General features: G+C 40.1%; 3 protein-coding genes across 4 annotated transcripts in view; all 3 read left to right on the top strand.

The window, feature by feature from the left end:
- Positions 1-18,081: 18,081 nt before the first annotated feature.
- Positions 18,082-86,003, top strand: LPGAT1 (lysophosphatidylglycerol acyltransferase 1). Of its 2 annotated transcripts, none has more exons than XM_062571853.1 (7): positions 18,082-18,357; positions 43,188-43,306; positions 49,983-50,078; positions 53,849-54,122; positions 62,775-62,901; positions 76,168-76,274; positions 81,312-86,003. In XM_062571853.1, the coding sequence occupies exons 1-7, from the start codon at positions 18,120-18,122 to the stop codon at positions 81,461-81,463; spliced, it is 1,113 nt and encodes a 370-aa protein (XP_062427837.1). In that variant the 5' UTR covers positions 18,082-18,119; the 3' UTR covers positions 81,464-86,003. The 2 variants fall into 2 exon arrangements, with proteins under 2 accessions (XP_062427837.1, XP_062427838.1); XM_062571854.1 differs by lacking the exon at positions 18,082-18,357 and adding an exon at positions 35,843-35,861.
- Positions 86,004-111,032: 25,029 nt separating this feature from the next.
- Positions 111,033-119,125, top strand: NEK2 (NIMA related kinase 2). The gene is made up of 9 exons (XM_062573579.1): positions 111,033-111,128; positions 111,292-111,509; positions 112,779-113,016; positions 113,728-113,810; positions 114,049-114,175; positions 114,980-115,199; positions 116,185-116,239; positions 116,340-116,410; positions 118,814-119,125. Exons 1-9 carry the CDS (start codon positions 111,033-111,035, stop codon positions 119,038-119,040), a joined length of 1,335 nt encoding a protein of 444 aa, XP_062429563.1. The 3' UTR covers positions 119,041-119,125.
- Positions 119,126-140,174: 21,049 nt separating this feature from the next.
- SLC30A1 (solute carrier family 30 member 1) overlaps positions 140,175-144,179 on the top strand; it is an 8,727-nt gene continuing 4,722 nt past the window's right edge. Inside the window, exon 1 of the mRNA XM_062571855.1 lies at positions 140,175-140,805. Within this exon, the coding sequence (XP_062427839.1) occupies positions 140,175-140,805 (631 nt within the window). The remainder of the gene's footprint in view (positions 140,806-144,179) is intronic.

Consider the following 144,179-nt stretch of genomic DNA (forward strand, 5'->3'; position numbering starts at 1 on the left):
GGAAGGAAGTTCCAGAATTTCAAGGCAAGAGCTTTCTCAGGATAGAAAGAGCCCGTGGCAATGCTTTAAACTTTCCAGTCAATTGGATACTTAGCTGTGGTATAAATCTGCTTTTTTCTCTTGTCAGTATTGAACCAGACTGTCAGTCTAGTCTGGGAGATGCTGCGTTGCTTCCACTGAGAAGAAATAAGACTGAGACCCTAGCTACTTTGGTCTTAAGTGTCATCCTATTTTTTAATGGATAGAGAGTGTTATTTTCACATTCTCTCAGATCTGTGATTGACTAGGGTTTCAAGAGGTCTTTTAAAAATCTGACTAATGAAAGTAATTGTTGAAGTTGTTTAGGGGCATCAATGGTGATTGCATAGCTCCAAGCAAGATAAAATGAAGACTTTTGTGGTTTGGATGATTTAATATTCATTTGTTCAATAGTTTAGGTATATGACTTGCTGACAGTTCATCTATATGTCTCTTCCCTGCTTTCTAGAAGTAATTAATTTCAAATGAACCATATTCCTAAATGAAGAGGTATTTGTGCTTAACACACAGCCTCTAACTACAAGGCAGAAGCAATGAATAGGAATTGAACTAGAGGAGAGTGGCTGTGATAAATAGAACGGCATGTGAATGGCTGGACGTTGCCAGAGATGGTGGGATAAATCTTCAGGGTACAGTTTCATGCTTTACTTAAGCCATTCTGTGTTGTGGCTGAAAAAGGCTATCTTTGTGCCTATTCCTGCATCCATTCTTGCTCTTCACGTCAGTTCAGGAGTTTGTCCAGTTAAAACTGTTGCATTCTCGTAGGGTGATTTTTCAGCTGGATCAGCAGGTTGATCTTGGCTGACTGTGCAGTCACTTGATCATCAGAGTCAGCACAAGAAAGGTGCTGTAGAAGAAATAGGATGCATCCTGGAAGTAAACAACTGTTGGACTGACTGACCATGCATACATGGTATACTTCTGTATTTAGCACAAGTCTGCAGGGCATGATCTGTAAGATACATCTGAACTGTGGCATTTTTGCATGACTAATCTGAGAGGGCAAAGATCCTTTCACTGCAGTAGTTACCATCTAGCTGTCTGGCCTTCCCATCTGCTGTGAGTTAGCAGCCGTAAGTGAGGCAGCAGAAGGGAAGGAGTGCCCTTGGGGAGCTGTTGGTAAAGCCAAGTCTACAGTGAGTTGTTAGTTTTTGCAAGTGAGTTGGGATACATTCTGTTTGGCCAGCAGTGCATATAGGCAGTATCTAACAATTGTGGGCACTGTCTGACTTGCATCATTTAACAAATCCTAAATTGTGCAGATGTTAAAGTTCTGATTTCACTTTTTTTCTTTTAGATATATTGCTACTGTCCCTACATCAGCGCTTAAATTTTGGCTAAAACCAGGTTTTTGTCACTTAATCTTAAATCCACTGGAATTAGTTTCTTGGGTTCCTATTTGGAGAGAGCAGTCTGAGTGCAAATGGCAGTGTTCAAACCAAAACATTGTCCAGTTAGTAAGGAGGAAAAAAAATCATAGGTTGTGACCTATCATGGCTAGTAACCCAACAAATAGGAAATTCCAGTAGTTGTACTAATTCACCAAAAATGTTGTTTGACCTCTTCAGAAGGTGTCTTACTTTCAGTTATTTCATGAGGGAGGAACAAATGCTATTTTAACTATGCTAATTGTTGTAATTCATTCAGTGAAGTCACCACTCTGGCATGTGTTTTTCTTAAGCAGTGTGAATCGATTTTTATGTAGGATGTATAAATTCAGATACAGTTTATTTTTGTTGTTCCTCTCTTTCTGGATATTGCCAATAAAGGATTGATGTACATTTTCATCCTTAAAGATGGAGAGATTTAATTAACAGCCTTCTGTCTCCAGTGAGAGAGATGCAGAACCATTCCTTCCTTACCTCTTGTTAGGGTTTGCATGCAAGTATGGAACACAGTCTTTGACCTGGATAGACATTTCTAAGAGAGAATTAATTCCAAGTGTGTCTCGGTAGTTCAGCGCATGTAACAGATCCCTCAGATTTGAACACATAAGTATATGCATGTTAGATTAAAACAAAAATACTCTCTGAATATTTTTTTCCCATAACAGGTGAAGTACAAAGCTAGCTTGAAGGCTGTACATTTGGTTGTCTTCCTAATAGTTCTGTCTAACCATAGGTAAAGCAACCAACTATTATATGTTGATTTTTTCCACTTAAAAAAGCTAGAATATCGAACTTAATCCATATGCTTCATTGTTCAGAGAGTTTTGGAGATTCACAGGTCCTAAGGAAGTGCAAAATATTCTACTGTAGTTCTGTGGTAGAGATGTTATTTTCTTATTGTATAGGATAGTGAGGTCCAAACCCATGACAACTACTGCATTGCAATTTCCATTTGACATTGTTATTTCCCCATAGACTTATTTCTGCAAATGCCTACCTAAAAGTTGGTGAAATAACAGAACCAATGTAAAACTTATATAGGAATAATGCTTTTGAGATAAAGTATTTTTAAATGCAGTGCCTATTAATCTCTTCATGTTATTTTTATGAAACCATTTCTCAGCTAAAACTAGTGCTGCAGACCAGGGACTTGTGTCCTGAGCTGTATCCTTTCATGTTGTGAATGTACTAAATGGTAAATGAGGATGTTAGTGATTCATTGAATACATTTATGCATATATGTAAATACTACCTCACCAGAAAGCAGCTTACCCAGGGGAGTATGGGAACTTAAAATTTGTTTATAATGAATCCCATTCTGCAGAATAAACACAGTAAACATCTTGCTGTAGTAAGACAGATGGGATAGCTCTCTGTGACGTCTACTTAATCACCTGAAATGTGCCTTTCTGCTTTGCTTGGGCTTTATGCTTTTTTTTTTTATTTATTTATTTTTTTTGGACAGTCCTCTTACTATGTTTAATGATTGTTTAAGGGCTAATAATCTACTGTCTTATCTCAGCCACAGTTTACCTGTGATATAATGCATCTTTTCTGATGCATGAGTTCTCTCCAATGTCCTACCACTTACGTTTTCTCCTGGCAGAAATTAATGTTCTTTGATTTGAAAAGCTGCTGGAGGCCTGAAGCCCATTTCCTGCTGTAAAATTTAGACTGATTTCAGCACCTTAAAAGTGCTTTCCAAGGCAGCCCAGGGAGAAGTTGGTGTTGGCAATCTCAAATACTCTGCTACACAATCTGAATTTAAAAAAAAAAAAAAAAAAAAAAAAAAAAGGAGGGGAGGAGAAAAAGCCACTTCTAATCTCTTTACCTTTAGGTGCTTCTCTGCAACCATGCAGGCCATAAGCTACTTGCATAACCTTGGTCCTCATTTTTATTTTTAGCACTTGATTTTAGGAAATGTGGCTTTGAAAAAACACCAAGTACCAAACAGACGATAAAATCCGTCTCTGACAATGTTGTGTCAATTCAATTAGCTTTGACTGGGCCTTCAATGTGCAGTCTTCCTGGGCTGTGCCTAACATATTTGGCCATTTGAGGAGTAAAAGAATAGCAGAATATCAAAAGAAGCTGTAGAAGTCGGGTTTCTCCCACTCATACCTATAGAGAAGGAAGTTCTTTGGGGAGAAAACGTGTTTGAGACTTGCAAAATGACAAAAAGGATGAGATCGGAAACAAGTTAGTAATTTAGACAGGCATCATTGTAATTACCACCTGTTTTTCCTCATCTGCACATTTTGGAAAGGTGGATCATCCTCTGATTCTGAGTTACCTTGCCTTTATCTGCTCTTGGGAACAGTTGCAGCTAATAAAGTTACATACTCACTAAGCTGGAGTTTTCAAATATTGAGATCACTGGGAGTAAACAGTTCATTTTCCCTTTTCCCTCAGAAAAGACTTTGACTAGTTTTCTGAAGCTGCAGAGCCAGGGTTAGTCAGAGCAGTTAAATTAGTTGAGCACTAATTCATTTCTACCAGTTTCTAGTGCCAGTTGTTGGTAATGAAAAATAAATGGCTGAAATTACACAGGGCCAAAGATGAAAAAGAGCTGATCCAGCTGGAGAGCAGCAATTCAGATACACTGCCTGGTATGTAACTTGTTGGCTCCTGATTTACAAACTTGACAGTTGAGACAGTTCAGGGGAAATTGATGGGAGTCAAATTTCAAAATAGAATATAGATGAATGTTTCTTTGAATGTAGGACAAATCCTGTTAATGCTGTAGTAGGGTTCACACAGGGCACAAACTCCTTGCTGTATTTCCATTAGACTTCTATTCCATTGTAATGCTAAAGCAGGGTACATAATTTATGCTCAGCAGAGGGGATCAAGACTATGACTCATTTGTGCCACTCTAAAATATTAAAACTTTCAGGCCACTTCAATTACAACCTTGGCAAAACATACAAACCTGATACAGTGAAATACTTGTTACTGAAGCAATATTTCATTGCAAAGGATGCTTCTTGTGATTAATGATGTAATTATTTTAATTGTTTGTTATTATTATTATTATTATTATTATTGCTATTTTGACTGCCTAGGAGTAGTCATTTCCTCCTTTAAAATGTGTTGGAGATACATGAAAACTTTGTACCTTTTCTTTAAGACCTTAAATCTTATAAGTATTTTTGTGTATGCAAGCAACTGCTACTCTGATGGAGGGGGTTTTGTGGGGGATAAAAGAGAAAACAGACAAATCTATATTTCTGTAGTATCAAAGATTAAAGATGAATTCCAAAAGAGAATTTGGAAAGAATCTCAAAGCAGTTGACTTGTGTGTGTGTGGGGGGGGGGGAATTAGTTACTAACAGTGCATTTAATAAATATACTATTTGAGCTATTTGAGTGCATTTATTAAGTAATGAAACTCTCATATTGGTTGATCACCAAATAGACTTAAATTAGTTTTTAAGTCTAATGCTACAAAAATTAGAATCAGGAATAAAATGCAAAAGCGTTGATTGAGTTCCCTGCCTTCACTCTTAGGAACAAAATACGTTCAATAAATACAAAGCAAACATCAGGCCAATGACTGAATACATTTAATGTGGCTTGCAAAGACCAGTAGCTGTATTAGGAAGACGCACTGGGGAGAGCATCCTTCTGAGTATACTTCTGAACCGCTAAAACTGGAATCATATTTACAAGCATTCTTTTCAATGCAGCCGGTGGTAGCAATAGTTGGAATTTATATGGTCCTGCTTTTTTTTTTTTTTTTTTTTTTTTAAAAAAAAAAAAAAAAAAAAGATTGATCCCACAGCATTGTGTTACCAGTTCAAAATTTGATCTTTGCATTTATGTAGGCAGCTCTGTTGGTCTATGTTTGCACACAACAAATGTGCCTAGGAATGGACTTCCAGACCTGAATGTATGCAAATGTCTGTGTAAGTGAGACTGTAGACTGGACTGAAAAAATCTGACTGTCCCTGCTCTTGTTTCCTTACATAATGAAGTCACTAACTGACTGGGATCAGATTATATAAAAGTCTTCTGCTGGCTTATATGTAATACTTAAGTTAGCTTGAGCTCTTATTTTTAATCAGTAATTCATACTGTTCACCTTGCATAATGAAAACATGTAAATGACTGTTGATTTCTATACATTGTGCTGACCTTTGTAAAAACCATACAAGATTATTATAACCATTCAACTGAAATTAGATGTGAACCAGATTCACTGCTACAGGCTTGGTAGAATCACAGCTACACAGTTTACAGGATGAAAAGCTCTGTGATAATACTTGAAAAATACAGGCTTTCTAGTAAAATAGAAAATATATAGGTTTTCCTATGATACTTAACATTTTCCTATCAGAGCAGAATATTAATCCATTGTATTTTGTAAGGATATTTCATTTGTCCTCTATTTTAAAGACAGTGATCAAAGACATTATGAGGTTTTGCAGCTGCTGATCTCTGGACTGCAGGATTGCAAGACTCAAACTGGAAGTGAATGCTTTTACCTTTTTGTTTTTATCACAAAGTCAAGTAGTGGTATCTTTTAAAGGCCCAGTGCAAAATGACTGCTTCTGGGAGTATGATTAGAATACTGACTTGCAAATCTTCCTAATTCATGGAATAGTTTGGGCTTGTTCAGGATATATTACGTTTATATAAGATTGGTCAAATTGCTGTATATCTTTAACTTTTTTTCCTTAAAACCTATTGCATTCATTCTTTATTACATTTCCTAATATCTACTTGAATTTCTAATCACTTGAACCTTTCTATTCATCTCCTCAGGACATAATCCATAGCTTTTAGCAGGTCATTCTGTGCAGTACTGCACAAAGTCATTCCAAACATATATAGTGATTTTTTTCAGTGATTCCTTTAAATTACTTTTGCAAAAGCTGTGATGTTTAAGACTTCGTCAGAGAGAAGGAAAAGCAGAAGGAGTCAGGAAACAGTGGGGAGATGAAGAGAAGTATAATAGTAGGGATCACCCTTGCTGCTTTACACTGAATAAGAACCTCTACTGTGTTACTGCTACTCCCTCCCCTATTCACTCTTCAGTGGGAAATCTGAGTGGCCACAAGCAGGTATTGAGGTGGTTGAGAGCATAATGAACAGCAGAGGAGACATAACGTTGTCTTCCTCACCTAGGACATGAGACTTTGCCATGCACTGGGATATGCCAACCCTATGCTTCCTCACAGACCTACTGCCTCTGCTGTCTATCAGAGTGGAGCCTGGGGATGCTTTGGGGGCCTCAGCTAATAGCATTTGCATTTTTTTGTTTGTTTGTCCCTCCCACACCCCTTTCCTGCTCCATCCTTAGGGAAGAAATGATCAATATGTAAGGTATGCAGCAGCTCCTATACTGCTTCCACTTGGAGAGGAGTGACTACAGTAAAAGCATGAGTTACAGGGAGCGGAAAGGGCAATAGAGATTGCATGTGCCAAATTGCTGTCCTCCACCACCCCTACCCAGTTTGAGAGAAGAAAAGCTGATGCAAGACTACAAACCCTCGAGTCCCATCTTCCATTCCTGCCTATCTCAGGAGAAGAATGTTTATAACCTGGCACAGCCAGATCATCCTGCAAATTCCAGTCTCCAAGAGTGCTGTAGCTGGGTTTGCTCCTTACTAGTTACTCTGTCAACTGTTGATCTCCCACAGCCCAGCAGGCGTGGAGTTAGTCTGGGTTTGAAGTGCCACCCTGCGGTGTGTCCTACTTTGCCACTCCAGCTTGAGAACCCTTACTAGCAAGCTGTAGCAAATCCAATACAATTTGCTCTTCAACTATTAAATTTTATTTTTGTGTTTATCTTCAGTAGCTTTGCTTTAATAAGAGTCTAATCCAGTGATCAGAAAGTATTCACAATGAGAAAGGGGATTGCAGGTTGATTTCTGGAGACAAGAATCCCCTAGAATACATGAGGACAGAGAAAGCAATGTTGAATACCAGATTAAACACCCAAGCCCACAATCTGCTCTATCTAGCTATTCCTCCAGCATATTGTTTCTTTCATACAGTTTGCCAGTCAAGACACATTTTTAGATAAGATGTCTTTACCTACTTTTTTCACATTCTTGCTGACTGGAATTTGCTGCTTCTCTCCAGTTCTTGGCCTAAAAGGTTTGATGGGTTAATATGTTCTCTTTAGACGGATGCTGCCATTTAGAAATGTTATCTGAAAGACATGCAATTAAATCTTGACCTCAATTAAGTCAGTACAAAGTTCTCACAGCTTGGCATGATAAGCAGTTATGGTTCTATGATACTGAATTTGCAGTGACGTATCATTTTGCCACTCAGCATTAACACAAGGCACATTTTGTTTGATAGTACTTAAGAATCTCAGCGCATTAGCCTGCTTCCTGCTCCCCTCCCCTGCAAAATCTAATTATAGTGACTTTCACTGCTGTTTGTCAATCTTGACAATTATTAGTAGAAGCAAGTGAAAAGACCAGAGTTACACCAATAACCAGACTTTTCATTTACCCATCTCACAACTTGATTTAATTATTACTTTTCCCCCCTCAGCAATGGGGATGCATCCCCATCTGACCTACCCTGTAAGTGTCCTGGAGTAAGTATGCTACAGATACTGTGTCCTACTCAAATACTGAGATCAGGTCATGCTCTTCTGCCTTCTCCATCTCTAGGTTCTTTTGGCCCAACTTCCACTTCAATTCTGGGGCTATGGAGTGCCAAGAGATGAAAGCTGGAGCCTTAGTGAAACTGGTGCATTTAAGACAGTATGCATAAAATATCGGTAGGTTGGATTGGCCAGACCATGGGCAAAGTGGGATGGACAAGGATATATGTGTTTGAAGGAGCTCAGTGAAGCTCTAGGTATGAAATATTGAGAGGGCAGAGTGTTCATGTATAGGAAGAACGGTTAACTGTTTGGCAAATGTTTGAAAGGGTTTTTACTTTTCTCCTTACGTCATTTCTGTATAGTAATGGGATTCCTTTATTTTGAATTTTTATTGTTTTTTATGTTCTGTAATCATTTTTTTCCTAGAGACGTGAGTAGAATAATAAATCTAAGCAAGGGTGGCATTAATACTGTGTCGTCTTCATGCTGAAATTTTCTATTTGTTTCCTTTTGCCTTCTTTTGTGAGGGTTAGGTTGATCAGATCAAGCTCTGTAATCCCCCGTGGCCTGGCTGGATTCATCCATGCCATTAGGGTTGCTTTTCTTAGCCACATTTAACAATGGCATAATGGCTTTTATTAAGTTGAAACACATCAGTAGGACTAATGATAAACAATTGTGGTGTTTTTAGGAAGAACAATTTCCAGCTGTCATTGCACATGCCAACCTGCAGACCTTTTGGGCAGAATTTGAATATATAACTTGAAAAGATGAACTTTGTGGTGTTTGTCTCTTATGAACATACATTTGTTCTGCGGTACAGACTTGGGGAAGCTGCTCTTGGATGTCTGTACTAAGTGTATAAAAGTATATCTTTTATCAATCTAGATTAAAATTGTTCTTTGACTGATGATGACTGTTGCTTAGGCCTTGTCTGCTGCTGGCTAGCCTAAATCGGGATAAATTGCCCTAGCTTGAATTTAATGTGGGGAAGATACAAAGGGACCTTCTTGCTGATGCCACTCGCGATAGGGTGGTTACAGCAACTTCCTCCCTTTGTCTCCCTCCAGTTCACACTGGGCCTCTCCCTGGCTTAGTACAATGATCTTCGTGTGAAAGTACAGCTAAGATGCATAAGGATTTTCTGGAATTAAACCTTCTTTTATATCTTTTACCCCGAGGAAAAAAGCAAGCTACCTTTTACTGCCTAACTAATAGCGTTATCTAACTTAATTAATGATTACTGATTAACCAATGCCAGCAGCAGCTTTAACTGAATTTTTCCCAAGGAGATGATTAATTGCTGTTAACAGCAGACAATAATATTTTACCAAATTCAGCAGAGAACCAGCAATATTGTTTTTCCACCATGAAACAGTCAGGTGGCAAGAATGCAGAGGATGTGGGTGAATGTAGCTTAAATGCAAATTATCATCTTGAGACTTCTCCTTTTATGTTTCCCGGTATTGGCTTATTTCTTCAGCAAGCTTCAGCTTGTTGTTTGAAAACTGCATTACTAGCTTGCAGCATGGACATGTTGATCATTACCTTCATTTATAACCAGGCTAAACAAAGCTTTGAGGAAGCTGGGCAAAAGGGTTGCACAGCTACTAATGGCATCAAAGGGAAGGAGTTTGCTTGCTGTTTAAATGGTCTAAACTGGGGAGGGAAGAAGTAGTTTTCTAGAGACCTCAGTCCTGGTAAGCACCATCGCTGATGGTATTTATTCTAAAATACCTACTTCCTAGAAATGCTCAGTGGACCTTGGATCAGACCTAATGAGTTTGCCCTGATATGTCAGTCAGCTCAGTCTGGATGGATCTTTGCACTTTGCACAGAGTTGTTTGAAGTTGCTGGAATTCGGCACATGGACAAATATACTCCCACTGCAAAGGTGTCTGTCTCTGTTTTGTTGGGCTCTTTACTTTTGTTTTCATCTTGAAAAAAAAAACCTTTCTGAAATATCAGTATTAATTTTAGATTGTAATGATACATAATCCAATAAACATAAGAAGGATAAAGTAGGAATATATCTTTTATAACAACATGTTCTTTAGGAGGTTAAGTGTGAGAATCATCTTAATAACAGCAGTAAGTATGTATTTAGTGCTCTTGTATTTGAAGTTTGATCTGCAAACATTGACTGGATGGTGGTAAGTGTTTACCAAAAAAGAGTCAGTCAGTTTGGTAAATGTTGACTTGAAATGAACTTGGAATACTTGAACTGGCTTGAAGAAAATAGGAGCCTAATCTGATCATTGACCTCACAGCATGTGATTTTTTTTTTTTTTTTTTTTTTTAATGATCAGAACCATGCTGTGACATGGGTAATTTTCCAGTGGAAATAGAGAGGAACATTAAAGATTAATTCAGTTTCACTGCACTTATTTTTAAAATGGCTAATTACAAAGCAGTAGGATAATAAGTAGTAAATGTTAGGAGTTCCGTACACCTAGGACAGGCCGGAGTTGTCTTTGCATTTGTATTATGCTTGCCTAGGCAAACATTGTGGGCTTGGGAAAAAATCAAATCTTGCAAGCTACAAGTTTATATATAATCAGCATACCACTAATTGCCTGAACTGATGTGATTCTGTAGATATGATTGAACTAAATAAATTTGTCATGGATAAAGGATTTCATAATCAAATTAACACAGAGGTTAAAGATTCAAGAAATAGTTGGAGCACAACTTTAGAGTTGCTTTCTTCCAAAAACAAACAAACAGAAAAGTTCAGACTTACCTTGGTAGTGTCAAAAGGGGAAAAATGCACGCTCATGTAACCCTGATGAGAACCCAGCTTTGGTGTGCTTTACTTAAGCCACCCCACTGATTGACAAACACACTATGCTATAAACACATTGCATGCAGTAACAAAGTAAAGTGTTCCTCGCTTACCATCTGGTTACATTGTGGTGTATCCATCTTTAATCAGTAATCCTTATCAAAGTCTTCAATTTAGTTTTAATGAGAAATTAAACACCTCAAAACAGCTGAATAATTCAACTCACTTAACCGGTGTTGGCCTGTAAAAAATTAGTATTGTATGAAATGGCTTTGTGATAGCATGAACAACAGTTTTCTTCCTGGGTATATATTAAGAATTGCATCAAAATGTGTATTTTTGTCACACCTGAGAGTCAAGGCATTGTCTCTGTAAGGTTAATACTAAGTTCTTGCTCATCTTATACCATTATGAAAATTGTAGTTAGAAAAAGAGAATGATAAAGTTGTGCATCTTTAATAAGATTTAAATAGCTTTTGAGTGGTGAAGGTGTTCAAAGCCTAACTTTTTTTGAGAGAGAGCAAAACTCTCTCTTTTTGAAGATGGTGTTAGTTTGGACAAATGTGCAACCTGTTACAAGTAATCTTATCAGATACCCACATGAGTTACAGAACATGCAGTTGCAATAAGAGACTGTATTCTTGATACACTAGACCAAAAAACAACCAAAAACATTCTGAAGCTGATATGTGTATTTTGTGTAAAGCAGACTGAGATGGAAGATCAAAGAGGGGCTGTGTTGCAAAGGCTTACAAGCTCTTTCTAAGTAGAAAATCATGAAATTTGTGCAGCTGATAGAAGAAAGGTGAGAGAGGAGTTATACCTGCTTCACCTTCTACTCATCTTAATTAACTGGCAGACTGTTGAAATGTGGTATATCCTGTTTCTTCACCTTTCTTATAAATGGTGAGAACATGATCAGAGCATCACATCCAGCTTTGTTCCAGATCCAACTTTCCTTGACAGTGTTAGGGTTTTATCTTGCCATGCTGTAGAAACAATGAGCACATTCAGATGTGAATCTACCCAAAATCTTTTGGAAGATATGGGGAGCTTCAGTTGAAATGTTGTATGGCTTGGACCCCTCTGTGGCTGATTCTTAAGAGTCTCTTTAGATTCTTTCTATTGAAAAATAGTACAAGTACCACTTAGCACACTTTTTTTTTGTGCTACAAAGAAAACAAACGTGTCCAAAAATAATTAAAAATGAAACCTTGACAAAACATAAATGAATGCTTTTACATTTTAGAACACAATCTCTACCTGAAAAAGATTACCAACCATCACTTTTTTGTGTGAGTATCCAACAAACCTATTTTGATACTGGCTTGGCCTTGGGAAACTGTTGGAAAACACGTGATAAATAAGAATTAACTATCAAGTGAGACAGAAATACATTCTCATGGAGAGTGCCCAGCTGTGGTGTGAATAATAGAATACCATTTGATGTTTCAATACTATGTTGGCTGGTTAAACTGAGCAGCAGCAATCCAACAGATCAGTTCAATCTGAAGCGCAGAGTAGGGAAAGTGCAGCCTACATGTTCTTGAGATTTTTTTCACAATATAAGAAAGATTCTTTTTACTGTAGAACTTACAAGACAGAATGATGGGACTGTACCCAGATCCAGCAGTAAATGTGAATGGTCTTCCCTTTTCCCTGCTGGCTCACTTGATAATTTGTACTTGCACTGATTTAGCATTCTTGTGTCATATGGTCTCTAGCCTATTGCCCTGTTTGCTCTCCCCAGAAGCTGTGCAAAGCATTTTATTTTTTATTTTATTTTAGTCATAATTTTATACTTTAGTGGAATGTGAAAGGATGTTTCCTCACTGGACCTAGAAGATGTTCTTCTATCCATGTCTAACTATATAAAATTCTGTAAAGCAAAATTATAGATGCAACACACCCAGTTATAAAATGTTTGCTTGGTTTCATTTAGGCTTACAAAAACTTAAGAATAAAATATTAACTCCAAGAGTTATGGAAAGATCAGATTTGCATAATTTTTACTGACTCCCAATTAAAAAAAAAAAAAGATTTGGGGTCAAGCAACATGACACTGCTACTTCAATACTATTTAATTTATTCAGAAGAAATACCTTTTGTTTGTTTAGTCTCTCTTATCCTAGCAAAAACTTTTGGTTTCTTTGGCCAGTTGTATGTTTATACAGATAGTTTAAAAACAGGAAATCTTCTTGGCCACCTTCTCCCAAGAAAAAATGCCCCCAAAACAAAGCCTTAATTTGGCACTCTGTAGTTTTGCTAAAACTTACACTGTCTGTTAATGCAAGATCACAGAGGGGAGGGAAAGAAAAAAAAAAAAAAAAAAAAAAAAAAAAAAAAAAAAAGCATGCCTTTATCATGAGCTTGAAATTTTTGATTACACTTGTGAAATTTTTTCTGAGGCATAATATTTTTTAATGCAAAAAGCCTAGGCTCTTATCCAAGAGCTTAAAATATAAGAGAAACAAGCAAAAATGACAATGCCATATGATAGAACTGTAGTAAGTGGCTAGGCTGATTTGCCTGCAGTTGGCTGATCTTGGTGAGGGATGATACTGCATGTGGGGTCCTGTGGGCTGGGCCCCATGTCAGGTAAGTTAGGACCTCTTTACATGGACTTGACAATGTACTGAGCGCTAAGGACAATTCAACAACTTACTTCCATTTCAGTGGCTGCTTTATGACACCCTGAAGTGTCCTGAGGAGAACTGAGAAGATGATCTTCCGGTCAAAGATGCTTTTACTTGCAAATAGACTGATATCATTTACTTCTTGAGGAAAAATCAGACAAAGAAAATGCTTGTTCTTTGAATATTGTGTGTGATAAATTTAATAGTAGGATGTGAGTCTTTGAAAGGAGTTCATATGTCTAAAAGATGAATTCAAGTAGAGCTTTCAAAAGTAGTCCACCATTCAATGATCAGAGAAAGGCAGTAAGGACAACTTGCCACTCGGTTCAAAGAGATTTAACGAGCATATTTTCTCCATTCCTCTTGAGGCACAGGTGGTGGAGATGGAGTGGCTGATAACATTATCCTTTAGAGTTAAGAATTTACTTGGAGAATAGAGGTAGTTTTACCTCTTGTACAGAAGATAAAATGGAAGCTAGTGCTGGAGAATATTAGTGAAAGATTAACCATTACTGTTGTGAAAATGAATAAAATCCTTGATGTTCTGAGGACAGGAATGCAAAAATCCTGCAAACCCACAATATTTTACACCCTCAGTTTCATGAATAAGTGGCTCAGAATAGAAGGCAGCAGATTTCTCTTTCTCTCCTTTTAAGGGCCCACAAATTCCTCCCTTTATGGATTGATTTTTAGCAGTTCCTTTCCCTTCTTTCTTTATTGCAGCCTATGGAAAACCTAATTGCAATTTTTTTCTTGGTATTTCCTTAAACTTTCACTTTTCTAAATCCAACACTAACTGCTTGATTCACTTGAGCTGCTCTCTAGAATTATCCTCCCTTCAGTAACATGCCTTATCTCATGTTACGTGCCTTTCAGCAGTCTGCACTCTGCGTATGCTCCTGTTCTTGTAGTTCCCTGTCAGTGTTTTCCACTCTCCTCTTTTCTCATGCCTTTTTCTTTTTTTTTTTTTTTTTTAATTCTGTGCAATTTTCCAAGTAGTGCGTTGCTCTTAGAGGTTGGATTCTGCTCTACAGAATCTCTGAATTTTTGGAGGCTGTTTTCTCGTCTTTGCTCTCTGCAAGGCAGGCCTTTGTGATTTTTAAGGGCATTTTTGGTTCTAGCACCTCTTCATTTTTTTCTGTCAGACCATATAGTATTTGTGGCTTCAGTTTGCTATAAGAAAAGCAAATAGGGAGAATTGCCTGAATCTGGTCAAGATAAATGACCAGCTTTTTGTCTCACAGACTTTGACCCAGCTAGAGGTTCAAAAGCGTTCCCAAACCTGCTGTTTCAGAATTCCAGAAACAAGTCTTCTAGCTGGTTTGGTATTTATAGCCTTGAACCTGGATTTCATTACGGCAATCCCTGCCTCCGACTTGTGGACTGCTTGAATGTCTGCAGTGCCTTCTCTCCTCGCAGCTAGGCTTGCAGGCAGCTCTAATGTCGCTGCAAAGTCTGAATGCAAACGGGTGCTATGGAATGGTGAATTCAGGCCTTCAACGACTCATAACTTCTTGAAGTGTACCCAGAAACAAAAAAATAGTATCTTCTCCAAAAATCTCCCATGGTTTTATCACTAAAAACTGACTTAAATCTTGTAGGCAAACACAATGATCAAATCTAGTCTGTGTGAACTAAGAAACTTCTAGATCATGCAGTTCGCTTGCAGTGATTTATATGCTGTTTACAATAACTTTTTAAAGTAATTGTCCAAATGTAACAGATGAATTTGTTTTTTATTTTCTAACAACCCTCCCCCTTTCAATGAGAATTTATTTTCCCTATTTTCCCATACAGGCATTAATACACCTAACCTTTTTGTGTGCTTTTTGTCAGTGGGTATTTTTGGGAGGCGGGGTGGAAGAGAACTCCAATATTTAATTATCTGCTCCAGCAATCCTTGACATCAGTTAATCACCTCATAGCCCTGATGTTACTATCTGTATCTATCTAACAGCTAATAAGCACATTTAAAATGTATTTTTACAATGATCAGTAGTGACATCACTGTCAATACTGTCTGCAAGCTTGGAAAAGACATAGTTACAGGGGGTATTCAGTCAAAAAATATGTTAGCGTTAGAGAAATAGTTTAAAAGGCCGAAAATCGAGAGCTCTTTAATACTACTTTTTTTTCTTTTTGCCTTTGTAATAACTAAAATGACAGACTGTATGTTATAAAAGCTCACAATTTCTCAGTTTTTTGCCTCTAGAAATCAGAATAAAAACTGTATTGTGAAACTGTTGAGCATCAGCATTAACAGTTACTGGCCAAATGAAAAAGTCCGCTATTACTGTTTATTTGCAGTAGTAGCAAGATCTGTACATGTATGCGTTACTTTATACTAGAACTGATTCTTCCGAGCTACACGTTGAACGGCGGACAGCGGCCTTCCCAAGATCTACGAGGGGTATTTCATTGTGTGTGCTTCCTAGGACAGAGGTTGTCCATGGGAGAGCCAGGAAATGAGGAACAGGGGTGGGTCTTTGCTATTAGCTCATTCAGCAAAATGTTTAACCACAGCTTCCTAAGCTTTAAGGCAGTCACTCTGACAAAGAATGCTTTGTCTGTCTGCTTCCCCATGTGCAAGTCTCTTCTGCAGTATAAATTACCTAATTCATTAGTTGTCTGTCTTAATTTCTGCAGAATCCCTCATTTTGATGCATCGTATTTGAGAACATTATTCCAAATTGTCCAGTGTGAATACAATGATTAATAGCCTCCATTAATACAAAAATAAATCACAATCCATGCTTTTCATCTTAGAATAATGTCATCTTTTTGCTGTTGGGATCTAAAAATGAAAATGTAACATTAATTTTTTTCCTAACAATTACCCTTTCTCTTCCTGAAGATTTTGAAGCAACATTTTATTGAGAATTAGTTCAAGAATTGAGAATTAGTTCAACTCGGGAGTTGTTCGTGTGAGAGGGGAAAACAAACTAGTCTTACTGAAGCTGGTAGCGCTTCAGAACAGCTACAGCCAACTCTATCATAATTTCTGAACGCAACTGTCAGATTTAGCCTAGTAATAAAAATAACATAGACAGAAAAACACCCAGGCTTGGAAACACTTATGCAAGACTTGTCCTCTTTGTCAAGAAGGTCAGCAATTTTCGTTTTGTTTTGCTCAAATAGAACATGATGGCATCATTTGGTTGTTTGCGTTTCTAAAATGAAACCTATCTGCAACAACAACTTTGCTTCCTGGAGCGGAGGTTTGGATTTAATTCTGTTGATCATACAATCATCCCTGAAGACTCATTATTTAGAAGCAGTACACTTGGGTTAAAATGGCATGGTTCGTATATGAAAGCAGTGTATTTTTCAGTCTAAGTAGTATGGTTTGAAAAATTCATTTTTCAGCACAAACGACCTTCCGGTTTTGTGCACACCTCCTCCTGAAGGCATGTTGGGTTTTTCCCATCAGCTGCCATTGAGTAAGAACCTAAACCAAATTAAAACCGCTTGCACAAGGAGTTCCGCTCAGCTTACGAGTAACGTGGATGAGGTTGCGGAAAGGGGGTCGTTCCTGAGGCCTGGGCAAGGCCCCTCGGGAAGGTGGGACCCTCGTCAGACGTGCGCCGGGGAAGGGCAGAAGGCCGCAGCCCCGCGCTGCAACAGGGCGCAGCCCGGCTAGACAGAAGGCAGAGTCCCCCCGCGCAGTGGGGCCGGGCAGGGCCGGCGTGGGGCTGCCTCGAGGGGGGCAGAGGCGTGGGCCAAGCGAGCCCCTTCCAGCCTCAGCTTTGTACGGCTTCTCCGTGTTCACCCGACAGCCACGCCGGAGCTCTGCGGAGCGTTTCTAGGACCGGGCGAGCGCAGGAGCGGAGAGCCGGCGCGCAGCAGCGGCTCGGGGCGCTGCCACGGCCCCGCGCAGCGGGCGCGCAGCTCCTTCCCCGGGCGGCCGCCCCGTCCCGCGTGCCTGCGTGCGTGTGTGGCGGCGGAGGGGGGCGGCTGGCGGGGGCGGCGCTCGCCGCAGCGCCGGCCCCGCGGCGGGGGAGCGCCCGCAGCCGGCGGGGAGCGCGGCCGCGGCAGCCGGCGTGAGCCCCCGGCGCGCCGCGGGGACGGAGGCGGCGGCGCCGCCGAGGTAGGCGCCGCGCCGGGCCGCGCCGCGCCGGGCCGGGCCGGCGGGGAGCGAAGGGACGCGGCGCGGCCCGCGGCCCCGAGGCGAACCGGCGGTCTGCGCCTGCCCGCCCGCCCGGCGCTCCCGCCTCCCCGCCGGCCCCCGCGCTCACGCCGCCCGCCCCCCTCTCTCCGCAGGGAGCCGCAGGGCGAGTAGCGCTGCCGCGGCCGCGCCAGCCGCCCCCGGGTCCATGAGCCGCCGCCAGCCGCCAGCCGCCGCCGCCGCCGCCGCCGGGCCCAGCCGCCCCAGCCCCGCCGCCGCTTCCGCCGCCGCGCCGCCGCCCCGCCGGAGGTGAGCGCCGCCGGCGCGGCCCGGCTCCTGTCAGCGCGGGCCGCCGGCTCCCGCCGGGCGGGGGCGGGCGGCGGCGGCGGCCGCGTTAGCGCCCGCCGCCCTTTCGGGGGGAAGATGGAGGCCGGGCGGGCGCGCGCGGGGCGGGCGCGCCGGTAGCGGCCCCGCGGGGAGGGGCCGGGCCGGGCCGGGCCGCGCCGCGCCGCGCCGGGCCGGGCAGTAACTGTCGCCTCGTTTCCCGTCTCGCCGCAGGACGGTCCCGCCGCGGGCGCCGGCGCTGCCCTGAGGGATGGCCGTGGCCTTAGCGCGGGCGCGGCGGGCGGGCTGCGCCTTTGTGAAAGCGCTCCTGCGCTTCGGGTTCATGGTGGCCAACAACCTGGTGGCTATTCCGTCCTACATCTTGTACCTGGCGGTGCTGCAGCCGCTCCGAGCGCTGGACTGCGAGCGCTTCTGGCTCGTCGAAGGAGTGCTCTTCAAATGGCTCCTGGCCATGGTGGCTTCCTGGGGCTGGTGGGCAGGATACACAGGTAAGCGCGTCCCCTGAACTTAAGGGGGAAAAAAAACAAGCATAAAACGGGGGCAAAGAGTAAAACGGTGATGTTTTAGCGTGGGGTGTATAGGGCAATATGTAAATACAGGGGATACTTGGGGTTCCCCCCCCCCAGGTTTCTTACTCACATGAATTATTGTATTTCTGTTTCAAGATGCTAAGTATTCTGAAACTTTTTTAAAAAAATCATAACTACAAATCTCTCCTGATGTGCTTTAAGTGATAGAGTTTCTCAGTCAATATTTCATTTTAGTATAACCAGAAGTGTGCTTTCTCCTAAGTTCCTAGGTCACTTTGGTTTGGTATTATATGAGAGACATGCAGCTCTTCAAAACAGAGCTGGTTGCACTGTGTATGTGGCCAGTATAGCTCAACTTCTGAGTATGAACAAGCTTTCTTAAATACATGCATCTCTAAATCATTTGCACTTAAAACTATCAGGACACAAGATTGAGGAGTTTGACACGAAGCTCATCTCAGAAGAGTAGATCTTCTGTTCCTTGCAACAGTGGCTGTCTTTTCTGCTGCTTCAGAATGGAGGGAACTTCTTTTATAGGAACAGCAATATATAAAATGTTTCTTGACTAAATGGCACTTCATTTACTGTTAGCAGAGCTGATTATGCAGTCTCTAGGTTTTTTTTCCTCTGCATGCTTGCTTTGCAATTATTACTGAACTTATTTTTACTTGCTAGTGTTCATAGGCTCATCAAGATGACAGACTGAACTGAAATATTAAGGAAGGCTCTTGACCTTGAATACAGTGATTTTCATCCTGGCTACTGCACTTGGTGCAACAGCCACCAATTCTTTATATGTGCTTAGACCTTGGAAAGGGGAAAAAATGACTCTATTGGGTGTGAAACATGAACAGCCCTCCTAAAATTCTTTCCCTCTCTTCTGCCCAGGATGCATCTGCAGGTCTTGTCCATGTAAACAAGGAAAAAAAGGAATGGGAACACACAGCTCTGGAGTCTGGTCAGACTCCTGATTAGTGAGAAAGTCAGTGTTGATCCAGATGGAGCGCTCTTTTTGTTAGGCTACAAGAGCTGAAGCCTCTGTGATAATATGCCTTTTCGTACCCTGTCATGTGCCTTTCCGAGATGCACAGAGTTTCTGTGGATATTCTAGGTGAGCTTCCAGTGCTTCTTAAGGAGATGGTGGCAGCAGCAAGCTAGTTTCTGGTCTGTCGGGCTAGAACTATTGCAAACATTGCATTGCTTCAAAACTGCCTTGCCTGGTACAGCTCAAGCTTTTCCAGATACGCTGTTTTAAAAATCTTCTTATATTTGCTCATTAAAAGAAGTCCACATAGTGTTTGCAGTGGCAGATACATTTTAAATGCCTGCTTTAAGCCTTTAAAAACAAAGTCCTTCCAGGAGGAAGGATTGATCTTCAAGGTGCTTCAAGGTGTATTTTGAATTGGAAATGGGAAAGTTTATCGGCATAATGGTAACATTAAAGTCATACAGCATACGACCCTGTGTACACTCTGCGTATACTGAATGTGATAACTAAAATTCAAGCCATTGTCCCATGACAATATGGTTGTCAATTTTGAAGGCAGTTTGTTTGGGATAGCTTTTACTGCTGACTGCAGAACTGTGTGGTTTCTTTTGCCTATTGCTTGGAAAATGGTCTTAGCATGATCTGCATATCCTAGAGTCTTCTTGAAGCGTCTGTTGATTGGTGTTGCTGATGTATCTTGAAAATTGAAATTCTTTGTTTTACAGTCTTGAAATGTCTTAGTATGTTTATTTGAAGTATCGTTTACAAACAGCTACACAGAAGTGTTTTCTGGGATGGTATATGGGTAAGGAGGCCCTTCTCTTCACTTTCCAGTACGCAGCATGGCTTTTGTTTTGGGGAAAATTTTAAGCAAATGCTAGTAAGAAGTCTCAGTTTAAATGTATTTTCTTATTTGATATGAAGACATTAACATGTTTTATACCAAAAGCTACAAAATAGAGGGAATAGCTTATTTCTTTGTCCTTATCAATGCTCACCACTACATGCAGAATAAACCTGGAAAATATATCTTTGTGGCTTTAATATAGGTAAACAAAGTGATTTATATGCCTATTTCCAGACTGATAGACTTTATAAAATACTGTCGCTTTGTTCCCTCTGCAGAGTATGATGTATGTTAATTCAGAACTGAAATGCCTAAGTGTCTGAAATTTGCAGTGGTACATCTCAAGGTGACATTGCTCCAGCATACTTCTATCTTCCATGCCCCAAACTAAGTCAAAGATTAGCTTCAATATGTTCCATCTTTGTGGAAGTAAATAAAAGATAATAGGTATGTATGAATTCATTGAGAAGATAAAGGACTTTTTCATTTTTGTGACCAGCAGAGCAGAGAACAGTTGGTGGATTGATTCCCCCCTGATTCAGAGGGTAATCAGTTAAATAAGTTTACCTGCTTTTTAATTGGAGATAGTGTTCTGCTTCAATCATTGTGTTGAAGCTGTTTCTTTTTCTTTCTTTTTTTTTTTCTTCATTGGGTAAGAAATTACATGAACCGTTTATAATTACAGACTTAGCCTGGAAACTAGACTCCGGGCAGAGCTTTTTTCATGCAGGTTTGTGTATAGTCTGTAGGAGAGGGCTCAGCAATAAATGCTGCAGTGAGTTTTAGTTTTTCTTCTTTGCTTTGCTAGAGCTGCTAGATTGTTAGTATGTTTTATTGAAGAAAGCTGTAACAGCTGAAGAAAACTTAGGAGCTAGGTCTGCCCTTCTCCCCTCTGCCCCTGTAAGAACCTGTGCTTTCATGTTAGGATCCTAAAGGACTTGCAGAGAAATTACATGAGCTGTGTCTGTATCAGCAATTCTAATCTGTGCTTTATGATAAACGTAGGTGTTTCTGTTTGCAGATGCACTTGATGTTACGTAAAGAGATAAAGAGTATAACTGAGCAAGCAAAATAGAGAAAGGAATAGGAAGAGAAATTGTAAAGATCCCTCTGCGTAATCTTTCTTCTTAAAATGCAAGTATGACAGAGAACTTGGCTGTAATTGGTTGCCTTTGATTTTTAAAGGGCAGAGTATGATGAATATCTATGTTGTTCTCTTGAACTCCATAGTGTTTCTTACAAAAAGGGAAACTGAGTATCTTTTTATGATGAATGTTCAGATAGGCTAGCAGCTTCCCCTCTCTTTTCTAAAGCTTTTTGTGCAAATGTATTGTTTTCTTTGTAGGAGCTGTCCTGTTAGGGCACTCAAAATCTGCGTATTAGTGCGATTTGAAAGGCACATCTAAATATTTTCCTGCCTTTGTTGTAAGATGTGTTCCAAAAAAGGTAAACTCAAGAGTGTTTGATCCTTTATTGACAAATACCTTATTTTCTTAACTTACTGTGTACTATTCTGTGGGATTTTTTTAAGTTCCCTTGCAGTATTTGGAGAACTACATATTCATGGTATATACTGTAATTTGTCATTTAATATACATGTAAAACAAGCTATGGAGCAGCACAGTAGATGTAATGGGTGGGAGATGGAGCATATCTGTGGAGGTAAATCTGTAATGACCTTTGCTCACCTACAAAACTGGTTTTGAAGCAGCTATCTTCTGGATCTGAACTTCTCTGGGCTAGTAGTTATTCCTTCTTAAAGTTTAATATCCTTGTATCTAATCAAATTGCTAAAAATAGTTAGGGCTCGTAGAACAAAAGCTTCCTTGGCTTAAAAATGTTTAATCAAACTGTTTTTACTGTCTTCTCCTGCAAAAGGTGGCGTTGGCTCGTAGTGGTGTTGGGCAATGTAGCGACACGGGAGTGAGAAGTCTATGCAATAGGGGAGTAATTGGTTAGCAATGCAGTCCTGGTGCTCATGATGCTAATCTGGTGCTTGACTCAACACTGCCCAGCTCAGACCCGCGGCCCGGCGCAGCGCTGTGAGCCCGGCCTTCAGCTCGGGCGTGGAGAAGGGGAGGAGCTGGGGGCGAGTGAGTGTCCCCCTTCGGCTGCCTGCCCCGGCTCTCCGCGGCTTCTCTCTCCTGGTGGGGTCAACAAGGGCGCCTGCACCCTGGGAGAGGTCGAGCCTGCAGCGTGCTGTGCTCCAGCAGCCGAGGAGGAAGGGAGCAACTCAGGAGGGCCCTCTGTGCCAGCCTCTTGCCAAGGAACACGGTTTTGCAATAAAACTAGACAAGCTGCTGAGCCTGAGATTGAGGAAAGGAAGAGTTACATACTTCCGATACCATCAAAAAAACCCTGGCAGGATGAGGAAGCTTGCTGGCATCGTGATGCAGTGCTTAGGAAAGGGTGAACTAATGAAGTGGAATTGCCTGTTACTATTCTGTATCAGCGAGGAAGATGATGTCTAAAAAGTACTGTAAGAATATTTTGTTTCTGTTAGGTGAGGAGTTTTCCTCCTTCCTTTTATGTTCAACTAAGTGCAGTAAAATTAAAATTTGGATTTTTTAGGCATGGTCCTCCCTTCTTTGTCTCCTCAGTTATTTTAAAATTTGTTGGCTGACTTGTTTGGTTGTCATCACCATTTTTTTTTCCAGCAGCCATCTAATTTTTTCTATAATTCAAAATTGTCTTAATTTGTATTTCACTAGTTGACAGACTTGTAACTCTTTTTCTTATTTTTAGCAGAAAGATTAGTTCAGCCTTCTACAATTGTAAAAGATAAAGGTGGAATCGCTCTTGTGTGCAATACCACTGCACTGGTGGGAAGAATGTGCATGTTGCCTGCTCTGCTTCTTGTGTCTGGTTGGCCCTGTGCTTTGGGCAGAAGTGTAACAGAAGCTGGAAACAGCAGATGAGATGAAATATTTTTTTTTTCCCCAAAATAAGACGTAAGATATTACTTCAGGACACCTATCTATACCTTCAGCCCGACCATTATTTTCTACTCTCCTTTCTCCCTGCAGTTATAACTTTAATTGGCAATATTTCATTTTGAGGAGTGATCACCACTTGTGTGTGGAGGGGAAAGTCAGGTGGTGTGTGAAATGGGAAAACACAGCAGTTCTTGTTCTATTTTTCTTGTTTGAATGTACAAAGACACCTAATCTGACTCCAGTAGGTTTGGATAGCAGCATATCAGACAGAAACTTTTAGGTTTTGTTAGGTGTTGAATTTCTAGGTAATCTTTGGCTTTAAATGCAGCTTTCTGTGATGTTCATAATTTATGTGTAGATTATACTGAGATCTTTGAACTTATTTTACTATTTGTCAAGGGAATTTGTATGTAATTTATGAGCTACCTTGATAGGCAGAGTTGAATGAGTTGAACGAGTTAAGACATTGGAGTTATTTCTACTGTGGCCTAGGAGCAAAGGTTCACTGTATCTTTACGTAAGAGGAGGGTGAGGAGTAGGAGTACAGTGAACTTACTGTAAACCTCTTTGTGCACATGCTGTGTGTGTCTGGAAAAGGGGTTGCGATACAAGGACCCTTGTCCTGCTTTAATAATGTATGAAATCACTCCAGGAAATTCCCAGCTCTCTTTTTTTTTTGAAACATGAACAGGCTTTACCATAGTTTTGCTTTGTAGTTCATCTAGTGTCAGCAGTGTGTCAAAAGAAGTAGGCTTATCTTTCGTTTTCCTCTTGCATCATTTAACTAGAAAGGGCCACTCCAGAAGATTAGGTATTGAAATGGCCTCTATATTTAATTTTTGTAACTACTGCCTGCTGGCACAGAAACTTAGACTAAAAGCACACATTGCTTTCTTTTTTTTTTTTTTTTGCTAGTGATATTTTTGTTGTTTCTTGCTATTTGTTTCCTTTTTTGTTTTTTAGCATAGGTTGATCACTGTTTCTGCATTTCACCTACTCTGGATAAAACAGAAAGTGTTTAAGGCATACCAAAGCTGGCACTTCTACATAAAGGTAGTAAAGGTGACATTACTGAAGAATATGAGTAGAGAAGGGTGCGAAGGAAAATGATTTATTTTTAAATCAAGGAATGCCTGTGGAATGCCAGCACTGGCTTATGTGCTAGCAGCCGAAGGAATACAAAGTTGTGGTAATTCTGGGTTCCCTTCCTGCTTAGGGCCGAGTTTGCTATTTGTGTGATGTGTTTTCATTCCTCCTACTTCTTCTAGGCCTGACTTTGTTTTTAATGTATCTCTTCATGCTAGTCATTTTACTTTTGCTTGTTGAGTGCCTGGAAGGATAGGACTAAGAATACATGTGAGATGTCTCCCTGTTTTCTGTACCTTTTTTTTATGCTGTTTCTTTATGCTAGGCTCTTAGGAAGCATGCCAAGTAATTGCGGGGAAAGTCTTGTCCATCTCTAATCTGGAAGAGAAACAGAATCTTAGGGAGTTAAACTGTTTATCTCTCGATACTTTGCAGAGTGTATGAAGTAGGAATTTTTTTTCACTCTTAAAATGCAATTAGGTCTGAGCTGGAACATGAGAAGGCATTATGCCTTTGCATTATGCCTTGATATCAGAGAAGTAATTTCTCATTCTTGTATATTTAGCGTAACTGCTCTAAAGCATAGAAATTTTAGTTTTTCAAGAAAACTGAAGTAAAAAATCCATGCTTAACACGGATAAACCCATTTTTCTCTGTTACTTTATTCTGCAAAATTACTTTTTTAGAATGAAAGTCGGACGAAATATATCACTTTCCCTTTCTTTGTCAGGTGTATGTGCGAGAAAGACGTCTTGCCAAAAGTGAGTTTGGCAAGGCTTTAAGCAGCTGAAAATAGGATCTTAAAAATGGAAGAGTTGTGCAACCTTGATTAGGAAGAGCAGCTAGCAAATCTTTTATGGAATATAAGCTTAGTGGTGTAACTTTCCTGTGCAATCTGAGCCAAAATATAGCTCCAAGATACGTAATCTGCTTGTGTTTACTACAGCGGAGTAAAAAATCTAATGCATAAGATGACGTTTCAGCTGGTTTACGAAGGTGTGTAATTGCACTGCTATTGTAGTCGCCATGATCAAGATAATATTCCAGCCGTTTATATTTGCAGTTGCTGAAATAAATAAGGCCAATGTGTTTGCATGCCTGAAAATGCTCTGTGACACCAGTGAGGGATTCTGCATGCAAGGCTGTATTTTTTTCACAAACATTTCAAGCAGATAGTACCACTGAAAAGTCCCAGCCTTTTGGTCTCATCCTTGCACAGCTTATTCAGTTTTCATTGGCCACATGTGTTAATGGTTATGTGATGATCTGGATCATGGCCCAGATCCACACTAAAACTACCCACCCCCCATTTTTTTGGGGGGGGGGAGGGCTGAACGGCTTAAAAAAAAAAAGAAAGAAAAAAAAAAGAAAAAACCTCATCCAGTATGTAACCTAGTTGATTGTGCAGATGTGGTGTAAGAAGATGAAATGAGTTGCAAAGAGAAAGATGACCTGACTCAGAAGAGTCAGCTGGCAGTACCAGTATTAAAACATTTGTGAAACTATTGCTAATGGCCTCCATTTAAGACAGCAGTCTTGTGAATGGTAGTTCTCTAGTATGTGATTTAAATCCCACCTTTTTCTACTATTTTATTGTTTGGCTAGTGTTATTTAGACTGGAAAAGTACCTTTTGCAAAGTTCCTTTGGAGAGGAAAACTAAACACAGAGCGAGAGTAAAGAGTTGCTGTGAATTGAAAACTGGTTGATAAAGGAATAAATAAACCTAATGGTTTGTGCTGGTGAAAGCTTAGCAGTGGGATTCCTCTGAAACTGTGTATGCTTAGCTGTTTGTCAGCTACAGAGACAAATGTGAAGAACTTCAAAAGTAGTTAAGCTGTGTGAATAGACAACAAATTGCTGGAGAAATTGTGTTGACCAGTCCAAAGTAATAAATATTTAAGTTAAGCTGCAGTTTAGGATAGTGATTAGTATTGTGATGGAGAGCTCAGTGGAACTGTTGGCTGGGTGCATAACTAATACATCGTATTACAAAATACATAAAGAACAAGATGGAGAATAAGGTGAAAGACATCAGAGGTTCGACTTCACCTTTTGCTGTTCTTCTCTCAATAGCTTCAAAGCAATTAAGAGGGGGCTCTAAAAGTGGTGAGAAGTTCATTAATTCAAGTTGAAATCAGATTGGAACAATTTCATTCACACTTGAACTGGAACTGAACTGGGTCTATTTACAAGGTGAAATTGAGTAGAATAGAAAGGAGTGATCTCTGTATTTGTGAAGGAGGAGACTTTTAATTTCATTGAAAGGTAATAAATTTAGACCTGATGAAATTTAATGAGACTACAGTGCCTATTTTTTTTTAAATATTTTCATTATGTCTTTTCACAAATATTTACTTTCCAAGATACCCAGTGTTGATGACCTCACTTCTTTCGAGTCATACAATACAATCTGGAAACTTTTTGTTTAAATGTTATGGTTATAAAAGATAAGAAATTTGTCCCTGTGTAACAATTCTAATAGTTTGATTACTTAGAGATTCACCACAATTTTGTAATTCAGGTAGATGGGGATGGGAAAGATTAATAGCTTTATTACTGCTTCTCACTTACATAGATCTAAAAATAGAAATGGTGTTCTAAGGACAAGGGCTAGTGCTGCTGCGGTTTGGGAGGAGGCAGTTTCTGGAAAATTGAGTTATTAGGATGAGGGCTTGATTGGTCTTTTTTATTTTTTATTTTTTTTTAATTCTTTTCTTTTGGTGGTCAAAGGAGGATTTGTCTGAGCTTTTAAAATACAGTTTCATTTGTTTTCCAGCACACACAAGTTGCAAATAGGTACTGTTCCTGTGAAAGTCTGGTATCTGTGTTTGCTTGACACAACTGGAAAAAAAAATTAAGAAAAAACATTAAGAATAGATACTTCTACTTATTTAAGCATCAGTTATGTTTTTGAGGATGATATTTGAGGTGGGCCATTGAACACTATTTTCATGTCAAAGTTGATGCTTGGGTATTTTATCATATGTGTAGATAGGTAAGTGACTGTTTTTAGCGTTGTTTGGTTATGGGATTTGGCTACTTGCTTGTTTATCATCTCCTCTTTCTCTCACCACTCCCATACTTCTCATTTCTCTCCTTGCAAATTTGACTGATAATTGACCAGATGTTTCAAATTTCACAGATAATGATGTTCTTGCAAGTTTTATGAAAACTAATAGCTGAGCAGACAAGAGAGACCCACATTTGTGCCTCATTTGAGGGTAAATCAGACAGAATTTGGTAACTGTGCGACTCATATGACCCCTGCAGTATGGCCAGTCAGTGCATATGTATTTTCAGATTTGGCCACAGTGCTGCCTTGTCTTGTCCAACATGTTGCGGAGGAGAAGGTTAAGCAACAAGTTTTTGGGAATGAGGCTTTATTACTTCTACTGTTTCTGGAACGATTTGCTAGCCTGGCAGTGGCAGAAGGTGTGTGAAGGAGCATTCCTTCCTTTAGAAGATATTTTAACCACATTGTTTATCATAGCCTTTTAGATGCAAGAGGTCTATGTAGACCTATTTAGTCTAAATATTAAGGAAAAAAAGGATAAGGTGGTAAAAGAACTTAAAAGGACTTAAAGTGTGTTTTAAGGCTTTCTACTTGCTTTGTATCTAAAGAAGGGTTGTCATAACCTCCTAAAAGGAGGAGTTGATGTGCATCAACCTAGCTGAAACTCTTGAGAGAAACAGCGATTCCTACATTTCTGTAGGCGAGACAGAGCCAAAGAGAAAGTTGGTTATGAATCTGACCTAGGGGTATGTGGAAACATGAGGCTCAAGGTGTATTTGAGAGATCTTGGAGAGAGCAAGGTGTAGGTGGGAAGTGATGTGACATTCTATCAAGAATGGTCTGTACTATCATGCGGCACGCATGAAGGCATTACATTAGAAAGGTGGCCTCTTGAATTTCGTGCCTGAATTTGGTCTACTTTGATGTGCATAAATATATGTATAGATGGTCTGGCAAAATTCCAACTCTGGTAACTGCCAGTTTCCTTTCTAAATGCATTCTTTTCATTTAGATAATGTATTCATTTTTATTTCCTGTGCCTGTCTCTGGCATTACTAAAAATTCAGCTATTGTCCCTCCTAGCAACAGCTTTACTTGAAAATAAATAGTTACGGCCTGTATAAACATTTAGATGCTGTGAAGGCCCTATGAAATTCAGTTCATACTTGTAAAAATGTTTTCTGATGAGGCTATAGCTTTAAAAAAAAAAAAAGAAGTCTGTCTGTTAAGCCTTTCCCATGTAATGGATTACTTGAAAATAAATGGAGGAATATTTTAAGTATCTGAGACTTTTATTCATGTCATCAAACCTAATACGTCCGTCTCCTAACACAGCAATGTAAGAAGGAACATTACAGACTGCAAAGCATTTACCCAGGTAAATCTGTTGTCATGGACCTTTTTAAAGATTGCCTGGTGCTTTTATGGGGCTTCTGGAGTTTGACAAGACTAATACAACAGAAAGCTACAAGACCCTGGTGCATGTCATAGAATCAGTAAGGTTGGAAGGGACCTCTGGAGATCATCTAGTCCAACCTCCCAAAGATTTCCTGGTGCTGGTTCCACTGGGGCTTGAACCCAGGACCTTCAGCCTGTAAAGCAGATGTAATAAACACTACATAAGACCTTTGTCCCATCAGAGTTTCCTCATCTTTCTGAGAGAAGGAAAATATGGAAAGGCATCTTTCTCTCTCTATTGCTCACATTCTTTGTAAAGATTTTAACAGCCTGCTAAAACCTTACACCTAATTGCTGAGCCACGTTGGTGTTACCATGAATGGTGTCACAGTGCATCACCGTAGGAATGTTAAGAGTTACTGGAGTAGCTGATATGGTAAAGAACAAACCATATCAGGTGACACGATCCCTCCTTTTTCAGTTTCATTACTGTTCTTTACTGGTATTTGGGGAAAACAGTGTGGTAAATTGGGGGTGTCCAGTCACTCGCTAGGTTTATTTTGAGGCAGAGTTTTCTTTGACAGAAGTCTAGAGGAATTGACTGGATGAACAGAATTTGATGTTTGAAGTGTATTGACCAAATTCTTACTCTGTGTGAGTGTTTGGCCTGAATACATTCATTTTTGCCTACTTTTTTTAGTTTGTTTGAGGAGAAAGTGATTTGTAATGTTTTTGACAGGTGCTTTGTAATTGTGCGAAGATGCTTGTAGTCGCAGAATATGACAAGTTACCTATAAAGTACTTTAAAATGCCAGTAGATATTTACTGATTATTAAATCCTTTAGTTGCAAAATGGGATTTTGAGATTCGTAAGGAGACATCCTTGAGTCTGTGGCACACTGGACGTGCTCAAAGTATTGAAGCTGCCTTCCATGGTCTCTTTCACAACTCAGAAGTCTCATTCCTTTACTGGGATGCTCTCCAGAAGGACTGTAGCTCTACTATTTTTAATTGAAACATTTGAAACTTTCTTCTCTTTTTTTTTTTTCCAGCACTCAACTGATGTCATTTTTAGTATTTGTTTCCAAACTATACGGAAACTTTTTTTTTTTTAACCTAGAAGATGTGTATTTTATTTGGGGAATGAGAAGAGAGAGAGAGAGGAGGAGAAGCCAGAATTACTGTCATGCAAGAGCATATTCCAGAACTGGGACCTGGAGGGTAGATACGAGAGCACACTGTTCAGAATATTTGAATGTATTTGTTTGTGTTGAATCTGACTATTTTAAGTCGGTAAAAAGTAGAAGTCCGCTCCTGAAACTTCCAGTGAGATAGTCACCCGCAAATCCAAGGTATTCCATGTGGTTGTCAGTGAGTATAAGAGGCGTAAGAGGATTGTTTTTGTAATAGTAATACATGTCTCTGTGTGTTAAACTTTTATATATGTATAAAAAATAGGAACAACAAACTCTGCTGCTTCTCTGAGATACATCAGCCAGAAAAATCTAATGAGGGAGGCTGGGATTTCTTTTTTTTCCTTATGGTTACTTCATTTGTAACAGCCTGAGAGTGTCATTAAAGTGTCACTTACGGTTTTACAATAAAGGACTTCTGCTTACTGGCAACCTGAAATGTGAGGACACATTTATTTTGTAAGGGTCACTAAACTACTGTGGGATAACCTGGGGCATGGATTTAAGTATGAGAAATTAGCTATCTGTTAGCTTGGATTTTTTTTTTTTTGTGTTGTATCAGTATTTGTACCAATATTTGTTGCAGCTTAAGTTCCCAGCTGGAATTATTCTGTTACCTGTTTTACAGCATGCTGTGCAAATTTACAGGGGCCTCCTCTTTTAATAATAAGACTTACATACACAGAAATATAAAATTGAATTTAGGAATCTGCTGTTATGTTAAACTACACCACTACCACCTTAATATTTACTATTAAATTAGTTTGATTAAAGTTGTGATAACTGAACACTATTTTTTCCCATCCTTTATAAAATCTGTTATCTGAAAAAATGGACATAGTATCTGAAAAGTCCAAAGGGAAATGTTTGCAGTTTTTGTTCATGTTACAACTTTTTTGTTTTGAGGGCTGTTGTTGGTAAAGTCCTGGAAACCTAATGGTGCAAGCATTCCAGGCTTCCTTTAAAAGGTTTGTCCTTGTACTTCCTTGCATCTGTATCCAGTTAATTTTTTGCTTCTTTGCATGCCTTTCATTTTAATTTTTTTTCCCACATGTCCAATTGCTTGGGTCTGTTTTATGGTATATGATGATCCTAACACATTGGAATTTCAGTAGTGCACAAAAGTGTGTGAGGGGAGAAGAGAGTCATGCTTGATCAGTACCCAGATTTTTGTGATAGTTCAACTTATTCTATTCTTGCAATCTCAAAATGCATTGTGTGATTATACTTCTGTGCTTATGGTTGCTCAGATTGCTCACTCAGTAGCTCTGTTTCTCTATTTGGGTTTGGCTAAGTTGAGGAAGTTTAAATAGTCAATGCCCTTCAAAGGGAAACAAGCTCCTCAGTTCTGAGGTCACTGGAGGGAGACAGCAAACAAATGCCGGTAATTGCCCTTTGCCTTTCCCATGTAGGCCATTTAAGAGAGATAATCTAAAGATAAAAGGTTGCCCAAATACATCTAGCATTTCTTTTGTGCGTTGATTATTTATAGTGTATCATGAACCAAGCTGGAAAATGTCAGTGATACAACAAGGCACAGCATCAATAGCATTTTGTAGTGATTTAAGCAAGATATGAAGAATACAAAGAGGAAGCTGAAGTTAATTTAGATAGTAATGACTAGAGCTGGACCTCAGGGGTGGTCTTATGACCTCCAAATTCTTAATTTCCAGTAATAGTATTGTTAATCTTCTTGACCAGAACTGTTAGCCAGTAATTAAAATTATGCAGTTTGCTTTCATTAGGAGGAGAAAGTGGTGATAGTCTGGTGTTTCTCTGAATCATTCTTACTTAGGAGAACATGTGCAAAATCATTTTTCTAAGCCCAGTTGAATTTGAAGAATAGGAGACAGTTTCCTGGCTTAATAGTTTAATTCTGTTCCCCCCCCCATCCCGCCCCACACTTAGCACGTATTCCCAAACATGAGGCCTCAGTTCTTGTAGTCACTCTGGCAACTCTTCTTGATTCTTACCCTTTTGGCTGTAATCCTTGGCTGTTCCCAGTCCTGTTGGTATCATTGTAGAGTGAAGTAGTTGAACACCTGGGGTCTGATCAAGCCTTTTCACCATCCAACTTAATTAGTTTTGGTATAGAGGGATGCAGAATTTTGGTTGTTATAGGTGAGTTTTACATCTTGTTGAAATAAAAGAGTGTTCACTCACTTCCAGTCCTATTACAGTTTTCTAGTGCCTGTAGCTGATAAACCTCAAGGTACTGCAGAGAAATTTGTGGGTACCAGAAAACCTTTGATTAGTTAGCTTTCTAGACAAGGTACAAGCACACCAGAATGATGTGCTCTCTTGATTGCCTATGAGAAATTGCTCTCCCTCTTAGTGCAATCTGGTACCAAATTTCTGCATTCTGCATGTGTTTAACTTGAAAGACACTGTAGTATAGCTTTCCAAAAGGTTTGTAGTCCCAAAATATACAATAATTTAAAACTTGTAGTTAGAAATGGAAATTCTGAGATTATGACTTCCAGCTCATGTTTTCATTGCTAGCCAGCCTCTCCATTCTTCTGTGCAATAGGTGATAACAAAATTCTGTTAATTTTTTTTCTACTATCAGCAGAAGGATTTTGCTATTGCATGGTATGGGGATATTTTGTAGTGAAGTTGTGGAATATGTCACATTATTGGGTGTTTTTTTTCTGGTTTTGAGGGTTTTTTTTTTTTAAGGAAAAGACAAATTTTTCTTCTAAAAGCTTCTAGATGTTCTGGATTGATATTATCTGGTCCAGCTTCCTGCTTAAAGCAGGACCAGTGTTGTAGTTACATTGGGTTGCTCAGGACCTTATCAAGTTCAGCTCTGGATATCTCCTAGAATAGAGACTTTGTAGCCTCTTGGCACCTCTTTAAATCTTCAAATTATGAAGAATTTTTTTCGTTATCTGGTTAGAACTTCTCATTGCTGCAACATGTCTGTTGTCCTTTGTACCTGCACTGGGCATCCAAGGAGTCTGGCTCCATATTCTGTATAACCATATATCAGGTAGTTGAAGACAGTAAATATATTTTTCCCCCTTAGCCTTCTCTTCTCCAGCTCTCTCAGCCTCCCTTTGTGTGCTAGGTCTCCAGACCCTGGTTGTCTTGGTGGCTGTCCGCTGGACTCAACCCAATTAATCAATGACCTTCTTGCACTGAGGAATCCAAAACTGGACAGAGTCCTCCAAATGTGGTCTCACACAAGCTGGGAGAATGTGTGAGCTGTGAGAACAAGGGGAATGATAACTTCTCTCAAACTGCTGGCTAGGCATTTGCTAATGCAGCCTCATATGTGGTTAGTTTTTATCATAGAAAGGGCACACTGCTGGAGAAGTGACCAGTTTTGTACTGTGTCATGTGAATTCACATTTATCATGTGAATTGTCTAAGCCATTAAAACTCATTAAACTAAACCGGTAACAAAGGCGAAAGTTCCACAGTGGGCTACCTCTCAGAGCTGTACCTCTAAACCTGCCTCAAACTACCTTTGACAGTGATCAGTAAGGGCTTTAACATTTAGCATGCAGTATAGTGTTATCTAGGTGTAATTAATAGAACAACCAGCTGCAAAAGTTGCAGCCATCCCTTTCGATTACCACAGGCCTAATCTCTGAAAATAGTCATTATTAAGTCCTTTGGACCCACTTTCATGTGTTAGCACTAGCTTTTATGTACCCTTATGGGAAAACCTGATTGAACCTGCTGGTGGCATCCAATTACTTACCTATGTATGGTTATAGATAATTCTTGTCACTATTTCTTTATAGCCATAACAGTCTGCTATTCTCTCTCTCCTTCCCCCCACCCCCATGAAAAAGAATTACAGGTTCACCTCAGTTACTTGTTTGAAGGCTTGTTTCTGTCCTGTGGATGTTCTTTTTTTTCCCAGTGGTATCTTTTTTCATTTTCCCCAGTACTAATATTTTTCTGGACTACACAGTGCGGACCATAGTTCCATGCTATAGAGAATAATTTCTGTTTCCTAACAGAAAGTCTTGCAATGTTGCAATACACAGCTCTGTAAGCAGCAGAAAGTTGAGTGGAAACTCTGGGAGTACTGTGGTCCCGTAGGTTGGCTTGTTGATGAATTGTTTGCTTTAGCTGGCTTGCACTACACCAACTAGTTCACATCTTGCATTTTTTCTGTTTCTCTTGTGATCACAATCCTCAGTTAACCACTGAGGCTGCAAAAGTGGCTTTCAACCACTTCTCCTGTTTTTAAAGACTAGTTTTTTTCTCTGAAGGAAACCAGACTGATATTTCACAAGTCATTTGATTTGACTAGACCATTACCTTAAAGAGATTTTCCACAATAGTTGATTTGGAGATTGATTTTTTTAAAAAAATGTTCTATTAGTTAGGACCTTGAACCTGGGTGTATTTTCAGTCACATTGGGAAGACCTGCCTTGATCCCGCATTTGTTACCTGTTTTAGAGTGTGTGATGCAGTAGCTGTGCCTTTTGAGCCCCTTTAACAGAGGAGGAAAAGTACCTTATGAATGACACTCCTTGCCATCACTGGGAATTCCAGGAGCAGGATCAAATTAGCAATGCATACCATTTCCAGTGACTCAAAAGGAAACTGGTAATACTATTGTAGTTTGTGATACTGCCTCGGGTAGATTTTACTACGTAGATGGTTGACTGCAAAGCAGCTCTGGCTGTTGCTTTGATGCAGTAATTTACAGCTGTGACAGTGGGTGTGCTTTCAGAGTTCTCTCTTAAAAAGAAAGAGGAAATACTTATTTTTTTAATTTGCTTTCCTCAGACAAAATCAAAACCCACTGACAAATCAGACAACTCTCCTCCTATCCCTACCAGAATAGTGGCTCTTCAGAGTGTGACACATGGCTACAGAGTGCTTACAAGGATGCTTATTTATAGATTTTGTATTTAAGCTTACAGAGGAAAGGCAAGGAATGAGAGGTTACACATTTTTACCATATTTTGAAGTCCTTTAAAAGAATAAAACCCTGCACTTACCATGGTCTAAAGACCACATGTCTAATGAGATTAGATAGAATTCTTTTTAAAGAAATGCACTGCAATTTAGAAGGTGGCTTTAATGACTCATGCTGGTCACCCTTTGCACGTTGGGACCATGGGACTTGTTCAGCCGGTCTTCCAACCAGCAGCAGGTCTGTAAGAGTTCATTCTGGTCCAACTGGTGCAGCCATCGTCCCATCATCTTCTGTCTCTCTCTGACTGTGCTGTATTGCCCTTTCTTTTTATGCAGCGTGGAGGCTCACATGAGTGAGGCCTCTTATACTGTTACTGGATACCACAGGGAAGAGTCTAGCTCTATCTTCTTTACTCCTCCTCCCTCCCCTCCCCCAAAGGATTTATACACATTGATTTAACCTCCTTCTCTTCTCCATGCTAAACAGCCCTACCTCTCTGCCTCATCATATGTCAGATACTCCAGTCAGTTCTTTTTGAGCCTTGGCTGGGCTCATTCCAGTATGTCCGTGCCTCTCCTGTACTGGGGAGCCCAGCACTGGATGCAGCAGTTCCAGATGTGGCCTCACCAGGGCTGAGTAGAGGGGAAGGATTGCCTCTGTTGACCTACTGGCAATGCTCTCCCTTGTGCAGCCCAGGACACCATTGGCTGCCTCTGCCACAAGGGAGCGTTGCTGGTGCATGTCCAACTTGTTGTCCACCAGGACCCTCAGACCCTTCTCTGCAAGGCTACACCCAGCTAGTCAGCCCCCAGTTTGTCCTGGTGCATGGGATTATTCCTCCCTTGGGACAGGACTTGACATTTCCCTTGTTGAGCCTCATGAGGTTCCTTTCTGCCCTTTTCTCCAGCCTGTTGAGGTCCCTCTGAGAGGCAGCACAGCCCTCTGGGGCATCAACCACTCCTCCCAGTCTCGTATCAACAGCAAACTAGCTGAGGGTGCGCTCTATCCCGTCGTCAAGGTCACCCTTTTTGGATATATATAAAGGGAAGGCCTGCCTCTAAACCTTTTGAGACTTGAGTCTGGGAAGGTACCAATCCTCCATCTTACACAGCAGGTGGGAATTTCATAAAGATATCTATAATCTTAAGAAAAAAGAAAAAGCCGCAGAGCTGCCATTGAGCAGTTGCTCTCGGTTGCTGTGTTTGATGTGGCAGACCCTGTTCGTCAGCTCTGCTTCTCTCTGAAGCTTCAGAGCTTGTAAAGTACTGTAGGAATCTGCTGGGTGAGAGTTGTTAAAAATATAAAGCTAGGCCAAGTGTTTTTTACTTGAAGGGGCCATAACGGTAACAACAATAGTGAGCTTTGTGTTTGTTGCATTTTTTAGCTACCAGGCAGCACTGGTGTGCTTTGTTAGAAAAGAATCACTTTCTTCTTTTAACTGCTTTTTCAAGGTAGTTGGCCTTTTAGAAAGAGGAATGTGCTTGAATTATTGTAATGGTGTTGTATTCTGAAACTTCCCTATGTTCAAAATGACTTTTCTTTTTAATTGTAGAAAAGCCAGGTTATTTCTTGTGAAAGTCTTGTATTTTCTCTCAACCATTATTTTGCATTGTAACCGTATTTTAAAATACTGTAGCTCCAATATATGGTATACTGAAGATGATTTTAAGATTGTGCTGTCAATTTACACAAATTCATTTTGGACTACATTCTTGTTAAGAGTAAATGTGTACATGTTGTGGGTGGAACTGCAAGAGTATGACTTTTGCACATAAAAAGAGAAAGTAAAAGCATGTTCTGGGGATTTGGTATGTAAAGTCATTTGCTTGAGTGGTGAGAATCTTTTCTCGCTTGTAAAGGAAACGAATTATCCTTGTAGATACAGACTGAAATGTGGAACTCAGCTTTGTTTGACTAAAAGAGTCTGTTTAAAAGGGAGCAATGGAACATGTATGGAAAAATATTCCTCAGAAGATTTTTGTCGTACGTGCAGACTTGTGCTCCTGTGACTTGTAATAGGTTTCCTTCTCACCATGTAAAACATAGCCTTACAAAGCTGCTAATCCTGGCTTTGCTCTGTGTAAGGACTTAGCTGATGCTCTTCTAGACTTGCTTTTATTTTTTTAAACATAAATATTTTTCTGGCTTCCATCGTTCATGGTGTTAGAGCTTTTTGGTCATCCCAGAACATTCAGAAGCATTTGGCCAGCAAAAGGCAAAACTTCATCCTTTGCACATGAGCTGCTTTTTTGGTTTACAGTAGTCTTAAATGAAGTTCCAGAAACTGTTGGAAATCACCATTTTTGGGCATGGATTGACTGTGTTTCTTTCTATAGTGTAACTAGGAGTGACCAAAAATGGTACTGAATATCAGGTTTAAATATGAATTGACATGATAAGTTAATCTGAAGTGTATTTACTGTTGGCTCAGATTCACCTGTCTTTTTAGCATGTTGGTGACAGTGTGCTTCTACCTAGATCATATCTTATGGGTATTTTGACATTCCTTAAGAATTTTTTTTTTTTAATTTCTAAGACTGATTACTTCATTTTCAGTTTCCTTTAATAACCTTTACTTGTTGTTCCAATGTTTCATTTCATAAATGTGTTTAGAAATAGGAAAAACTACTCCTTCACAGTCAGAGAAATGTGGGAGACTGCCCCGTGGTTCTGCTGCCCCTTCTTCTGGGCTGCGAACAAGCAAAGGTTTTCTGGCCGTTACAACGCCTGCAGCGCGTAAGGGATTAGAGCTTTAGGGAATTTGTTCATGAGTGCATTGGTGTTCCTCTGGATAGTTAATGTATTTTATCTGTCACTGGGGAGGAATACGCAGTGCAGTTTGCCTGAGTGACCCGACTCGTGAGGCTGAGGTCCTCCAGGAGGGCTCCGGCACTCCGTCCCCTTCCTCGGTTTGGGGGCTGCTTTCCCGGTGATGGAAGCGCAGATCGGGCAGCAGCGTTGCTTCTTGGCTGCTGTGGTTTATATCAGCAGAGCTGTGAGAACTGCAAAATAGAAGGGGGAAGCCAGGAGCTGAAGGCGAGAGGGAATGTGTATCGTTTCCTAAAATGAGACGTGCAGGTGTACAAAATGATTTCACACAAGAATTTTAAGATGATGACTGGGACATATTAAACTCAGTCTTAGTTTATTAAATGTACTATAGGAATTGTCTCACTTTATTGGAGGTTTCTCTTCCCCAGCTTGTTCTCCTTTTCTGACTTTCTGTGATAAGCATCAGCATTTTCACTGATGGAAATTAAAACAATAAACTGCGTTTCACTGACAGATTTTTTTTATTTTTTTATCACAAAGGCCTGAATCGAGTTAGTTGTTAAAAAAAAAAAAAAAAAAAAAAAAAGTTTTTGTTTTTTTTTCAAACTTCTGTCCGAAGCTGTTTCTACAAGCTTGTACAAGGCTTCTCTGTCAGTAAGTATTCATTTCTTCTTTTGGAAGAAGTGAATAGGACAGGAGAAGCTATTTTTTTTCTCTCCAATAGTGTGTCTCTATATATTTATATAATATTTATATATATATTTAAAAAAAAAACAAAAACCCACCTTTAGGATGTCTTTCATATATTTTACTTTTTTTTTTTTTAAAAAAAATATATATATACACACACACACATTTTTAATGAGATCTAAGCATATTAAGTAATACTTCTGGCATCACTTCTTGGATTTCTTAAGGCCAGCTATCAAAGAATCCTATCTACAAAGAAGATGCAAATGAATTGAACAACTGTATGCAGCTATTCTAGCTTTGACTATCCTTTTTTGCACAACACTAAAACAAGATTATAGCATGCCAAATATAAATGCTGGATTATGAGGAGGAATGTGTAAAATGTGGAGACCTGGTTACTTACAATTACTATTTTATATCTAATAATGAAGTTTCTTATTTTAGAAAGCAGAGCCACTTTTGAGGAAGCAAGGGAAAGCGCCAATTAATAATGCTGTTTACTTGTTACTAAAAGTTTGCAAATGATTGATTACTGCTTTGTTCTAAGTGTGGCTAATCTGCAACTTCTTGGAGTTGTTTTTTGTTAAAGTCTTCCCTCTTGGACTTAGGTGTTTACAAGGGATCAGAAGGAAAATAAACCAAGGAGAGTGTGTGGGGAGGAGGAGCCCAGAAGGAAAAAAGCTCTTAGTTCCTCAAGAGGAAAAGAAAGGTGTGAATCATGTGTGCTTGTCGTGTCCTAAGAGAGTCAATTCTATGATAGATAAAGTGGAAACCCAAATCAGTTACGCATTTAAGAATATCATAATTCTCAAATGTATTATGTAGGTCTTCATTTTATGGGATTTGGGTTTTTAATAATTGTGATTAAAACACTAAGAGATTTCTCTGACCTTGGCATGAAGATTCAGTCTTTTCTTATTTTTTATTTGTGGAATTAGTATGGTAGCTTTTAGATTTGGTCAATGCTAGTATGAGAATTAAACTTGTTGCTTTCACTGCCTGTTTTCTAATAGTTGTTGAAACATCTGTCAAGAGGCTTTCCTTTTGCTACTTTCTAATTCAGTGGAGAAATAAGAAGTTGAAACTCAATACTTTTTGAAATGATAAACCCAGGTGTTCATTAGTACTGTTTGTTAGTACATAAGTGCTCATTTAACCTACGTTAAGTTCAGATGCCAGAAATTTTGTGCACACACACTGTAGTGAAACTATTGACTATAGTGAAGAAGCAAGAGTAGAAATTCTCAAAACATTTTTGAGGACATAAAATACTGCATGCAAAATGAAATATGAAGTAATATATGTAGTAATACGAAGTAGTTCATAATTAATTTGTATGTAAATCAAAGCACTGTTTCACTTGCAGGCAATGTACAAATTACTAGTCTGCCCCTCTAGCCAGGTATATTCAAGAGTATAAAATAAATCCACTGAATTGTTAGCTGAGTAGTCATTTGCCCAGCCTAATGACATACTAGTATTAAAGTTCTTTGATATTTATTCATAGTATTACTTATACACACACAGTTATCTTAAGGACATGATTACAAAGCTGCGAAGTGTTCTGAGAGCTCTCAATAGCTACGTTTAGATATGCTAGTTCAGTTACAACGTGGAAAAAAACCCTCTTTTATTGCTTTTATTTTCATGAAGCTCTGCAAGGAACAGCTCATAAAAAGCTCAGTTTGCAGCTGATTATTTAAAATGCTTTCTTGATGTTTTAGAAACTTGTATACAGTTTGGACCCCTTGTTGTAAGGAAAGGCTAAATCTTTGCTTTGCATTTATTTGCATTTACATACTGAGCCTTTATCCATTCCTGGAGAGTCCTTTTTCTTACAACACTAAGTCACAAATGAACTATAATATCTAAGTCATTTCTGTGTATATTTTAAGGGTAAAAGACTTAATCACTAATCAGGATTACCACGTTTGCTTGGTCCTGAATTTACCATGATTTCAGATTGCCAGCTAAAACCAAGTCCCTGTTCTTCTTGCCTTTGTATTATTTCGTTTACATTTGCGGAAGCGTAACTGTTGTGAGGGGGTAGACACAGGACTGGTATCATTCTGAAACGTGTCCGGGCAATAGCAGGAAATCATGGAGGAATGCCTGCTGCTTTTTAGGTGCCCTGCGTGACAAATATTTGTCTTTGAAATGTTCTTGTCTTTTTATAGTGGAGCGAAGCAGTGTTCAGCTGCCATGCATCTGAGACTTTGATTTGAATGTTTCCACTCGGTGTGGAGGAATGTAATAGCACAAGCATTTCTTAAAGAAAAATGTGCTCATTTTGGAAAGTTTCAGACCAGTGAAAAAATTTAATTAAGACAGGCATTTATTCCCCCCTGAATTTACAGGGGCACTGTGAACTTAAAATCAAGATTTTTTTTTTTTCCTTTTTTGAAAACTATGTTAATATCTGTGGTTTTCTGAGCACTTTTTGTGGTTTATTATTCTATTTCTCACCTAGACATGATCTTGGAAGGACTGCATGAACTGATTCTTTTCTCATTGATAATCAGTTCAATCAATTAGCCACGAAGTAGCATCAGGCACAAGAGACAACCTGGTTGCCTAAGGAGAAATGGCAGAGGGAAGAGAAACTAGAGGATATACAGCTAAATTACTGTGGTTTAATAACTTACTACCTGTCAGCTGAGCTGCAGCAGTTGAGCTACTAGCCTGACCAGTTGACAGATAACATGACTTGAATAAATCAATTAAAGTATTAAATGAAGTTTTTTTTTTTTTTTAACCTTGCATTTGGGAGTGGACAGTAGAGCCAACTTGTTCGTTACTGTATTTCAGCTGAAACTTGTTATTCCATTTTAAGCTGGTTGCATGTTTGTATACTCTTCCTTAACAAGAGTAGGTATAACATTTTATGTAACTGCAGAAGCTTTCCTCACTGCCATTTTCCTTTGACTTGCACCTGCTCGAAAGCCTCTGTGTAAGATGTTAGTCTTCTAGTAATATGCTAAAATATACCTTTTTCCTAGCAAAATAAGCTGCATAACTCCTCCTTTTTAGCTATTTTCAATTGCTTGTTATTTCTCATGACTTAAATTTTTCAGTTACCTTTGTTTTAGTCCTTCAGAATGTTGGATCTGTGGAACACTTTCAAAGATTGAAAATAGTCGGTTTCATTTTAAACTGTTCCACAGTAGAAATGTCTAATATTAGAAATCTGTATGTTCCAGGGAAATATCTATAACATTTTTTTCTTCCAGTCCAGAAATAAAATCATTTTATTTAGCAATAGCTGGATACTTGCGAAAATCCTTATTTTGCAGATGCTTAATGCAATTTGTACTTACTTTTTGTTATTTTTGGAAAGTCACAGTTCAGTAAGACTATTGTATATTGGCTCCTTAATGAAGATACTGAAGTAATCGTTTCAAAATGAGTATGTACTTCATACTTTTCCCTTGAAACAATGTTTTTCTTTCACCTTAGGTAATTTCTCACATGGTGGGTACTGCCAGATGTAGAAATGTGGACTAGTTGATAAGGCAGGTGCACAATTGGCTATGATTGCCAGGCATTTTGTAACTTCTATGGAGTTAGAAGTCATGATCAGAGAGGACATCAGAGGGAATTTGTAAGTAATCAAGGAAATAGGACAAAGGGAACCTTCCTAGTTATATCAAGGAAAAATAAGGGCTTAGCTTACCAGGGAGAGGGAAAGGATGTTAAATACTGAGATGAATGGTATTTTCTCCTACCTGTCCGTCATCTTATTCTATACACTTGGGTCCAAATACACATCTATTTAAGTCTGAATTCATTACTGGTTTTGGAATTGTTAGGAATGAACAGAAGCTCTGCAGGTTGCAAACGTGTGATGCCGGTCGGATTTCTGCAAGGATGGGAAGCCAGGGTATGCATAGGTTATTGCTTCTTGTCTTCAGAGTGTAGCCTATAGCCTATTGCTTTTGCCTCAGTTAAACTACTGTACAGAAGACAGATTTATAGAAGTGTTCCCTGCCCATGCCTTCCCTCTACCCTGCACTGAAGTTAATCATCCCTTTCGCTGAAGAGGTTCAGACTCTGCTCATTTGTCTCTCTGACTCAGTAACTGCATTAGATGTATGCTGATCTTTGATTTATGGCAAGTTTTTTCCATGCTCTGTTCTTCTGTAGGAGACCTTATTCTCTTTCTCTCTTTAGTTATTTTGTGATGATGCAATTAGCAATTTTAACTTTTTTCCCTTACCTCAGCATATTTTTGCTAGTAAATGTTGGATGATCAACAGCTGTAGCTTCCTCCTGATGTCATTCTTGCCACCTAAGTATCAGGTCTCTGGTCTACAAAATAGTGACTAATAGTGACTAATAGTTCCTGTCATCTGAGCAGCTTGTTTTCTGAACCCATCTTCTTGTCTATAATTAACTTGCTTAGATGGGAATTACTGTTTGTTTAATGTAGCATTTTAAACATAATGTTCTGACTACAGATTTTTTTTTTTTGGTTTGCTTTTACCAGAGTAGTTCAATAAGAGTAAGTGTAGAAGTGAAACAGATTTGCTGAGATTCAAAACAACAAGAAAAAAACATTTTCGACAACCTGATTTTTGTTTTTTTCTTAAATCTAATGAGGCGAGACGGTTTAATTTGAAAGCTGGGTCAAATGCTTATGTAATTTTGAGACCCTAAATATAGAATGGTGTAATGACATAAAAAGATCAATCTCTATGCATATGCTCTGATGAAGTATTTTTTTTTTTTTTTGGTCTGTATTTTGCGCATGCAGTTTAAAACTAAGCTGGAAACCCTTTGCTTGGAAAAATGGTCTTATTGATTTTCCTATCTTTATGCTATGTGCCAATTTAAATTGACATGTAGCATGTAGGTTTCTTTTTTACAACTGTCTGAGGGTGGGGGTCTTTTTTTGTTGTTGTTGCTAGTGAAATTAGCAATGTAGTCAATGTAAAGTTTACCTTTTATTTTTATTTTTTTTTATTTTTTTTAATAGTAGTGGAATGGGGTGACGATGTTAAAGCAGTATCAGAAGATGAAGCCATGGTGCTGGTGAACCATCAAGCAACAGGGGATGTCTGCACTCTCATGATGTGCCTTCAGGATAAAGGCACGGTAGGCTACAACTGGGGAGTGGGATGTCTTCAACGTATACTACTGGGGAGTGGGATGTCTTCAACGTATACTACTTGTTACCCTGTGTGTGCTTGCATCTGTGTGTCATACTGATGACTTGTGTGTATTAATGCATCAAGTAATCCTACAGCCTTAAATAGGAAGCTTTTTGTTTGGATTTGGTTTAATGTGACAACCAGTAGCTTGGAGCAGATTTGAGATGGTAAATGTTGTCTCCAAAGAAGGTCAGATACAAGCTGAGTCCGTGTGGATCCTGTCTAGGTTAATATGGAGGGAAGGAGATCTCCTTGCTGATAATCATCATCTCACCGCATGGCCTCCCACAGTTCATGCCAAGTTTGCTTAAACCAACATAGGCTTAGTTTCATGCGTATGACTTCATTCCAGAATAGAATTTTTCTCATGAAGTCAGAAGCAAATTGTATATGGGATTTTGGATAGGAGTTCAGAAATCAAAAATGACTTTGCTATGAGAGCATGTCCAGGCTAAGCTATCTAAAGTCAGAATTCCTTGAGCTGCTATTTCAGAAACTTTTTAGGCGTTTCTTGGTGAGAAGTGCAACTAATATCAGTCACCTCACTTGATGCTGTTCAGAAACTTCATGTCTAGGGAGTATAATGCTGGAGTGGGTTCTGACAGGAAGCTAAATTTATGGGGAAATCGGGAGGAAGATGTGTGTATGATAAGGCTACAAAAGGTAGGAGACATACCTGGCAGACTGTATACTGAATCAGTTGTGTATAACTTAAAATGTTGTCTTCTTTCCTGATACCGTAGTGTGGGAAATGAGGAAAAACAACTGTTCTTCCTTGCATCTGCACAACTTGTAACTGACCCTATATTTTTCTTAGTGTATGCAAAATCTAGATTAATATATACTGTATCTCTAAATATATACTATATCTCTATCAGAGATTAACATTTTTGTAGAGTTTTTTTTTTCCCCAGATCTTGCTTGTGACAAAGCTGGCACAAATATTGTTATGATTAGGAAAGTATAAAAATGCCAATCAAGATTGCCAGAGAGAATTGCTGCTTCTTTTCTACTATAGTGCAGAGAAGACAGTATTCTAAAAGTACTTTTAATTGCTTTAATTCCTTTAGGAATTGAGTAATTTATGTATTTTAGTACTGTACTGTACTCAAATGGGTAGAATGACAGAATAAACTCTTGGGAATTTTTTAATTCTCTTCATCAAAACTATCCTCAGGTCAATCTTTTGGAATGCCATGAAGATATAAATGTGAAGATGCTGTCCTATAGATGTGCATTTAATGTAACCTTTTGAAGTTCCAGATGCATTAAGTTTCATGTATTGTAGCAATTCATGGACTCACATATGTATCCTAATACACAGACACACACGTGCGTATATGTATGTGTATGTATTGTGTGTGTATATACAAGTCTAAACCATATTTATCCAACCTCTTTACCTCCATAGATAAATTATATAAATGGAACAGAAGTATTAAAGACTTGAGGGTTGCAGTTACCAACATCATTATAAAATCTTCAGTCAGAACAGAATAAGTTTCTGTAAATGTGGAAGATTCTAAAGAAAGGAGGAAGGTGTGGAGGGGGGAAATAACCTTCACTGTGGAGACTTTCAGGTTTGGTGGTTTTCAGAAAAGCAAGGCAGCCTTAAAATCATTTTTTTTCCGTTAAATGGTTGTAATGACTGCTCCAAGAGTATACAAGTCCTAAGCCTAGAATGAATTTAACTTTTTTTTTTCTTTTTCTTTTTTTTTTTTTAGCGAACGAAAAGTACAAGCTTCAACACATACTTAAAATATTGCATGAGTAGTACAAGTGGCTAAAAATAATGAGAAAGATCAGAATAGTTTATCCTTGATAGAACCTGCTGAATCAGGTGTTTTTAAATAGCATGCTTCTAATTTCTGAACAGGTGTACAGAATTGTCTTCTCTTTGAGTGAATGTGAAACCACTGGAGTAATAAAAGGAAAACTGTCCTGATAAAATTAAAGAAAAAATTAAAAAGCAACTAAAAGGGGGAAGTTTTTTTAAAAAATAGAGTTTAAAATTCACATGGAGTCCTCCAGAAGCTTGCTGTTTATCTGTATGTAACAAGATAGTGTTTTTACAAGAATTGCTTTTATTTTGTTTAGGGCAGTTAAGCTGCATTGATTAATAAACACTTTTTACCATTAACAACACTTTCTAGCTCTCAGCCTGCTTTAGTGAGGATGAAAGACTTGTTTTCTTTTGAGACAGAAGGGAGTGCAGAGAAGTAAAATGGCTCACCAAAGCCTGCTTCTCAGCAATAGGGCAATAGCAGAACTAGGAAGAGCTTTCCCCTCTAACAGTTCAAAATCTCTTTTGCTTTCATTTACCAGGCTATGTGGACTGAATCCAGATGTAATCTGTGAGCGCTTACCCATTTGCTGCTGCCTTTCTTTACTGTTAATTTAAGTCCTCAGAAACGTTCAATTTAAGACAAAAATTTTTTTTTTTTCTGTGTAGCAAAGTAGCATTCAGTAGAATACTGAGGCTTTCTTGCAAGTTGCCAGGAGATTTCCATTTCCTGAGGGCCACGTAAGGAAACATGATGATTTTTTTCCTAGCATTCTATGAATTTTTAGGCTACAATGCTGTTTGTATACATCTATTTTAAGCAAATTTAGTCTCCTCAAATTTAGAGAAAGCTAAAATGCATACTCAAAGTCACTTCTCTTTCAGATTCACTTATGTGAGTAATGGAGACTTAATCTCTCATTAAATAAGTAAAGCTTGCATTAAAATTACAACTTATAGCTAAGGGCTGGTCTAGTATTGTTTGAGTATTAGTTTTACTATAAGGTAAGCCACACTGAGCAAGGTTTCTGCTGCATCAGAAATGACCTAATACTCTTTTTTTTATAGTATAAGAAATTGTTCCAATTCAGTTGTGAAAGTAACTGTTAAAACAAACTGTTAGTAAGTTAGTGGACATTTAATCAGCATTAAATGTGATGTGTTCAGCAAAGTGGAGTAGGTTAAAATGCTGTATTTACGACACTCCGACTGAATTAGAAATGATAAATTTGGCTGTATTTTCTGAGCTAGAGAAGAAAGCACTGGCTGAAAGGCTGTAGTGGAGAGGAAAAGTTGTTTTCAGTTGATTTTAGTGCAAGTTGTAAGACATTTATCCTCAGGCTTCATTATGAAGTTGCAGAGAGATGCTTCAAAGATCAAAGTCAGTCTATTCAGGTTGCTTTGATACGAAATCTATGCAAAGTGAAATGAAGGTAGGCCTGTAAATAGGAAGTGCTCAGATTTGTTATTTATTATTGACTCAGGAAGAATTTCCTCCATATTCTTAACTTCCTTAGGTAGGAAGGAGGAAGCAAAAAGCATGAGAAGTGGTGTCCTAAAACTCTGTCAGTCCTTAAACATCTATGAGTCTGTGCTTAAACCATTTTTGAATGTGTTTGCTTAAACCTACTTGAAACGCATGCAAGAAGAGACTCTTCTGAACAGCAGTGTTTAGCTCCTGAGGATGTTAAATGAGAGAAGAGTCACCACTATCCTGCCTTTTCCTCTATTCTGTCCTTGATGGCAGAACAGAATGAGTATCTGTTAACCTAGTGTGCCTGTTGGTTGCAAACAAAGTAACTAGGTATGTATTGCTCTTTGAACTCTCCATTTTATTGTATGTGGTAGGATGTACTTTTTTTCCTCTTGGTACTCTGTATCACTGTGTAGGCTCATAGGCAGATTTGACATCACTGAGCTCTGGAGTTTATCTGATCATAGCCCACTCAAAGCAAACTGCCTGTTGTCTTGGTTAGAACTTCTATGTTACACTGATATGCTTTGACACAATCAGTCTTCCTCAAGAAGACTGAGAAGGTCCAAGAATGCTAGTTAGAAGCTTTATGTCTTCTAAGATGTGGTCAGATGAACTTCAGGCTCTAAAAAGCCATGATAAACTTTTAAGAGAAACCTGTCATCATCTAAATTTGTCAGCTAAATGGCAAGCTGGTACATGGTAAGGAAGACTGGAATGGGAGGAAAGAAGCCCCAGCATTGCTGGGGAAGAGTTGCTCTGCCAAGTATATCTAGGGACCAGTGTCGACTCCTCACAACTTCACTCTTCAGGGAAGCAGCATATCTCCTTTGCTCATCTCCTCCAGCAAAATGATGTTGGCCTAGTCTGTACTTGATATAATAGAACAATCTTTGTCAGAAAGTAATACATGAGCACTGACAGTGATATGGCCATTGCTGCAGGCTAAAGCATCATCATTGGAATTTGAGAAGTATTGTTAACTTGATGGTGGCAAAGACCTACCTCAGCATGTGTTCTCTGTGTGGATGCCTGGGTGTGAGCTGGTGGTATTGTGATGCCTTAGGGAGCAGTAACTCCTCTCTGAAATGTTTTTAATCTCATCCTTAGTGCACACCTTTCCTTCATTTCTTTTTTTTCCCTTCTGTTTTGCTGAAATGGGGGGAGTCTCCCTCTTTTCAGAGAAGAACTTTTTCTTTAAGATTCTGTCTCTTCTCTGTAATACTACCTAAGGGATAGTTGAACTACTCTGACTAAATTAGTCTCAAATGGGAAGCTATATCTAGGAGCTAACTTTTTTTCTTTCACAAATATGTAGTGTGTCTTTGCTCCCATGGACATTTAGCATCTACTAAGAAATGTAGACAGGAAGGGATGCTAGCATACCCTTCAAAGCAAACCTTTCACCTCTCTGAGAACTGTTTTCTCTCAGGCCTGATTTCCCTTCCTACTTCTACAGATGCTGGAGGGTCCAAAACCAGTCCTCTTGCATTATCCACACTCTTCAAATAGAAAATTTGCTAATACTAAAAACCCACAAAAGTTGAGATGTTTTTTGTAATGTATTCTTCTGCAAAGATAGCTAGCTTCCATACGTGGCATATAGACTTAGCTGGAAAATTTTCTGTATGTCTGTGACATTAAAGCATCTCCAGTGTTCTCTGTCAGTTACGTTCTTACAGGTGTGTCAAACTTTACTGAGCATCTTGCACCAGTTGTTTAAGTAAAAGAAACATGGTATCTACAGTTACTTTTTTCCAAGTATGTAGTCCAGGATTCAGTTACAGCTTTTGTGATCAAAGAGAAAAATAGGTAGTCAGAGAACTCCTAAGAGATAATTAGATGTATTTGGAAGAAAGACTTCTGTTTGACAAAAAGCGTTTGGTAATCTGCAATCTTTGGCAATCTTTGTATCTAAAATTTTGTACATCAGAATTCCCGCATTAAAATACTTCTTTCTACAAATTCTGCTTAGACATGAAAAAATGTGAACAGAGGCAAAAGCCACCATCATCCACTGCAGCAAGCTATTTTGTTAGAAGTGTTGTTGAAAGCATGGCTGTGTGTTCAATAGGCTTCTGAGTGTTTCAGTGACTGTGCAAACCTCTGGCATTTGAAGAGTAAGCGTAGAGTATGCTTTAGCTGCAGACGTAGTCAACTAATGCATGAACAATATATTGTGTTTTCTTAAAGAATCTAGCATCTTTATTTCTGCTTTTGTCCCAAGTTATATATCTTAAACAACTGAAGGATGCCAAGCAGAGCATGCCTGTTTAAGATTCAAAAAAACTGTGATTCTTGTGGATTTCATACTCTTTCTTGATCATGCTGAATGGAAGAGAATTACTTCCTATGGCTTTAATTTTCACGGAACTTTGGATCGATCTTTGAATGTGCAGTGTTTTAATATAGGAAGAGTAAAGCAGGTAGCCTCATGTATGACTGAGAGCATATAAGAGATGCTGGAGTTTCCAGTCCTGGAAAGCCAACTCCTTCCCTTCTGAAAATGTGTGTGTGAGCAAGAAGGGGAGAGACCTCTCAGGAGTAGCAGCTTTTCCATACTCTTACTTACTCTCAAGTAACTTTTCTTTTCCTAAACCTCAAAAGACTGAACATATATAATACCTGCCTTCATTGTCTTATAGAAATAATGGTCAAGGTGAATCTAATGGCTCAACTTCTATTTTTACCTTTTCAATGTGCCTCTTGATCAGGAGCACTTAACAAAATTGCTGAGGGATGCATGTGGCTGCTCTGTCATGGGGAAAAGATATTAATGGCATGTGGGCCGTAGCCAGGTAACTGCTGCTGTTCAAAGACCAGGAGAGGCATGTATGAAGCATGTGCATATCAAAAGTGGGGGAAGGAGATATCCAATGCAAAAAATGTAAGGAAACATTTTTTTTTATAGTAGGCATGAAACAGCTGAAGATTTCAAATACAAACCTGTATTTTTGTGTGTCTTTTAACAAACAAAAATGAAAATGGTTTGGGTTTGGGATTTTCTGACTTAAAATTACAATGGAACATCAGAAAAAAAGGTAGTACATGTGTGTAAACAGGGAGTGGGAATCACTGCTAGCTATACTGGAGTCTAGAACCGTATGTTAAATTTTAAAAGGGTATTCTGTATTTAATACTGTTCTTGGGGAGGGGGGGATGATTTAGCACCTCTGCTGCTTTTTACTTTGAGGCATAAAGGAATTAATTCCATATATTTGCTCATTTCTGTTGCTGTTATGAGAGTAACTTCTTCGTAGCTTCAAAAAAAAAAAAAAAAGACTGAAAGACTGGTGTGTATATATATGATTCTCTACATGCAATACTTATTTAGCTTTTTTAATTATTATTTTTTTACTTCAGGTTGTCCGTCATATGATGTGGCTGATGGATCATATTTTTAAGTATACAAACTTCGGCATTGTGTCTCTAATCCATGGAGACTTCTTTATAAGACAGGTAAATGGAAACATACAATAGTGCTTTGTTTTATCCTTATATTTGGAACCTTGTGGTGTTCTGGGACTTGTGGTAGTCTGCCTAGATGGATTGCAGGATGAAATAACTATTCTGAAATGTGTATTTGCGTAGAACTTTGGTATTCTGAAACTACTTTTTTTTCTTTCTTTTTTTGATCTTCTGTATTGTTTAAAACTTCTGTCGCAAACATCCGCAGGACTGTACTGAGATGGGAGGGTGTTACGAGAGAGCGGTACCAATGAGGTACATGGGCAGTCTTTTTTGTGTCTCCGCTTCTGTACATTGTTGACCTCCTTTCTTCTTTCCTTAATGACTTTGAAGCTGTGCAGTCAGTCTGGTTAGTTCATTGCTCTGACTGTCAGGGTTAGTTTCAGATAACGAAAGGCAGGACCATCCCTTTTGATGGTGACATGGTTTGTATCAGCTTAAACTGAAACATAAATAGTAATGAATTGATTTTTGAAGGTAAATTAATATTTGAGCTTCAGAAATTAATGTGTGTTGAGTCCATCATCCAAAATACTAATGAGTGGGGAAAAAAATCAGTTTCTTTTCACAATTTTGGGGGAGTTGTTGTTTGGCAGCTGATGCACAAACCCATAATTTAAAAACAGAAGCTTAAAAATTTAATAGTAAGCATGGATTTGGTTCCAGTTGTGTGTACTATGACGACGTGCATACACATTTCTTTCTCTTCCTTATTTGTATTTGTCTGGGCTTAGAATGTATGGACAGCCAGAGAGAATTCATATATTTTAACTTTACAGAGAAGGAGAAGCTAACTTATTCAGAGTGAAGCAATTTTATATTCCTACACAGCAGTATACTGCTACAGTGAGTTTTCTGATGAAGAGACTGGAGGCATGCCTAGAAAACCTCAGGCAGGGTTATGTAATAAAATGAAGGTCTCCAGAGATATACAACTGTGAACTATGAGAGAGTACTGAAAAGAACAGGATCTGACATTTTGTAAAATATAAACCCACTTCTGTAGTTCGAATTCACAAAATGCTTGTTTTGAAGTACACGTGGCTGTCAGTTGTTTAATCATATCTTCTGCATACCTTGCTGCAATTCTAGTTACAAAGCGTAACCAAATCATTGAGCTACAGAATGCAACGCTCTTCCTCATTCTTGTGAAGCGACAGAGGTGTGCAACATAACAAATAAAATATTACCCATCATGAATCCAAATATAAATAGATTAATCACAAAACATTTCTTTGCTGTTTGCTTTTTCCTAATAGGTGTAGCGTAAACACTTGAGGTGATTGAGTGATGATCCTTTACCTAACTATAAAAAGGCCTTACTAATATTTGAATGAGCAAATACACTTTTCTGTAAAATAATATAATTTGATCATGGCAAACTATATTTTCTCCGTTAAAAATGTGTATTAGCTTCATTCTCAAGAGCAGGATCATTAGCAGTTTTAGGAATGCTTTTGATGTCTGCTACAAGTTGACTATTGCTTTCTCTTTTCCTATTGAAAAGTCTCCCAGAAACACTCTCATCGAGTTGCCATATTGATGATGCAAAACGCCTGCCACCCTAAAGAATTTGTCAGAAGTTTGCTAGTACCTGACTACTTTCCTTTACAGGAAAGTAAGTTCAGCCTGTTGCCTGTGATATTGATAAACTAGCCGTGATCTTGAGGGATGAGATTAAGGCGTTTCTTCTGCTTCCATATAACCTGCTTTCTCTTCTTTCTGGATAGTATTTGAAATGTGTGCGTCTTCCAGGGCTCTTCAGAATTCTACTAGTTTTCATTGTTGGTTTCTTTCTTCTTAAACACACCTTGCTTTACCCTTAGGCTGGCAGCTTTTTCCATATTACAGCATTTTAAACCTTCAAGTATTTGCTAAACCTCAATTTATCCACTAGTCATATTCTCTAGGTATTTTAGGTTTTGGAAAGTTTTAATATCTAATGTATGAAAAGTTTATTGTTCACTGCTCTTTTCTTAACTACTGTGCTATCCTGGAGTCCTGTGATCTGGTGTGAAAGGACTGTTTTAACTGAGGAACTTCTTTATGTTGCTCCCTAATTGAATTAATATGAGCAGGCAGAGCTTTTTCCTTCCCTTCTGAAGAGGTAAGTTAGGAAATAATTGCAATGATGAGATTTCAAAATGTAGGAGAAATGCTTTCACAGAACTTGTCTGCAGTGAAGTACTTGTTACTGCTTTCTGCTCGATCTTGTTCTGTTCCACCACCACTCTCAGCTCTCTGAAAAAACAAAACAAAACAAAAAAAAAACCCTCAAACCCCACAAAACAAAACTAGCAGAAGGTTTATGGCATTATCCTGGAACTTTCAGAGAATTGAAACTGCCTCTGCTTAGGAGAATTTAAATTTCAGACTTCTGTGTCTTTTGAGTGATTTGGCAAAGTCACTTTAGAGCCTTCAGAAATACTAATTAGTGTAAATTCATGCTGGTGAAATCAGGGTGGCTCTTTCTTGCTGTGTGGGGGTGAGAAGAGAGATCTCTTAAGATACTTCTGCAGTAATTAAGGACAAATCTTACAGTCCTTGGGCTTAACTCTTTGTTATGCCTATGATAAAAGTAATTCATTCATCTTAATGTGAGACATAGCTTATGCAATTGCTTGGTATTTTTAAATATATCTTGTATACCTTACAATGTATTTAAATGACAGTATTGGATGCAGTGTAAAATTTTATTTCAAAGTACTGGTAAAATGGAAAAAATAAAAGCTTTAAGTCTATTGGTTTCAGTTAAACTGTATTTTATGGTAGATGAGAATATAAAAGAACTTTGTTCAAAATATTTTCCTATTTCAGCTGAGGGTTGAGCAGAGTTACAGCTGAAGAGCTCAAATGCAGAAGCTGGTGCCATACAACTTATCTTTGACTTGAATGTCACTTGTTTTCATTGTTAAACACTTTCTCTTTCTTTCTTTCTTTTTTTCTTTTTTTTTTTCCTTTTTTTTTTTTTTTTTAAGTTCCCCCAAAGCAAGTTACTTTCCACACAACAGCCTCTCCTAGAGGAAGAAAGCCTATAAATGTTACAGCTCAGTGCTATTTGCTTTTCTTTCAAATAAAGCTCTTCTAGAAGAAAAGATCTAGTCAATAAGTGTTTTTGTCAGTATGCTAATTTCAGTTGAAACTAAGCATTCAAGCAGCACATTTTTTTTGGAGAGTGGAGAGAATTCTGCAGTTTTTCTGTGATAACTAAATTAAGGTTCATGCTTCAGGCCTACTTCTGTCTTTGGCTACTTGCGCAATTCTAATGTGGGGACGGGGGAAAAAGTTGCACAGAAGATAACGGGGTTATTCTGACCAAGGGAAGATGTTACTTACCTTGTAGATATTACTAGCGGGGGCAGGAAGGACGCAACTTAACCTCTAGATTGTGTTTGCAGGATTCTACTTAGCAAATTCAATTTGGAAACTGGTAATAAGTACAGAATTCTGTAAATACATTGTCCTATTATGTGAAGCTCCTATTGACACTCTAGAAGTCTCACTTACAGGAAGGTGGTCAAATGGAGAGTTTTGTCCACGCTTTCAAAGGTTTGCCTTTGTTTTGGGGGGCTTTTTAAGCTTTTCTCTAAAATCGCATTAACTTGGCCAGGAGTGGTTATTTTGAGGACAACATTACTTTGTTTTAAAGTAGAGGCTAATTGGTATCTCTGAAAAGAGAGAAAAATCTTAGAACTGTAGTAATTATGTAACATTGTCCCTTAAGCATTCATTTTATTTAGGTAATATTTTATCCCTTATAGGGGAGAGCACACCGTGACCAGCAGCTTGTGTTACTCAAGGAGCATCTAGAAAAATATTACAGGAGCCGTAATCGGAAATGGATTGTTTTATTTCCAGAAGGTGGCTTTCTTAGGAAAAGGAGGGAAACAAGCCAGGCATTTGCCAAGAAAAACAGTTTGCCATTTCTTAAACATGTCACCCTGCCAAGACTTGGGGCAACACAAGTAATTCTGAAAACACTTGTAGCTCAGCAAGAAAATGGAACTCCAGCAGGTGGAGACGCTGTGATAAAAGGTAAGATCACTTAACTCTTACAGAGAAAAAGCAAATTGAATGTTCAAGATTTGCGTTACTAAGCAAAACCTTTGTGAGTGTTGAGTTGAAGAAGTCTCTTTAAATGTCAGAATACACTCATAATACATCATCATATTTATATAAATGTTTTCATATTTAATTTCACTACTTCTAATTTTATTTCTGATGTTATGAGATAAAAAAAAGTGAGAAACTTAATTTTAATGTAAGTAGGTCCACAGTGTGGCTGCATAAGTGCTTGTTTCAGCAAAAAATAATGGGTAAAGCAAATACTGGAATGAGTAGCTGGAGTGGGCAGAAGGTGGAGCTGCTCCTTTCAGCAAGATTGATGGTCTGTGCTCGTTTGTGATACAATGGAACTAAAATAAAAATATTTCTGGGATATGCAGACCACTTTCAAGTTTCTATTCCTGGCTTTAAAAGTTTTCTTTGCATCCACTACTGTGTAGGCTCCATTCATCTCAAACTATTTCCTCCTGAGTTCAAGTTCTGTTTTGTCTATTCTGTACAGATTTTGATGACTGTCCTCTCTGTTGCTGTGAGTTAAACTGTCATTGATGTCAATAGATGTAGATTTGAAGGATTTTTTTGGATCTCTTTTTATGTTAGAAGAGTTATGAAGAAACAAGAATATTCATCTTGCATTATTAGTTGGAACACATGGAATGTAGGGGAAATTATAGGTCTGGGATATCAATAATACCTGTAGATATGGGAGCTGCTGCTTTCAGTCTCTCAATTTTTAAAATTTAGCTGCCAACAAGTTTGGCTTGCTGCTGTTCCATTTGTGCTTCCCAAAGGCACAAAGGTTTAAAAAGTGAAATAAAGGCCTTTTAGTTCTGAAAGGGAACTGAAAACATTCACCAAAATACAAGTTTTTTACTTTTGTACTTTTAAATTTCTAGCCCGTTCATTGAACGTCAAACCTGACTTTTGTTATTCTCTGAGGGGGAGTTGGTGAGATTTTTTGTGTGTGTGTTTTTTTGAGTAGCATAATTCAGGCTGAAAAATGAGCATCTGATACTAGAAGACTTAGTCAACTGATTAAAAAAAAAAAAAAAAACAGACAAAAAAACCAGACTGAAGTATAATGGAGCTGCATCCGTCCATCCTACTTAAAATACAGAAGTGGAAAGATAACTGAAGAAAAATAGAAAAGAAAGAAATGTTTGTTTTTAACCATCATTTCTTTTCAAAGTAAAAAGAGTACTGGATGTGAAAACATAATAAAAGGGATGAACAAGAGGAGTAAAACTAAATCTTGTATGCCAGGAAGAATAATACTTGACTTATTTGAAGCTGAGTTATTTTAAGTTCTCTCTTCCCTCAAGCTCAAAGAAACTTCTTGTCACGATGAAATTTCACCTTCAGAGATGTAAGGAAGGGTTAGTTCTTGACCTGTGTCATGTGTAAAAGACTCTTGCTCTTATCTTTCGCCTTCCAAATGCTTTCACTTCACTCTCACCACTGCAGGAAAAGAATTTTTTGAGGAATGTGTTTGTTCAACAGAACGCACTAAAATTTTATAAGGTTGTGTTTTAAAGTTAGACATTTAACAAATTGGTCATCTTCACTTTGTGTATGCTAGAACTGGATGTAATATATACAGTAATGGTTACATCAGTGTCTTGCACAGAGGTTGCGTATAAACTTTTTGGGCCCGTGGTTCAGCTGAAACGTTCTTCCTCTGTATGCCACTGCTTGCGCTCTGTGCTGCTCCTGTTGCTCCATTGGCCTGGTCTACCAAGCCCCTCTATTTACTGTGATCAACTTTCCTCTCTGTTATGTATCGTTCTTCTGGTCTTGGTTACCTCCAAGCTTTATTGATAATGGTCAGAGTTCTCCTCTTCTTTCCTCCTGCCCCGATTATAGGTAAACTTGTTTGTACATTAAGATTAGGGCCAACAAGTAATTTCTCCTTCTCATTAAAAATTATATCCATTTCCTGACGAGGTTTCCTTGCTGGTTATGTTATGATGGTTCCCGATACACAGTTGCTGTGTACTTGAGAGCGATCATGTAACTAGCATTTAATTTGTTTAAAATAATGCTTAAAGATTTTTATACCATTTTGCGTTATTACTGGAATGGTGTATAATACTGGATCAAAAAACAGAAAAGAAGGCAAAAGCAACTATAATGTTAAAGATAGTTCATTCTTATTATAATGTTGTAGTGTGCTCTGGTTTGACACAAACCCTGTTGTGTAGTAGTTGTTCCATCATGTGTCACTGCCCCCCTCCAGCCCAGTAGCTTGATTTGTGCATCAAACATCACTGGAGTTGCAACCTTCAAGTAATAGTTTAAGAACTGTACAACAGCTATATACTACATAATCTGCCTTTCTCCCTTTATAAAATTTCTAATTTTGTTTCTCTTCTCTCTTTTTTAGGGGCTTATGCTTTAAAGTGCGAGGTTCAAAAATGTCATTAGCCTTAATTAGGATATTCTTCATATCCAATTGCCTTTTCAGTTTATTCTTGCATGTGTTGTGAATCTCCCACAGTTTATTATCCAGTTCTTCCCATAATACATGACAGGAAGAACAGAAGTACTATTTGGCGTTTTCATAGGTAAAATGATCATTTATCAGTTACTTTTCTAAGACAAGCAGGCTGTATCTTCTTACTTTTCTCTTCCTACAAGTTTTCTGAGTCTTTTGCCATATATCTTCAGCTATATTTAAAGTTTCAAGTTTGAGCCCTCATCTGTGTGAAATTTAACCTACTGCTGGTAAATACAGAACTAAGTAACTGAAACATTTACTGCTTTTGCACCTAGGCTGCTGCCTTTTGAAATAGATGTTTCATTTTAATGAAAGTGTAAGCTTTCTTTCTTTTCTTTTAATGGATGGAAGGATGGAAAAACATTCAGGGAAGGCAAATAATATCACTTGATGGCTTACTTGAGTACTTCTGAAGCTGGAAAATAGAGACAATGCATTTAAGTGTCATCTGTGCCTTAAGTGGTACAGCAGTTATTCCTGGTGTCTGCGGAGAGCCTCTCCCTGGGGAGATGTGCGATGCGCTGTGCCCCCCAGAAGCGCTGCTGTTGGCGACTTCGTTGCAGGAGAGGGTTTTAGTGTGGAGCAGAAATGCAGACAGCATCAAGATCCTTGATGTGTGTCCATCAGCCCCGTAACCCTGGGAAGATCAATTTATTCCTAACAGAAACTTTGTCTCTGCTGTGGCTGCAAATACAACATTTCTTCAATTAGTACAAATCAATCTTCTTTGAGGTTTTGAAACTAGCAAAATGTTTGGCAAAAATCAAACTTGCTTTGCCTTTTTGGTTGGGACATGTCTAGATTCAGGGCTTATGAAAGAACAGCTGGCAGTTCAGAGGGGGGTTGGAGCAATTCTTCACTGAAGATATGGATTGTGAATACAAAAGAAAGCCCCAGCCAAGGGTGAACCTGCAGCAAGTTTTGTCTGATAACAGGTTTCTATGAACTTGGTTACAGCTGCTATGAAATGCTATCTTACTGTTTTCAAGTGTGGCATGGTACGTTTAGTTATTTCTGTTCCCTTTTGCAACGCTGGACACTAGACTCCGTAATTCTTTTAATCAAAAAAATTTTTTTTAATTCGCTATCTTGTGAGAGTATTGGATTTCTGATTTTGTTTGTTTTAATCCTGGAAAAGGGGCTGCTTATTTTGTTCCCAGTGAATTGTGATGTGTTAGGGTGAGATCTTCGCGTGATCAGTAAGATGCTCAGTCTGAAAGTTAACCTTTAGGGAAGGAGTTAAAATTAAGTTCCGTGGTCCAGCTGACTGTGAATACGAGTACAGGCAAGCCATGACAAGCAGGCGTGGGATGTAGGGGGAGGTAACAGCCCCTTGTGGCTGCATTTAGGATAATGTAAGCTGTTCAGGAAACCACACCTGAATAGTGTTAAATGTTTTCAAGTGGAAGCTGCAGCCCTAAGGTTCACTCGTGGCTGATGCATTGTTTTCTATCCAAAGTGTGGTGGATTGGTAGCACACCATCCAGAGCTTGGCGGGAGGCAGGGTTTCCTGATTAAAACAGTGCTTTATGATTCACTCTTCTTCTGAGTGGTAATCACTGATGGTTTGCTGGCGGGTTTGAAAATTCGAGCCCCCTAGCCAGATCCAGATTATAGCGCTGGTTGAGAATAGTTGCAGGGAAGAAGAGAAGCTGTGAACCCCAGTAAGTGCGTGATAGTAGGTGGTCAAGTATCTGCTGTGGGAGGACTACAGAGGATGGTGGAGCACTTAATGTTTTGAAGAATCTTGGTCCCAACTACATACAAAGCCATTATTATCACTGAATGCATAATTAAAGTAAAAACAAGTGGTAGTTATGAAAACATACCTCTGCTGGTGATTTTAAAAGCAAATAAAAGGAGTCTTTAATTTTTAATCCAGTTGTCTCAGTCAGAAAAATATTGTTCCATGTGATTGTTCAGTCTTGTTTTCATATGTGTTCTGCCTTAGCACTCACAAAAAAGGTATGTATCTGTCGTGCTGAGGCGCGTTATTATTATGTGATTTGGACACAGCAGTATAGGAGAGATCCCTGCAGGCCTGTTTTGGATGTTTATCTACTAATTAAAGAGAATCAGGATTGTTAATATTTTGAGGCACTTTTGGAAATTAAAATCATCTACTTGTGCTGGAAGTGGCAAGCAGACTGCCTCAGAGGAAAAACTAGCCCTTAGAGAGGTCAGCTTGAAATCTGGTCTGTGCTGTTGTTTCTTCTGATGAAGTTACTGGCAGTCCCCACTGCTTGGATGCTTCAGCAGCTGCTAGAAATGGAGAAGGAGAAAGTCTTTAAAAGAAAGCAGAAAGTTCAGAGAAAGGGGCTTGGCTGCCAGACGCATCTCTGGCTGTGCTGGCTAGGCCAAGCTTGGCAAGGGGCGTTCTTGAGCGAGTGCACTCAACACCCTTTCTTCTGCTACAGATGCCAAGACCTGAGATTCATACCAAATTATAACTGATGTAGCAGTCTTTCTGTTCTGAATGTCTGGTCGTGCGCTCCATTTGAAAATTAAGTGTTTGTTCTTGTTCAAAGGTCTGTTTAGGCTGAAAGCAGCACCATCGGAGATGCTGCGGTCCTACCTCTCTTTTTCTGTGTTGTCTGCAGTTGCCTATTTCTTTCTCGGTTTCAGAATCTGTTAGAGCTTTGTGGCTTTGGAAAACAACAACAACAACAACAACAAAAATGCTCATGGGCAGAAAACAGCATAGTTTAAAAAAAAAAAAAAAAAAAAAAAAAAAGGCAGTAAGCTGTAAGAATTTTTTTCCACTCTGCTTTTTCTTTCTGGCAGAAACAAAGCGTTTAGCTGAAGATGCAGTGTTTTTTCCCAACTTGGTGTCCTTCTGTAGGTACATGTTTTAAAATGCAAGTTGGATTGCTTATTTGGTCAATCTCAATTTTATTAATGTTTGTGTGAATAAAACTTCACCCTAGAATACTTTTAATATTTGCCTTTGGAAGGTCTCTTACAAAGAAGCTGTTGCCTTTGCAGATTTCCGCTGCTGACTTGGTGGTTAGACACTTACTTCTGGCTTATTGTATTTTTTTCAGATAGTATGTGCTATCTATACTCTTATGATTGGAGTACAGTTTTTGTTTCTTAAGTATTGTTCATATACCTAAAATTATCGTTTCCAATTATATTTTCTGAAATTTTCTGAAAATCCCCGGTGACTTGGATTTTTTTGGCAGTGTGAGATTTGGGATGATTATATAAGGCTTATTTTAAGCCAGAGTATGCAAAAATGTCTGTGATTGTGCTATGATAGTGTGTCTCTAATAGCATGTGGAAGTAGCTGCTGCAAGACCTGCTTGGTACAAAAGAAGGTCTGTGGAGGCTGAAATTATATTCAATTTTTTTTTTTTTTTTTTTTTTTTTTTTTTTTTTTTTTTTTTTTGTCTCTTGAGGTTCCTAGGGTACTGTCAGACATAGGGTTTTCTCTCTACCCTGCCCTGGAAGGGGCTAGAAACAAGGGTAGAGCTGGTGGGGAAATCTCTGCAGTGATTTTCTTCAGGGCCCTCGAAAGCAGAGGGTAAGAAATCAGCATACGAAAGGACTATAGTAGTCTTTCTGTAATGAAGCTTGAACTATCATACACTGAAAAATCTGTTGAAATACTAGCTAAATATTTAATAAATGATTTAGAAACACTTTACTGTAAATAAAAAGATAATGTGCCCGTAAGTGTCTGGCACTTTTTAATTACGATTAATGATCCTTGTTGCTTTCTCACTTAGACAATTTACTTGTCTTTATTTCTCATTCTCACTTTACATCTGGGAAAATAATAAATTGAATGGCTTTGTTCCTAAATCCATTTCTAAATGAATACTTTTGTGGGTATGCTATTACTTACATATTGGCTTTTCTCTAATCTAAAACATTGCTACTTTTAAAATGAAGGGCTCTCCAGGTAGTGCTTTTCCTGAGAGAGCCTTGACAAGCACTCTGCCATAATGCTGGCAGGCCTGGCGCTCTTCGTGGCACCTCGTGTTCTTGTTTCACGTGCCTCTCAGGCCATTGAAATGCAGTATTTCAAGAAGGTGACGCTGTGGATATTTCAACTTGGTCTGCGTAGTTTGCACTTTGTCGTATTTTTTGAATAGTACGTTGCATCCTACTACTGAATTAAACAAAGTGCATATTATTAAATATTGTCTAGCCATATTCAGGTAGTTTATTTGCATTTGTAATGAAGGGGTACAGCTTGCATTGTTGAGTAGAAAATATTTTAGTGGTTTGCTAAAATAATTCACAGATATATGCAATAGCGTTACTGTAATTGTCTTCTCACATTTCAAAATGAAATGTAGGGAGAAACTCGTGAGTCAGTCTTTGCGTGTTCAGGTATTTTCTAATTAGTGTTAATAACTTCCGGCTTTTAGAATGTGCCAGAGAGTTTCTGTGCGAGACTGATGTGTGCGGTAGCTCCTCTCTAAAATTCAAGTGGTGATTTGGGGTGCAACCAAGTGTCTGTCTACCCCAACATCCTCTCTGTGACTCTAAGTGGATATCGAAGGAAAAGTGTGGATGGAGCAAATATACAGAGTAATTTCTCCCCAGTGCTGTTCTACTGACTGCTTTCAGTGTGGCAGATCTCCTGAGCCCGCGGGGGTTTCTGCCTGTCAGTAACCCTCCACTGGTTTTTCTCCAGATGCTTGTGCACCCAGCTCTCAGCACCCTTTGGTAGGGGCTTCCCCCCAGTTTTACCTCCCTCTGCGTGAAGAAGCGTCTCCCCCGTTTGTTTTGCACATTTCTCCTGGCTCCATTTTCAGCTCTTCTAGTTCTTGGTTTGAAAAAGGCGGTGGACGGCCTGTCTCTGTCCGTTCATTTTGTGCCAGCCGTGAGTTTTGTCAGCCTCTATCGTATTTCTTTCTTGGCTATTAGTTCCAGGCTCGAGGAGCCTTGTACTTTGTACTAAGACCTGCCACCTCTTGCACGCTTTTACCAACAGGTGGCTGTTTTTAATAGTCAGCTTTTTAAATGCTTTAAGTTATTGCTGGGTATGATGTAAATGTGTGCTGTTACTATACTAGCCCAAATATAACGTGACCTCAGATAGGAGGCAACTCCTGTTCCCACAGAACAGAAATAAAACCGACAAGCTGAATTCCAAGTGCCATCTGGCAGCATGCCTCCTTCTTGATCTGCTCGCCAGATATGCTGCTCTCCCTCTTTGCAAGCTCGTGGATTGAAGACCTGCCGGATAGCTTGAGTAAGACCAGATAGAGGTCGTGTCTAGGTTTGTATCTGCCCTTGACTATTGCTAGTAGTGACCTTCATTCGTGTTTAGATTTCTCTTTCCTGACTTTGAAATTTTGATATCAAGTTTTCTTACCTGCTTTGACCCTTTTTTCAGCTTCTTAATCTGCTGAACAGCATATAAACATGTTGTACTGCCATCAGTCTTTGGGGGGCCTTGTGGATAGACTCTCCCTTCTTTCTGTTGTGAAAACTGACCATCTTTTTTTATTGTCTGCTTTCTTGCCTTTAATACCTGAAGTGACTTTTTCCCCCTCTTACAAGATAAAGTCAGATTTTAAAGAATCTTTGCTGGGGGTGTTTTCTTTCTTTTCCTTTTTTTTTAATGCCTCTGAAAATCCAACTGCAGTGTATGAAATGTATCACCCTTATCCACCAGCCCTACCCCAGTGTTGAGGCTAGTGGCCAAAGGGATCTGCATGGAGGTTATTTCATCAGCAAGCTACAAGTAGGCACTGCGACCTCTTACAAAAGGCCACCTGTACATGTACTTAAAGCACAGACTGAAAAGGTTAGATTTTTATTTTCCATGTTTTACTTTAAGAGAGTGGGGAGGAACAACTAACATGTGGGTCAACATGTTGTGTGAATATACCCATACAATGAGTGAAGTTGCCCTGTTCTGTGTGCTACAATACCTAAGCTCAACAGAAACAACTGTGAAAATAAAATCCTAGCTTTACTGAAGAGTCTTTCTATACTATTTAATGAAATCTAAATTTTATCTCTAACTGCCTTCTTTTGTCATTTTTAAGCAGTATTTGTGCCCCATGATAGCTTATAAATTACTGTAAAAATAAAATAGCTATCAAATGAGTGGCATGTACTTTCCAGTTTAATTTTAATATCATGTTTCTTTTTATCTCTAGAGAGCAAATCAAAAGGCCTCCAGTGGGTGATAGATACAACTATTGCGTATCCCAAAGGTGAACCTATAGACATTCAAACTTGGATTCTTGGCTACCGACAACCAACAGTTACACATGTACATTACAGGTAGGAAATACACCCTTTTTTCTTGTATCAAGCTAAAGAATCATAAAATGTGTTCAAAGTTATTCAAGGCATGTTTTAGGATATCGGAAATTGGGAGCAATATCTTTACTTTGTGTCTTACATAACTAGGCAACATGTTACTTGAACACAGCTTTCTTCTGAAAAGTTCAGTGACAGTTTTGTATCCTAGCATGTTTACAATTTTGACCAATGTCCCATGGTTGGCTGTAGGCATAGGAAATATTTGATGACTAAGTCATCTTTTCTACTTTATGTTAAGATGCTAAACACTGCGGAGGGGTACCTATATAGGTGAAATTTCAATGTTTAGTATTATACTCTTAATAAATGCCACTAAAATAAAGGGGGGTTTGTATTCTTTCTACGTAAGTACTACTGCAGAAAGAAGCAGGTGGCTAAGAGCGGTTGCTTCTGTGGCTGCAGAGGGAAATGACTGTTCACAACCCCAGGATCCATGCGTTTTGTGCAGCATCTGTGCTTGCCCTCTCACAATAAATAGCTTTATGCTACTGCTACTTGTTCTTGTCCGTAATGATGCTGGTCTGAGTAAACCTTATTCCGCACCATAGTTTATGCATGTCCTAATAGCTAACTAGTCTCTTCAGCAGTAATTGACGAGCACTTTTTTCATTTAGCGGCAGTTCTAGCTTCTGCAACACTCCTTCCCAGACTGTCCCTCTACCCTCCCCAGTGACTGTACCATTAAGAGGTCAGTCAGCACCTGCAGTTGTACTGTTTACAGGGAAATACTTGTTGAGGGACATCATTTCTGGCTGGAGGTGCAGTGCCTGGGTCCTGTTTTTGGGGGTGATAACGTGGAAATCTTTTTCTACAGCAGTGTTACAGGTTTCGTCACCTTGGAAAAGCAACTCGCAGCTTTTTAAGGGAAACATGAGGCTGTTTTATGCTTGGAATTTGAAGCAGCTTCAACAGAGTAGGAGATCTCGATCAAGGAGTACAGCTGTCTTTCTGAAAACGTGCTACCTTTCCATACTAAAAAGTTTATCTTCCACTTTATAAATACCAGTGTCTTTGAATGCCACTTACTCTAGCTCTCTTACTTCCACTTGATAACTTCAACAGTACAGTTACGTGCTTCAGTAAAAAACAAAAACTCATGTCTGCTGCATTCCAAGAATACCAAGAACGCAGAAGTGGAATAGAATAAACTAATAAATTTTAAAATAACATTTATACAGATCATATTCTTTAAAGTTCACTAAGTTATTACTTGCTTTTACAATGGATTTGTGAATTTACTGTTCTCTAGAAACGAGGAGGCCTTGCTGAAGTATTTACATCTAGTTTGTTGCAGAGTGTACAAGGCTGAAGGCTGTGCTTATTCCAAAAATGAAAGAGCTACTACTCTTAAGTCAGAACACAGGTCCGTCTAACTCAGGACCTCTGTACTCTTCTTGCACACTTTCCTTAAGCACCTTATACTAACCACTATCCAAGCAAATATATCGAAATCCAGTTGCTGATGGATGATGATGATACATAAGAATGTAATACTTAAAATGACATATTTGGCTTACTGATTTATAAAAGAGTCTGAGTGCATATCATGAAACAATTAGCAACCCAAATGTTGCTCATTAGAAATACAAGCACACAGTGCATCTTAGTGATAAAAGGGAGATGCTTGTCCCTCAGAGCTCTTTGAACTCACAATGTATTAATTTTTAAAATTTGTCCTGCAGTCTAGTTTTATAAACTTTTTGCTTTTGATCCATTTATAACTTGAACCTTTGTGGATGAGAAGTAGTTTGGTATCCTATTACAGACAGCAACGAGATAATCTTCTATCAGAAGAGTTAAAGTCTGGTTACTGGAAGTCAGTCCAATTCTTGGCTTCATGAGGTTGGTCAGTTTGTATCTAGGGAAGCTCTATCTGAACATAGCTATCAGAAATTTATAGTATAGGCAAAGTACTGATTCTCCCCCCCTCAAAGTCCAGAGATATTTTTTTCTTCAATAATAAATATATATCAAATAAATATAACTGATTACCACTTATAATATGCTGCAGCAAGTGATGTGAAAACTGAGGCTATGGAGGGAAAGAAAACTGAAGGCTTATGTTATGTTTTGTTTTTTCTTGTTGTGTTTGGTCTTGATTTGCTGTTAATTGCAAGTCTGAATTCTCTGGGAATTTTTTAACACTCTTCTTATGCCAAATAAGTTGATCATAATTTTAGCCCAGAACTGCATTAGTTTGTCTGAATTAATGTTTTGCTCATTGGGGAGCCTCTGAATTTTTACAGTGTGCTTTCAGATATCCTTGTATGGATCCCCTGAATTGTAGTTTAACCGTGAATGACCTTTCCCATCATCACTACTGCGTCAGTGTTGCGTGATACAGAATACAGGCTGCTGACGGGAGATTCTTTCCACAGCCATGTTTAAATCTGTCCCTGCTTTTTATAGAAATCTATCTTTACAAGTTTTTCAAACATATTTGTACCCTAATTTACATAAGATGTCATTGTATCTATCGTGCTTTATTCAGGTCACCTTACTATTCTGTCAGATCTCTGTGATAGCTGCAAGTTGAATGTACTTGGAATTTTACTAAAAAGTTTTTCCAAAAATACTTACTTTAAAAGGTGATTTAACTTCTTGTTTCTAAATGTGTAAATTTAAAACATAATTTTGAGTACAGGCATAAAGATGATACAACCTTCCATGCATTGAAATTGAATATTACAATATTTTTAGTACTAAAATTTTTGAAAATGATCAGAAATTATGTTTATTGGGGGGGTATATTTTTTTTGTTCCAGGGAGTCTAAATCACTGGAGGATATCAGAGGACAAAGACGAGTCTCTTAGTTTGATCTCCAGGCTCTCAATGTTCATTTAAAAATAGCCTCTAGTTTTTATGACTGACCCTGTAAAAACTTTTGAAGTATGCTCCAAATGGAAACTAAAGCAGTGGCATGTTTGTGAAGTTTCAGAGCTTGAAGTAATACCTCTAAAACGTGAATTGAAGGTATCGGTTTTAACCGACGCTTTGGCTAGCTTTCCTACTTGGTAATTCGTAAATTGGCACGTCAAGTTTATGCCTGTGTCCCGGGGATGATGAGAGCCGCAGTTAGATGCGAGGTGGCCGTGCTTTGAGACCCCTCGCACAGAGCACCCTGGCTCCGGGCAGCGCTGGCGGGTGCACGAGGAAGCAACCTGGGAGCCATCGTCGGCAGGCGACCCTCGGGGCTGCAACATGCAGGGAGCTGGTGCTGCGTCTGGATCGCGGTGTTTCAGTAGATGCTGATGGACGTGGCCTTCACGAACTTGTCTAATACCATTTTTAACTTGCTTACACTTCTGGCTTCTGCAAAGCTCCGTGACCCTTGGAAAGTATGGTCGCTCCCGGGGGCGGCAGCGGGGAAACCGTCTTTTTGTTTGTCTTTGGTTTTCCGCTTGACAGCTGTATTGGGGGCGCCCTCTTCCCTGCGTGCTGATGATAACGAGTAAATCGTTCCTCAGTCTCTCTCCTTGTATGACCTGTGATTTTAGAGATCTTCCTCATATCCCACCTTAGCTGTCCCCCTTCCAACCTGAGGAGTCTTAGTACGTTCAGTGTCCCCTTACGCAGAAGCCTCCCTGCATCGCTGGTTATCTCATCCCTTTTGCCGGTGTCTTTTCCGATGCTGCTGTAACTCGTCTGTGAGATGACGGACGTCTTGAATTCCCTGCAGTGATCTCGGAGTCGCTTACCAGAATAATATTAGCTAACCCTGGAGCCCCTGACTGTGTGTGCATAGCTACTGTTGCTTTTTCTTTTCCCTGCCTCAGTGCTGCCTTGCATTTACTGGTACTTAATTACGCCTGCAGCTACTGTCATATCTTTCTGCAACTCTCCTCTGCTTTTGCTTTGAATGTCTGGAATAATGTTATACTAGAAATCTGTTGTGTCTTTTTCCGACTTTCTTCAGTTTTAGCGTATCATTCAGGTGTGATAGGCTAAGACCTTTTAATGTACCCATGATCTGACTGCAGTTTGTTGGAATGCATACAGTAAATTTTCACCTTCAATGTTCTTGATAATCAAATTATAATGTATAAGGGATAATTGAACACTCAAATTTATTTTTAGTTATTTTTCATGCTGCTTTAAAAATATTTGTTTACGTAAAGGATATATTTATGCACAGCAGCATTAACAGAGAGCAACTGAATTGTATGCGTATATGAATTCACTTGCATTGAATCATCTTCGCTTATATAGAAATATTCCTGCTAGATTCCATTTTGGGCATAATGGTAACTGGTTATTTCCTTTCTTGCAGATTACCTGGATTTATTTTTTGGTGGGTGGAGGTTGCTCTTTTTTTTGCTGAATGTTGTATGTGATGGACAGCTCTAGGGTTTTTATCAGAAATCCTGTACTGATGACTTAAGGACAGTTATCAATACCACTGAGAACTGGTAAAGATGGAGCGTGCACTAGGGAAACTGGGAATGGCAGATAGGGAAGGGGAAGGAATAACTCTCACTGAGAGAGTTTCCAGTATTGAAGAAAACCTTACAGCTCTGCTGTGACTGTGTTGAACCTGCTGCAGAATTGGGAACACAGATAACTGAAGCGCAGGGGTTTGGCATCGATTTCTTAGAGCTTATTTCTGAAATAATCAGCATGACCACTATATCTCTCTGAAGCGTCGTATGCATACCTTGTACTTTGTATCCTCACTTGTCAAAAAAAAGTACAATGAGGGCTTGATTTTGTTGCTGTGTAAGACCAGTGGTTCTTCTGGAAAAAATGGGAACCCTATAGTTGGTGAAAATGATGTGTGCTACAATTCTACTTTGCTCTTCTCTGTGACCAGCCAGCTGATCCTTGTCATGTTAATCCTTTTTCTATTCCTGCACCTCTGTTTGGAAATGCAGTGTGTTACCTTTTAATATGCTGGAAAAGTATCCCGCGAGATTTGGTCCCTGCGAGCTGGCTGGTGGATTGGGGGTTGATATACTCTGATACATCCGCAGGCTGTACGGCTTGATGGGGGAGAACCTGAGCTACTGCTTCAAATTCACCTCTCCTGTGGAAACCAAAATACTGTGGAAACAGTACAATTAAAGTATCATGGGTTGCTATATTGGAGTGCTGTTGCTTTTTCTGCAGGCCATAAATGAGAGATGGTTCCTCAGCAGTTCTTAATTCTGATGACAGCTGGGTACTACCTGCTCTTGGTCCTTCACAGCGTAGGCAAGAATCAAGCCACCGAGCCGTGGGCAGAGAGGTGACCCAGCTTGTGCTGCGTTAAGTCCCGAGCGGTCCCTTTCCAAAATAGCGCGCCGCTGTGTTAGCGCTGTGAAACAAACTCAGTTAGCGAAGGAAAACCTTAGGTAAAACATGCTCCGTCTTCCCATAGAATGGGTAAAAAGATGGAAATGTGAGAAGCACTTGTTTTTCTACGTTTTACACAAAACGTGTGCCCTGAAATTGTTGTGAAAAGTGTTTTGAATAACTCCAAATTGTTTTTTTCGCTTTTTCCTTCATTTAGCGCAGTAAAATGGATCACGGTGACTGCTCTCTCTTTCTAAGCTTTCTCTTTGTAGGTTTTCAAAACTTCTAATCATCTGAAAGGCCAAAGGAGAGGGGGAGGATTTTAATGCTGTAGAAGGAGATTTGCATAGCAACACATGAGTAAATTTTCACACTTCTGTGGGGAAGAGGAGGATGTTCAAGTGGTTAAAGCTCCTATCGGATGTGTGTTAGGATTTCCCTCTAGCATGTGAGTCTTTCTCAAAGCAGCGAGCTTTCTAAAGATACTTAGAGAAATGTCGAAAACAACCACTGTAGAAAATGTTTTCTGGTTTGGCCAATGTTCAAGAGCTATTCTAAACTGCTAAGTTTGAGGGCAAAAGGGCTGAGTAATGTACTTGAAATTAGTGCTAGTGATGTCCCAGTATTTCGCTGGCCTTTTGCACTTGCTTGTATTTGGCATGTATTACAATTTATTTTAAGAAAACATGGTATTTGCAAAGTCAAATCCTCAGAAATGGGAATGTGCCAAAATTAGGGCCCTACCTGTAGGTGATGGTATACTTAACTTGCATGAGTGAATACAACTGCTTTGCTCCCAAACTACTTTGTCTCCAACAGTAAAACGAATGAACTCTGCTTTTTCTTTTTGTTCAGTGAATTGCCCTACCTATGCCTTCTCCCTGTTCTAGTACTGCATTTAATAGGAGAATTATTACTGTTTTATACTTGCTAGGTGCAACCAGCATGTTAGTTAATTTTCACCATATTTATTCCAGAGAAGACAGTAATACAACAGCCATCCTAAGGAAGGCAAACTTGAGCATACTTGAAGGCCAAAGTTCAGATGCTGAGTTTGAGATGTACTTGCTTATTCAGAGCACTTCAGACATGACAAACTAATGGCCCAGTGTTTCATCAAAGTTGATTAGTGGATTCACAATTCTAACATCTCTTTATTTTTTGGAAAGTTTTGGGAGATAATATTAAAATATATAATAATAATAAATTATATTGTAATACATACTAAAATACATTAGAATATATTTTAAGGGTGGTTTTTTTAAGTATCTAGAGAGAAAAAAAAAGTTCTGTGTGTGTCTGAAGTAGTGGAACAGAAATGCTTAGCTATATAGCATAGACCTTCTGTTTGAGTTAGTGAATTAAATGATTGGTAGAAATAATAGGCACCCTATATTCATTTCCAGGTTTTCAAAATGAGTGAGTTCTAGTGCAGTAGACGGTTCCCATCTATCACTGTTTGTGCTGAAGCATATCCAAAATACCATAAGAAAAAAAAAAAAAAAAAAAAAAAAGGAGCTCTTCTGGGGAGGAGGCTGACGATCCAAAACAGAAACCTAATTTCTAGATAGGTGCAACCTCTGCTGTGTGAAAGGAGAATAGGAACTGAAATGTGCTTTCTTCTGCTTAAAGTAGCAGAGAGCCAAGAAATGTTGGCTTTTTTTGCACTGCTACAGTACATCACTTTCTGTGATAATGGAACTGAAGTAGACTAAGAAATTACAGATTGGTTTTTTTGTTATGGCCAGTCAGTCCATCCTTTCTGCTATTCCCATTAGTCGCAGCCTGTCTCCTTCTGCTTTACCCTCTTTCAAATCCGGTGGTTTCTTTGTCTCGTAGCCAGTCTTTTTACCTCAGGATTATTTCTTTTTCATCCTGTTTAGGGGCCAACAAAAGGAGTGTTGAGGACACAGCAACCAGCCTTATTTTGTCTGTTTTGAATATCTTTTGGATAGCTGACAGAAATTGCAGGGGAAGTTTGGTTTAACCCTGTAGTACTTCTGTTTACTTGTTCCATTTTGATAGATGAGCTTGAAGCTTGCTTTTCAAACTTCAAGTTTCTGTGCAAATTATGTTTTTCAGAAGCTTATAACTAGGTTGAGCGGTGGCCTGATTTTTCTTGAGGTAACTAAAGAAACTTCCCTAGCAAAAAGGACAGTTACCAAATTTTCGATTCTTAAAAACGCAAAGGTGTCAGAGCTTACCATTTTAACTACTTTATATGTTTTTGACCCCAACAGACTTTTCTCATAACTCATTAGAAAATGCTGACAAATTGATTTTGCTATCTGAAACTTAAAAATAAGGAAAATCTCCAGTTAAACTGTTTAAACTGTTTTGATGGTGGGTTTTTTTTGGTTTTTGGGGTGGTGTTTTTTGTTTTTTAATGGCATAAAGCACTAAATAAATCTGCCTCTTAAGTCTTCTGGAAAGGCTTGTTGTCATGTCTTCTCAGCATGGCATAGCTTTATGCTTGGGTCATCTTATGTGATAGATGTTGAATATAAACCCAGATCCACTACAGTTATACTCAGTAGAAATAAGTTGAGTGGTTTGATGTTTGCATAAAGATACAGTGTACTGGCAACTATTCTCACCTCCCACTGCTTATCCTTCCTGAGCTGGGTTTTGTCTTTTGGCCGTATTTTTTCTTTTTGTACTAGTCCCTTCTTTGATCTAACTGGTTTGGCATTTCTCAGCTGGTCTCTGAGTTTCTCTTACAGTAAAATTTCCTCATTTCTTTTGTCAAAATCGAAGAGTTTCGAATTAAAAAAAGTGAATGTCAGGTTTCTTTGACGGTTTCCAGTTGACCGAGGATGGGTTGGTGTCTTGCCTTAGCTTCCTACTGAGTTGTGCACTTGTATGACTATATTGCCGCGTCTGCACTGTGTGACAGTAGGTGTGATACAGCAGCTCCCGAGTCAGAGCCAGCCAGGCTCATCTCCCAAGCGGAAAGGATATTGCTGCGTTTACGCTGCATGGAAGTAGCACTTCATCTCAAGCGAACTCAGCTGTCTTTGTGCCGTAATGCAGATCAGTGCTAAGTCATCTTTTTAAATTGTGCCAGTTTTTGTACTGTGCTGCACCTGTCGAAACAAGCTTTCAGTTACTGAAGGGGGTGTGTATGTGTTTATATAAGTAAGATTTATTAAAAACAGACTAGATTCTTAGCTATAAATAAGATGCAATACGTAGTGGTTGCTGAATGACTGAATGAGCTTTGCAGAAATATCTATGGAGGGCATCTAGCTTGCCAATATATTTTAATGAGTTTTTTATTTTTGGTGTGCATTTTTTGTTTTCTTGTTTTTAGCAAATAACTGGCTTCTGGTCATGTTTGAGATCTAGCAACATCCTCCATTATAAGGAGTTTATTTTAAAAGTAATTGAAACAGCAAATAATCTTATGATCTCGAAAGTGTGGGAAGTAACATAGAAGCCCTAATTCAAGATAGGACATATGATGAAAGGCAATTAGTACTTAGGGGTGAAATCTATGATTTTTAATACAGAATAAAAGGTTGTTTCTTCAAAAAGAACCCTTTTAAAAGAGGTCATATGCTTCTGAAAATACTTCTGAAAATTATTTAATAGCTTTTGAAAATAGCAAAATCCAGAGAAAGAGTTCCTCATCTTGAGATAACCGAAACATATTTAAATTGGTGTGAAATTGTAGATTTTAAAGAAATTTCCCTCATTCTCCTCTTCCTGTTCTTATCCCCTTCTTTCCACACATACTTCTGCAGGGGTGTTCTAATTAGGTGTTTTTCCATAAAACTCCTTTAGCTCTTTCATTCTTTTTACGTGTAAAAATATGACAGAGAACCCTGTTAATTGTTCTAGGTTGTTTGCAGCCTTCATATTTTCATAATTCACACAGATATTGCTGTGACATACTAGTGACAAGATTGTCAGCATGAAGTGGGTTTCTGTTTTCTCTTTGATTTTTTTTTTTATGCTTTCCTCTGTAATTGAAAGGAAAACCCAGGACACGTGAAGGGGATGGAGGGTTGTAGTGCCTGTGGACACAGTGTAGTGTTGTTGCAGGCTAGATCACTGCTTTTAGGCAGGTGCTGAATGGTTTGGGATGAAGGAGTCACTTCTGAAGATTGTGTCCTTCGTAATTTAGGACAGCCACCTGTAAAATATACATTCTTGTTGGGTTGCTTGAGAGCAAATAATTTCAGATATGAGGAACACAAGAATTCAAATTAAACTGGCTTAAAAACGTTTGTGTGCTTCTTGATTTGCTGTATTCTTCTGTACCAAAGGGTGTGGAAGAATGTCGCAGGAGTCCTTGCTTTGGGTCCATCGCGCATGCTGCGGCACATGCTCTCCTCCCAGGTTTGACATGCAGCACAGTCAAATGGAGCAGGCACTTAAGGAGTTGATTTTCTCTGTAAAACTATGTTGTTCACTGTTTAGTCTTTAATCTGAGAAATATTCTGAAAACTTTATGGAAAAAAATATGTCTAAACTGAAGTGAAGGTCTTTCCAGACTTAGAATATGAAATGGAGCTAGAACAGTTTTCCTCAGTTACTGTTTTATGGGTAAGAAAAGTACCACAGAATCAGTAAGGCTGGAAGGGACCTCTGGAGATCATCTAGTCCAACCTCCCTGCTCAGCAGGGTCACCTAGAGCATGTTAGACAGGGCTGCATCCAGGCGGGCCTTGAGTATCTCCAGAGAAGGAGACTCCACAACCTCTCTGGGCAACCTGTGCCAGTGCTAATCAAATCGGTGTGTCTGTGTATGTTCCTTTATATATATATTGAGAGAGATAAGACGTTTTTATCAAAATCTTCATTGTGGATGTGGTTGCTGAGTTGTTAGTGGGGCAGTGGCTCTCAGCCTATGTTTTGGATTGCATAAGTAGAAAGTTTTGTTACTTTAGACTTTCTCAGATGCCACCCTGGACCTGATCTCCTTAATAAGGGTACTCTCTGAAAACACAGATCCTCGAGGAGCCATCTGTGGGCAGAGAAGAGCGGCAATGTGTTTAGTATAAATAGTGGGCTTTTTAGCTTCACCTCATCTGGTACAGACAGGGCTTCTTCCAGGGTGCAAGAGTTTTTTTTAGACATTTTATCTCTAATTTACCTCAGTTAGTAATGTGAAATCCGACTGTAAGAATATAACTCTGTATGATCTGAGAATATGTTTGGAAAATGCCTCTAGATACACCAGCACTTGCCATTAGGAAATGATGACAGCCAGCATAGCGTTATTGGAACAGCAGTTGTTTTCCACACTGCAGTAAGTTTCATTCAGAATGGGTGTAATTGTGATTGCTGCTTAAACTTATAAGAAGTAGACTTAATATGTAGTGATTCAAGTATTCCGATAATATATTGATTCATACAAGAGTCTGGATGGATTCAGGCAGGAAATTGATATGCTGCATTTCATTAGCTCTCATAATATTGCTGTTACTTTGCTACTGTATGAAATTGCCACCTCCTAATTAGTTTCTCGTGAGTGTCTTTTTAGCTCTTCTGATAACGTTTTCAGATTAGTGGGTGCATTTTGGGAAAAAAATCCAAGCTTCACTGGGTTACTGAGCTGTAGAGCTAATCGGTAACAGAAAGTGAAGGTGGAGGTGAAGAGTATCTGCAGCTTATGATGGGAAGCTCATGTGAAGTCAGGTAATGCTAGACTTCCATACTGAGCCCACATACATACTCCTCTCAATTCTCAACCATCGTCAAGCTTGCCTAAGCAAGCATCTGTCGTTCAAAAACGTACTGTGAAGCACAGTGTTCAGTTGTTGCGTCCTTTTGTCTCTTACGCCCGATAGGTGGAAGAGAGTAAAAACTGCGCTTGGGAACCTGAGGTATGTAGGGGCAGAGAGTCATTTTTGATGTTAAACTCTCAAAGATGGATCCTGCTTTGTGGGTTGAGTGTTTGCTTTGTTTGTCTATCGTGCCTCGTGGCATCTGGGCTCTGAGAAAATACTGTGCTATGTTACCTCTTTTGTTATTTTCTTAATAGACAAGGCAAGGGTTTGAGCTATTTACTGGACCACGAACTATTTTATAATCTTTCTGTTTGGCCAAAGACTCTTTTCTTCAAACTGTAGTTTAGCTAAGATGATAGTTGCTAATTTCTGTTTATTGAGACTGGCTTTACTATAGTATGAAGAAATCCACAATCTGATAGTGATGTAGGAAAGGTGCCACAAAGGCTCCTAAAGAATTATTTGAGTTATGTTGTATGTCCTAGTTGGTAAAGAAGATTGTTCATATGCTGAAGTTAATTGGAGCACCATTATTTTTAATTCATCCATTAGAGCAATGTTTTGCTTTTCCACTTGCAGCTTATTTTCCCATGTGTAGGTTTTTCCAGCTCTTCTACCTACCTACATTGATCCAGTGCTAAAGATGGATAGTATCTTTTTGTGTGCACCACAGTAAATGTGCGTGACAGTTTGCCCCTTCATGAAAGAGGGACAAGCTCTGCTGTATTTGCTGTGGAGTGACGCACGCGTGTGAACGTTTCATTCATTCCTGAAAAGCAGGCTTGTGCTGCGCAGGGTGTTACAGAGGAGATGGGCCGTGTTGGAAATGTTGGCTTTGTGCCGGGGTTGGGGGAGGGCGAACTCAAATGATAATTTGAGTGAATGGTTGAACGTCTTATCTCAAATTACAGTGTAAAAAAAAAAAAAAAAAAAAAGGAGGAGGAAGAGAATCTTCTTTTAATGCTGGAAGAAACAAGGCTGTAAATTTTGTGTCTGGATCACTTGTTGGTTTTGCCTCAGCTCACTCAAAGCTTTAGGCAGAGGAGGCAGAAGAGGAACTGTGAAAGGGGGAGATATGAGTGACTAAGCAATAAAATGTGGCGTTCTTCAGCAGCATCCCCTTTTTTCTGTAGTCTGTCATTCCCTTATACATTTAGACGGTTTCATATGGTTGTACTGTTACCTCAAATTCTTTTCAATATAATCGATCAAGCCCATGTTTAAATAGAAATTAAAAATTTCTGTTCTATTCACTAATGAGTATAGAGGCATAGCAGAAGTGACAAGTTAAATGAGAGCTCAGCTGAAAAGAGCAATACATGACTTACATTTTGGGGTATGACTTTCTGAGACTAGCCTGATGCACAAATCTCTTCTACACTGGCCTGCCAGTAAACCCAACATAGTTGTGTCAAAGAAGTCAAAATCACTAAGAGTCCACTGAGGAGACTTATAATTATTGTACAACTCCCCCCCCCCTCTTTTTTAATCCTTTGAGGTGTAGGGAGTTGTTTTTAGGGTTTTGTTGTTGTTGTTGTTTCAGAGTAGGAGGAGAGTGTTTCTGTATCTTAATGAATTCTTCCCTGGACATCTGTATTTTTATTAAACAGATCCATTATTCAATGTAGAAGTACAAAAATGTTGGTGGTTCGTCCCTTAGCTTTTAAAGATAGAGCAGTAGTATTTGATTATGCTTAGGTATGTTGTCAGTTCTCAGTGTAAAACCTACCACGGACGTTTTGGACAAAGATGACAGCTTCCTCTGGAAACCATGGAGGACTGGTTTTCTGGTATACAGAAGACCTACTGGCACTTAGTGGTGGTATTACATACTTTCTGCCTACTGAAGAATTGTTTCTTCAAAATTGTGATTGAGCCTTCAGTATTTATTTCTTTTGGTTTTGGTCTGCGTTTCTAGGGATAGTAGTGTAGTGTGGTATTCTTCCTTTTAAAAAAGGTGATAGGAGCCATACACAGCTCTGTGTATGGCTTCTGCGTGGCATTTGATAGACGCTAACAGTGCCTACCTCTTCATGCATCTGACTGGTAACTTAGAATAGATTTTGTTTCATTAATACTTATGTGATCCGTGAATCAGGGAGAATGAATCATGCAATTAGATTTATAGAAGAGTCTTACTATTTTTGGCTTGCTTTTTTTCTTTCAATGTACAAAATGCATTTCCGAGATTTAATTATGTTTGTTTTTCTGGTAGGATTTTTCCAATTAAAGATGTACCTGCAGAGCCTGAAGCGCTTACGCACTGGCTATATCAACGGTTCATTGAAAAGGAGGATCTCTTGACACATTTCTATGAAACAGGTAGGATATTTGCCAGCAAAGAGCATTGTGCTTTGGTGATGTCTTTTGCTTACAGGGATCTCCAAATTATTTAAAATTTTATTCTTTGCGTGTATGCAATAAGTGTGGTTTCTCACACTTAGTATATGGCAAAAGAACAGATGATAAGAAATGATCTAAAGAAGATAGATTGCCAGGTCACATTAGATTAGGTTGGTGTTTGGAAGTTGGTGCATTCAAAATTGAGTTAAGGAAATCCTACTCTTAAATAAGATGGTTCAGCTGTGAAACTAGCTGTTACAGGATTTGACTGAGTAATCATTCACTGCCTTTTTGAATTTTCATAACATGGATAACGAAAGTAGTTAGAATTAATGCAAATAAATTTGGGGGGATATAAAACCTTCAGTGGTTAGGAGTGAGCAGGCCCTTCTCTAAAAGGGTTTAAACAAGACTCAAATGAGGCAGGCTAGTCTGTTTGCTTAATGTTGCCATTTGACGTGTTCTTCTGACACTTGTACTCTGGGAGAAAACTGACCTAAGTAGCCTGTAGCTATAGTCCGAAATGGTGGAGCTTGCCTCCCACCTCTGTTAAGCTGAACAGAAAGATGTTATGATTGGAAGGCTCTGTAAGAATTAAACAGCGTGAAGTCCTTGAAGGCTTGACCTGCAGCCCTGTACTATGCGTTCTCACCTCCTTGCTGTGAGATAATATGGATCACTTCTGTTATAAAACACTTCCAGTGATACTGCATTAGAAAAATCTAAATAAATTAAGTGTATTATTAAAATTATAAAAGGGAAACCGGCAAATAACATGTTACAGAATCACAGAATAGTTGAGGCTGGAAGGGACCTCTGGAGATCATCCAGTCCAACCCCCCTGCTCAAGCAGGGTTGCCTAGAGCACATTGCCCAGGAGTCTGTCCAGACAGCTTTTGAATATCTCCAAGCATGGAGACTCCACAGCCTCTCTGGGCAACCTGCTCCAGTGCTCTGTCACCTCCATAGTAAAGAAGTTTTTCCTCCTGTTCAAACTGACCTTTCTATGTTTCAGTTTGTGCCCGTTGCCACTCGTCCTGTCGCTGGGCACCACGGAAAAGAGTCTGGCCCTGTCCACTTTACATCCTCCCTTCAGATGCTTATACATATGGATAAGATTCCCCCCTCCCCCATCCTTTTCTTCTGCAGGCTGAAGAGTCCCAGCTCTCGCAGCCTCTCTTCCTAGGAGAGATGCTTCAATCCTTTAATCATCTTAGTGGCCCTTGGCTAGACTTGCCTTGTATGTCCATGTCTCTCTTGCTCTGGGGAGCCCAGAGCTGGACCCAGCTGGGCCCAGCACTCCAGATGTGGCCTTACCAGGGCTGAGCAGAGGGAGAGGATCGCCTGCCTCGACCTGCTGGCAATGTTCTGCCTAATGCTCCCCAGGATACCATTGGCGTTCTTGGCCACAGGGGCACATTGCTGGCTTGTGGTCAGCTTGTCCACCAGGATCCCCAGGTCCTTCTCCACAGAGCTGTTTGCCAGCAGGTCAGCCCCCAGCCTGTCCTGGTGCATGGGGTTACTCCTCCCTGGGTGCAGGACTCTGCACTTGCCTTTGTGGAACTTTGTGGTGTAATTTAAAATATCCACGTAGTTCCTTTGAAACTAGGACTGGAGAAGTGTTTATGCAAGGTTCTTTCATTTTTTCCATCCAGTTGATACTGAGTTTATCACCTGTCCTCCAGCAGTTGTGTGTGTTATGCAGAATACAACACAAGAGAAACTCATCATAATAAACAAGAGAGCTAAAATCCAGAGAGATTAAGATTCAAATTTTATTTGGACATAGATGAAAGTAAATTTATCAAACTTAGACTGAATAGGAAGACACCAGATGAAATAACGTACTTTGTGTCTGAAGCTTGCTACCAGTCAGTCTACTGAATCAACTGAGTTTAATATTCCAGAGTGACTATGTTAAACAAGAATGCTACTTCTGCAAGGTGATTTATTGCAAATACTGTTTTAATACAATTTTGAGTGCTTAATTGTCAGTTGTCACGCTTAAAAACATGTAGCAACCCGGAGCTGTACTATACTTTATGAATGTCATTCAGACCTTATTGATAACAGAAGTCAGACCTTGCTATATAAATTGCATCAGAATGTATGTATTGGACTTTTAGACAAATACCTGGCTACATTTATGTTTTTAAAAAAATCACAAAAGGATGCAGGGAATTCTTGTTATTCGGACATAGTATTTTACAGGTAGCGTTAAAATAGAATAGTCATATCCAAAAAATCTAACCAGACTAGAATTTCAAAGAGTAAAATGAATATAATCAAATTTATTCCTTGAAATGCACTTCCAAAATAGGATAATTGGTTAGCATACTAAGCATGAATTAATAAGGTATGTTAATGTAGATGCTATGACAGAGGTCCTTATTAGGCATAAATTAGCATATTTTAAAGTTACTGCTGTTTATGCCAGTAGAGAATCTGCTGTTGTTGCTTTTGCTGTCCTGGCGTAGTGCGGAAGTGCTATTATCGTTCTCTGAACATTTCGCTATTCCTGAAGCCTAATGTGAAGAGAATTGCTGAAGCTCGCTGCAGAGCTAGCTCTTTATTGACACCTTACACTCTCTCAAGTTGGTGTGTTTTTATGACTTATAATTATTTCAGCATTTTGACTTTTTAATACACATTGCCTAGGAACTTCTCAATTTACAAAGCTTGCTTCAGATAGCAACTTCCTGTATGAAATTAAAATAGCTTTATCCAGAGAACTTTTTATTTTGTTTTAAGCTGGAGTAATATATTTAATGCTTAACTCTTAAAAAAAAAATTTATTGATAATATCATTGGAAGGAATACATTCTTTTAGCCTATTTTTTAATTGGAAAGAGGAAGAAACTAAGCCTAAAAATAGCTTTTTCTTTTTTGCCAAATGCCTAAGTGTTAAGGACCTTAATGGATCTCAGGAAAACCTGTAGACCTATTTAAAAAACAATGTTAAAAATCTGAATAGCAAACTATCCCGTCCTTTCTTACAGGTGCATTTTAACACATTTCACTTACAGAGCTAAAACTGTGTACAGTTATATCTGTAGATTTAAGCAGCACAGAGACACCTATTTTAGCAGTTAATGGAAAACTTCTATTAGTAAATATGATTTCTCTGAAATCTGAAGTCTTGAGCAGAATAACCTTGAAGACTGCAGTAGCACAAAGGGGATTAAATTTAATAGGACAAAAGCATTTGAAGGCTAATTAAAAAAAAAAAAAAAAAAAAAAAGCTCTGTAAACAAGGAGCTTATCAATTGGAAGTGAGTAATTGTATGCCGAAGTCCTCATGGTCCTCGGTCACTCTGATCGTAAGCAACTGGAGGGATGTAAGTGAAAGAGTGAAGCAGTGTCATCCTACAGGGCAACAGGAGAACGTTTGCTCTAGTGATACAGAAATACTCATGCATCGTACCAAATCCGAGACCTCGTATGGAAATTCTGACTAAAGATCTGTCATCTGCGTTCAAGAAATACAAATTGAGCCTGAAACAGGACAGGTGATGGGTGCAAAGACGACTGAGGGAAAGTAAGTTGTTTCTGTGAAGGGTGACTGAAAATGGTTGGCCGGTCTCATCTAGCGAAGCGGAGGATCACTTTGGAGGTGCAACTTAGCTTGCGAGGGAAGGAAGGAGAAAAAATTGCTGTCAGGACTGAGGAGTAAAAGTTGTTTAAATCAGATGTCAGTGTTGATACAACCCCCCCCCCCCACACACACACACACACATTCTCACCGAACAAATGAACTATGATAGAATAAATGCACTTTGTAGTGGGTGAATAGAAGATGACCCCTTGGTGGACTGTAGCATTTAGCAGAGTGACAATTACTGGTGAATAAACAGGATGGCAGATTTGCCCGTGTGTGAAAATATGCGTCAATGAGTGGAGGATGGGACTCATCAAGATTTTTTTTAAGTAGCATTCATACAGAAAGAACAGCTTTGCCTTAAATGCTTGATTGCAATTCCTCCAGTGATTGCAAATGTGAAGCAGAAAGATAAGTTGCTGATAGTATCTAATTGCAAAAATTGTGTGGTTTCTATGATGCAAAATCTACGTTGCTATATCTTTACTCTTTGATCATTCATCTTTTGTTCTTATATGAGTAGCTATGACTCCATAATATTATAGCAAGTAGATCTACATATCTAGTATTCTCAGAGGGTTTTATATCCTCTGTTCAGGATTAACTGAAAAAAAATCATATCTTCTAGGCTTTGTGCATCTCTAAAATGTAATGCAAATTTTTTAATATACAATGTAAATATATGCAAATACTTTGATGCTTATAAACCTCTGATTTATTCAGACATATTTAAACTACAGTGTTGTAAGTTGGAAAACGTCAACTTGGAAAAAATAAAATTTTTTATTCATTTCGGCCATCTCCAACTGCTCTTTCTCTCACAAACAGACCTAAACAGATATTTGAAAAAAAAAAACTTTCTAGAAAACTCTGTGTAGCAAATTACAATGCTTCCTTAGTCTATGTGATTGACTAGCCAGTGAATGTTCACACAACATTATTGTGTGTATGTGTGTGTGTGTATATATATATATATGTTTGTGAGTTTGTGTACACACACACACACACACACACACATATATGTGTATATATGTATATATATGTGTGTGTATATATATATATATATATTCAGGAAGAGCAGTATACTTCTTTGCAGTATACCAAGCTGTTACTAACCAGCTTAAAGCTCAATATGGTAGCCATTGAATATACAGTGAGGTTGGGTTTTAAAGAATGCTTGCAAGTTTATGCTTAGAGTTTAATTTGAAATCCAAGTGAAATGGGAATTGTGCCTAATAACGAAGAAAACTTTATTATGCTCTTGAAGATAACATAGCAGTGGAGACATAAGACAAGTAACGAGCTTCTTGTTTGTAGGCACTGTTGCTGGTACAGGCAGTCATGGGAAAGAATGATACCCTAAGCCTACCATTCCTGCTACACCAACATTAAATGTGTTATTTCTTTTCTTTTTTTAGGAGCATTTCCTCCGCCGCAGGGCCAGACGAAAGCTATTTCTCGGGAGATGACCCTCAGTAATTTGTGGCTAGTTGGCATACAATCACTTGCGTTTTTGTCAGGCGGTATGTGGTACTGCATCTTCCAGTATTTTTATCATTGCCTGTTTTAAAAGTTGAATGGGACCTGAGGACACAGTGGGAATCCAGGCTCTTGCCAATGAGTATCATGTTGTATGTGCAAATGTGAATATACAAGCGTAAAGGAAAATACTGGATGGACTCTTGCCTCTCCTTGGGGAAATTTTAAACTCCACTAAACATAGTGACCTGATGATGTATTATTTTAAGAATTGTCTGTATTTTTAAAAGGTGTGTACTCTCACCCACACTTAAGCAAATTCAGCATTTGGACAAAAGGTGCAATCGTACAACTGCCATAGAAGAATGTCTACGACAAGAAAACTGTCACCACAAGTATTTCTTGGCATTGTAGTTAGAGCTCAGAAAATTCAGCAACGTGTCTCTTCAGTAGTCCGTACAACACTTGTGTGGTAGAGACTCCTCATTTGCACAAACTCATACTTTGTTGCAGCTCATTGTGCTGGAGTCAGTAAAGATGCTCTGCAGAGCTGATGGTGGTATCGTTGCTACTGCCCAGTCAGCAGTTGTTGTATTAGACAAACCGATCTAGAAACAGGACCCAAATAAGATCCAATGTCAGATGGTTTTTTGGGGGAATCAGTGCTCAAAAAAGCATTGCAGTATCGTACCGTGATTAAAAGTTATCCACGTTTGATGAATCAGCCCATCCTTGCTGTGTTTTTACCATCAGCCGTCTGAATTCTGTGTGCTAACAGTATCTCATAGTATGAGGGAACTTGGAAAATATAAAATCACTTGATTTATTTTCCCTTTTTGTGTTTAGAATGCATCCCCCTGATCATTATCATTTTTGCAAAATGCACTTTTAAAGATGAAAATACAGTGAAGGAAAGATGTACAGCTTAGGATGTAGGGGGAAGCTTTTATCTGTCTCAGATTGGAAGCCAGAATGATTCCAGCTATTTCTGGAGGTCTGCTGGTGCTGCTGGTGATTTTTAGCCACCTCTGTATTTTGTAAACTGCAGTCTAACCAAGGTGACCTTTGAATGGTTTATGGAGGCCTTTTTCTCCCCTACTAGTTGCAACTGTGCTAAATATGCTTGTGGGAGAATTTAAATAATTCAATGCCAACAATCTTAATGTTTTGCTTAGGAAAATAAAGAAGAAAAACTATTTTCTTAAAAAGAAAAGATAGGTACAATTGTTAGTGTAAACCTACAAAAAATGTGGTAAATATTCTGAATAACTACATGAAGGGCAGTATTAAGTCTGCCACTGTGCTAAAATGATAATGGAAGAAGAATGAGTTGAATTTAAAGGCAAACTGGAATAGGCAACATTTTCAGACGTAATGTACGATGCTTCTGAAAGGATGTCAATGATGTATATTCTCACTTCTGGCAGGTCTAGTTGGCATCATGCTTATGTGACTACACAAGGATTTGAGAGAGCTGTTCCTAAAATAAAATTAATCTCTCTAAATACAAGCAGGATAGCCAGAACTCAGCTGTGGTGTACTGCCTTTTATATACTAATTTTATTGAGAACAAAGCCAGCCTTCAGTAGTTTTGGCTCTGCTTTAGCAATATTGATCCTTCTCTCTCTCGTACTACATGAATCACAACGGGTGGTGTACAGAATACAAACCATAGCCCATGCTCCCTTTGGAGGGGGGAAGAGCAGGGAGCATACCGAAATTTGAGGCAATGCAGATTTCTCTGGTTTAGTGCAAAAAGATCTTGTTAAATATGCCACACTCCACAACCCCAAAAGCAGTAGCTTTACCCGAAGGTAGCTCAACAGGGGTGGCTGCAAAATGATGCATCGTGGCAAGTTCCCCTGAAATACCTCATTGACTTACCGTACCACTGCAGCTGGAGGGCAAAGGCAGTGCTTGCCTCTAGCTTAATGTCTAATGTAAGATACTGTTTCTAAATCCCACCTCTTTACACCTAGGCACAACACACCCGAATTCTAGTGTAAGACCAAATCCATTTAAAAAGAGGTATGTACTGCAAAGGGAGGCAGCCTTGGGCGCATAACATTTTTCTTCATGCTTCTGTTAAATTGCAGCTGAAACAGAGAATGTATTTGATTTGCCACTTCACCGGAAGATGTTGGGGCAGGCCAGGGCCATCACCGCTTGGTGGGTCGGTCTGTCGAACCGCCTCCCAGGGCTTGGGCGTAAATGGACTCTCAAAACCGCCCGGTGCAGTTGGCAGACTACTTTGTCTGTCCTGCGCCGGGTGGTTTGATCAGCCCCAGAGACACCCGGGCTCCCCCTGTTTTTACTTTGAGCTTGAAGAGACTAGAGTGGTATAAAAAGGGAAGTTTATATAAGCGGATTGCACAGTGGTAACTCACATCAGGAGGTTGTTCTTTATAAAACCCAGTAAACTCTGTGTAAGAGCATACTGTTTTCTCAAATGCAGTATATATATATATATATATATATATATATATATGTATATATTGTTTTTTCCAGTGGACTGCAGTCATAGCGAGTGTTCACATGCTGCCTAAGGAAATAATAGTAACGCGCAATAATGTTTCAGATGATCATTTGATTTATCTGGTTCCTGTTAACTTTCAATTTGTTTCTTCATTGTTCTTAACTATTGCAAGACACTTGTTTTCAAGCACTGATTGTAGTTTTGATAGGGAGAGTAAATAGTACTAGATCACTTCTTTCCCGCAGCACTGGAAAATGTGAAGAAAGCCTGATGCTATGTGTCTTTATGGCTGAATTGTTGTCGATGACGCTGGAATGAAAACTGTTGTTAGGAAATCCAAAGTACCCAGGGCAGTATTCCCAGCATGAACGCAGATATGACTTCATGAAAGAGAATTAATTGGATACAAGATTTTTTTTTTTAAATAGAAGACCATAAAATATGTGAAATATGTGTAGGAAGTTCTGCACTGAATACCATGCTGGTCAAGACTGGAGCATAGCAAGCTAGTTTGTAAAACGTGAATTCCTGTCGGTTACAGTCCAGTTATGCAGTTGGCTAGTGTTAGAGCTGTCGCGGGCTTTTTGTTACAGCCGTCGGTGGGTTTTCTGTTCTGAGCAATTCAAAATGCATTTGCTAGAAAATGATGTTAATGAACCACAGTTGGTCACAAAATAGTTGAATAAGTAATATACCTTTGAATTTAGGAGCTATACGATGGAGGATTGCATAAAGAGATACAGGATGAAAAAAATTACAGGAAAAGTTAACTGAAAGCTGTTGCGCACACACAAGTGAGAATGTAACAGTTTGTTGTGAAAAAGGATGGTTCTCTGCCAGGGTTATACACAAAACACCTGTAAGTTTGTGTTTAATTGTTCATAAATAAGTTGTTACAGTTGAATCAATGTAAGTCCTAATAGTTTAGCATTGCTGCTCTTTGATTCCTGTTTTGTGAAGAATATTTGCCCGTTCACCACAAACAGTGTTGGTTTTAGTTCTTTTTTGTGTGTGTTCCTTCCTTATTGATTCTCTTGTATTTCATGCATGGTTCTGTCAAGTATTTCAATACTGGTGTGTCTTATAGGAGGGATTTTTTTAAGTCATCAGATCTTAAGAAGCAAATTTCCATTTTTCTTGTTGCATTAAAAATATAATGACCACTGTGGTACTGTTGGTTGTACACTTGTTTTGCAAACAGTGTAATTGTTTTTCTTCTGTTTGACGTTGCCATAAAGTGCTGTTAACTTTTTTCAGCTGTTTGTAGAAGATAATACAAATACCGATCACTGTGTGTGACAGTATTCAACTGCTCCACTTTGCCTTGACATAAAATTTTGGGACCAAAGGTACTTAAAAGTGGGATTTCCAAATCACGAGACTGGGATTCAGCGCGTTCTTCGTTAGTTGGCTGGAGATTTTGTGCTGATCAGACACCATCACACAAAATAGTTATAAATCTGGGGTACTGTATTGTTTGGAAATAATGGAGCCATATGAAATAAAAGGTTATTTTGCAAAATTGCATATTTGATGGTTTTTACATGTTTTGTTAAAAAGAACAATTGGAAGAGCAAAATTGAAACTATGCTCTGGTTTGCAAAGTCTGCGTACATTATGAACACTTCTAAGCAGCTTGATTTTTTTTTTCTTCTGTGTAAAACTGTAGACTACCTGGCTGTGATACAAAAGTCTTTCAAAGGATTCTATGCATTTTAAAGCTAAACCTTTTTATTTTATCATTGGATACTGAAATAATTAATTATACACTGAAACTGTCCTATTACGAGTTGGTTCCTTTAAAATTAGAGTGATGTTTGTTTTGTATGATGAAAATTAATTTTCTTGATACCATTTACCTCCCATTTTTTCCTTCCCACCTGTGTCACCTGCATTTTGTTGTGTATGATATAAATGGATGCAGAAGTCTGTAGTGACTGTCAGTGATTTTGCAAAGGGCTGGTGATGTTTGGATTTATTATATTGAACTTATTTAGTTGGATTTTTTTTAAATCAAATCCTTTCAGCAACCATGTCTTTCAGAAATGTAGACAGATACCAGAAGAAACGTTTCTCTACAGAGATTAATAGATGGTTCCCTGCCCCCCCCTTTTTTTTGTGTGGTAAAATAAAGTTGATTTTTTTCAAGACTTCATATGCTTCTAATCCTTAATAGCTGAGATTTGTCTTTTGAGGGTTTTATTTATTGTGCTTCTATCTATTGATACACAGCATCTTTTGTGCTTACCATAAACACAACAGATGGTAAAACAACACCTCAGTTCACCACGCGGCTTGAATGTTCATTAAAGGTGCAGATGAACGTTGCGTACCGAGCTCTCGGGAAGAGGACAGACGAGCGTTCGCGTGGGAAGGGGAGGACGGAGCAGCAGGAGCGCCGAGGGCAAGGCAGCTCCCGCGGCCTCGCGCCAGCGCCCGCCGCAGACGCTGCGGGGGCTTCGCCCGCCGCCCCCGCGCAGCGCCGAGTCCCCGTCGCCTTCCCGCGAGCCGAGGGCGCGGAAGGAGCAGCCCCTGGGCCCGCGCCGGCCGCGGGGCGCCTCCCTCCTGGAAGGGGCGAGCGCAGCCTTTCTGCGAGCAAGGCTGTGATCTCTGGGGGCACGTGGTTTTTTTTTTTTTTTTTTTTTTTTTCCAGAGCAATCTGGTTTTAAACAACTTCAGCGAGGCAAAGCAATGCAGAGCGGAACGGCACCCTTCGTTCTGGGGCCCAGGACCATCTTAGCAGCAGCTCTTAGTTCAACGTTGTTACTTTAAGTTTTAACTGCTGATGAGAATACTGCAACACGTAACGAGAAATGAGCTTTCCGCAGCGTAGTGAGACATCTTGCCCAACTCGCAGAACAGCGCGAGCGTTGTCCTTACGTCTACCTCTGTTTCCCAGCTGCGCTGTGTACGCGGTGTTTTCCTAGGTGCCTGTGGGGAGGGGAGGAATCGAGGAGCGGGAGGGAAACCTTGAAACCTGAATCGGAGACACTGGTGGGAGAGCCGGTGTTGACCAGCCATGTTGTCATATTGAAAAAGCCATTGTTTTTAATTCCTGCCTAGTATGAAATGTGGTTTTGTTTTTTAAATCCTTCCTGCTAGAAAGAAAAATGTGTTTTTAAAAGGAAAAAAAGAATCCCTCTTTCCATTATGAGAATGTCAGCTGTATGAGTTGTGACCGTATCGTGGCACGCTGATCAGATAGAAATCAATAAATTTTTATCTCTCAGGACTTCATCTTGTATTTTTACTTTTCTGGTAATTGTCAGTTTGTTGAAAGGCTTCTCTGCCTCTTTAAAAATCATACCATGAGTCAAGAATAAGTTAACATAAGTAATGTCAAAAAGCAACAATAGTTTTGTTAAACAATTATAATATTAAGCTTGATGAAATGGTAAATTTGCATGACATAATATAATTGTAGGGTATTTATATTACTCTCACATCAGAATCTGAGGGAGCAAAAGGTTTAAATTTCTTTTCAATATATTTTTTTCTATCTGCAGTTAATTATCTAGTATAGTCCTTTGCATTGAAAATGGCAAATTTTTAACTTGTAGAACAGAAGTTATAGTTTAGGGTTTGGGTTTTTTTTTTTTTTTTTTTTTTTTTTTTTTTTTTTTACCACTACTTTGATTAAATACTCCCTAAGTGCAGTGGATAAAAAAAACGAACCGCTACGCGGGCGATGGTCTGCACTGGTACAGTTCGGCCAGGGCATTACGGGGCCAGCACTTGGCAACTTGGGCTCGAGCTAAGAGACTTCAGAGCTGAACCTCCTGGAGCGTTACTGCATTACTGATTTCCAGGGAAGGTTCTTGGCTAAAACTGATGACGTTTTATTTGAATAGTTTAATAGATTCCTGACGTCATCCTTAAAGCTAAGCTCTGTTAGTTCCCTCAAACCTGCAGTAATGTTTACTGAAATAACATAGGCTGGATTAACTTCTGGCAAATTAATTTTCTCCCACTTCTGTTTATTGTAGTTCTGAGTATTGCTTCAAAGTATTGGTCACTTTGCTGAGGTTTTAACTAAGTTTATTTTTCTATTTTTTTTCCTTTTCCCCAGCCATTGCCTTGCATGATATTCAGGTATGGTACGAGTTCTATGTTTACATTATAGATGTTATTTAACCTTTCGGACACGAGTATGTTTTGCAGACTGCTAAGGAAGTGCTCGAACGCACCTGGGAGGGCAGCCTCCAAAGGCCGCCTCTAACGTAGTTTATCCAAGTAAAATGCGGTTCCCACGTGTACAAGTACCCTCTGGGTACCAAGTGTGGAGGAAAAGGTTTAAGACGCGGCGGTTCAGGGCAGAACACAGCAAAGTTCGCTCTGTTCAGCGGAGCGCCAGTTTGCCTTTGACTTCCAGCGCAACATTCCTGCTCTGGGGCTTACAAAGACCTTGACCCTGCAAGAGTTAGCAACAAAGAATAACTTTTAAGACTACCCAATAACTTTTACTTTGGGAATAACTATTAAAATGGCTTCATTCATTATCTAGAAGTGTTTCATAGGAGTTGCACAGTGAATCAGACTCCAGATCTGAACCGTTGTTCTCTCACCAAGAGCAGCCAGTGCGAGTGCCTCAGGATCCCTGGAGTGCACAAGCATGAAATGACTTGCCTATACATAGGGTTTTTCTTCCTAATCTTTCCATTAGAGGCTGCCTAGTGTCTGACACATTGAAATTTATATACCTGCTTTGTTTTCTCTTCGTTTCGTCTCCTCGGTGCCTGTTTTGTTTTTTAGTCCTGATGCATTTTTGAGTTCTTGGGGAGCTTAGTGAGTCCTGCAGGCTACCTGTAGGCATTTTCAAAAGTCCAATTTGTTTCAAAAAGGCCTCATTAGTTCCAAATGTTCTGTTGTTGCATTGGTTGTTCCTTCCCTCTTGTCTTATGAGAAGTTTGGTTTTTTTTGTTTTTGTTTTTGTTTTTGGTTTTTTTTTTAATCCCTGACTTCCATTTTCTCTCCATCTTTCCTGGGTTTATATAACTCTGTCAAGTCTGCTATGAGTGAGGAGTTTCTCTGAACTAATCTAAATTAACTGTTTCAATTCCTGTTCTTGTTGTGCCTTCATCACCTGCACCGTAAGCCCCCTGTTCCTTCTCCTTTTTGTTGTAACATTCAGCGAATTGATAGTCATATCAGTGTACTTCATTTAATTACAGCTTGTTGGGGAGGAAATTAAATTTGTTAATGGATTTACATTAGTGGTATCCTGACCTCAGTGAAATGTGTATAAATCAAGTGGTAAACATGTCCTGAGATACAGCAAGAATCTACTGCCAAAGCATTCAGGTAAGCCGTAGGTTGAGAATGTGAATAAACGACACACATTGCTACGCAAAAGGCTCCTGAGCGGTTTTCTTGTTTGCTTGTATCTCTCTCAGGCACTTTGTTGTTTAAGGAGGTATTATCTCTACTACATATGGTAAGGCAGGCGGCGCTGCAAAACGGAGTGTATTAAGGGTAAATATCACAAGGTCAGAAGTACCAATTGCACTAATTAGTGCAATCCTGACTAAGAACAGCTACATGACTTTATTTTTAATGAGCACAAGGATTATGGGAATTTAGCTAGAACAATAATCTATTTTTATCTTGTATTTTGTAAGCTCAGAAGATGAGTCAGGAGTAAGCTGTACCGTTAGTAAGGCAAGAGCTGTAGCTAAATGAGCAAATCTGCGGGAACAGAAGGTTCCTTGCTCTGCAGCGCAGTCGGAAACGAGGAAGCCTCCCTGTTAGGACACTAACCCTTACTTGATATCAAAAGGATGCGTTATAGCAGCAAGGTAACATACAAGTGTGACACCCACCAAAGAAATTTAGTAAAACAACAGATTCTTTTTTAAAACACTTCACTGTAAGTCATGAGGGAAAGAAAATACATTTTGCTAACTGTTAACTATACTTAGTCCTTCTAATTGAGGCATCATCTGCTATTGAAGATTAAGAAGACTAAAGGTTAAAAAAAAAAAGCCTACATTTTTAGATCACTGCTGTCAAGTTATTGCTCAGGGACAAGGTTTTGTCTCTGTTACTCCAGACCTATACTGTGATTGATAATTGATGCATAGGACTTCATTAACAGATAGTAATAAGGTGCATGCAGTAGCCCCGGGTAGGTATTTGTATAAGGAGTGGGGGCTAATTTACATATTTATGCAAAATATGTGTTCACTGTACAGAAAAGCTTCGCACTGAGATTTGCATATTCTGTTATCTGCCTTGCACGCTGACTTACTGCTAATAATTAAATCAAACATAGGCAATGATATCTCCCTTTCGCCAGAAAGACATCTGCATTTCTGAAAAGCTGAAGGCAGACAAAAGCTCAGCAGTGGGAAAGTCAAAACAACTTTCTACATCTTGAGAGATGGGAAAGGGGACTTGGGTATTAGAAGGATCATTAAATCCCATTCAGAAGAGGGTGGAGATAGAAACAGGGCATCTCTGCAAATGCAATCTAGCAAGGAAACCGTACACTAGGTTAAGTAGGCAGGCCCCACACCTAGAGATGGTCAGATTAATACTGCTCTCTAGAAAGCATGGCTTCTCCACTGGATTAAGAAAAGTAAGTGTGATTTTTTCCCCCCTTCTGTCTGCTACCTATCTCTTTAAAAACCTTTATAAAACTTTTCTCACTGAATTTGCTTTTGTCCCCACTTGGCTAAAGCTATGTGTGTTTTTAGAATGACTGGATAACATCAGGGCACTGTCTCCTTGGAGATGTGATGATTCAAAAAACCAGAGCGCTCTGGTCGAGCCCATCGTTCCAGTACATTTTTCCAGGGGGTGGAAAGGATGACAAAGGGCACCCCCACTGTGCGATGTGAGCTGGCTGAATAGCTTGTTACTAAGAGTAGCCCCAAACACTGTTGTCCTGGCCAGTCTGCAGGAGGGTCTTTACCCTTGGCAAAGCCTGCAGTTCCTTTAAGGTGCTAATTGCCTCCACTAAGTGCATCCCAAATATTAAATCCCTCCAGAAATCAGCTACTCTCTCTACAGAGAAACCTGCTATTTCTCTCCACGTTTCAGTTGAAGCTTGGGGCATGTCTCTAAGGTGGAGGCTAGTAGCCACCAGCTGCACCCGGATCATCTAACACCTTACTACCTAGTGCAGAAGGACAGTATTGCCTGGCCTGCTGTGGCCCTGCCTCAGAGCTCCAGGGCACTGAATACCCTTCTTCTAACCTGCATCATCATCAGAAGTTGCTGGTGTTGAACTATCAGAGTCCCTCATTCCCTTCAAAAGAAGAGGTATAAATAAGAGGATTATGACTTCTATGCTGAGATTTTGGACAAGACACACTTCTTATTTCAAAAGACGTCAGACTCAAATTGTTTGCTGTTACTGTTTTCTCCGGTGATGCAGCAGATACTAATTATGTTGTGTTCACCTGATCTATGGTAGTTATCAGCTATTTGCTAAACTGACCATCCGCTAGAGTTATTACGAAGGCTTGTGTGGTATTAGCCTAGCATCTACAGTGCTTGGCATAGTCCAGATGGGCATTTCCCAGACCAATAGCTCTGAGACCCTGAGCTTGGCCTCAAGGGACAGAGAGGTTTTACAATAAATGTTACAGCTGAACAGCCAGCAAGAAGCTGCTCTCTCACTAGCCTCATTTTCTCCCTGTCCATGTGCTTTCCCAGAGCTGGGGCAGAACTCTGCTGACAGAAACCTCACTATTTTTTTTTTTATCTAGTAATGGTTTGTGCTTAAGCATCACATGAGGAGAAGCTCACTCATCTCTGCACCACGTAATGCAGAAAATCACGTCACGTAGCTCCAAGAAAGCTCTAGAAGGATACCTAGCAATTTCAATTTGCTTTAACGTTTGCCAACAATCACAGAGGAAAGAGAAGGCAGCGCATGCGTGTGTGGTAAAATTAAAAAGAAAAGTGGTATATAAAGCTTTTCAGTTTAAGGTGATGAGTAAACATGCGAGGGATGCATTGTATTTTTGCATTGTACTGAAAAGTCTTTTCTTCCTTATAAAAGCGTATTATTTTTGTTAAGTCAGTAGGAAACTAGGACTAGCATTGCTTACGTATAGGGCAAAAGTTAGGGCTAGCAAACATGTTAAAGTTTTGTTCCTGGTTTACATTTTTCTCGACAGCAGATGCATCAAGGGGGAATTAATTTAAAAGCTAGCCTCTGTTGGGCAGTTGGGACACCTGGCTGCCTAACTTGTGTGCGATGTCCTCAGGAAGAGTACTGCTCAGATACGGTTGGTCTCCAAGATGATTCAAACACAGTAGGTCAAGGCAAGCTAGAGCATACCTCACCACGTAGTGTTCAGAAACTAGTCTGCAATCAATTCCTTGCAACACACCCTGCGAAAGCTTCTTCTGTCTGCCCAAATTCCCCGCTGCCTGGGAGTACCACCGGCTCTGATTCACGGTCTTCATCTGACTTGACTGTGGCAAATGAGTTTGCTGCTGCACCTATCAGCCTCTATGCTGAGGCTGATGGTTAAAAAGCTGTAAGTAGGCAGCACGCCTTCAAATGTTGTATTCAGAGTGTGGTGTATTAACTGCAAATGTGTTAATTAATATTAATACTAATTTGTCTTAATGCATCAAGCCAGGACCTGAGGTGGCAAAGGGCTGACTAATGGTCCCTGTCAGGTCTAACTGCACCGATTGAAGATGTTACCAGCTGCAGAGCTAGAGGAGGGTAACTTTCTCTACTGTCCTAATTAAATCCAGGTGGGATCATGAAGCAACACCTTGATGCAATGGTTTTAACTGCTTTAACACCTAACTCAGCTCAGGTTTAGGTAGCCTGATGATTAAAGTGCCAATAGCCTTGTTTGTATCAGTGCTCCCATCATCATTACCACCAGTGCAATTTTGCCAGAATTAGGGGTAGAAGAAAATGGCAGAGAAGAAAAAACAAACAGACGATAGGCCAAGGCTCTAATGAGCTGGCTGCTGAAGGCTAGTAAGGTTATGGCACAGTTTTCAGTACTCTCCTTTACGGGTTGCCCATCAAGCAGCAACTTAAATTCTCCAGACTGTCCTCTTTTGAACCTTCTTGCTAGGAGATCCACCGTGTTTGTGCTACAGCGGGTCTCTTGCTGCCTTTTACTCTTTTCTGATATACACACTGTACTCCTTTTCACAAATCCTAAGAAAAATAATTATTTGATTGAGGCAGTCAATTTGAACATCACAGATAGGAAACAGCTTTGTAGAAATCATGTACAGGCTTACAATAGCTTAGTTAAAACTGTTTCAAGTGTGTGGTAACACTTTTGCTTTGCTCTGAGACACATGGTCCAGCGTTTCTATCACGTCTTCAGATGCACCGGCTGTACCGTTATAAGACGTGTATCTTTGCCCAATGTGGTGCTATCGTACAGCTCTGCGTGTGGACCAATTTTGCCCTCTTCTCCATCTGTTAGTGAAGAAGTTACACCAAGAGTTAAGGGTTCTTATAGTGGTGTAATAACCTGCTCTGACAAATTATGTCAAGCTTTGAAAAAGGCTTAGTATAAGGAAGCAGGGATGATCTCATTCTTGCTTTCACTAAAGTGAGAACTGGAACATTGTCTTAAGAAAACGAGGTCACCTGCTCCTTGGACCAACATTCCTGGGGGTGTCTTTCCCCATCTCTGACACACTGTATTCACCCCGCTGGCGTGCACCTCCCCTCCTGACTGACCAGTGCATACAGATAGGCGCGGTGGCTGAAGCATCCTTGTGTAACTGTGCTTGTGCTGCAGGCATCGAGCCTCTCATGACAGCACAGATCCTGTTATTAAAGACAAAAGCAGCTTTATCCTAAGTATTACTGCTAATGTGTACAGACCTAAACATGAGCAGATGCACTGCTGCTACATGAAATGTTATGCCACATCAATAGTTTTCAATTTTAAATATCCATCTATTAATTGGTTTATAGAAAACAATGACATTTTCTGGCCTGAAGATTTTGTAGATTAATATCTATGATGTTAAAAAGTCAGTATTAGATAATTGTAAGATGTACATTAAGCAACCTAAGATGTACATTAAGCAACCTATTTTTGACCTTGACTGCTCAGACCTCAATTACCCAGCCCTTCTGGTAATTGTAAAAAGGGTCAGGTCTTCTGATGTCTAGTAATTAAAATTAAAAATGAAAGTGCTCCCAATTTATCTGAAACCTCAAAATATATTTAATATCCCTAGAGAGTCAGAGACCAAAAACATGAATAGAGGTGGGAAAAAAAAGGAAATGAAAGGTTCAGTTCACCCTCAGTACTGATCACTGTCACTGAAATCTTGGAGGCCACTTCAGTAGTTAAAGCATCACATGAAGCCTAGCAGTGAAGCTGCTGGACTGGCACCAGCAGAGATGCGCGCCTCTGGCCTACCAAGTGACTTTGGTTTTCTGCTCTGAATAATACCGGCAGGTGCACAGATCTGCTGCTGACTAGTTTTGTATATGTGAGTATCTTGATGTGTCAGGGCTCCCTTCTTCAGTGTTTGCTTCAACTCTTCTTTCTGTCTGCTTCTTGTTTGCTTGTATTTCTGCTTGCTGTAGACTTGTCTAATGCACTGTCCCAGTTTAAGGGCATAACCACACAAACATTTCTGTTTTAGTTTAGGTTCTTTATAAAACTACGGATCCAAGCTCTTCATTATTGCCCCTCTCCTGTAGATCTTGGTCTCTGCAAATGAAATGCCTTAAGGGACTGTGCAAACACTCATCTATTTCAGTGAAAAACAGCACAGGCTGCAGTTCAGTGAGGCAACCAGTCAGTCTGGGAGATGATTCAGTTCACTAAGCTGGCAAAAACCTTATGCCCACCCAAACCAACCCTAAGAGTTTTCTGCCAGCCCAAGGAGCAGAATGAGCTTGTGGAGGGATCAGGCGGTGACAGGAGCAAGCCAAGAGTGGGGCAGCAGGCTTGGCTGAGCCTGGCAAATTGCAGAGGTTCGGTGACAGGTCAGTGTGTCTGGCTGGATGTGACCGATAGGACTTTCATCTCAGAAACACGGGACTAAGGACACAATTTAAAGTGGTATTTAAACTTACTTGGAGTCCTGCTCCTTACAGTACATCTTCGGGGCTTCCTCTCTCCTTGTGGTACACCCCATGCTACCATATGCTGGGTGTCCTAAGATCTCCTAGACACTGATACCTTACACTCGCGCTACATTTCAAGTTGTGGTGCTTTGATTAGCACTGCCATATGCCAGCGCTGACATGGCAAAGTTGATCTGGGTATGTTCTGGCTATCTGTGAAAATGTCTCTCTCAGAGAGACGGAGAGGACTTATTTCAGTAAGATTAAGTTTTTAAAATTTGTTTAAGCCTTCTGTCTTCTTGAGTTACTGTCTAGTATTCCCTAAGCAGAGGCAAATTTCTCCATAGGGATAAGCAGGAATTTTACAACCTCTGTTTAGAAATATGCTTCATTTCTGTCCAGTAACATCCCCGGGAATGCTTCTACACCAGCCGTGAGCACTAGAGAACATTGCTAGCTTTCACGTGCAGTTTAACTACAGACAGCTAAAGCAGAAGTGTTCAGCTGCATTTTTCATTTCAAGGGTCAGGCCTTTCAGGGAACCGGCCAAGTTGTCAGCGCGAGCCAACAGGCAACCGCGTGGATTGACTCCCTAGGAGCGGTGCACACCTCAGTGCCCTGTGCCGCTGCCGAACTCATGGCAAATGGTCGTGCGCCTACTGAAGTCACTGAACTAAAGCTGTGGGTTTAGTGCAGTGCAGTCCAGCACATCCTAAGCAGAAGAATTTGGAGCCACTTCCTGTTGATTAGGAATCATATAACAACGTTCTAGTGTGTTTTTCCATGAAAAACATCAGGAGAGGACTGCAGCGAAATGTGTTTTACAAGATGAGATCAAATCAGTAATAAAAGATACTGCCTCTTTTCCTACAGTCTTGCTTGGCTCATTCCCTTGAGGTTATAATGACCTACCGAAAGCTAAGAATTCATTTTTAGCTTCTTTAACACGGTACACAGAAGCAAAGCATGAAATTCCCAGGAAGTGTGCTGCAGGGTATGTCTAAGATGAACATGTATGGAAATCATTGGAAGGCAATATTTCATAGACACATTAATGTAAGAGAAATAAGAAATCATAGCAATTTGTTCCCACTGAGACTCAGGACAAAGGTCTAACCTCCAGTTATATTGTGCCTCCGTCCTGTGTTTCTGAGGGGAGTCACTGGTCACATTCTGCTGGACATACTGACCTGTCACTTAACCTTCATGAACATTTGTATGCTGATGCTTGAGATACTAAGAGCTTTACAGCTGTGGCCCTTTTACGGTAACATTACTCTCTTCTGTCCTACGTATGGCTGTCCGCCTTCCTGGGTCTCTGGGTTGGCTTAGGTACAAGCATACTCCTGTTATTAATATTCTTTTAATAGCACTGGGAGGTCCATGTCTGATGATAGAGATTCAATGCTTCAGAGCCCTCAGAAAAAGATGAACTTCTGAGCTCTATGTCAATGCCAATGCTGTAAGTACAAATGCACCATACTTTCATTCTCCTAAACAGCAGGATGCATTAAAATAACTATTCAGTCTATCTGGAGTTAGCTAGGCCAAAGGACCAGCTTTTTCTTTTCTTTTTTACCTACATTTTTTCATCAACCGGTGGCTTAATGAGAAACTGCTCTTAATACTAAATAGCCATATTAAATCGTAATAGGACAGCTCTAAAATTATGACCGATACTTCAAGTTTGCAAGGCTTGAGAAATGTAGTTTATCTGTATGTGACATGTTAAGTTACAAAATTTATAGACAAAAATATGTTCTCCATCCACTCTATTGTATTGGCAATTTACAATAAAATATGTCATAGATAGGCATGTTGGATTATCCCCAAATCAAAAGATTTTAAAACCTAAAATGACCTCATTAAGATTTGACATTCTGAAATGCTTATCTAGGACATGAAAAGGATTCAGCCCTGTAGTGGCAGCTACGATAGGGAAGTTATCTTTAAAACATGAAAATACCCTTTTAGTGTTGTATTACATTTTATTACCATAAAGCAGAAGGTTGTCTGGGAGTCTTAATATTGCATTTCCACCCCACACATTAGGGATGGCAGAAACATTCGCAGCTTCCTAAGGAAATAAGGTTTTTGTTGTTAATATGTCTGCTGTTCACCTGTCCGATAGCTTTCAGACCTATTGGCCAGATTCAGTTACGTTTAAATTGGGCAGAAGTCTTAAATGCGATACTAAGAGGGGTTTTTTTTTGTCTATGTGAAAACCAGTAGTTGCGTGGAGGAGAGACTCACTAGCAAAACAGACCCTAAAAAAAAAAAAAAAAAAAAAAAAAAAAAAAAAGAAAAGTAGGCAGAATTCAGACATTTTGTATCATTCGGTCTGCTGGCCAGGCTAGGGATGGCTGCACGGTAACTGCTGCACGTGCTGACTTAGCCCAGGGACACGTGCAGCAGGGGACTGTGAAACCAAGCTCCGCTTACGTAGTGGGAAGCAGGGTTTAGGAGGTCTAACCTGTAAGAATCCAACATTCATTAGCTCTGCTGCTTATAAAAGAACTTGATAAAGTCTAAGATCATCTCCTACACTTCTTTGGGGAATAATTCTTGGCTTGTGCAGTAAATCACTACATGATAAATGTATGAACATTTTAATAATGAAAGCGTCTTGCTCTTTTATCGTGCAAGCCATCAAAAGACCAAAATCTCGATAGTTACCTGTCTCCTGTGAGGTTGGTAGCAGTGTTCATTTTATTTCAGAGACAGGGAAGTGGCACACAGCCACTGTTGCTCACCAGCCCACGGCTACATGGGAAAAAAAGCAGTGTTCCAGTAAATTGGAACAACACAGTTTGTTACAGCAGCAAGTGGAGAACACTGACATTCCTGTTGTCCTTGTGCAAAGGAAAGAAAGGACTTATCTGAATCTGAAGCTGGATGACTGTATTCTGGTTTTAATCCACTGAAATAACATCTGCTACCTGGAAGTAGCAAATATATTGCTTGTCAGACCAAGTAGGCAACTCTTTTATTCTTGTAGCAGTGAAGTTTATGGACACGCCAAGCTCTGAAAGAGGATCCCTGTTTTCTGAAGCTTTTCAGCAACTGACTTAAAGTGATTTTTATAGATTGACACCAGTGTCTGTTTACTATAAGTAAACTTACTACAAGTAAACAGACACAAGTGTCTGTTAACTATACTGGCTTCAATGCGCTAATCCTAGTGCTGGAAAGAATGGAATTGTACATATTTTAAAATAAACCTCTCACGCTTTTTCTTACCTGTGTATACAGAATGCATCCTTTCATCACCATTTGTTTTGGGCACTGCTAGTTGAAAAACAGCTGGAAGGAAAGATAAAATGCTTTCCTAACTGTTTCCAGTGAAACAGCTTCAGATGTTCCCTGACTTCAGTTGAGGGGCTGGACCACATGATCTCCAAAAATCCCTTCTAACCAAAATTGTTCTACAACTCTGTCTTGGTCCTCTGTTTAGAAGGAATTGCCAATTCCAATGGACCGGTGAGTACTGTGCACTTTGTAGTCCCAGGCTGACTGTTTTTTTGCTCCAGGGTGCAGCTGCAGTTCTGTGGGACGTAATGGCCTTGGGGCTCTGGTACCCCAAACCTGGGGGAGTGAGGGGTAAATTCAGGACAAGATGACAGTGTTCACAGCAGAAATACCTCACAGTGATGGCTGTCATCTCCATTACTGTCAAATTAATTCTGAATTGTTGCCCATCATACACTGTTTAGCTTGCGGGAAGTGAAATGGTGTCTTTGCTTCTTTGGCAGAAATGAAAGTAGTTAAGCCCTCTGAGGAGCCTCACAGAGTTGCAAAGAAAATGTCAAATAACATTTGGTCAAAGAGCATCTTGGAAGTCCGCTGAGGAACAATCTTTGCTGTATTCACTTTATCTCCACTACATATATAGAGAAAAAGAGGGAGCTTTTTTCTTTAGGAAACACCAGCTTTCAGGCAAAGCTTGGGGACATGTAGAATTCAAGCTACATTTTGACGGAGACCTAAGATTTACAGACCAAATATGCACTTCAAGGTAACTACACTTAGATTTGGAAGGAACAATGAGCCAGTAGATGGGACAATAGACTGAAATTTGGGATTAGCAAACTCGATTTCTGGCTCAGCAATTAACTTGTCACTTGACCCTAGGCAAATCCTCCATAGCAGTATCACTACTGCCTCTTGATCAGGCACAGTAAGAATCTCAGTGCAATCAGATCCTCTAGTCCATACTAATTATCTCAACATTTACATCCTTAGACAAAACCTAGGCATGTGTTTAGGTACTCAGATAAATTAGATTACGTTACAGTGAGTGTTAAGTGCATCTCAATGAAGGGAACAATCTCCATTTAGATGCCTAGCTAAAATTAAAATCCCCAAAGAATTTTCTTTCTGTATTTGTATTAAGCGTACATATTATGTCTGAAGGAAGGAGAAGATAATCACAGACTTAAAAGGAAAATAAGGAAAACTGATTCCTCTGCATACTACCTTTAACAGTTTATTCCTTAATCAGTTTCTAGATGCCTCTATCAAGTTGCTGTTTCATTTAAATTCTTTCCCCTCTGCACCCTTCCATGTGCAGATCTGTATGATTTCTTCTTGGATCCTCCACCTTACCAAACAGAAATTTAGTGGAAATATTGCATCAAAGAAGAAAACAGAAAAATAAAGATCAAGCTCTGCCTCTAAAAATTCAGCTAGGGATTTAGACAAAAAAGCCAATGGTGCTGAATGAGTTTAATATAATAGTCTTTTCTACAAAGCACTATGAAGCTGAATGCTACTGGATCTCTACATTAATATTAGAACTATCCTAGATATTAGGTAATGCAGATAATTATTAGGTCTGTCTAGCCTATTGTGCTGCTGGTGTGGAATTAATATTGCACAGAGAGAATTAAATGTTAAGAATTACATATTGGGAATGACTGACTTCCTCCAAACTGGGTTATTCTTTGGGGTCAAACAGTTGATGTTGTTGTAAAAGGCTTCACAGATTAATGGTAATCCTCCATCCTGCAAAGTGACCTTAAAATTGCAATCAAACACAAACAGAAATTATGAGGATAGTCTGCACTAACTACTCTGTTTGCCAGGAAGCAGATACAAATAATTTGCTACATAAGCATTCTGTGTGCCTGGCTAATGCACAGTGAAGGAGTCTCAGCTGGAGCTTGTGAGAAAACAGCTAATGGGAACGCAGGTGCAAGTGGTACAGGCCTCTCAAAGACAGAACAACCCCTGCAGCTCCCAGCAGGGCACTTAGAGATCCCCTGGATTTTGCCATCTCCCTTGCTCTCTTCAGCGGGCTTGCAGTTGTGGCTGTGTGGCTCCCTGTGGCCACAGGGAGAATCACCTTTTCTGTGGGGAGCAAATTGTGCAAAGATTTTATTTGTTGGGTCACTTTGAAGTAATTCTAGGAGGTGGCATGGTAACTTCTGGCTGTTAAATGCTTCAGCCTATTCCAATTTAAGCTTTGGAGTGTGACTAATTAGTGTAATAATCACCTCTAGCAGAGAACACATTAGCTGCCTGAACTCTCAGGACTTCACAATTAGCTGATCAGAGAGAACAAGTTGGAGGACACAGAGAAACTGAATAGCAGATTCTCAGATGGCAGCCAGTAAGGGACTTCAGGTGCTCATGTGTGGTAAGCAATGAACTCTGTGCCCCATGGACTCAGACAAGGCCACTGTCTTCTCTGGGGTTAAACCATGTGGCTGCTTCCCTGAGGACAAGAAGGGAGTGAGCTCTGCATGCATTTATTTGAACTAATACAGTCTGTGAATCAAATGATCTAATTAACTAAATGTGCATTTGACCACAAAATGTTATTTTTAGCTAGCATTGCAGACCTGTATCAGGGTTGCTTCTTTTTATTACTGAAACCGCATCTGTTTCCTACAAAATCCCCCATTTTTCTGATTTAATTATCTGTAAACTGCTCTTGAATTTTGAACTTCAGAGCCTGCTCTGTCTCTTCTTCCTTTTTGATGATGAGCAAAGCTTTTAAGAGAAACGTAGACAAATATAATCAAGTCACAGCCAACACTATAGCTACAAGTAAAGATTTTTTTTTTCTGTTTTCAAGCACAAAAAAGAGAGGATAATTGCAGATTGATCTGATCTGCAAAATTTACATTCTAATTTAGACTTGGCACTGGAACAGGTTGCACAGAGAGGTTGTGGAGTCTCCTTCTCTGGAGATATTCAAAACCTGTGTGGATGCAGTCCTGTGTAACACACTGTAGGTGACCCTGCTGAGCAGGGAGGTTGGACTAGACGATCTGCAGAGGTCCCTTCCGACCTTACCGATTCTGTGAGATTTTGATTAGAGGTCTCTGGGGGTTCAAGCTGAGTTTGAGATGACACTGATACCAGTAAAACGTGTATGAATAAAATAGTTTCAGATGTTGAGCATGTTTCTAGGTACATTCTGGATATCCCTACAACTACAGCATCACAACACAGTGGATGTTGCTATTACTGAAACACATAGTACGGCTTCAGCCCCTTCAAAAATGAGTAACGTATCATAGAAACCACATTTCACCTTCAGGGGGAGATTCTCATGGGCATTAGCTATCTATTTTTTGCATATCACGATAAGTGTTACCCTCTTAATTTTGCAGACTTGGGAATTGTGGGCTGTTGGAGGAGTCAGCAGTCACTACCCTACACTGTTTCCTTTTTATTGTAGCAACGAATAGTATCTAGCCCTACTACATAACATTTTTGCGACATTGTATACCACTCCCCTTTTCCAGAATCTGGAAGGAAAACAAACAAACAAAATCAAAGGCTGCATGGATGGTTCCCTGATAGCTGACAGGTAGTCATGGTTGTTGATGCATATTTTGGAAGTAACAGACAGCAAGACCAAAGAAGAACTACTACTAGTATTTAAAGGGATGATGGCAGGCCACAAAATAATCCTGATGAAAGAAAAGCTTCAGAAATGCTTCCAGAGCTGAGATTCCTTAAATGGGAATAAATGCCAAAAAAGGCAGGGCCATTTTTTTTAAATTCATTTGTAACAATTTAAAACTGTACTGTGCAGGAACTTTCAGAAAATATTACACTGGGAATAGAAATCTCTTAAGTGTCTTGCACAAGCTATTTGCTATGTGTTGCTGTGAACAGTTACAGAATTATCTTCTGTGTTGTAATGTGGTATGTGTACCATCTCGTGGGAAAGAGCCTGGGTTGCAACAAGTAATAACCATAGTTCTTATCAAGCTGACCCTTCACGGAGTAGCAGTCACCTCCCATTTTAAAGCGCAGAAGGGGCTGACTACTGAGGCTGTTTGACACAGAGGCTAGATCTTCAGGGCCCTTTAAGAAATGCCTTGATATGCACCACGAGGCCAAATTCATTAACCAGTGACGCTGCTCAGACCCAGGCGTGCTTCTGGGTTTAGGACCAGTCAGCCAGGCTGGGAATGCAAGCCTCGAGTGCTCGGCAGCCTAGAGCTGTGCCCAGGGCATCGTGATGTGCGCTGCAGACTGCTCCCTCGGGACTCTGTGAGCCCTGCCTCTGGGGAAAAGCTTACACAGCTGTGGTCCTAGCCCACAGATTGCTCCTTCCCAACACATTTCAGTGCCAAAACACTACCATATGTAAAATCTCAGCCACACAACGCTCTCATTTACCATTGCAATACATGCCAACAGCAGCAGGAGGGAGGCTAATTAGAACATGGACGTGCTACCAGCCAGAACATACGAAATAACCAGACACACGAGCAGATGATTGTCTTGAAAGCCTGCCGCCCAGCAGAGGTCTTTTAGACAACACGGCCTTTCAGCAGCCTGGGGCCTGCCATCCACCAGAAGATACTTAGGCAGCCAGCACCTTTTACCCATGGAAGATGTTTCAGTGGTTTGGAGGCTGTCAGCATCAGCTCTGGGTTTTTTCAGGTAGACAAGTCATTCCAACTCTGATGTGTTTTAGGAGGACTTAGAGATCTTCCCCAGGAACAATCACTGATATCTAAGACAACTTTTACCAAGTGACTGGCTCAGGAGCTGAGCACTGGTGAACCTCTTTTCATGTTTCCTAGTATTTCTTAGCAGTGGATTCAGGACATGATACTACAACTAGGCACAATTCTCAGATCATAGTCTCAGGCATTAAGCAAGGAGTGCCAAAGACTGTGGCTGGTTTAGGATGATGTCTTAGGAACTGCTTCTAGCTCCAGACTTCACACAGTCATTCCCAATGTATTTAGCTTCTTTAGACAGCTCTGCTCTTTTTGTAGGTGCCCTTCCTTTGTGAGCCCACACCGTGCACAGACAGCTGAATAGCCACCTGCCAACTGTAGTGAATATATCCCTATTAGCATTTCTACTTAAACTCTCTGAACTCATTCCAGTTACTGATTGTGCAGTCCAGCCTTTCCAGGAAAGCCTGACAATAGATATTTTTATTTAGACACAAAACTACCCTGTGCTGCAGTGACCCTTTTGACTTATTTTTTCCCTGTGTTCTGTCACAGATCCTACTGAACAGTTAATCCCCAGGATGGTGATATCAGCCCTGAAGAAGGATCTTTCATGCAACAGGTCCTCCCTCTGGTCTCAGACATTTCCAGGTAGCTTTTGACATTTTCTACTGCTGGATTTACCAGGTGCCAAGATAACTCTCCTTTGAACATGACAAGGAGAGCTTCACTGACCTTGAAAGCTATGACCTGTTTCTTCTCTTCCACTTGGAAGATTAAACTTGAGCTCCTAATGCCTGCCACCAGCAGCTAAGTTAGGCTATTTGGCAGGATGTGGTTGGCAGCGTGAATCACAGTGCTACAATCTCAGTGCTGAGTCTGCTTGACACCTATGGCTATACAGGAACTGCAGAAGTTCTCCCACCTACAATTATAGGTGTGCATGGCGCTCTCACTGAAAAACAGCAGCATCCTCAGCCTGATTGCCCAGTCCTAATCTCACACCTCTTCTCTGCAGTGAGCTTGATACGTGGCTAGGCAACAAATCCATGTGGACTCTGAGAGGCTAAACTAGACCGTTGTTACGGAATAGCATTCAGGATAATGGGTGAGGTACAGAGAAGTTCACTACTGTGAGTATTAGACAATCCTATATTAAAAGGCTGTGCTGATTTTAAGAAACAGAGCCCAGCTGACTCTCACTGAGACCAGCCAAACTTTTGGTTGCACAGAAATATACATACTTTTGTTTTGAAAAACTCTTTCCCAAGATATTTTTGTAGGAAGAAAATCTGAAGAACAGGACAAAACCTCATGTCTACATTGGCTGCATCAGTCCTGAAAGAGCTGTCTTCCTGTTTTCTCCAGCTAACCTGAATGCATTTTGTCTGTCTTTTCCATAATAGTCCCTTTCAGGTATTACAGTTGAACCTGGTGCTCTCTAGCCTAGTGGTCATATTAATCTTATTATGTCTCTTCCTGGAAGCCTCCTACAGTAAGGAGGCTTAAGAACGCTGAAGAAAGAGGTAGGATTGCCACCTTGCTCTTGTAAGACTTATGTCTAACTGTATTTTTTGATTGTTTCAGATGAGAACAGTCAAAACTATTTAAACAAATTTGCAGAGAGCAAAATTTGTTAAACTATACCAGTGATGTGCCACATATTCTACAGGCATAGCTGGGCCTTACCCAAAGAGGATGCTAGAGCAGTGAGTTTCTAAAAGGTTATAATTAGCCATGTGATTTGCCTTCTGTTATTTCCACTGATGACAGTGGGCCTTCTGTACAAGCCTGACTGCCCACCTCTTGCTTGATCATAAAGTTTAAAGCCAGAAAGAAGCATACCTTACTCTAGTCTGACTTCCTGACTAAAAGATTTCACCCTGCTCTTATGGACACAGCTTAATAATCTGTATATATCTGTAAGTAAGCTTAACAATCTGTATGGTTAAAGTTTATCTTTCAAAAAGAAATACTGTCTTGATCTATAGACATTAAAAAATCAGAGAATCTTCACTTGTTTTACCTGTCTGCTCCTAAGGTTATTTGCTCTCTCAGCTAAAATTATGTTCCCGTAATCTGTCTGATTCATCTTCCAAAAATCAGTTCATGTTATGCCTTTCTCCATTAGTCTAAACAGCCTGTAAGTACCAGGTATTTTCTTCACATGAAAGAACTTATTCACTATAATCACCTGACTGTAATATAAGTGGGACTGGATTTCAGTTTGGTTTTATAATAATAGATGACATTTAAAAAAAAACAGCTCAGTAAGCAGAGGAGCTAACGAAGCTTGTTTTCCTTTGGATTTGTATCTCCTGGTTAGATTCTCTGGTGTCTAGAGTGTACACATGAGTCAAAGGTTTTCCTACAACTGTGTCAAAATTAATGTGAATCCATAATAATAATAATAATCTATATGGATTCTCTGACCTAATAATATAGTTGAGCACTTTAGGATCTTCCTTTTCTATCTGTTTTTTTTTTTTTTTTTTTTTTTTTTTTTTTTTTTTGAACTTGTAGGAATGTAATTATTTTTAGGAGTAAGTTAATGGATGGGGATCTGACAGAAACACACCTATGATATGATCACTTAAATTCCATTTCCATAGGGAATCAGGCAAAAAAATAGCTCTATGTGAAATAAAATATGTTTTATAAACAAAGTTTTAGGCAACAGTTTTAACCTGTTCTCAATGGAAAATGCTATTCCAGATGGTTGCTTTTGGACTGTGTTGTTTTTAAATTCTTTTTTTTTGGTATCAGCATTGGGAAACTGGCATGCGAGGATCCCCGCTAAGGCAATCGGTGTTACAGGTGCACAGAAGCTCCAAAATTCAAGTCTTTCCTGAATAAAATCAGGCAAACAGTTTCTTGTAATTTCAGTTTAGGGACACAAGTGAGTGCTATGCAATATGGCACCAGGATATCCCTCTTCTGCCAAAAATTTCTCCCATCTCCCCATCTGTATGACCTTTTTTTCTTTATCAGTCATTTATATCAGACAAAACCCTTACCCCTCTATCTAATATACCTATACCTTTAACTTTAAAAAATCGGAGCACCTATTACAGGTAGTGTCCAAATAAGACTAGACACTGTAATTTGTAAGTATTTTGCACAAACTGATTCCTTCAGTATCTGCTACAAACAAATCCCAGAAGGAAGTACTCTACTCATAACAAAATAGATAATTAAACTTTTCCCTTTCTTCATCTGCTTCAAAACAAGCAGAATGTAGGACTAACAGGGACTAACTCTGCCTTTGTGCAAACAGAAGAGAAATAGGGCAGCGTGCACGGTCTCTGGCAGCCATCAGTTTTAAGAATGTGATCCATCCGTTCATACTACCGCCAAAGAAAGTGTGGTGTTTGGTCTGCGGTGAGAATGAAGTGGAGAGGGCATGGCTGTCCTGTGAGCCTGAAAGCAGGATTGTCGAGAGCTTGTAGAAGCTGCTGTGTTAGAAAGACTGCCCCATCGTATATAAACCTTCCGTTTGAAGGCTTTCTTGTCTGTGTCTTCAGGCATGATGGCTTGTAAGGTAGGAGATATTTGGTAGCAACTCTATGCTATCTGGCTGCCTTACTACCTTCTGAGTACACAGAAAGGTATATCTGGATCTGTGCAGACTAGGCCTGAACTGCACAATATTTTGCAGCTGCAAAAACTTTCAAGAAAACTTCGAAGGGATGTTGTAATCATTATCTGTGGTTTTACCTTAACATTTAAAGAGATTTCTCTGCATTTTTCCCTCACTGGAGAAATAAGATAGGGGAAAATCTATTATTCTTATGGCTGGCACATGTCCATCGTCTTGGCTCTTGGAGAAATAATGAATGGCTTGGCAATGAAAATGTCTGTGACAATAATAGCATAGCAGATCTGGTGAAAGCTGTACTTAAAAATATTTCCCCAATATATTTGAAGAGACTGTAAGTACAAATAAATTCACAGAAAAATATTTGAGACAGATAATTCTACATAAGAAACTCCTTTTTTAAAAAAAAAAAAAAAAAAGAAAAACTAGATGGTTGAAGTAAGCAATATATTTATCTATTGTATTGTGTAAAGTATCCTTTAGTCAAATATTTTGAGGTGTATTACCTACCAGCTTCACTCTGGGGGGCAAGTACATTGCCTCCCCTTTAAAAGAGGGGAAATTGAGGCACAGAGACTAATCTATCTATTTGCACAGAATAAGTTGGAAAAGAGCCCAGAATAGAAATCACAAATTGTTACACTAGCTTTCTTACTTAGGGACAATAGCAATTCTTTCTTGTTCAAGAAAGCAATTCATCTTTTGTTGAATTTAGGATTACAGATTACACAGGAATTTGACTTTTGAAGTTCTTTGTACCTCAAAAAATTGTATCTTAATCAGTTTAAAAAGCACCTTAAAGATCAATTCAAACACCTTCTGATCATAAGGTAAATAATATTCATTTTGAAAATTAGCATATAAATGGAGACATATATAGTAGACAGGGCTGTTGGTTTCACTCCAAGACAGAGAGCTAAGCAATGATACACCTTAAAAATATCCATCCACATATTTAAATATTCAATTATATAACACAAGCAATGGATAGAGCAAATCTGGATTTAGTAGAATTTATACATCCCCTCTCTGAATGCAAAAATGTGTATCTTTTACTCTCCTCCATCTCCTCCTCATTAATTCCCATGCTGTTATCTCTTTCTTCTTTTTGTATTTCATGTAAAAACTTAATCTGCTGCTGCATTTGTTTTTACTCACATGTTCTTCTATTCTCCTCATTTTTCTGGTTTGTATTGCAAAACCATAAAGGTACAGCTGCTGCAACAAGCTCCCCTTTTGAAGCTTGCCTGCTGCAAACATTTCTTTTGGAGTCTAACATAGCTTTGAATCCTAACTTTAAAAAAAATGAAATGTAGGGTGTTTTTAATCACTATAATTAATGCTTCTGAATTTTGTTCCTTAACTGTCTTGTCCACAGCTGTGTTGTGCAGAATTTCTTCAATGAACATGATCTTGTTTCCTCCCAAACTAGCTCAGGAAAAATACTAGGAAGTTTGACCCTCTGATACTTTTTTTCTGACATTTAATAACATGCCATGAATAAAGTGTTATTCTCCTCTTTTATACGTGAGTGTGTGCAATTTGGATGTCTGGCCAAGTTATCAAAATCAATATTTCTTCTGATTATATCTCATTTTTATGATTCTAAATACTGTAAACTGGAATATCCCAGAAGACCAGAGAACATGAGTCAAGAGTTTGGAAAGAAGTCTTGTGTTTTAGAATTCAGGTCTAAAAGAAACAAAATGACTGTTTTGAACTTTGTTTCACCGGGTTAGTTAGCATACAGAGGGTTTTCTTATTTTTTAAATCAACAGTCATCCATGCCTCATTAATCTCTGCTTAACTAACGATCTCTTTATCATTAAATGGAATTAGGATCTCTTACCTTGCTAATGTCAAGTACTGAATTCCTCCTTTTTGGCTGGAAGACTTTCTGAGGTCCTGAAACATGATTTTACATTTCTGTTAGGTCTTTAAAGATACAAGACATGATTTTCCTCATATATTTTTCTAATTATAAAGTATATTTATTTTTCATTATAATCCTCTATATTTACTTTCAGTAAGTAATCCTCTATGCTTACTTCTCAGTACTTTTCCTACTGAGCTTTTCTTTTCTTCCTGAACCTGTACTTCCCTGCAATTTTCTCTGATTCATTAACAAAAAAGTTCTCAGAAACATAATTTAATTTGCTACAGTATTTTGAAATATTCTGCTGCTATTAAATGCTACCTTGATAAATATACTTGGTTGGACTCTCACAGCAAAGTGTTAGGCATGAAAATGGATTAATAAGAAGCACTTGGTAGCTGTCAAAGACCTGAAGTCAGCAGATGCATTGTCTAGATTAGAAACCTAAGGGTTTCTAGACTTCTACACAACAGATCAGAGATTAAAAGTACAGTACCTGACGTAAGAGGTGTATTTAAACTTGAAAAAATATATTTGGAAACATTGGACTGTTTGGGTTCTCTGATATGACCAGGGTGAAAATCAGATAGAAGGAAAGGAAATGGGGTACCTCCTGAAATTTTTATTGGTTGCTTTTAGCAACGAAATTTTCTTAAATTACGAAACTCGTAAAAAAAAAAAGTATAATCAGAACTAGAATTACTTTGCTACTGGTTTTTGGAGCATGACATTTTGACATTTCTCTGATTAAAACCAACATTTCTAAAGAAAACCTCAAGATAGTCCCCAGTTCTAACACAGTATTGAAAATCTACTCAATTTCTTTTGAAATACAATTATAAAGATTCCCATTGATAAGAGTGGGAATGTGTCATGACCTTTTGCTAATTTGAAAGTATAGGAGTTTGAAATTGAGATGTGTTTGAAACTGAGACATATTTGAAACCAGAAATGAAACTTACAGCCTGCCTAATAATACAGTATTTTTGTTATTCTTATTGCATAATGTAATAATTTATTTATGCTACTAATGATGAGAGGGTCTTCTTATTAAGGTAATTAAAATCAGAGTTAAAATTAATCTTTTAGAGCACTCTGTTACCCATTAACAACAAAGCTAAAATATTTTTACACTCTATAATTCATTTGCTCGTTTCTTCTGTAATGAACAGGCATTATCTATAAATGGAAAGCTGTAAGATTTTTATAATGTATAACAGGAGCTTTTGTGCCTCTTGATGGTGAAAGTAATGGCTTAGATTTTTCTAAAGACTAAGAATATACGAATATTTCATAAATATTCAGTAATAGCGTCACCCCTCAAACGTCGAAGTCTCTCAAACTCTTGAAAGTCCGAAACAAAATGAGGAAATGATTAATGGGACTGCGTGTAGACGTAATATGAGAAATTACTCTCTTCTTTCTATGGCCATGTTCTGAAAATCTCTCATGTGGTTGAAAGTGTAGGTCAAAAAAACAACAGCTTCATTTTGTGCCTGATCCAGAGATTATACTGGTGTGTTAAAACACTCTGCTGAAGAACTAGGTCTCTGCCTCAATCACAGCCACTTCCACGAGGGGAGGGATTAAGCAGAACAGAAACCAGAACTGCATGCCAGTATCACTCCAGTTACCCTGAATGATGCTAGAAAATACATTACATACCTTTAAAAATATCTCTGTCATGTATGTTTGAAAACAGCAATGTAGGCCCCCAATTCCAAAAGATGAGACAGTAGTTGTAATACATTAAATAACATTTTAATTTATCGATCTACTAGTTTTTTTTTTTTAAAGCTGTTTGTATGTGGTATAATAGTAAAGCTGATATGACTTTGGGGGAGAAAAAATGAAGAATTACTTGAAGAATTGTGAAGAATTTTTCTCTTTAATGTTTTATAAAACAAATTTATATTATTTTAAGTAGTTTCAGTTTGCTAGTACTTCTCAATATTAAGGAAACCCTCCGTTACGATCTTCCAATTTTCTGATCAGTATCTTTTCAACGGATGCAAGTATTTTAGAAGAGGAGAGAACAGTAATACATCATTTTTCCTGGGAAATTGTCTCTCGCCCTGACTGACTACAAACAAGTTTATTTTTTTACACCTGCACCCGTTTCGTTTACAGCTCATCCAAGTCTCCCGCGTGCTGATCGCTTCCTTTCCGAACAGCCTCCTGCGCCGACAACGGGGGTGGCGAGGAGGCAGAGGCGCTGCCTGCACCCGGCTGCGGGGCTGGGCCTTCCGCTGACCGCCTCGGCAGCGGTTATCGCCCCCTGTTTTAGCCAAGGCGCGAACCGAAGGCAGTTGCAGAGCTTGCGTCCATCGGAATACCTCAGCGAGGGGGAGTAACGAGATGGCGAGCTAGAGGGACCTCCAGAGGCCGCCGGCTGCCTCGCCCTGCCTGAGGGAAGCGCCTCGTTCGCGGAGGCGCGCCGGGACGGAGCCCCCCCGCCCTCCCGGGGTCCCCGCCCGCCGGGGGACGCACCGCCCCCCGCTCCCGCCCTCCCGCCGCTGCCGCGCAGGGGCGGTGCCGGCGGCAGCTCTCGCGATAGCGGCTGCTGCCGCGCGGCGCGGCGCGGCCGTTGTAACGGCCGTTACCTGGCGGGCGTTGTTTACGGCGGAGCAGCCAATGGGAAGGCGGGGGGCGTGGGCGGGGCTGGGAGGCCCGGCCAATGGGCGGGCGGGGCGGCACGTTTAAACGCGGCAGGTGCCGGCGGCCCGGTGTGGCCGTTTCGCGTCCGCGCCGCCATGCCCAGCCGGCCCGAGGACTATGAGGTGCTGCTCACCATCGGCGCCGGCTCCTACGGCAAGTGCCGCAAGGTGCGCCGCAAGGCCGACGGCAAGGTGAGGCGGCGCGGGCGCGCGGTCTCCCAACGGCTCTTCCGCATAAGTGATCGGCTCTAATCCCCCCCCCCCCCCCCGCTTTGTGTCCAGCCGCTCTGCAAATGCTTTTTTTTTTTTTTTTTTTTTTTTTTTTTTTTTTCCCCCTCCTCACCCCACCCCACAGGTCTTAGTTTGGAAGGAGCTCGACTATGGCTCCATGACAGAGGCAGAGAAGCAAATGCTTGTTTCGGAAGTGAATTTGCTCCGTGAGCTGCGGCACCCGAACATCGTCCGGTATTACGATCGCATCATCGACAGGAGCAACACGACGCTGTACATCGTGATGGAGTACTGCGACGGGGGCGACCTGGCCAGCCTGATCGCGCGGTGCACGAAAGAAAGGCACGTGAGAGCCGCTTGCCGTGGCCCCGCGGTACCTCGCGCACAAGTCCTCGGGCACTGAAAAGAGCAAGCTCAGAGCGAGGTGTAGCTCATAACAACCTGCTAACAACTTCAGCTCTGATCTCGTACATGTAGCGGCTCTTCTGCAATGTGCGAGGCTGGTACAAAATCATCATGCTTGTGGGAACTGTGCTAGAGAATGTAACTAATGACAGGATAACGTTCTCTATATCCAAATAGCAAAGAATACTGACTCTTTCTGGTGAAAGGATTTTGGATACTATGCTATGTGTGACAGTGAAAACTAAATAGCAAGTCACAGCCCTTAGATCAGTAGCATAGTCTGTATTCTTTTAGCTTGCCAGTGAAAAACACTTGTATGCTTTTTTTCTAGAATACCATCATCAAAAAGGAAAAAGCAGTCTTGAACACTTAAATTATTATGTATGCCTACATGTTGACTCTTTACAGGCACCTGTGTTGACAAAACTTTACCTCAGTGTGATCTTAAACCTAGAAGTCTGAGACCGATTTCATATTCTTAGATTAAACAAATCCACAACACATGTATTGCTCTATGAGAACTCTTCAAAACAAGAGTTCAAATTGACCCAAACACATCAATGTTATGACTTCAGGAGGGTTATATTACAATCTGTACTGGCTTGACTCTCTTGTTGTATGTTGTTTTCAGCAGTTTCAGAAACAGTTCAGAAACCATATACTGGCCTCTTAAATGATCAAGGAGATAAAACTAATCATGAAAATGGACTGATGTTTGTGTTGTAAATGATGGCAACTCTACATACCTAATCTGTTTTTAGACCCTTTTAAGGGCAGGATGAGAATATTATGGTAAATCTACAATAAAAATCTAGATGTGTTCCAACATATTTAGAGTTGGACTAGCTGGTAGGTCATACTGCTCACAATTTTTTTTTTCTACCTTCCTTTTCTGCTGCAGAGTGATGAATAACTCTCTATTTAAACACATGCCAATGAAAGCTTTCCTATTTTTATCAGCTGAAAAGAAATTTCTTTTTTTCAGGCCATCAAAGTAATTGGACTCCTATTTCCACTTTTAAAATATCCCATGTAGATGTTTGTTGCTATTTTTTCTTTAAAAAGGTGCTGGGGTTGACTGCAGTGAGTAATAACAGTAGTATTAAAAAATAATAGATTACAGACTGAAAGGCTCGCAGCAGCTGCTTAAATGTGCTGTATATGCTGTGGAGGTTACATTTATTTAAGAGTGTGTTTACCTTTCAGACATTACTTAGAAGAAAACTTTGTTCTCCGTGTATTGGTTCAATTGACGTTGGCCTTGAAGGAATGTCACAGACGGAGTGATGGTGCAGTCACTGTGCACCGTGACCTAAAGCCAGCAAATGTCTTTCTAGATGGCAAGCAGAATGTGAAACTTGGAGATTTCGGTCTGGCTAGAATATTGCACCATGATACTAGTTTTGCCAAAACATTTGTTGGAACCCCATACTATATGTCTCCAGTAAGTCTTTCCTTCCTCCGGGATCTGTTTTCTGCAGTGTTGGTCTCAAGTTCCATGAATGTTTAGGAGGCTTTAACAAAAAGTTTCTAGTCTAAATATAAGTGACTCATTCCCCTCTCTCAACCCCATTTTGAAGGTGTATGTTCTGGAGATAAAGCTATTCAATTTAGATGTTTCTACATCCTTTCTTCCCTATGCTATGACTACCTCCTAAATCGGGTAGCTTTTTACTACGTAAGCTTTGATTATGGAATCTTACTGCTAGTGTAATGTTATGCAATTTAAATACTGCAGCTATTATGTTGCAATATTTTGATATTCCTAAAAAGGAACAGGAAGGCTAAAGCACTCTTGTTTCATAGCCTTATGGTAATAAGGCTATTAAAGTCTCTTGACAGTAAGATTTTAATTTGTATGGCAGATGAGAAATAGAGGTATTCCCTGATATTGTGCATTTTGCATGGGAAACATTAATGTTGACTGAGACATGGAGACTGGTGTAACACTTAAGTTTTAGACAGTGTGGCATCGCTATGTAACTGTGGTTATATTGCTGGTAAGAATAGCTGTGGAGGTTAATTAGAATGGAATCTTAAAAGTAAGCCCAGTAACTAATGGTTTAATTCTCCCTTGAACAATAGGTGATGCTCAATGCTGCAATAACAGAACAGTGTCTTAGCTAACAAAAATAAGACTGCTCTTTTTCTTTAGGAACAAATGAACCGCATGTCATACAACGAAAAATCTGACATCTGGTCTCTAGGATGTCTCCTGTATGAGTTATGTGCACTCTCGTAAGTATACTTGTGTGGCAATGGAAGTAGAAACATAGTGGTAATGCATATGTGATTACATCTTATACAGGTAACCCTTAAAGATTTTGGATGCAAGTTCTACACTTTTATTTCCATATTGGTCTTGGTACTAGGTAGTCAAAACTAATCTTTGATTGCAGTTTGCTTTTTTTCTTAGTCTGATGCCTGTTTTGAAAAAAGTTTTACAAAACCAGTGAAAGAAAACATTTTTCTTCAGGCCTCCATTTAGGGCTTACAACCAAAAGGAGCTGGCAGAAAAGATAAGGGAAGGAAAGTTCAGACGAATACCATATCGCTACTCAGAACAGCTGAATGAACTTCTCAAAGAGATGCTGAACTTAAAGGTAAGAATCAATTACTATTTTTTTTCCACTCACAGTTTGACCAAACCTCCAGTGCCATCGAACTGAAGTTTTCCTTAATTATAAAACAAACTGGTTAGAGTGGAGGTTGCCAGTAACCTTGTGATTAGCAATATCACTTGAGGGGGAAAAAAATTTTGCCTTGCAAGTTCATTAAACAAAGGCAGCAGCTTCGTGTTAGGTTTGTGCGATGCCAGAAAGCTGTCTGAATACTGGCCTGTATGGAACCACTGAACAGCACCCTAAGTCATGTACTTCTGGGCTAAAACACCTTTGGAATTTGGAAGAGGTTGTTTTGCCTCCCTCATGGACACTGTTTCTCATGGTTAACAGTTCATCTCAGGGGGTGGGATGGGGGAAGAATTTGACTGGATAGGACAACAGAGCTGTAATAAGAAACAAATCTCGGATATGGATTTCTCAGGACTCTGAAGTGACAGGTTTTGATACAGAGATGTGGTGTACTGGTTGCAGAACCTACTGACAATCTCCTTTTAGGCTTACCTGCTTATTCAGGCTCTAAGATGTGAATGTCTGGGCTGGGGGAAGCCAGAGCTGCAGTTTCTAGAACTGGAGACTGGTAACAGCCTCCTCTCAGCTGTTGTCTCCTGGTTGAATTGGCATAACTTAGCTGCTGCCCTTTCCTAACTCCATTTTTCTCCAGCTGCTTTCACAGCTATCTAGCAGCTCAGCTGGTTCCAATTTGAGGATTATCTTGGTGGGACATCCCTGGCCTTAATGGTTCTTATTAAAAGATGGAACCTGTTGTTAACTCCTGTTTTGTAGGATTATTGCCGACCTTCTGTTGAAGACATTCTACAGCACCCCTTGATAGCAGACTTGGTGGCAGAAGAACAAAAAAAGAATTCTGATAAGAGAGGTCAGCGAGCGGGGGAGCCAGAGAGGCTGCAGCATTCTGGAACTCCTGTGAATGAGCTGAAGCTGAAGGAACAGCAGTTACAGGAGAGAGAACGAGCCATTAAAGAGAGAGAGCAACGTTTGGAGCGTATGATATCCTGCTTTGGGAAGGGGATGGCAATGGGATTCTAATTCAAAAGAACAAGTGTAGAGGAAGGGAAGGTGGAATGTTTTCAAAGCTTTCATCTTAACTTACTAATCACGGTCCTGTAGTCACAACCAGAATTCTGTCTTGAGACAAACCAGAGGGCTTGTGGTGGCTCATTTACTCTAGTTTTTTCTTGTTTTTAATTACCAAGATGTACTTTCTAGTTCAGTTAAGAAACAGAAACCTGGTATGGCATGATTACTCAAAGTGAACAATACTTACGGTCAGTGTCTGTTTCCTGTATACTTTTGTATTACCCTGCACCATGCAATGCAGACTGCCTTTCATCTACTCAGGCTATATAAACTAATGTTGGCTACATAAAAATGTAGCCTTAGGGGAGGGTAATGTTGTAGCAGGAATATAGTTCAAAGTGACTTGTTAACTACTGCAATGGAAATAGCATCCTATAGGATGCTGTAAAACAGTATATAGATAACTAGTTTTTTCGGTTGTATTTTATCTAGGCAGGAGATCCCAACCTCTCTGCATATGCAGTTGACTCTGTAATGCAGATCTTAACCATTATATATGGCTTTGTCAGCCTGAATGACAGCTGCCACTCTAAAGAAGGTATTTAGAATCATATTTGTCTTCTGGTACCTGGCCTTTAAATATTTTATCCAGACTCTTCATGAATGTCAATGAGTTAATGTGCAGAATGAAAAGCCGCTGTAGTTTCACTTTTGTGTATGTGGCAGAATTAAATGTCTGGCCCTGCAGCATTTAGGACTTATCAATGTATTGATTATTGATTTAAGTGTGTATCTGCACAGAAGTCATCTATCTTTTAGAGCTACAGAAGTAGAAATATGGATGCATCAGACAGGTTACTGTAGCTCTTTCTGCAGGAAAATACACCATGGACAATCCCTCTAACACTTGTATCTTAACACTGTATACTACTCTATTTTTTTGCTTCCAGAGAGAGAACGAGAGCTCTGTGTTCGAGAGAGACTGGCAGAGGACAAACTTGCTAGGTATCTTACTAACCTATCTTTAGCTACCTAGATTATTTATTATTATTATTATTATTATTGGAAGACTGAAGATCTTTCTAAACTTCTCTTCTCAAAACAGAGCTGAAAACTTGATGAAGAACTACAACCTCTACAAAGAGCAGAGGACTCTAGCATGTGCAAATGGTACAGGTATGAAACCATACAACAAGAAGCCACATGCACTGATAGATGTAGACTGGTATGACCAGAAGAATGCCCCTGATATTATGCATGCTGTACCAAGTCCTGTCTTAAAGAGACAAACACCAGTTATTCCTGCATGGTTTGGAATAGACTCCTGATTTCCTGCTTTGCAGAAAGACTTAATGATGCTTAGCCATGAAAACTTACTTGCTGTCAGTACTACAGTCTTGTTCTGTTTTGACAATAGTTTCTTTTATTTTTTTGTGTGTGGTGAGGTGCTTGAAGTACTGTCTTGTAAACTAAACTCTCAGAGCTGTACTTTTTTAAATTATAGATCTATGATCTTTATAGGTCATTGATTAAATTTTAATAAAATTGTGCATGTCTAATCACTTCTGCTTTAGTTCATGAGCTTCTAAACACCTCAGGGTGGGAGCTGATACTTGTACCCAGTGATAGAGATTGGACCTCTGCATTATCTAAGCTCTGAAGAATATGAACTTACTTGTTTACTCCAGTTTTATTCACTAGAACAAACAGCTTTGAAAGTGTGCAATAGTATAATTGACACTCCACAGCCCGATATGTTTTTACTATAGTTATGAGCCCAGAAATTTGCTGGGAAGAGCAGGAGTGAGGTATTGGTGGAATACTGAATGGCTTGCTCCTAAATAGTGTTTCTAGAACAAAAAAAGCTGCAAATACTTTAATATGCAGTAAAAATACCTTGCTTTATCTCTAACTGAAACTAAATGAAGATCCATCTGATGCAAGTAAAATCAAGACTGCATCTTTTTCAGAAGTGCCAGGAAAGAACACAATAAAATGCCACTGGAAGTTAGTGGTACTTGAGCTACTTCCAGCATTCTTTTTTTGAGAATTCCACCTGTCTCTATTTTGTCCTTTAATATATTAAAGAATATGAAAATAAACTTCCTTTGGGCTTTCTGATCTTGTCTCTGTGCTGGATGATTGAGGGTAAACATGCTTCAGCATTTGCTTCTGTTTTTCTGCATATCTCACTCCTTTATACTGTATTTTAGTCTTAACAGGGATGTTTGCCCATCTGAAATTATTAGATGGGAGCCAATAAGTCTAGACAATGTGAAGAAGTTAACATAGTTACTATGGAGTGCTGATCTTTACTTGCAAGTCACCTGATCTAAGAATAGTTCTGTAACAGTGCTGTTTCCTATAACTGATTCATTCTATGCTACTCTAATATTCACTAAAAATCTCCCTGTCCCAACATGAATGGTCTTAGTGTTCTTCCAACTATCTTTTATCAAGATCACTTGCTTCTGTTATCTGCATTTTTTCAAAAAATAAAAAGACATGTAACACATCACATATTTAAATTTCCTCAATGAGTTGCATAGTTCACTTCAAAATAAAATAAATACCAGAAATCTTAGCTTCTTGGGCAATCCTAGGCACTTAATCCCCTTTTTTCAGTATGGATTCCCTAATCCTTAAGGAAGGATTACATGCATATTAACACGTTATCTTGCAAATATGGAACTCCTGATGATTCTGAAACATTCATTAGCCTCTTCATTGTGTTTTTTCTGCTGCTTCTCTGCTTGTTGCATCCTTGTGCAACCCCCATGAACTGAAAATTAAGGCCTTGAGAGCTGTGAGTAAGATGGTTAGGGCTTCCAGCAAGATGGTTCTCCCCTCCTCTTCCCCCCCCCCCCCCCCCAACCCGAAATCTTATTAAGTCAGCTTTTATGAGAGAGCTCAGGTATTTTAATACCTCCTGATTGTAGTTTTTCTGCTCTATTCCTTAAAAAAAAAAAAAAAATGATTCTGGCAGCTGTGTATGCCTGAAGTATAACTGTCTTGGGAAAATTTCTGTTGCAGGAGGCTGCTGTGAAAATAGTTTGTTATTAATGCATCTAAACTCATTCATCTAGTCAAAGCCTAGCTATATCTACTTGACTTAATATGGGACTAGAGTTGGTCTGCCCCTCCTAGAAAGGGATGGTAGCCCTTTTTTGGTAGGTGGGAACCTTGTTCTTTACTTCCTTTTGCATTTGGAGCATTATTTCATCTGGAATTTCTTCCAAAGAATAAAACTTAGGGCTTGTCTCCTTAGTTCTACTATTATTTACTTAAGTAAAAGTGGTCTTCAAAATTCATCTAAAGCTTTTCTGAAAGGCTTCTATAAGGTAGGGGATACCCGAAAAACTGGTGTCACCTATCCTTTTAATGCAATCATTTTAAAGCCTTATTTTCTTTTTCTTTCCTCCAAAAAATGGAAAACAAAACACACTACAGACTGAAATACGTTAGTAGATTAAATCCAGTTGTAGTTAGCAAATTGGGTGATGGCATCAAAGAACATAACTAAAGCAGTAAGTGCTGAGGAATGCACTAATTTAGTGCTTTTTATTGTTATTTCTTTAGATAATGTGGTCCTGCTCCCCTTTTCTACAAACAAGAAGAAAGTCCACTTTGGTGGAAGCGAAGAGAATGCTGTGTCCCCTGTTAATCTGGAAAACTATCCTCTTTCAAAAGGGAAATGCTGCGATCTCAAAAAACGTTTATATGCTGCAAATCTACGTGCTCAAGCACTGTGTGAACTGGAAAAAAACTATCAGTTAAAGAGCAGGCAAATCTTGGGCATGCGCTGAAGCTGTAACATATATGTACAGTATTTAACTTTTTAGAATTGATTCAATGAATAGGAACATATTTTTGCTTCCTTATAATCTGGACTCCACTGAAAATATATTTAAATAATCCTTATACAAACTTTTAGTATATGACATGTAGTTCATAAGATTGTATAAAAGCTTATTTTATGAAAATAGTTTTGATACCAAATCAAACAAGCTGAATTGTATTATTAAAGAAAATATTTTGGTCCTCTTTCTGTTCACTGTATATTACTTTTCTGAAAAAGTAAATGCCATATATGGTAAAAGCAAGTTGTTATATGTCTGGTGAGGAAGACTTTCTGATGACAAATGTACAGAGATTCATGATCTGTGTGTTAAATTGTTGCTAATCATAATGTACAATTCTTGATAAAAGAAGTATTGATATTTTGTGCGTTTTGTGTTAGAAAAGTAGTAGACTTCTGTCTGTGTGTACTTGCAACTACTTTTTAACTGTCAAAGGAGTAATAAAATTTTATGTTATCTCTTCCCACTAGCTAGGTGAGGCCTGTCAAAGCAGGCCTCTCTGGTTTGATGGCTTCAGCTAATGAGTGGGATAGGTCAGCTTAGCATAACTGACGAGCTTATGGCTCGTGCTGCCTGGCTCATCCTGGCTGCATTCTAGTGGTCCTTGCCCAGTGGTGGGTGAGGTGGAATATGCCTAGTAGTGGTGCCATATGGATTGCTGTCCTGCTTTCTCACCATGCTTGTGTATTAAGATTTTTCAGTTCTGTGCCTCAGCCCCTTTGTAGAGGGAAAATTTTCTTAAAATCTGCAATGCAGCTTTCAGGTAGATCTCTGCTATGTAACCCATAAACAGCAAAGGGTAGAATATATGGTAGTATTCTAGCCTGAAAACATACACAGGATTCAAATGTTTTGTAGTACACCTTGTTACACCTCAAAATGCAGGTACCAATTAGTCAAAGGAAGAAATCAAGCGAACAAGAAAATAAATTAGTAATTATGGCCTGAAGAAAGATAATATTTTGAAATGGTAGCCGTTTGTAAGTGTTTTGCTTTTAACAAGACCAAATTAAGAAAATGGCTTGCATTTTTTTTCCTCTTGGAATATGCAGATACAAATAATTTCTGCAGTTAAAAGTAGTGTACCTTCAGATCAGTGCTTGCAGTTTTTCTCTTCCTTTCATTCTCTGGTGACCTCAAGATGGCACTGTTGTCCTGTGAGTGTTATGAATCTCCTGTAGTTTATTGATACATTATGAGTATGAAATTTAAGATCTGATTGAAATGTACCTTTTTGCTCCACAAAGCATGCATGCTGCTGCAAGATTTGCTGCTTTTCTTATGTTACAGGTGTTTTTTTATTCATCTGTGCAATTACTTGTGATCTGCTATTTTGCATCCTCAGTTTGTTTTATAAAAAGTTTAATCAAAGTCTTAGTTAATGATTATATAATTCTTAATAAAAATTTCTAGGGAGAGTACAAACTATATCAATTGTAATCATTATATCATGATTATAATAAATGAGAGCAGCTTAAGATACAGGTGTAGCATTAAACTATTTGAGCTGCATTATCCACAGTGTCCTTCCTCTTGAAGTATTATTACTCTAATATAACAAATGCAATGTTTCTGAAGGATTTTCCCTGCACTAAGAATTTCCTACCAGTATACATCAAATGCAGAGGGAAGGTATCCTGGAGATGGCCTTCATTATGTCTTGATGTTCGGGCTTTGAAATCCCCAAACTCATTTTTGTAACAAATGTATAGATTGATTTTCTTAAAGCTTGTGTGTCACACTTGAATCACGTTCAGGATGTAATTTTCAAAAATATTCAGGAAAGCAAATCATTTTATTTATAGAAGTAGCAAATGCTTTTGGAGTGCTTGCAAAACATTGCTGTCATGTGGATGTGTATACTCACCTCTTAAAAACAAGGGAAGGTTTCTGCATATGTACTATGGTATGCTAAGTCTCTCACATGGTATACAGGATGACAAGAATGGTTCACACTATTGAATGTTATGCAGATAAATTCATTTACCTTTAGTACTGATATCAGGTATTTCAATAATTTGTAGAGCTGTAGGTACACAAATGATGTACAGAAGTCGCCTCTGAAGGTACAGAAGTTTTATGTGCTAAGAACATAGTTTATCTCAATGATAGATTGGGGGGAACCTAGAGCATCTCTGAGAAATATGGAGCAGATCTCTGATTTTCATCCACCTGGTGTGACATTGGTCCAGACCCTGTCCTATGCCTTGGGTCCCTGTTTGTAGTGAGCTGGTCATGGGGAGGTGCTCAGAGGATCCTGTCCAGGTCCTCTGCACTTCAGGCAGAATCTGGTGGCAGTGGTGGGGATGCAGCCTGCTCCTTATCTTTGGCTCCTGATTCCCCTTGTGTATGTGCAGTGCATGAACTGAACTGGGCAAAAATAACCTATATACGTAAAACTACAGCCTCCAACTTTGAATAGTTGTGCATGTAGGGAATGAAATGTAAAATAATTAATGATTAGTCTGCTCAACTGTCACGTTGATTAGGCCACTGTATGTGACCATAGTGCCTAAATGGAGCGAAGGTGCTGGCTGGCTGGGCAGAGCGAATGTTTAAAGGATATCAGGCTTTAATATAGAGAACCTTTAATCTTCCTTTTAAAGATAAGTACCAATAGGTCATTTAATCTGTACTATATTACTGAACAGGTGGAAATAAATCCCTCTGGGACACATAATTATAAAATACATTACCACAGGGAGATTCACATTTTTGCCTTAGCTCCTGGCAAGTAACCCAGGAGGAAACGATCTTTTGAAGAGATGGTCCTAATAACGGCACAAGCTGATTCATACGCACTCACTGCAAGAATCAATGTCCTGCAGTTTCCCACAGGTACAAGAAGCAGTGCAGAAGCTCCCTGCTACTATCCTTGTTGTCTTCAGCTGCAAAGAGAGATTGCCCCTTACTTAGGCTGCTCTTTGCACTAGCACCTGCGGGGTACTTGCCGCACTGATGAAAGCGCAGTTCCCAGTTAAGAAATGCCTCTAGCGTTCGTGGTCCAAACTATGGTTGGATGTAGTAATGGTACAGTGACAGCCTTTGGGCCATGTCCTTGTCCTCATTCTTCCCTTGTATAACTTGTGTGAAGCTGGAGAAATCCTAGCAGCTATAAATCTGCTATGTCGTGTATGGAAGCTGAAGCCTGCCCTGGGAGCTTGCTTAATAGGCATTTCTGCACCGTGGAAGACTTTGGCCTAATTAAGGCTGCATACAGAATAATCCTCATTGGGTATTAGAAGTGAGTTTTATTTATATATTTACTTTAAAAGCGAGCTAAAAGTTAAATATTAATTTTTACAACATCACAAAGCCCTACAGACTGATAGTGTAACACCACATATTATTATACTGCTTTTCCATTTAATCTTGTTTTTAACCAGATCAGCAATGCTAAGAAGTTACTATACTAGCGGCAGTGCTGCCTTTATCTGACGTACGTTTCTGAAGGCAAAGTATGCTTCTGAGCCTCAGCTGCCACAAAAGGATAAAGTTTTACAGGAAAAAAAACTCTGTGTTCTGCAAAATGGACTCATGCCATTTGCATCTGAGCTTTCAGTCTCCACCCACACTGGGTTATTAGATCTGAGATTTGGGGTTTTCTCATTCAGTAAGCAGCGGATGTTTAATGGCTTACATGATATGCATTTTTGCACTGTCAAAATGAAAGTGCGTAAGTCAAACTGCAGTCAGTGACATGAGCCACAGAGTTTTATGATATAAGCAGAAAAAAAAAGGCCACAGAGATACCTAGAATTAGCTAGCTACAAATAGTCTTATTTTTTAATGTAGGTTCTTTCTAGGCAAGAAAACATACCTTAATGTATTTATGAATACTGGCTAATTAATTTGCTTGCTTTATTGATTATCAAAACTCAGCTTTGGGACAGCAGTAAGAATTGAGTGCAAACACTGATGGAAGATGCTTGCTGCAGGTTATCTGGTTTGAATAGAGGTGATTTATGGGTCCAGTTATTTTTGCATTCTTCTTTACTGTGAATTAAAATAGTAAGTATTATTGGCCTCAGTGCAGTATGTCTACTTCACTGGGCAACTGAAACTCCGACTAGGACATGACACCCTGTGAATAATAAATGACAAATAATACTGTTTCTGCTGCTAACTTTCATATGTATTTTTTGTGGTAAAAATAATATAACATACAGATGTACGAAAAATGTGATGGCATTTAATAGGTTCTTGATTTTTTTCCCATTATTTATGCTAGTCTGAAAAACATTTTTATTTGCAGGGATAGCTACTAAATGCATTTTCACTAGCTCTTGCAAAGTCAGTAGAAACAAGCTTACATGTAACACTAATTGCTACATACATTTGTGTGTCAGTCCCAGTCCCAAGGACACAACAGAAGCCCAGTGAAGTCAATGACAAGCTTTCATAGAATAGTAAGGTTGGTAGGGACCTCTGGAGATCATCTAGACCAACCCTCAGCATAGCCTATACAGGGATATGAACCCACGACCTTGGCATTAGCAGCACCACGCTCTAACCAACTGAGCTAAACCTGCTTTCCTTCAAACACTTGGCTGGTCTTCAACTTAATTAGCTTTAGATGTTTGTAAATACTTACACTTGTCAGCTATTTGTGGACTAACAGCATTGCCAAAGACACAGCAGGAACAAACCATCCATCTTCCTCAGCAGAAACGAAGACAAGCCTTTTTAGCTAGAGCTCTCAATCTTAGCTTCTACTGAATCAGACTTGCTTTGACAAGAAGTCCCATCCATAGCCACTAGCAAGCATGGATGTCACAGACCTCTCTGGAGCTACATGCAACATTAAGGAACAATTAATGCATTTTTTTCCTGCATGTAACATGTTTTATCATCCAATTGCAAAGAGAAGCGATATTATCTGACCTCTCAGCTCTTCATGGACCATGAAGATGCACTCCAGTGTCCCCAGAGCTAGATGACTAGGTCATCCAGGAAGTTCAGAAAATGCTGTCTGACAAATAAAAGTGTTAAAGTCAGTGACCAACTTGAGTGCTAATTACCATTTAAAGTCCTTTCTGACTACTACTAATCAATCTTTAGATGCCACTAGGGAAAGATAATATGGACATTTTGAGACTTGGACCATGACATAAACAAAGCCATCAGGGCAAATGGCAGATCATGACAGATAATGATTTCCTGAGAGGTGAAGCAAATACCTCATATGGCAGTGATCCAGGTAATTAGCTTGTACTGGATTATAAGTACTTTGTGGTCACAACTAAAAGCAGGAGGAAGCATTAGCATTAAAGAAAATGATAGCATCAAGGAAGTATTCAGCTGATTGAAAAAAATAACATATTTTAGAATACTTATTACAGGCTTACCTTAGGGCAGATGCAAATATTTTCTCTCTAGATGAACTGAAAAGTAGGAATCCCATGTCGCTGTTGTGCCAAGTTCCAGAGGGACAAGTGTGATCAGAGAACTGCTGCTGGATGATGTGCTCAAAGGCATCTGTGTGCCTGCAAGGCCAGCACCGGGACCTTGTTCTCATCATGCCTAAGGTCATTTTTCACCAACAGCCAGCTTCAGCAATGTGACTGGCACCGATCAGCAGTGTAACATGTCCAGGTGAGCAACCAAGAATATGTCATAAAAGTCTGTGAGAGATTCACAGTGAAAGTTCTCTGCTCTAATTTTGCCACTCTTCTTCAAAGCTAAATTCCTGTCTGAGTGACTGAAATCTCCAGAGGAAACTGGAGGCTGCAGGAGTACATCACCTCTGTGCAAAGCCATCTTCAGTGGGGCTCCATTTCTAATCAAAGGGGGAAAGAGCATGAAACTCTATTTTCTAGTTACTGTTCTTAAGTAAGGGAGTGAAAACTGGATCCTGCATTGCCCAAGTTCAGGGAATTTCCCTGAGCCAAGCACTGGAAACCTTGTTTCAGAGGCCTGGATTGGAGTTTGAGTGTGTACAACCAGGGCCTTCACTTGCATGTGGTTTTAACTTCTTTCCATGTTTCTTTTGCAGTCTTGCTTTCTGGCTAAGAGTTTCAGAGACAGAGTAGTCTGGTAACACTGCTGCTAATTTGCACCTGCTACTGGCATGGCAGCGGGGATAAACTGGGCAGTCAGGTGTTGGCAAGAAGTGGTGAGTTGATCATGGCCTTGGAGGCCTTGTCCTCTGTGTGTGCTGGTGCCCCAGGGGATGAGCTCAACAGCACGGCAAAGCCCAGCCTGGGAGCTCAGCCCTGGGTTTGTGTCTGGCAGTAACCATCAGTCCTGTTTTCAAATCTAGTCCTGCAGTAACTTCTTACATAAAATCCTAGGACCTGGCTCAAAGTGACCAGATAATCACGGTCACTTCCTATTTTTACCCTCATGAATTTTTACAGGTTAGATTTCAGCTCTAAAGGCCACTTTCTAAGTCTGGCGTTATTGCAGTGATGTGCAGTGTTTGCAAGTGGTGGGGGTATTTGCATTGCCTCTGTCACGTGCAAAACTCCCCGTCAGAAACGGGAGCTGCCTCCAAAGGCCTGCTCTGGGCCATGCTGGCTCCAGGTCCTGCCTCTGCACCCCTTTCCGAGCCGTTTCTCTACAGCTTCAGCCTGAGCAAACAGTCCACTTTCTTGAAAATTTTTCACCTTTATAAAGTGAGATTGAAGAAATCTATATGCTCTGGGTGAAGTTCTTTGAAATCTGTCAAGAAAAAAGCTATGCAGATGCTGAATGCTGCTGTTTAACTATTTATAGCTTTGGAATTACTAGTGGATATGGTGTAAAGGATATACTGAATATAATGAAGCTATTGTACAAAGTTGGAGGAAAAATATATGTTTTGTATGGATTTATTATTGCTGCTATTATCATGTGAACATGTATTACCATAGAAGCTATATGAGCTTTAGTCCTGATCCAGCATTCCCCTGTACCAGGCTGTACACAAATATTTTGAGCAATCCTGTAGTGAAACCACCCGTTGTTCCCTTACAGAAAATCAGAAGCATCCACAGGAAAACCACTGCATAAAATCAAATCTGTGCAGTGGTGAGGACAACAGCTTTCATCATAAACAAACACAGAATTATCTGCTACTCTTCTTTTTTATTAACCGAATGCAGAACAATTAGTCTCTCCCTGCATTGATAGGCTCATTCTCCCTGGTGACTCAGCCCTGGGAGACTGGAAGCTGCTCTCCTCTTTGGTGCCAGAGGAACTCCTTATCGTGCTATAAATCTTCCTGCTGTGTTTCAACCTCAGGAGCGCTGAGCAATGGGACAGGTATCCCATGTCAGCACCGTGCGTCCCTGGCTGCACGTAACATGCTTCAGGACTCCAGCTACTGATGAAGTCCTTTCTCGCACCTTGAGACTACCATAATAAATACACAACAAGAACACTAGACATTTTTCAACCTGGGAATTTTTCTAAGGAAATGCGTATTTGGGACTTGCATTGCCAGGCCAGGAGGTTTCTGTTCTGTTTTAAGCGTGTAGCTAATAGAAACCAACCCACGCAGTGTTAGCTGTGCTGCTGCTTTGCACAGCTGTTGGGTCATTCATAAGTTATCAATCTAGAGCACTAGGTAACCTGGAAATCTTCTTTCTGCAGCAATATCTACCCTTCTAATTTTCTTAATTAATTTAATGCCAGTCTAAGTGCCGACTGACAGCCCAGTCACCTGGATCCCTCCCTTTGCAGGAGAGGAAATTCTCCCTGAATTGCCAGGGTGAGACTGGCTCCGTACGCAGCCGGTGCTGTTTTCTCACTGAGGTTGCTTGGGTTAGTGTCACACTTGGTTATTTGTTTCAGGAAGTGCTTACATTGCAGAAAAGAGAAAGGATAATTAGGTAATTTTATATAGAAAATTAAAGAGGCACCAGATGATAATATCTAATATTCCATAGTGACCTGGGATGGATTTAGAGTGAAGAGCTAAAACACATTAAACACTGTTTGCTATAGCGTACACATGGCGCAACCGAGTCTCACAACATCTTTTCCCCCTTTTAATGTTGTCTGAGCTAGTCCTGCTTTGGTATAGGAGTCAGAGTGGTTTTGTAAACAACAGTAATTTACTTACAGCTACCTGGGGTTTCATTGTCGCTCATCTGTGTTAGTAGAAATATGAACCCTAACTCACCACTGCTGGAAGCAAAGGCTGTCCATGTAACTGCTTTTGCAAGGTGAAAGGAGGACGCAATCTATTCTACCTCTATGAGTTTTGAGGAAATGTTTTTGCAGTATTAGGGCCACAAATCATAACAAAAACTCCACCTACCTCTTCAGCTGATATTTTAGGGTTCTCTTTTTGCAGCCATATTACTTCAGGGTTTTTCTTTTACATGGATCCTTGTTAATGTTTTATTTACCTAGCTCACTGCTGAAACACTCCCAGTATCTGGAGCTGAGTGACCGTGTTGCGGTGCTCTTGCCAGAACGCACTAGTAGGTGGGGAGCACCAGACCACAGGGCTAATGTACTGGGGAATGAGGTGGCTTCCCCACCTCCTGAAGCCTTTCCATCACTGCTGGCTAGCTTTCAAAAGGGGAATGATGAACTTCTGAGCAATAACTCAGTAACTTGGCCCTGAGATTATCTGTAAGTTTTGCTTCCACCTCCCTTAAAGCATCTGTGAAGGACAGGGGATTCCCGAAGAAACCTGTCATTTTGGGGACAATATACCCAACTAAAAGCTATCAGCTTGCTCTAGATAAACGCTGAAGGTTTTCCCCATTCCCCAGCTGATGAGTCTGCTAAGTTTCAGGCCTGGGTGACATCAGCAGGGTGATAGTGTGGGTGCTCAGCAGCTGTGGGAGGCGTCTGCTTTATGTCAGACACTGATGAACTGAGAGGTTTGCAAACAAGCAAGGAAAGTTGCTGCAGTATGCAAAGCTGGGGTGAGATTATAAGGCTTTGTCCTTGAACTGTAAATGCAGGAGGAATCATGGTCCTATGGGAATCGTTGACTTTAATGTGGCTTGGGTCACGTACAAAGTCCTGGCTTTTTGATTTAGGGTGTCTGTTTCCAAACTTCTTCCCTCACCATCGTTTGTTTCTACTTTCCCCAGGGATGATTCAATGGAATAAGGTCACATAAGTGTAACACTCATCCAGCAAAAACACTTTAGGACAGACTTTAAACGGAGCAAGTATTTTTTTTTTTAATTCCTGAAGAAGAATGTTTTCATGAAGTGATTCCCTTATAGATAACACAAATAATATGTATCTTACTAAAATGAGCCATTTCAGCTAAAGAGAAACATGTAGAAAAAGCCCCCACTGGCCCAGCAATCAAGTGAGTCTGTCAGAAGGAGCAGGAACCTTGGATGTAGTAGAAATAACTAACTGCCTGTTATTCGCTTTTTTTTCCCCTTTGCTGATTTTGCACCATTTTTGCCTTTTTACTTTATCTCTTTTGTATTTTTTCAGTCACACTTACTTTTCCTCTGGAACAAATAAGCTCCAGGATAGTTTGCTGAGTTTGACCACTACACAACACTCTGCACCACCAGGCAGCCAACAGGGTGTTCCCAGGACTTAAGAAATCAGGAATCCTGCTCTTAACTTTCCTAGCTGTATCTGCAGCATGCTTGCGTGAGTGTGTGCACAAAACTGATGCCTCTAAAAGTCATTCAGTTAGAGGGAAGATGATCACATTTGTAATTGCCCAGCTGGTGCGCAACAGATGCCTGTGAGCATTTTATGCCGCAGTTGTGGTCACTGGAAACTTCCCAAACTCAGATTCGTTCCAAACCATCTTGGAAATGCAATTACTTCCCCTTTTCATTTTGAAAGCAACAGCCTGGCAAATTTTTAACAGGGATGAAGAAGGGACCAATCTCACTGAAATTGCCCAGGAAAGGAGATAGCAGCACAGGAATTAGCAATGCTAAATGCCAGCCAGTGTTTACCCTGGGTATCTGAACAATCTTTTGATGGAAAGGAGCATTGTATTCTCCTCAGTGCTTTGCTACAGAAGCATTTCTCTAGCAGTTAAAAAATCAAACAAACAAAAAAGCAGGCTTAATTATTAGCTGCCATGCCGCCTCGGTGGTTGCAGATCCCAGCAAGGCGTCACTTCACAGGCTGCGCTGGAGGCGACTGTTCCCCTCTGCGGGGTCCATCTATCCCAGATAAAGTGCCACGCACGAGTGAGCACCAGGAGCCTGTGGCTGCGTGCACGCTGTCCCGGCAGCCCAGCGGGATGGATCCGTGCTGGGTTTCCTGGCTGGGTGGAGCAGTTAATACAGAAATGCTGCTGCTTACAGACTGCAGCCAAAGCTTCCAGGCATCTCAGCTATCACATGGGAAACACTGGTCCCATTTAGACACAAAGGTGCTGACTATTATTTTAAACAAGCACAGAAGCTCTGAAGATCAGCTTGATAAAGATCTACTCATGCATTGATTTCTAACTGCGTAGACAGTAATGAATTAGTGATATAAAATATGCATTAACAACCTTGGTGTGCTGGGATGCGGCTCATCAAACAAGCACACATTCTGCTTTTTTATGTAGTCTTGTTTTCAAGGAGAATGTCTTCCTATGGGTAAATTTCGAAGAAATTAAACAGATGATAGGCTTTGGTTTATCTAATCGGCAAGGGCACGAAACATGTCTATTACATGTGGCTAATAAAAACTGAATAAGCATATTCCTCGAACTTTAGTTGGCACTGTTCGCGCTCCTAAGGTTATGCACAGTTTAACTGCAGCTTTTTACACAAGGGCTTGACATAAGGCAGGAAAAAGACCTTTATCCCCACCTATTAACTAACCAGATAATATACATTGTTAGTCAATAAGGGGACAGAGCAGGTATTTCACAAAGAGATTACTTGGAAACTTGATGGACGAGTCCTTCCTGGGACAGCCACAGCAACTGCTGGATTTCATAACCACTTTGTCATCTCAGCAGTGGTAGAAATGGGTTCCCTCTACCGGCTCTGCAGATACTGTGGCAGCTCATTTAATCAGCTTATGCTGCTGTGAACTTTGTTTTCCCAAAGGTTAAGGCAGGAAAATCTGGGTAGATATAAAGCAGGCCAACACAAGTAAAGCTCTCAAGAAGCGATGTTCCTAGTCACTGTTTTGCTATGTGAATAGCCATTCTTGATGAATGGTACAGAATTATCTTATAAGAGATTTGGATCAAGTCTTTTTGGAAAAAAAAAAACTCTCTTTTGAAAGGGAGACTCTTCCATCCTTAACTGTTTATGTAAATGACCTGCTTTTCAAAAGTAGACACCAGCTCCTGTTTGCTTCTGAAGGAAGAGCTGGATGCCCAGTAGTTTATATCAAAACGTCCTCTCTATGCATGTGATTTTGGCTTGGAGACACAGCTTTGAAAAACTGCATCTCTGCTATAATGGTATGAGCATTAGTATTAGCATGAAGGGTCACTGTATGCTGCTCTTGCTTCTGACATTATTTTATTTGTGGCGTTAAAGTCACTTAACTCATCTGCTTTAATGATTCAAATAAATAATTAAAGAATAACCTTTAATGGGCAGAACTAACACTCAGGGGCAGGAAGCAGCCTGTGACTTCATATCTGAGCTACTCACACCAGGCTTTCTTTATAATCAGCAGACAGAAACAGGCACTCCAAGGATGGGATTCATCTGATCAAGTGTATACAACTGTAGAAGGAGATAAATCACACTGTAGGCTCCACTGGCAAAGCTGATTAGATCTCTGCTAGCTCTAAAGGGAGCCTCGTGATCTGAAGATGTTTGTGTGTCAGCTACTGATTCCCAGGCATCAGTCCCTCCCTTACTGTCCAGCTGAGGCTGTGGTTTCATGCAGCCATGGGCTCTTGCCAATACATGGCCCCCACACTCTTCCCTGTCCTAGTCACATGGTCCTATGTGTCAGCTCCAGCAATCCAGTAGCCCTGGGTAAATAGGATTAACTTGCTGATCTAGCTGAAAACTAACACTTGAAGAAAAAGGATTTGGTTTTGGTTGCATTAGCAAGCAGATCTGACACCCCTCATGGTTCTATAATTGCTAGATCTGAGGCCTAGTTGGGGGCAGGAATGTGACTTGTGATGGCAAAAGGCAACTGCCTCTCTTGGCAGCAGCTGTTTTTTGGCAGGACTGGCTTAAGCTGACCACAAAATAGCCTCCGTGGAAGGCAGTTATGATGATAGATATAGTTACAGAACAAAAAGTCAGCATGTTGATTCATTGTTCTGGGATATGATTTGACAAACATCAGAAATGAAATATGACCCTTGAATGAAAAAGAGGTAGCAGAGGTACATCTTTGTGTCTCCATCCTTACGATGTGAAGGCCACATTTAGCTCCTGAGGAGAGCAGCAGTGTCCAGGAGGTCTCAGTCAGAACTGCAGCATGCTCCAAACCACAGCATCAGTTCTAGGGAGCCAGTCTTAAATGATCTGGGCTGGAATAGAGTTATTTTGGCTTTGGGCAAAGCTGTTGTTCAAACACTTCCCAAAGTGGTTATCTGAAGAAAGTGTTTATAGCGATTGCAGTCTTGCTTTTAATAGATGGCATTGATCATACAACACTATTTGCTGGAATGGCTTCTCTCTGAATATGTGCAGATTAGTAAGGACAATCTTTGTCATGAGCTTGGCTAATGGCTGATGAACAGCTAATCAATAACTCCTATAGACTTAAACTTGGGGGGGAGAGTTGTAATGAAAACATTTCAAACTGCAAATAAAATGGTATTTTCCCTTCTACAGACATATCCATTTGTGTAAGACAGGGAAATTTTTCTTCTGAAGCTGATAAAACTCATATCTGTAATATATCAATGGTAAAATGATAAGCAGGCTAGAGCTCAGCCACCAAAGAGACTTTGTGCCACCAAGACACCTGGATACAGTCCTTGTGTGACGTGTGCTGTGACAGCAAGAACAGCAGAGCTGTGTGGGCAGGTGAGCCAGCTGGAAACACCAGGCATACCTGGAGAGCCTGCTAAGGATGAGCCTGAGGCTGCCTTCAAGACCAGACCTGCTGGTGCTGAGTCGAAAAGGGAGCCTGTGAACATGTGTTCCCAGGGAGCCTGGGAGCCAGTGTTTCGCAGGGGTCCCAATGCCTGAGCGTATTCTGCAACTCCTGTACCACCAGGCTTGGTCTGGCACACCGTACACAGGCTGCCGAGCACACAGAGCTGTGGTGGAAGGATGTACCATATCCTGTGCTCATGGCACTTACAGAAACTACCTAGTAGGTTTGGTATAGGCACCAGTGTGACAGCTTTCATTCTAATTTCCCTGGGGATTTTCCTCTTCCAACCCAATACTGTTCTTGTACTAAGTGCCTACGCTGGATAGTCCCAATACTGTTCTTGTACTACGTTTTTATAGCCAGTCCAGTCCCTGGGATAGAAATCAAGTCTTTGCATGGCATGCCCTTGATGTCACTGGTCTCCCAGGAGGCATGGCAGTGTACCAGTGTGGTCCCATTTATCAGAGCAAAATGTGCTACCATAGGGCATTTCTTCTTTGGCAGCATTACACGGAGGTGTTTGTCTCACACGATTCAAAGCTGCACTTGTTGAACTAGTTTTGAACTGAAAGACTTTTCAAATGTCAGAACATGCATACAATTCCCCTACAACATTAGCTGTTCTTGTAAGCACTTCTAGGGACTTACCTTTGTAGACCTTGAGTGTCACTCTATAGGGCCTGCCCCAATGAAATTTAGCACCCTCCAGTGACAATGCAAACCTCTGCCCTCATATAACCAACTCTGATGCCATAACATTGTATGTCCTCTGACAGGGCCAGATGTTGTAGGTGTGTGAAGTGGGCAGTAACTGGACGTGGCACTGTAGGGATTAGCATCCATCCTTCTCAGCATCCATCCTCAGTAAATACCCACCAGTTCGAAACCTGAAGGTTGCTACTCCCAGGACAGCAAAAAATAGACAATGGACTCCTCCTCCTCCTCCCACTTTGTCTCCTCACAGCAATGGTAGAGATGGGGAGAGAGAGCCTTGCACCTACAAAAGGACCAATGTGATCCCCAAGTCAGAGCAGATAGGGCCCTAGAGTAAAATTTTCAAAAATAGACACTTTTGTTGGACATGTTCATCCACAGGCCGCCATCTAGAAGCACAGTTTCATTTCTGGTGCTGGGCATACACACTTGTCAGTTGTCTCAAAGGAATCTGGGGTGCTTGACACCTCAGGGTCCTGAACCTGAAAATGGCAGGTGGCTTCAAAGTGTAATCACCCAAGTTTGACCACACTGGCTGCAGGTCCAAGAGAATCTCTTTTGAAACCTATATTCAGAGCATATATCAGGTGCTCGCTTGTACCATAGTGGTTCAGAAAAATGAAAAGTTGAGCTGAGAATGCTGGGGCACTAGCCAGTGATTATATTAGATGGTGTGTAAATGTTCGAGACAAGAATATTTGTATTAATAAAGAATATTTAGATTATATTAACAAAGAATATTTTGATTTAGATAACGCCTTGGTTATAGCTAGTGCTCTTGTTCTTTTTAAAGGCAATAAAAGGCAGAGCTTAATAACATGATTTATTAAAAATGCCACACGACAGATAATTTTTTTCAGTAATAGTCAAAATGTTGCCCACCAATCAGCTGCAAAGACATTTTTTCATCCCATGACTTCCATATTTACAGAATTTTCCCATCCCTGTTGAATCATTATTACTTATCTTTCCCACAGAGATGGTTGGATAGAAAAGTGAATAAGAGCATATTTTTCTCTTTTTTTTTTCTTGTAATGATTAATATAATGATGATTTTTCTAATAGGAGCCACTTAAACATTGAATAAGTTACTAGCTCTAAAACCATAGTTTGTTAACTCTACAGTTGATTAGAGCAACATTTTTGCCTGCCCATTAGCAAATTTTAAGAAAATACCTATTGTACCATAAGCAAACAAAGTGGTAGTCAAATCAGCCAGGAAATGATCAAAAGTACACTGAAAAATACATATTCATTAAAACTAGCTACAGATTGGTTGTTAGTTGTGGCAGAAATTACGGACGAGTTCAAGGCTGCCAAATGGGATTCAATCAAGTGAATGTATTGCTGGCAATAAAATAAAATAGCTAACTTGGAAAGGAAAGATCAAAATCCAAAATAAGAAAAGCATAATTCAAAAACAGTTTCTCTATTAGGGATAAAAGATTTTAGAAGGGAAAGAAAGAAGAAGAAATTTTTTTTCATCTGCTTTGCAAGATCCAGAAGAAAAGCAATGAAATATCCTGACACACTCAACTTGGTTGGCATTCTGCTGTTGACTTCCAAAGACGCCAAATTTCCCAGACACAGTAACTAGGTGGAAGAACAAATATCTTTATAGAGCAAGACACTCTTCACTTCTTATCTTTATGCCAATTACAGCAATAATCTTTCTTCACAGGCCACAAGTGAAAGCATTTACGCACACGCTTAACTCTGTCCCTGTTCAAAGAAGGCCTTTTAATTGACTGCAAACACATGTTTAAGTCCTTTCCTTGATAAAGCTGCTTTTGTGAAGCAGGATGTAACAGTGAATTTGACTTGGAGCTATATGTGAATAATAATACTTACTTTTCATTTGTATTGTTTTCCACTGCAAGAAATAAACTTGTTTGTATAGGCAAGTGTACAGTGAATGTTTTTGTAGTCTATGGTGTTGCTGACTGGATCTAATTTGAAGAAACCTTGTAAGGACAGCTAACAGAGAGAGACGTTGCCTGCAAGAAACACAGCCTAAAATGAACACTGACAGCCTTGAAGTGGAACAGGCTGAGGGAGTCATGTTTGCCAGAGTCCCACAAGCCTTTTTTTTAAAAGCTGAGACAGGTCTGATGTCTGCACAGAAAGGGAACAGCTTAGGTGTTAAAAGGAGGCAGCATGTTCTGTGATATGTGACTGCGTTAGAGGCTTATAGACAGGGTTTCACCTTTTCCAAGTGGAAAAGGCACACAGTGATGAAGTGCCCTTTGTGGCTGAGCTCTCCCCACTTCCAAATTTGCACAGAAATTCAAAGGAAAAAGAAGTGACTTTGTTTACTCAGCAAACATGCTGAGTAACAGTGAATCTCCCAACCAAAGTCTCGTTCTTCCCACAGTGCTCAGCTGACTTTGTTGGGAGTTCAGAAGCATTCAGTGCAAAACATTTTCTGCAAAAGAGGCAGAACAAGATGAAGCTCTCAGTCTAGCCTTTTCCTACCTTGCCATCCAACTGTGAGGCAGTATGAAAGTGCACACGGGAGCTTCAGAGTTGCTTCTCCCCTCAGAACACATTTTCAATAAGCAAATAAATTTAAGGCTGCTTATTCCACATGTGTGGACCGGAAGGTGAACTGAGAGAAGAACTGGGTGAGTCACAAACAATGCCTGGAAGCCTTAGGAAATAAATAAAAATTTAAAAAAAGGAGTCCTCCCTGCTTTGAAGATAAAGTATTCTCCTCGAATACTTAATCATGAACAAAATGTTCTCATGTAAGCACAACGCCTTACAGCTTGATTTAGGTGAAGGCTTGATTTGATAAAGGTGACCTTTATTAGTCACCTTCCTATTAGTCCTACAATTTATAAGGTTGCCACATGGACAGCCTTAAATTTAGGAACTGTCCCTGTTCCTCTTGGATGCTGATATATGGTAACACAATAGAAAAGCCTGGGAACAGGAGGGGAACATGCTGGTTTATGAGAAGGACTCTGGGGCAAATGCAGGGACATAAGCTCGTGTGCGCTCCAGCTGCCGGTCTGTGCCTGACACATCCAGCATCGGCACTCTGCTGCCACAGGGGATTACAGATACCCAAGCCCTTGTGCTTGAAGTGAACCAAGATGACAGAGGGGCTTGGTTCCCCAGGAGCCCCTAGGACAAAGCTGCATACCTATCAGGGAGCAGAAGACCTGAGGATATGCTGTCATCTCTTGCCTAGGAAGGACTCACAACCTCCCACTCTCCTGAGGTGCACAATCCATGTCCTGTGGCTTTTGGCCCCAGGAGGAGCTCAGTATTCAGCCTGGTGGAGGAGGAAGACAAGCTGTTCCTGGACAAGGGCAGAACACGCCATCTTGTACAGCAAAGATGGCAGCAAATTGAGCATTCATATGGTATCCACGAGTGGTGAAGAAATGTTGAAGGGATTACAAACTGATCTGGTTTATATGGTCTGAAAACTGATTGCTTATATATAAGAAATAAATCGAAAAATATCATAACCTCTTTCCCGTAAGTCAGGCAAAACTCTTTACAAAGTTTGTGTTCAATGTTGGTTAAATTCTATTGGTAAGGATGGTACCATTATATTGATACCCCGTGTCACTGAGGTAGGGACCCAGTACTTCCAGTCACTGGGAAAACTGTAACAACATCACTGGCACAACCAACTAACACTCAGTTTCAGTAATCCCTGAAATCTAGCACAGGAGAGACATCACACTTCCTTGAAACTGTAAAATGATAACCCTCCCTATCTGCAGGAATTTTAAAGGGCTGGAGCTGTAGCAGCTTTCTTGACCCACATTTCCTAAATTCTGATAATCCTTCCTTATTAACTAATGGCTTCTTGCGGGGGCGAGAAGGAGAGAACATGAGCATGTTCCATTTTAGCATAATTGATGGTCAGCTTCCTGACTACATATAATGTCTTATTAAATGATGTTATGGCATTCGGGAAGGGAGGTACATGAGAAGAACGTTATAGCAATCTAATTACTGCCTCTCTTACAGGACTGTTTACGACGATCATTAAAGCATTCCATATGGTTTTCTACAGCTGAACAACTAAAAACATGGCAGACCTAGATTTTGACATATAAACAGTGTCACAGAAAATGGGGTTCAGGGCCATAGGTCAGTACAGCAGCAACTGCAGTTCGTTATATTACAGACACAGCTTAGGCACATGACACTGTAGCGTTAGGGGAGAGCAGGGAATAGCATGCAAAGATCAGAGCAACATGGGAGACAGGTGTGGACTCACTGGGACTCTGCTGAGTGTAGCAAAGCCAGTCCCGAGGTCTCAGATATGCTTTTTGATACTCTTTTTTTGTGGAAGTGTCAACACCTCCCATCACCTTACTAATGAGATGAAACTAGCTTTCCAGCTCCAGCTGCAGGGGCCTTTGTATGGACTCTGAATCATAGTCCCTTTGGAAACTCCAAGTTTAGCAACAGGCTTTTGAATTCTCATTACACCTTCTTTGTGGAGCATCAGTTTTCTCACTGTCTCCACATAGTCATACATACAGCTATAGCTGTACAGATACAAATAGCCATGGCTATTTGTTTCCTCTTGTTTCATTTTCCACTCATGGAACATCTTTGGACAATTTCTTTCTTGCTACCTTATTGGTTGGCCTCATGGGACCTGCCAGATAAAGTAAGGAGTCATTGCTGGAGTTTGTCTGGAGCCTTCCCATTTGCTGTGCTGCTCAGCTCACTGCAGTGGGCTAAGGCACACATGCCCTAAATCCTGCTGAGATAAATTCGAAACAGAAAAACAAATTCATGAAAAGATGTGAAATGATGAACTTTAAGGATACGCCATTTTAAGGATACGAAACAGATGCTTTTAGCATATTTTTCTTACATTTTTGTGTTTTTATAGATGTTTTAGAATATGTTTAAATATTTGTTTTCTCTTTTCTCTCCTTTTTAATTGCAACACATTCAATAAATAGTATCTAGGGACTAAACTGTTGGCATATACATATTTTTTTGTGACATTACAGCCTTTCAAGATTTCCTCAAGCAAAATTACTTCTCTCTTCTCTCCAAATTTTTAATCATAAATGATAACTCATTATTATTTCCTCATCACTCGCTCTGTTGCTTTCTGTGACCAAAAAAAGGCGATCCTCTGCAAAAATACCAAGCCTCAAACAAAACTGAAGTCAAATTTTCAAGATCTGAAATTAGAAAAGAAACTGACTCACAAATTCAGTGACAGGAATGAAAAAAAATTGGAAAATTTACATCCTCTTGTGAAGGTTTTTGGCAAAAAGTCTAATGAAAAAAAAAAATTGAAAGATGTGGTTTATCAGATCTAGCCTAGCCTAAGAAGTGGTGAGAGGAGCATGCTACAATTAGTGGCATACAGAGAAATGATGCAATCACAACTTTATTATGAAGCTGGAGAAATAAAGATGGCCAAAATGTTTACCATGCAGAGAGTAGGAGCCTCCAGGATGCTCAGGAATGATGATATCAAAACACTGACTATATTTTTATTAGTTGCCCACTTACTCTACATATAGGAATGAGAAAAGTAATCAGATGACACTCCTTAATATTTGCTACTCCTAGTTATATGTGTTAAGAATCTTAACAGCGCTTATCCAATAGTTTAGGGCTAGAAGAAGCAGGGAAGAAACAACTAATGGTGATAGAAGAACACCGTCTCTGCATCCCAGAACAGAGACATGCCTACAACACAGTAATGACAGTACCAGGTGATTTTTTAAGGCCAGGGCAGGGAGATTAGGGGACTGTCCAGGTGCAATGTGTTAGAGGGCATAGGAAAAATCACAGACTGGCAAGAAAAACATATTTAATGCATTCAACGCAACGGTAACTTCATTGCTATGTGAGTAATTGAATTAACAGCCGGTTGCAAGAAACATCACCTTGCCTCCCCCAAAACCACCTTTCTTCCTGCTCAGCGGCCCCGAAGCTGAAGCCACCAGGAAAACCCCCAAGTGCTCAGGCTGCACGGGGTGAAGGATGAAGCACGCAGGCACTGCCTTGCCTGTCACCCTACCCATCTTGCCTTCTGCTTCGCTTTCACTGACAACTCAAAAACTTCAGGCTGTCCATGGATTTGTTCTCTCAGCAGTACTGTGGTGACAGAGAAAAGGCTGTTGGGTTTGTGAGAGCTAGACCTAAGCGTATCGCTTTCTTCCGTGCTCGTTGCGAGCGTGATGTGTTAACGATGCCCGGTTAGGACTTAGGCGGACTGCGGGGCTCAGGAGACCCCCAGCATCGAGGCGAGGCGGGGCTGTCCTGCACAGCGATAGCAGGGCTGCAGGGATGGACCTACAACCGTGAAGCACTTGGCACCTGGAAAACGGGAAATTGGCTGGCTCAGGTTGGGGACAGGTGCTGGGCTTGAGCAGATCGACTGCTCCTCCGCGAGTAGGCAGGGATGGAGGGGCCGTGGCTGCCGCCAGCCCTTCCTCGCGCCTTGGGACCCGCGAGGGCGGCGCTGCTCCTCCTCGTGATTGCCACCCGGCTGAAAGGTGGGACTTCAGCACGGCGCGAGGCTCGCGGGGAGGAGGCAGCAGCCAGCCAGCCTGGCTCCCCCCCCGGCCCGGCCCGGCCCGGCCCGCAGCGCCGGCCGCCGCCAGCCCCCAGCGCCGCAGCCTCCGGCCTCGCACCGAGCGGGCGTTACTGCCCGCAACGGCCACGCGCGACGCCACAGAGGCCCCGCTGCCCGCGCGCGTGACGTCACAAAGACCCCCACGCCGCGGCTCTCCGCAGTAGAACGGCTCCGCTCGGCTCGGCTCCGCTCGGCTCGGGCCGGCCCCCCCCCGCGCGGCGCTGCGGGGGGCGGTGCTGCCCGCAGGCAAGCCCCGCCCCCGGCGCGCGCCGTGTGAAGCGCACCTTTGCACGAGTCCCGCTCGCCGCGGGGCGGGGCGCGGGCAGAGAGGAGGGGCGGGGCGGGGAGAAGAGAAGCCGACCGGCTCCGCCAACCGCAGCCCGCTGTGCCGGGCGCGTCACGTGCGGCCCCGCCCCGCCAGCCCCGGCCCCGCCCGGCGCCGGGGTGCCGCCGCGGCCAGCGGGCGGCGCCGGCGGGGCGGCGCCGGCCGTCGCGAGGGCGAGCGGGCCAATGGCGGGAGAGGCGGGGGGCGGGGGCGGGCGCGCGGCGGCGGCGGCGGGGGGGCGGCGGCCAATGGGGCGCGGGCGGGGGGGCGTGGCCGCGCCGGCTCGGGTTCCGTGTGGAAAGAGTGAGGGGGCTCGGGTGCAAAGTTTGCTCGCCCAGCGGCTGCGGAGGGAGCGGCGGCGGCCGGGCCGCGCTCGCGCTCGGGGCTCCGCCGCCGCGCCCAGGGGCCGTTGGCCGCGCCAACCGCCGGCGGCGGCGGCGGCGGCTCTCCCCGCGCCTGCTCCGCGCCTGCTCGGCGCCGCGCGGCGGCGGCCGCCGCTGCCCCGCCGCGATGTGCGGGGGGATGGCTGCGAAGGGGCCGGGCGGGCCGCGGTGGTGGCAGAACCGGCGGGCCCGGCTGCTGTGCATGCTGGCGCTCACCTTCCTCTTCTTCGTGGTGGAGGTGGTGGTGAGCCGGGTCACGTCGTCGCTGGCCATGCTCTCCGACTCCTTCCACATGCTCTCCGATGTCATGGCCCTGGTCGTGGCACTGGTGGCCGTGCGCTTCGCCCAGCGCACCCGTGCCACCAAGAAGAACACCTTTGGCTGGGTGCGGGCCGAGGTGATGGGCGCCCTCGTCAACGCCGTCTTCCTCACCGCCCTCTGCTTCACCATCCTGTTGGAGGCCATCGAGCGCTTCACGGAGCCCCACGAGATCCAGCAGCCGCTGGTGGTCATCGGTGTGGGGGTGGCAGGACTCATCATCAACCTGCTGGGGCTCTGCCTCTTCAACCACCATGGTGTTGGTGGCCACGGCCATGCCCATGGACACGGGCACTCGCACAGCGGCAGGCAGCACTCCCGTGGTGGCTCCAAACCCGAGCAGCCGCCCGGGGATGGGGATGCTGCCCTGCACCGGGAGGAGACCAGCACGTTGGTGGAGAACTGCAGCAGCTCCAACGGAGTCGGCCAGGAGAAGCTAGGTAAGTCCTGCGGTGCCTCTTGCCCTCTACCATCCCAGCACAGAGCTGTCGGGAAAGGAAGAGAGGCCTTTTCCCCAAGGAAGGATGTGGGCACCCCACTGCTGCCTGGCACAGGCTTCATGGGGACCATCTCCTTATTGCTGAGGAAGAGGCAACAAGCTTTCTATCAGTGTGCGGGGACGCACTGTAGTTGCACCTCTGTGCCTTTTCTTCAAGCGCCTCAAAGCGCTCCTTAAGTTGTATCTTCATCTTGTAGACAGGGTAGCACCCAAAGGAGTCTTAGGATAACACAGTTTGCCCTGAAAAAAGTTGATGCTGGTAGAGAAGGCACGTGACAAATGTTTTTGCCTAGCAACACAAGCTGTCACAAGTCATTACCCTAACACCTTCTGAACACGCTGTCCGTCAAATAGAGTACAGCTCAACATTTTGGTCCTGACAGTCAGATCTCTCGGTTGGGTTGATTGTTGGCTACCTGAGACATGTTCTTAGTTTGAAGTGAAGTAATGCATATGGAAGTATATTCCATCGTAACAATGTTGTACTACTTCAGGATATGCTTATTAGTAGGAAGAAATCTTAGAAGTGTGAGTTAGAATGGCAGAAGTCATGTAATAGCTGCTGAGTGTGGAGCTTGCTGGTTTCAAAGTACAGGCATGGTTTCTTTGAATTAGTTTTCCTTTAGCTCCCTAATGCATGCAGCTTCCCACTCACTTGCGTGCGTACATAAACTTACAATCTCTCCAATTCTGATCAAACTGCCTCCTCTGCAGGAGGGAGCTGCTTTCGTTATTTTTTTAATGGCTCCAAAGGCTTGGATAGTTCATTCTGAAGTCACTTGCTCAAAGCCAAGTGCTGCATACTAGCAGAGTGAAAGGCATGTAATTGCTACTTCCTTACTTTAATCATATGGCATTCCCGCTACAGCACAGAAACAGTTTCAGTGCTCATGTTCCTCCGTTATGTTCAGGGTGACATCAGGAGACAATTGTTTTAGATTTAAATTGAGCTTCCTTATACAGAGTGAACTTTGTTACAGTTTTGGTATTTCTATGGTCAGAGCTTCCATTACACATTTGAGAAACTTAGCAGTTTCTCTCTCTTTCCTCTCTCTGTCTTTTCTTCTTTAGTATTTTGGCTCCATGTTGCTTTTGAAAAGTCAGGTTTTGCAAGAGGATAGGAAAGTTCTTCTGAATTCAATACACCATTTTCTTGACCACATAATAAGCCTCCTAATATTGTGCCACTTCCAAGGTAGGTATCCTAATAATTAGTTTCAAACAATACAAAATTCCTTTGGCCATTAATCTAATTGATATCTAAATTCATGCATTGTCCTTGCATAGTGAAACCTGAGTTGTGCTTTTAGCTAAATTTTTGACTAGGTCTCTATTAAAGGATTGAATTCTCATATGGATTAAAATATCATTGTTTTCAGCTAACTTCTCTGGAGTTTCTCATGGATATCCTTCTGGCAATAAAGAATAATTTGTTGTGGGTATTTAGTATGTAATAGGGCATAATTTTGGTCGTATGTAAAATTTTCAAAGAAGTTTGTATGTTCTCAATGCCATGTCATGATTATGTAATGGATTGAGTTATTCATAGTTAACCTATGGAAATGTTAAAGGTAATGGTGCTTGAGAACTTAAAAGAAGGTGTGAGATCTGTAAGTGAAGACTAGAGAAATGATCGACAGTACCGTTATGCCTTCATTGAAAATTACAAATGGGGGTAGGGTTTTCCTAAGGTTGAAATGGAAATGCAGTAATAGCCAGGGGTAGTATGTGCAGGTAATCTTTATGCCTACACTTTATATAAAGTAATCACTTTATTGTTAAATTCAAATCAGACATATTTCAAATTGACACATTTTAACCAGTTGCCATTAAAAAAAAAATCTTAAGAGCTTCCTGGAGCTGTGCTTCCTGTCATCCACCCCTTATGGATAGGTCTACTGATTTTCTGATCTCCTTTGATCCAAGTACTTGGTGTGCTGTAGGGTGTCAGAGAAGGTTGTCTTTGTTCTCATTGTGAATCCAGAGGTCTGAAATCTGTAACCTGAGATATCTTCCTCTAATTTATTGAGTTCTACTGGAAAGTTACAGATCCTAGTGGCATTTCCCTATTCCATAACTTCTAGAAGTTGTATGGAAAATGTAGCTGGAGCTTTAGTACAGAAGTGTGATATATGGCGTAATGAATCCTGGGCTTGGAACTTACCCATTCAGCCCTCTTCATTAAGAGTACCCCCTCCCCCCTTCTTAATAAAAGAAAGAACTTGTAGACATTTTTATGATACAGAACCACAGCCTTGATAGCAGAGTGGCAAAAGCTATAGGTCATACTAGCATGTTAATGTTTACAGAGCTCTGAACTGAATAACCCTGGCTGCAGCAAGAAGTCCTTGCTTCAGTTTTTAAGGCGAGCAGCTAATTCCCATTAGATTTCTTTAACGCTGCAGGTTTTCTGCCCAAAGAAGAATTTCTGAAGAAAAGTTAGAGGTTAATTGTGTGAAATACTTCAAAATTATTAAAGTTGGAAAATACTTTTCTTTGAAAAGTTTGGCGGTGCCTCTTTATAGTGATGTGTGAGCTTATTCCTCTGTAACTAGTAAGAGTTGGTGGTATCAAAGACACTTTTGACAAAGGGGACTTAAATATTCATTTGTGCATTATGTGGTTTATGATGCATCATTTTGGATGTCAACACCTATATGTCACTTTAAAAGAAAGTATTCTAAAACAAGTGCTAAAATATATCTGCTTGTGTATTGTGATATATAAAGAACACCAGTTCATGGCCTTTGAGAACTTCAGAGATTGTACTATATTTCAGACTGGTACTGTCCTGTAGTCAATACTGCTGATAAATCTTGCATTTTAGACCTAAAAGCTCGGCTCAGTGTATCAGTTCTGCTGGCTGTGTGTTCCATCTCAGGAAAACTTCCTTATACTTGAATTGAGAAGTCTTTTGAAAATGAAACTCTAAACCTAAAGAGAAATATCTAAACTATGAACTATGTAACTATGAAGTAGTATCTGTACCGCTTTTGAACTTCTGGCCTCCTAAATTTTAATATAAAGTGTAAACACAGTACTATGGTTTAAGAGAGGTTTTTAGCAATGTAATTATTCTTCTGGCTTTTGAAAAGAAGGAACAAATGGATCATAAGTTACTTAGCTACTTAACCAGCTTTTATAAGCTCTGTAGTTCTGTGTTTTGTTTAAGGAATGAACAGCAAGTAATCAAATGCTTAAACAACAGAAAATGTGGAACCAGCTTTCAGTAAAATAAATTCAAATGCATTCTTCTTCATATTTTGCCACTATACGTTTTTAAGCTCCATATAGAAACAGTTGCCCTCTAGAATA

The sequence above is a fragment of the Rhea pennata genome, chromosome 3 (assembly GCF_028389875.1).
Source record: "Rhea pennata isolate bPtePen1 chromosome 3, bPtePen1.pri, whole genome shotgun sequence".
In the NCBI taxonomy this organism is placed as follows: Eukaryota; Metazoa; Chordata; class Aves; order Rheiformes; family Rheidae; genus Rhea; species Rhea pennata.

Bases quoted from the DNA above. Each gene is read 5' to 3' on its own strand.
- LPGAT1 (XM_062571853.1), top strand. From the start codon at position 18,120: ATGGCCGTGGCCTTAGCGCGGGCGCGGCGGGCGGGCTGCGCCTTTGTG. The intron at 18,358-43,187 runs GTAAGCGCGTCC...TTTTTTTAATAG, and splicing joins CTGGTGGGCAGGATACACAG to TAGTGGAATGGGGTGACGAT. The intron at 54,123-62,774 runs GTAAGATCACTT...TTTTATCTCTAG, and splicing joins TGGAGACGCTGTGATAAAAG to AGAGCAAATCAAAAGGCCTC.
- NEK2 (XM_062573579.1), top strand. From the start codon at position 111,033: ATGCCCAGCCGGCCCGAGGACTATGAGGTGCTGCTCACCATCGGCGCC. The intron at 114,176-114,979 runs GTAAGAATCAAT...CCTGTTTTGTAG, and splicing joins AAGAGATGCTGAACTTAAAG to GATTATTGCCGACCTTCTGT. The intron at 116,240-116,339 runs GTATCTTACTAA...TTCTCAAAACAG, and splicing joins GCAGAGGACAAACTTGCTAG to AGCTGAAAACTTGATGAAGA.